General features: G+C 50.7%; 4 protein-coding genes and 1 non-coding gene across 15 annotated transcripts; 1 reads left to right on the top strand and 4 right to left on the bottom strand.

The window, feature by feature from the left end:
- Positions 1 to 49: 49 nt before the first annotated feature.
- Positions 50 to 9,719, bottom strand: Znf436 (zinc finger protein 436). Of its 6 annotated transcripts, XM_037203080.1 has the most exons (5): positions 9,181 to 9,719; positions 8,696 to 9,099; positions 7,799 to 7,853; positions 6,877 to 7,003; positions 50 to 2,500 (listed from the first exon to the last, which is right to left on the bottom strand). In XM_037203080.1, the coding sequence occupies exons 3-5, from the start codon at positions 7,829 to 7,831 to the stop codon at positions 1,248 to 1,250; spliced, it is 1,413 nt and encodes a 470-aa protein (XP_037058975.1). In that variant the 5' UTR covers positions 7,832 to 7,853; positions 8,696 to 9,099; positions 9,181 to 9,719; the 3' UTR covers positions 50 to 1,247. The 6 variants fall into 6 exon arrangements, with proteins under 6 accessions (XP_037058975.1, XP_028731253.1, XP_028731255.1 ...); XM_028875420.2 differs by lacking the exon at positions 8,696 to 9,099 and having other exon boundaries at positions 7,799 to 7,891; XM_028875422.2 differs by lacking the exon at positions 8,696 to 9,099.
- Positions 9,720 to 21,873: 12,154 nt separating this feature from the next.
- Tcea3 (transcription elongation factor A3) lies at positions 21,874 to 51,476 on the bottom strand. 2 transcript variants are annotated; one of them, XM_028875426.2, is made up of 11 exons: positions 51,291 to 51,475; positions 43,730 to 43,792; positions 42,976 to 43,081; positions 42,320 to 42,452; positions 40,915 to 40,977; positions 31,173 to 31,336; positions 30,942 to 30,998; positions 27,121 to 27,275; positions 25,642 to 25,788; positions 23,167 to 23,238; positions 21,874 to 21,985 (listed from the first exon to the last, which is right to left on the bottom strand). In XM_028875426.2, the coding sequence occupies exons 1-11, from the start codon at positions 51,357 to 51,359 to the stop codon at positions 21,977 to 21,979; spliced, it is 1,038 nt and encodes a 345-aa protein (XP_028731259.1). In that variant the 5' UTR covers positions 51,360 to 51,475; the 3' UTR covers positions 21,874 to 21,976. The 2 variants fall into 2 exon arrangements, with proteins under 2 accessions (XP_028731259.1, XP_037058974.1); XM_037203079.1 differs by lacking the exon at positions 40,915 to 40,977 and having other exon boundaries at positions 51,291 to 51,476.
- Positions 51,477 to 54,334: 2,858 nt separating this feature from the next.
- On the bottom strand, positions 54,335 to 97,835 carry Asap3 (ArfGAP with SH3 domain, ankyrin repeat and PH domain 3). 2 transcript variants are annotated; one of them, XM_028875427.1, is made up of 25 exons: positions 97,547 to 97,835; positions 75,241 to 75,313; positions 75,014 to 75,159; positions 74,371 to 74,445; positions 73,332 to 73,381; positions 67,738 to 67,849; positions 67,435 to 67,520; positions 66,911 to 66,986; positions 66,654 to 66,740; positions 66,340 to 66,449; positions 64,685 to 64,754; positions 64,188 to 64,275; positions 62,928 to 62,976; positions 62,625 to 62,815; positions 62,409 to 62,542; positions 62,075 to 62,169; positions 61,698 to 61,875; positions 60,262 to 60,347; positions 59,851 to 59,966; positions 58,668 to 58,735; positions 58,477 to 58,584; positions 58,172 to 58,367; positions 56,598 to 56,823; positions 55,769 to 55,859; positions 54,335 to 55,516 (listed from the first exon to the last, which is right to left on the bottom strand). In XM_028875427.1, exons 1-25 carry the CDS (start codon positions 97,673 to 97,675, stop codon positions 55,442 to 55,444), a joined length of 2,715 nt encoding a protein of 904 aa, XP_028731260.1. In that variant the 5' UTR covers positions 97,676 to 97,835; the 3' UTR covers positions 54,335 to 55,441. The 2 variants fall into 2 exon arrangements, with proteins under 2 accessions (XP_028731260.1, XP_037058973.1); XM_037203078.1 differs by lacking the exon at positions 74,371 to 74,445 and having other exon boundaries at positions 97,547 to 97,823.
- On the top strand, positions 80,798 to 80,904 carry LOC114697265. The gene has a single exon (XR_003735136.1). It is a non-coding gene; the product is annotated as a U6 spliceosomal RNA (small nuclear RNA).
- Positions 97,836 to 112,371: 14,536 nt separating the features above from the next.
- Positions 112,372 to 134,208, bottom strand: E2f2 (E2F transcription factor 2). 4 transcript variants are annotated; one of them, XM_037203075.1, is made up of 7 exons: positions 133,828 to 134,208; positions 128,198 to 128,303; positions 126,307 to 126,526; positions 125,423 to 125,575; positions 123,577 to 123,691; positions 120,871 to 121,063; positions 112,372 to 114,360 (listed from the first exon to the last, which is right to left on the bottom strand). In XM_037203075.1, the coding sequence occupies exons 1-7, from the start codon at positions 134,095 to 134,097 to the stop codon at positions 114,098 to 114,100; spliced, it is 1,320 nt and encodes a 439-aa protein (XP_037058970.1). In that variant the 5' UTR covers positions 134,098 to 134,208; the 3' UTR covers positions 112,372 to 114,097. The 4 variants fall into 4 exon arrangements, with proteins under 4 accessions (XP_037058970.1, XP_028731261.1, XP_037058971.1 ...); XM_028875428.2 differs by having other exon boundaries at positions 125,423 to 125,581; positions 133,828 to 134,206; XM_037203076.1 differs by lacking the exon at positions 133,828 to 134,208 and adding an exon at positions 128,408 to 128,646 and having other exon boundaries at positions 125,423 to 125,581.
- Between the last annotated feature and the right edge of the window lie 6,312 nt (positions 134,209 to 140,520).

Here is a 140,520-nt window from a genome sequence, read left to right as displayed (position 1 = left end):
TGAGAAGGACAATGGACCTAACTGTCCAGTCATTATCTCACAACTGATGGACACAAACAAACAAGAGTTTAGTTCTGTACAAACCAGACCTTACAGGAGAGTGCACGCCTGGCATTCGTTTTCAAATTTTTTTCCCGGAACAAGAGAAAAATAAAGGACATTTCTCACATTGGAGTTATGTCTACAGTTCTATCTTATGCTCTACATCACGCAAAAACATGCTGATTCTTATGACTTCGGTTTCTGCTATTAGAATACACATTTCACTGTACATACACATGCCTTTGTGCAAGCTAAGATAAAGACTGGGGTGTGGCTCTATCGAACCCTAGAGTTAGCAGTACAGGGCCCAGTGATCTGAAAAGTTAGAGGGCAGGGAACACAGAACTGACTGACTTTCCCTGGGAAGGGTTCTGTGCCCCCTTCCTTGGAGGGCTCAATTCACTGCCTACCCCCACCATCACTTACAGGCCTATCTTTTCCTAAAGGCAGTTTCCATACTAGGATCCCTAACGTGATTTCTGAAGGAAATATGTAAACCTGATTAACGACCGTGTCAATGGGAATCTCTTGCTAAGGTCACCACCACCCATGGGCCCTTGGTCCTCAAACCTGCCCCTCCTTCTTCCCCTCACATTGTATCTTCAGGTAGCTTTCGAAAACATGCAAGCTATACACGAGGGAGAAGCAGGGAAAAGTGATGTGATCACTGCCTTCAGCGTGCAGAATCCTGTGTGCAAGATGGCGAGATACAAATCTGAGCCACTCAAGAAAGCCCTTTGGAAGGGAAGTGCGTGAGCCTGGCTACGGCAGCGTGTGAACGGTGGCAACCCAGGACAAGTCTGCCTGCCTTCTGCCGAGTAGCTGCGACCACCCTGTCTCGGTCCTACGTTCTCACTTTAGGCTTTTTGGGCCAAAGATAGGAGAGAAAAAAAACTTGAAAGATCTACTCCCTCTCCAGGCCCAAGCATCCACCATCTTGTCCTCTGGCCTTCAGTTTTCAACTGACTTGGGATGGGGGCTGATTTTGATGAAGCGATTCATATAATAATCAGTGAATAAAAATAACTATTTCGGAGGAGGGGACAACAGCCCCAAAGCTGTGGGTCGGAATTTCAAAAGGGTTGTCTTCTTCCATGTTTTAAACTGTGGCCCACGACAACGAAAGTCAGTCTTAAGGAAGCGCACTGATTATCAAATATAACTGTACCTTCAAATGAGTCATTTCTTACTCGGGATTACAGGACTCAGTCAGTGTGGACTCTCTTGTGTTTAATAAGAGCTGAGCTCCGGCTGAAACTCTTGTCACATTCAGTACACTCGTAAGGCTTCTCTCCAGTGTGAACCCTCTGGTGTGTGATGAGGTTGGAGCTCTGGGTAAAGCCCTTCCCACACTGCACACACTCATAGGGCTTTTCTCCCGTGTGGGTCCTCTGGTGCTTAATCAGATCCGACCTCTCCCCGAAGCTCCGCCAGCACTCGTTGCACTCGTAGGGCTTCTCCCCGGTGTGGATTTTCTGGTGTGTGATCAGGTGCGAGCTCCGGCTGAAGCTTTTCCCGCAGGCGGTGCACTCGTACGGCTTCTCGCCCGTGTGCGTCCGCTGGTGCTGCACCAGGTGCGAGATGCGGCTGAAGTTCTCGCCGCACTCGGTGCAGTGGTAGGGTTTCTCCCCGGTGTGGGCCCTGCGGTGCCGCACCAGGTCCGAGTTCTGGCTGAAATTCTTGCCGCACTCGTCGCACTTGTAGGGCCGCTCCCCTGTGTGGACGCGGTAGTGTTTGATGAGGTCAGACCTCTCGCTGAAGCCTCGCCCACACTCGTTGCACTCGTAGGGCTTCTCGCCCGTGTGGGTCCTCTGGTGCTGGGCCAGGTGGGAGCTCCGGCTGAAGCTCTTGCCGCACTCCTCACACTCGTACGGCTTCTCGCCGCTGTGGGTCCGCTGGTGCTGGATGAGGTGGGAGAGGCGGCAGAAACTTTTCCCGCACTCGTTGCACTTGTGCGGCTTCTCCCCGGTGTGGATGGTCTGGTGCTGGATGAGGTGAGAGCTCCTGCCGAAGCTCTTCCCGCACTCGCTGCAGTCGTAGGGCCGCTCGCCGGTGTGTGTCCGCTGGTGCTGGATGAGGTGGGAGCTGCGGCTGAAGCCCTTTCCACATTCGTAACACTTGTAGGGTCTGTCCCCCGTGTGGGTCTTCTGGTGTCGGTTGAGGTCGGAGATCTGACTGAAGGCCTTGCCACACTGGGAGCAGATGTGGTAGCGGATGTCCGCGTGGACCTCTTTGTGGACCAGCAGGTCAGTGACTTGCTGGAGAGGGTAGCTGACCCACTCTTCGGCTGTCAGGTCTTCCCACGGTCTTTCGGACCTGTCCCCACTTTCAAAGGCCTCTTCACTTTCGGGGTTCTTCTCGGCATCCCCGACAGGCTCTTCAGACATGGTCACAAATTCTACATCTTCGCTAAGCTCTGGTTTCGAGTTTGCTTCGTTCTCGCTCCTGATCTCAAAATCTGTGAGGAGAGGAAACAGCGTGGAGACAGGTCAGTGTACAAACGGACCTACCGAGTTCTGGGCACTCAACTAAGGGTTCTATTTATCCTCTACACATGGTGCTGGAGAGTAAGCCAGGGTTTGGGGCTGCTTGTTTGAATGTTCTACCACTCAGCTACACCACGCCCAGCTCCAGGACCAAGTTCTCTTTTATTTTTCTTTTTAGTTTATATCAGCAGCGGGTGAGAACCGCCAAAGTGGGAAGTACGTACATCATCCACAGGGGTGGGTGGACTGAGCTGAGCAGCAATGGCAACACAGTAGGTTTTTAACATGAATAAATGTTAATGCTCACAATTATCGTGAAAGTCCATCTCTGTGAAGAAGAAAGCCAAGACTTAGAGAAGTAAAGTGACTTTCCCAAGGTAACGTGATACAGAGCAGGGCCTGGAGAGATGACTTGGAGGCTAAGAGTGCTCTTAGAGAGGACCCGGGTATGGTTGCCAGTACCCACACACTGGGCAGCTCACAACCACAAATTCCAGCTCTAGGGCTGCGTGGTGGTGGCACACGCCTTTAATCCCAGCATTCGGGAGGCAGAGCCAGGCGGATCTCAGCGAGTTCAAGGCCAGCCTGGTCTACAGAGCGAGATCCAGGACAGGCACTAAAACTACACGGAGAAACCCTGTCTGAAAAATCCAAAAACAACATGAGACCTTAAATTAGAATATCTAAAAGACTCTAGAAAAATTTGGGGCATGTGTCATTGTGTTTAATTTGTTAAGCCTTCTTAATTATCATATTGTGTCTACTAAGAACCTCTTGTTGTTTTTGCTCTTTTGGAGGGCTCAACACCCAGCTCCCACACATGGAAGATTATTACTTATAAATGCCCGGCCTTGGTGTGGCTTGTTTCTTGCCAGCTTTCCTTAAGTTATTCCATCTACCTTTTGCCTCTGGGCTTTTTCCTTTTCTTATTCTGTGTATCTTATTTTCACTCCTACTCCATGGCTGGCTGGGTGGCTGGGTGGCTAGCCCCTTGTGTCCTTTTCCTTCTCATGCTCCATCTTCTTTTCCTCCCAGATTTCTCCTTCTGTTTATTCTCTCTGCCTGCCAGCCCCGCCTATCCTGTCTCCTGCCTCACTATTGGCTGTTCAGCTCTTTATTAGACCATCAGATGTTTTAGACAGGCAAAGTAGCACAGCTTCATAGAGTTTAACAAATGGAACGTAAAAGAATGCAACACATCTTTGCATCATTAAACAAATGTTCCACAGCATAAACAGATGTAACACATCTTAAAATAATATTCTACAACAAGAACCTACCAGATCACTATGAAGAAAAGTTATTTTTTAACCATCTTTATCAGGAACTTTTGTTTGTGACAGGGTCTCTTAGCTGGCCTAGAACTGTGTCAGGTGACACTGACTGTCTCACCCTTCTGACTCTATCTACTCGGTACAGCGAACACTGGCGCACCCCACCGAAGCAGCTCCTGATCACGTCTTCACCTTTTTTTTAATTTATTATGTACAGTGTTCAGCCTGCATGTATGCCTGCAGGCCAGAAGAGGGCACCAGATATCATTACTGATGGTTGTGAGCCACCATGTGGTTGCTGGGAATTGAACTCACGACCTGTAAAAGAGCAGCCAGTGCTCTTAACCTCTGAGCCATCTCTCCAGCCCCATGTCTTCACTTTTTACTTGACAGAAAAAGCAACTTCCAAATGTCACTTAAAGTCATAGGGTGCTCGGTTCAGAGCAGTCTCTCTCTGGCAGAAAGGAGTGTTGGAGAGTGCACACATGGGATCCGAGGTTGCACGTATGCTCAGCATATGCTCTACCACTAAACTATACACCAGAACCAGGCCGACCAGCTTAACTAAGTGAGTATACTGCATATACTTCAATATTTCATGGTTTTTTTGTTTTGTTTTGTTTTGTTTTCCCCCGAGACAGGGTTTCTCTGTGTAGCTTTGCGCCTTTCCTGGAACTCACTCTGTAGACCAGGCTGGCCTCTAACTCACAGAGATCCGCCTGCCTCTGCCTCCTGAGTGCTGGGATTAAAGGCGTGTGCCACCACCGCCCGGCTATTTCATGTATTTCAAGAGTGAAAATAAAAATATACAACCAGCTAATAAGGAACTTCTATCAGACACTACACTTTTCAAATTGGGTTTCTTAGTACATACCAGAAAACAGTTAAGTAGTTATGTTCATTGAAAAGGGTCTATGAGTAAATTAATTTGGTAACTAGTCACAAAAACAAAACAAAAAACACACAACCCCCCTCAAAAAACAAAAACAAACAAACAAACCAAAGAGAGGCTGGGAAGATGGCTTAGCAGATAAAGTATTTGCTGTTCAAACATTAGAATCTGGGTTGGGACATCAAGCACACACAAAAGCTGGACATACCATGAATCCCAGCACTTGCCAGGATGGAGTCAAGTGGATCTTGGGAGCTTGCTAGCCAGTCAGGCTCACTGAAGGGCTAGCTCAAGGTTCAATGAGAGACCTTGTCTCAAAATAGAAGGTGGTAACAGATAGAGGAAGTACTGGGAGTGGGCCTCTGGCTTATACACACAAATGAAGCAAGCAAACAAGAAAAGAAATCCAAGCTGGGCATGGTGGCACACGCTTTTAATCCTAGCACTCAGGAAGTAGAGGCAGGGGGTTCTTTATGAGTTCAAGGCCAGCCTGGTCTACAGAGTGAGTTCCAGGATAGCCAGAGCTAAACAGAGAAACTCTGTGTCAAAAACAAAACAAAAATCCAAATGTTTAATGATACATTAAAGGATCCAAGGAGTCCTGAGATAAAACTAAACAAACAAACAAACACCTTGAAGGGCCTGAGAAGGCTTAGTGGTCCAGAGCACTTGCAGAGGACCTGAGTTCAGTTCCCAGCACCCACATCAGGCAGCACACAACTGTCTGTAACTCCAGCTCCAGGGACTCTGATGTCCTCTTCTGGGCTCCGTGGGCCCTAGGCACTCATGTGGTGCACAGACGTACATTCAGACAGGACACCATACACATTAAAAGGAGAAACAAAACAACAAAGTGCCTTGGAAACATTTATTAACCCTCCCAATTTACCTGGGTAAGCAACAAGGTCCTTCGTGATCCTAAGAAGTACTCCTGAAATAGTCTATGGGATGCAAGAGCATGTCTTTTTAAAGATGCTCCTTCCTTTTCTTCTTTTTGTAGTTGTTGTGTGGGGTGATATATTTAGGTTTTATTTGCAATAGATCTGGTTAAATAACATAGTTTGGCAGTTTAATTTTTACTTCATTTTTAATGACGTGTCTGTGTCTAGGTTAGGGATACGTGTGACTGCAGGTGCCCTTCAGGGGCCAGAAGAGGGCATCTGATCCCCTGGAGCTGGAATTACAGGTGGTTGTGAGCTGCCTGGTATGGGTGCTGGGAACTGAATTTGGGTCCTTTGCAACAGGAATGAATACATGCTCTTAACAGCTGAGTTTTTGTTCATTTTGTTTTTGGTAGTGGAGTTGTGGTGGCTGTTTATAAGGAACAATTCAAGGGACAAAAGCTCAAGGAAGAAGTAGGGTAGGGGAACAAATCAGAATAAAGTATACCAACACACACACATATATAAAAAACATCACAATGAAATCCTTTATTTAGTATCACCTAAAAATGAATTAAAAAAATAAAAATAAAAAGAATCCAAAGAAAAGAAAGCCCAAGCTAAGGAAGTCCCTCAGGTCACCTTTTGTTCTGAGAATAAAACATTTAAAAATACCTCAGTTCTGTGCCTGGCTTTATGTAGAGCTGAGGATCAGACCCAGGGCTTCAAGTATGCTAAGCACTCTTCCAGCTGGGCTGCAGGCCCAGCCCCACGAGCTCTCCTCTTCATGGGATCTGTGATCTAACTAGGTAAGGATTCCTCCGAAACAACCTGAAGGATGATCACCTCCGAAACAGCTCCAGACAAGAACCTACCCAGACAAAGTACCGGAGGCAAAGCTGCAGCTCTGGAGCCAAAACAAACACAAGTGGGGTGGCTTCTGCCCCTCTGGGAACCTGTTTCAGAAGCCCTCATCTTCCGGCGCCCTAGAGAAAAAGCACCGTTTACAGGACATTTATGTCCTGGCAAGCGCCACAGCGTCAGACCTGTTTGGTCAGTGACCTGCACAAACAGGCTGCAGAAAGGCAAATGACTCAGGGGTGAGAATCCTGAAAGTCTCAAAACTGCAGAAACATCCTTCTCTTTCTTTTTTGACCATATAACATAGATCATCCCACATTTAAAGCTTTGCGTAACTAATTGTGTGGTTTTCCTTAAAAACAAACAAGTCAGCATTGAAAGACTTAGCCATTTTGACAGTTTCAAAACAGAAGATGAAAAAAGATAAAATCCTCACTCACCCAGTGAGACAACATTTCCATAATTCTCCTGCATCACGTCCCTGTAAAGGTCTCTTTGTGTAGGATCCAGAGGTCTCCATTCTTCCCGAGTGAGGTACATGGCCATATCTTCAAATGTCACAGGGGCCTGAAATCACACAATGCTTCCTCACTACTTAGTATCTAGGTGTTTAGTACTAGTTTTTCTTCTTGAAATTAGAGACATGGTTAGAAATGTCGAGAAGGCAATGGCATTAAGTCTGATCTGTAGAGTCCAAAGAAGAAATAAGAAAGAAAGGAAAAAAAAAAAGACATATGGTCAAAGGCAGGGGCAATCCATTAGCTAGCTACCTTCTCAAGCAATCTACTAAATATCCCTGCCCACTTTGGGACCCTTATCCACTAGCCATATCTTCAGAACAGATCTAGAACTTACATGGCTCCATATCTCTACATACAATGTCCTCCTTTTCTAAAACCAGTGAAATTTTCCTCTTTATGGTCCAGTTCGAGCACCGCTGTTCTGTCCCCGCACCACCCACCCACACACCCTTTTGCTCTTCACTCCTTCCTCGGATGCCGCTTCTAGAGTTAATCACTCCACGATTTACTGGTTCCCACACCACAGCACTTTCTTGCTAAGGTAAATAGAGTGCTTATCATATTCTATCAAGGTTAATCGGATGCACCTCTCTCCCTACAGACTGTTGGCAAGGCGGGTACCACCCATCTTGTTCGGTTTTATTATCCTCAGTATTTAAAAGCATATAGCAGATGTTCGATATATGCTTGTATACGGCTAAATTAGCCAGCACTAGCCCCTGCAGCAGAATAGCGAAATGAGCTAGTCCCAGGGAATTTCCTATAGGGGTTTGCAGAACGGGGAAACACCGGGCGAGTTGGGTAAGTAGAGGCGAGGTCCGGAAAGCCACCCTCGGCTTACCTGGGACCCAGCCATGAGCAGGGTGGCTGCCATCTCAGGCTCAAGCGTTCGTCTCCTGGGAGAGAGAGCAGGAAAACCAGCTAGTAGACAACGCTGAAGGAGGCGAAGAGCCGAGAGTGAGGCGCGGCAAGAAGCCCTGCCCACTCCCTAGGGCTGGAGTTCTGGTCGCAGGGTATGCGGGGACGGCCCAGGACTGGTCACTCTCCTCCCTGACCCCCGAGCGTGACCCGTTCTCCGTGTCTCGGTTAATACCGAGTACATGCAATGCTAGAGTAAGGGAGGACAACCGCTGGCTAGGTGCCCCCTGGGCTGGGGGTCAGGCCGATGCTATTTGAGGGAGGAGGCTTTCAACCCAGCCCTACAGAACGCCTCTGCTCTTCCATCTCCGGCTGGGGCCTTTCCGGCAGCAACCTCAACCAATCAGAAAAAAGACTCATAAAACACGGGACCAATCAGATGTCAAATCATCAGCCCGCCTCCTGCCGCGTGGCCGAGCATCTCCACCACGCGTGCGCGCGCCTCGCAGCCTGCCGGGACTTGGAGTTCCGCTCTGGCGTACAAAGGCCACTTAGAGGCCAAGAGCAGGGGTGGGGAAAGAACAAAAGGGAGGAAATACAACCACGTCCTTCAAGACCAGAAGGAGTATCCTCCACTTTCTTCTCGGGGATCACAGCATGACTCAGTAAAGGAGGCTTCCCCGTTTTTTTCTCGTGGCCCTGCGACCGTCTTTGAGTCAGATATTATCTGCCAGGTCAGACTGAGTGTGGCGGCCTGGGCTGAACTCAGTTGGGATCAGCCCTCATTTTTGACAGCCCCGGCCAGAGCGGGAAAAGGCTCCAGTTCCCTCCCTCGGGAGACTCTGGGGACGCGGTGGAACTTTGGGCCCCGCCCACGTACTCACGACACCTCCCAGCGCGGCCAGCAGCCTTTGCTCTCCTTGTCCGAGAACTACAACTCCCAGCAGACGTTGCGGCACTTGCAACCTGCCTGCAGACTACATATCCCAGGAGGCTTCGTGCTGCACGTCCTCTGCAGGAGTGCAGTAAGCCGCCTGGTCCCGAGTATCCTGTTAACCCTGTAGGGAGCTTCTCGCGCTCTTTTTTTTATAGAGACCGAACCCAAGTGCACTTATCTAAAATGCCAGAACACTGAAATCAGTGGCGGGGAAGGGGTAGGGTGCGCAGGGAGAGAGCTGGCCTCAGAGTGGAGACTCAAGGATCTTGCACTTTTGACTGTCTCTGCTGAAATGATTCTTGAAGACCTCCCAACACCATTGAGACTCTGGTCCTGAAGACAAGAACCTGAAAGAGTCCTAAGGATGTTAGCTGTCTCTCTTTCAAAGAAGCCACAAACCCGGGTTAGGGCAGAACGAACAGGCTTACCTCCTAGTCTGTGAAAGATCCAACAGATCGCTGGCTCCAAGATCCTCGAGAGGCCTGAGATCCCTAACCCTCAGAATTCTAAAGAACCCTGACGTTCGGAAAGATTCGAGATATCACCAGCAGATTCCGGAGATCTCAGAGCCACGGGTAGAAATCCGAATCCATATATTAACAGGCAAAAGCCAGAGTTTGATGATAGGATTGAGCCCAAAGCTTCAAGGTTTGCAGAGACCTCAGACTGTTCTATTGCTCTGAGAAACCACAAACTCATAAACAGATCCCTGAGGCCACAACAGAAGGCCAATAAACACCAGCAGTAGCTAATGCTGCATTCAGTAAGAGTCCTCCAACGGGAAGGACTTGGAGCCTTCCCTTTCCCCAGCCGGGATGAAGGAATTAGACAATGGAAGGCGAGGGCTAGGCAAAGCAGGCATTCTGCGTGGGGAAGAGCTCCCAGCTTGCTGTAGCCTTGGAGAGGGAAGTGATGGAAAAAGAATATAGCAGCTTATTAGGGACTCCCACCCTCTTCAAGTTATAAATATCCCTAGAACCTTGGCTTGATGCCCAGAAGCCTGTTGTCTCTGACTGAACAGGAGACTTCTCTGCCTGGGCTGGGAAAAGGGGCTTTTCTTTTGTTTTGCAGATACATCCACGCACTGAAGGACTTAAAAAAAAAAAATTTTTTTTTCAAATATGACTCCCGGCCATGCTTTTATTAGACTGTCCTTTTCCCCAGTGCCATTATTTATGGCTACATGACTCAAGGATCTAAAAATGAGCTAGCAGGACCCCTACCAGCCATAATGCGTCTCTTCTGTGTTTCTCTTCCACTCCCAAAGCTGGAACTCAAAAATGTTTAGGTGCCACAGAATTATACCATTGTACCTACTGTAAAATTGATCCAGCCACCATGTAAATTAGAACCCTGAAGGATTTACAAGAGTCAGAAGAGTGTGGGTATAAAGGTTAGACAGACCTAGATCAGGACCTAGGTTATGTATTCTTCAGGAAAATCTCTCCAGGCCATTTCCTTTTTAAAATTTATTTTATTTTTAATTATTTGTAGTGGGGGGGGGGTTTGCGCATGTGAGTGCAGGTGCCTGAGGAAGCCAGAAGAGGGCGTCCAGGTCCAGTTAGTTACCTGCTGGAATTACAGGTGGTTGTTGTGAACTAGTGCATGAGAGGCCTTGGAGGATTTGAGCCTAGGAGATACGCTATGCCAGCGGCAGCCCAGGGGGCATGGTGGAAAGTTACTCACATCGTGCAGGTTCCACATCCACGTGGAAAGTTTTATTAAAGGGGGAGGGGAAAGGGAATAGAGAGAGGGAGGGAGGGAGAGAGAGAAGGAGAGGGAAAGAGAGAAAAAGAGAGAAAGGAAAGCAGAGGCGCCTGCAGAAGAAGAAGGAAGAGGGGGTTTTTCCTCTTAAAGGGGCTTTACATCAGGATGCTGGGGGGTCCCCAAGGGGCAAGCCAAAATGCCAAACAGTTGTGAACCACCCTATGAGAGCCCTGGAAAACAATTTAGGACCTCTACAAGAGCAGTATACACTTTTTGTTGTTGTTTTTCTGAGACACAGTTGCTCTGAGTATCCCTGGCTATCCTGGAACTCATTTTGCTTGCTAGGCTGGCCTCAAACTCACAGAGATCTGCCTGCCTCCGCCTCGCCTCCCAAGTGCTGAGATTAAAGGCATGTGCCACCACTGCCCTGCTGAGCAGTATATACATTTAGCCACTGAGCTACCTCTCCAGTCCCAACATTTCCTTTTCTGTACAGTTGGAATTGCCATAGCTAAGGAAGTTGAGAAGGGATTTAAAGCACCCCTGCACAGAAGTATTTGGATGGATCTTGCCTTTGGTAGCAGGAGAAACTTCCAGAAAGGTCCATGGGTATATTCAATGACCCGAAGGTCTGGACAATCATAGCAACTCTGGGGTGACCCTACCTTCACACTCTTGTTTCTGCTGGAAATACAATAGGAACTGGAAATCGGGACAGTGGGTGGGTATGTAGAGCCTAGTATATGGGATTGCCAGCAACTCAGAAAGTTGAGGCCTCACTCAGACAAAACTGAGTCAGGGGTCAATAACCAAACTCCTAGAAACAAGGAGGATGACTGCTGTAGAGTTGGGCTGCTTAACAGCAGGCCTCTAAGGTGAGAAGCCGGATGGCCCACCGTGGAAGGGACTCCCTTTTCACATCTCTTCCAGCAGATTGCTTTGTAAACTCAGACCTTTTGTCCCGGGGCTGTCAAGCTTTAAGCCCTCTTTTGTCCCGCCTGCCATTCTTTTTATTCCCAAGGACTGTGCCTGGGGCCAGGATGGCTCTGTGTGCCCAGCTTGTCAGTTTGCCGGAGTAAGTGCTTTTTCTTCATCCACCTGGGAGTGGAGGGAAGGTATGAAGAGGAAGACAAGCACCGGGGGACTGGGGCAGGAAAGACAGTGGCTGAGGGGCTTCCGGTTGCAGCCAGCTGCTTAACATCAAGGATTGGGGCGGGAGGGAGGGACCCGGGGAGGGGGCGCTGGCTGTCACTGAGGAGGAAGCGGCTTCCTGCCCTATTGTTCAGTGTTACTCAGAAATACTGTTTTGGGCTTTCTAGAGTGAATGGGAAAGTCCTGTCTGTCCCCATCATTCATCAAATGATGAGCACCTACTGTGTGTGGAGATTTCAGTACAGCTTAACCCTGGGAAATGAGGACCTTTGCATGTCTTTAAAATAAGCATTTGCTACGGGATCAGTGTTCCTGTGGGCTCAAATGTTTTGTTTGTTTGTTTGTTTGTTTGTTTGTTTGGGTTTTTTCTTTTTTCTTTTCTTTTCTTTTTTTTTTTTTTTTTTTTTTTTTTTTGAGACAGGGTTTCTCTGTGTAGCTTTGGAGCCTATCCTGGAACTCGCTCTGTAGTCCAGGCTGGCCTCAAACGCACAGAGATCCACCTGCCACTGCCTCCCAAGTACTAGGATTAAAGGCGTGCGCCACCACTGCCCGGCAGGTAAATGGTTGGATCCCCTGGAACTGGAATTATAGGCCATTGTGAGCCATCTAATGTCGGTACTGGAAATCAAACTCCAATCTTCTAAGAGAAAAGCACCTTTAATCTCTGAACCAGCTCTCCAGCCCCATATTTTAATACATCTTATGGTTATCTATGGGCAGTCTAATTGCCGTTTTTTCTTTATCAGAAGCATTAATCTATTAAACATTTTAAAACACCGCTCCATGTTTATAATTCCATTTTCTCAATTTTCTTTTTCAAAGGAAATGACCTGGGTCTCCCTTGACCTGACAGCTGCGCCCAGACGTGCATCCTGTCCTGTCCCCGCCCGCCCGCCACCCCTTTCTCTCTGGGAAGGAGGGCCGCTTTGCAGTGGAGGTGCCATCCAAGCAGCCTTGCAGATTGTAGGCATGTCAGAGATGGAGGCTGTAGGAGGGAGAGCTTTCGTCTTGAACAGTCTGTGCAAAGGCACAGAGGCGTGAAAGGGCAGCTCTGTTCCAGCATGGCTCATGTTCCTCAGGACCGGAGGGAAGAGTGGCGGGGGGAGGGGTGGGAGGGATGGGGTGGGGGGGGGGGGGGTGTTTAAAAGCAGGGTGAGGACAGTGTCTCAGAGTGTCTCAGGTTCCCTTGCATGCCTGTCTGTCTCTGCCTTTGGCGGCAGATCAGTGAAGCTGGTAGTCAGTCCCACATGAAGGCCCCAGGGGCTGGCCTGGGTGAGAAGAGCCGATAGATGGCCTCTGCAAGAGGAGGGCGCCCCCTCCCCCCCCAGGACTGGGGTGCTTGGTCTCATAATGCTTCTGCTAGTTTTTCCCAGAGAGAGTATTTTCCCAAAAATGTAGGGCATGGCTTTAAAAATACACAACAAACTTATTTGGTGTTGCCCAGGCTGTCTAAGGACACCAGCTGGACCCAGGTTATCACTCCCTTTCTGTACTAGATCCTAAGCTAGGAACTGGACACCACCCCCTAAATGGCTGCAGGGCTGCTGTGAGGGTTAAGAGTGAGAACAGGACACAGAGGAGGCCTTGGCACATGGTGGCCATTGTCTGTGGTGATATATTGTGTACCCTAATAAAATTTGCCTGAAGATCAGGGAACATTGCAAGCCACTAGATTAAACATAGATGCCAGGCAGTGGTGGCACACACCTTTAATCCAGTACTTGGGAATCACCGGTCTTTAATCCCAGGAAGTGATGGCTGGGCGGAGAAAGGTCTATAAAGCGTGAGGAGACAGGAACTAAAGCCCGTTTCGGCTGGACCCCTTCCAGCTGAGGACGCAGAGACATTAAATCAGAGGATTCATGGAGTGAGAAGTGGCTGTGGCTCGTTCCTGTGTCTCTGATCTTTCAGCATTTACCCCAATATCTGGCTCCGGGTTTTTTTTTAGTATAAGACCTATTAGATTTTGTGTTACAATTGTCCCAGACAGGAGGGAGTTAAATGTGTCCCAGATGTTCTGTGTGGCAAAGCCATATGAAGTGACTCAGAAGGTAACTGGGGATCTGGGTCTAAATTCAAGCTCTGTCTCCCAAGAACAAATTACTCCCTGAACTTTGGGCTCCTCGGCTTGTAAAGAGTCCAATAATACAAACAGTGCTCTAATGGTTGCCAGGATGGGGGCATGGGGGGCCCTCGTATGTTAGACTGCTAGACAAGCTCTCTACCACTGAGCCACAGCTTCAGCCTTTAAGAGATGGATAAAAAACTTGCTGGGTGGTGGCAGCGCACACTTTTAATCCCAGCACTCAAGAGGCAGAGGCAGGCAGATCCCTGAGTTCGAGGCCAGCCTGGGCTACAGAGCAAGGTCCAGGACAGAGCTACACAGAGAAACCCTGTCTCAAGAAGAAAAAAAAAAACAAGACTGAGAAGATGGCTCAGTCAATATGGTGCGTGCCGTACCTCAGGTCCTAGCCTGAGGACCTGAGTTTGATCATTAGCACTCGTGTGAAAGCTGGGTATGGTGGCATCCTGTAATTCCAGCTCTGGGGAGGTGGAGACAGGATGGTCCCTGGGGCTTACTGATCGGTGAGCTCCAGGTTCAATGAAGACACCTTGTCAAAAAAAGGTGAAGAAAGATGTACAAAAAAACCCTTGACATTGACCTCCAGCCTCCACAGGTGTGGACACATACTTGCATGCACATGTACACACACAAGAACACACGCATGCATACAACCAAAAGACCTGCTAGACAGACATATTCACATATGACAATGTGAATGTTGTAACTGAACTAAACTGCCAAACTGTAAATTTCAAACGGTTAAGATGACTTGCTGGGTGTGTTCTACTACAGTCTTAGTGACTGATTGTCCATGGATCTCACTGTGTTAGTCAACCTGGTCGAGAAATTGTAAACTCAATTTCTTCATTCCCCACCCCTACAGACAGGGTTTCTCTGTGTAGCCCTGGCTATCCTGGAGCTTATTCTGTAGACCAGGCTGGCCTCGAACTCATAGTAATCCGCCCTTGTCTCTGCCTCCTGAGTGCTAGCATTCAAGGAGACAAATGGAGGAGGAGCCCAAGTTCAAAGTCAGCCCGGGAAGCTCAGGTGAGACCTTATCTCAAAGAAATAAAGTAAAAAGACTGGAGATAGAGTTCAGTGGTAGAGTGCTTGCCTAGCATGTTTAAAGTCCTAGGTTCAAATTTGCTCTGCAACAAAACGATACTGACCTAGTTCTTGGGCCAGAGGGTTCACTGAGAAAGTCAATGTCAGATGCTCTTAGTGAAAGGACTAGCCGTGGCTACTAAACAGCGCGTGTGAAGCAGGACTGAGGCCGTTTGCGTGTCACTAACTTCATGCTAGGAGTGAGCATTGCCACTGTTTTGCAAGCGGGAAGCTGGAAGTATGTAGAGTTACGTAGTATGCCCCAGACACCCACCCACTTGGTAAATGCCCAATGACTGGCAGACGCCATTGGCACTGTGAGGCAAAGAAGTATTCTAGAAAGTATGGCCTGCAGCAACAGACTGATCTAGAACCCTGGTACTGTTGCCTGGGGGTGGAAATTGTGAGGTCATCTGTCTGTCTGAGGTGAGCCTGAGGAATGGGTGCAATCTGCACCATCCTGGGGTGGAGGAAGCCGAACAGCTAGCCATGGGTGGGAAGGGCCATGTGTAACGAATAAGACAAACAGCCCGCTTAGGCTGGAGCAGCAAGAGAGCCGGGGTGGAAGAGGAGCCGTTAAGACCAGATGGAAGCAGGGCGGTGGTGGCGCACACCTTTAATCCCAGCACTCGGGAGGCAGAGGCAGACGGATCTCTGTGAGTTCACTGCCAGCCTGATCTACAGAGTGAGACCCAGGACAGGCTCCAAAGCTATACAGAGAAACCCTGTCTCAAGAAAAAACAAACAAACAAACAAAACAAAACAAAAAGATGATGATGATGAAGAAGAAGAAGAAGAAGAAGAAGAAGAAGAAGAAGAAGAAGAAGAAGAAGAAGAAGAAGAAGAAGAGAAAAAAGACAGGGTGTCGGGATGGTGGTTAATGGTTAAAGAGCATCAGCTGCTCTTCCAGAGGACCCGGGTTCAATTCCCAGCACCCACATGGCAGCTCACAGCTGTCTGTGACTCCAGTTCCAGGGGATCTGGCACACTCACACAAGGATACATGTAAGCAAAACACCAATGTACATTTAAAAAAAAAAAAAAGACAGGGAGAGGGGGAGCGTCTCCCAAACCATTCCAAAAAAAAAGCCTCCAGGTTCCTCAAAACATAAAACACAGGCAGATAGCAGATGGGTGGGGGGGGATGCTTTGCAAGCTGGATAAGGCATTTGAACTTTATTTGTGGACTGATGGAAATGGGCTGAGGAGGCCTGAGGAGGCCACTCAGTGGACAAAGTGGAATAGGGAGTGTAGTGCATTCCTGCTGAGCTCCTGGCCTGGCTCCAGAGAGCAGCACCTAGCCCTAATCCTTCCTTTGTTTAACCACACCTTTGGTTTCTCTTACCTTTTGTTTCTCCATACCTTTTGTTTCTCTTATGGCCCTATGTGAATCTTGTCTGAGAGTCAAGGATCAGAGAGTCCCCCAAGGATCAAAGGCCTATGCAAAACTTGGTCCAGAAAACCGTGGTACCTGATAAGTAATTTGCAGTTGGCATTTGGTCTCTGGGAGTGCCTTTTAAGTTGCTTTGAAGGTACGGAAATTAACTGGCTAAACTGTAAATAGAGAGTAAATAAAAATGCCCTAGGGGAAGGGAAGATGCTTCAGTCCTTGGAGGCTGGACCCCCCTGCAGCCATGAAAGGCTAGATTCATTCTTAAGATGCCTCTGAGTCTCCATTCCACAGACCCGCGTGAACCCGTGTTTCGACACACAGTTACAAGGGAGGGCACTGCACTGGGAGCCCAGTCGAAGGGCTTTCCATCAGTCCCAGAAAGAGAACCTTGAGAAGCCATGTTGATGGGGGCAGTGATGGAGAGAAGGCTTCACAACGGACGGACTTTGCTGTATCTGAGAGGCCCTGGGTGACACAGTCTTGTGTGGTGGTATTGTGTTCCCCAAAATACTGTGTACCCTAATAAACTTATCTGGGGTCAGAGAACAGAAAAGCCACTAGATAGTTAGGATAGGCAGTGGTAGCACACGCCTTTAATCCTAGCATTCCAGAGGCAGAAATCCATGTGTTCAAGGATACAGCCAAGCATGGTGACTCAGCCTTTAATCCCAGAAAGCGAGACTTTAATCCCAGGGAGTGATGGCAGGAAGGAAAGATATATAAGGTATGAGGACCAGAAACTAGAAGCATTTGGCTGGTTAAGCATTTGGCTGGTTAAGCTTTTAGGTTTCTAGCAGCACAGTTCAGCTGAGAGCCATTGGGATGAGGACACAGAGGCTTCCAGTCTGAGGAAACAAGATCAGCTGAGAAGTTGGCCAGGTGAGGTTAACTGTGGTTTGTTCTGTCTCTCTGATCTTCCAGTGTTCACCCCAATACCTGGCTCCCGGTTTGATTTTATTAATAAGAACTTCTAAGATTCTTGCTACAGTCTTGAGTTAAAGAGAATGGAAAACTAACAAAAAGAGAACAGGTAAACTCAATTAGATGATTAAGACTTCTGGGTGTGTGGGGGTAAGCACTGGAGAGATGGCTCAGTGGTTAAGAGCACTTGCTGCTTTCAAAGAGGCCCCAGGTTCGATTCCCAGCACCCACATTGTGGCTCACAATCTTCTGAAACCCCAGTTCCAGTTATCCCATACCCTCTCCTGACTTGGTGGGCACTAGGCATGCATCTGGTGCACTGCCATGCATGCATGCAGGCAAACACTCATGCCCTATATGCATGAGACCCTTTGGTTGCCTGATCCACAACACTGGCAGGGGTCGGGAGTATTACGGCATCTAAAATATGGTATCAAAGTCTTTCTTTTTATTGATTGTCTGTGTGAGAGACAGAGAGAGAGACTGGGAAACAAGGACCCCGGTGGGCTCCTAATTCATACAAAATTAACAATGACCTTGTGCTCGCTTCGGCAGCACATATACTAAAATTGGAACAGTGATCTTGAGCTCCTGAGCTTAGCTAGGATTACAGGTGTGCAATAATATGCCCAGTTGAGGGGGCTGGAGAGATGGCTCAGAGGTTAGGAGCACTGACTGCTCTTCTAGAGGTCCTGAGTTCAATTCCCAGCAACCACATGGTGGTTCACAACCATCTGTAATGAGATCTGGCGCCCTCTTCTGACATGCAGGCAGAACACTGTATACTTAATAGATAATGTCAAAATTAGTTGTAGGCTAATTTAATGGGCTATTATTTTCCATCTTTTTGCCAAAATAACTTGGTGAGATCTTTTTCCCAAACATGTCTTCTTTCTGCTTCACCTCATCCAACCTTGTCCTTTTCCTCCTTCAGGGAAACAATCTTGCCTCCTCCAGAAAGCCTACCTGAGAGGTAGATGTTAATGCTAATTTGCCTAAGGCTTGGTGAAGCAGCCATGGCGTTAAGAGGCATCCCAACAGTCCATACAAACCTGAGAGGTCAGTGTGGCTGTGGGACCAAGTGTGAAGGTGAGGCAAGGCCCTCCAAGTCCCGCCAAGAGCATGGGGGTAGGGGAATGGATGCTTTTAAACAGGGGGTGGCAGCACAGGGGACTTGAATGCAGTCACACCTGTGATCTTGCCACTGAAACCGCAGGAATCGGATGGATCCTGGGTGGGGACAGGAAAACACACTGGGAGGGTATTATAAGACCTACGGCCCATGCAGTCTTTTCTGTGTCCTTTTGTGAAGGAGACGTGTGGTCTTGCACCGGCTTGTCCCTTCACGGTTTAATCTGACTCATCGCCTCTGTAAACAGTGAGGTCACTGACAAAGAAGACTCAGGTTGGTTTTCCTCATGCTCTAAATCCTTCCGGCCCAGAGAACGTTAAGAGGTAATTAGCTTCTGGTATTGAAAGTCTTTCTGGGTGTCTTTTAAAATACTCACTCATGGGCTGGGGAGAAGGCTCAGTAGATAAGGTGGTTGGCACCAAGGGTGAGGACCTAAGTTAGGACCCCAGGACCCATGTGATGGAAGGAGAGAACCAGGAGCCAGTTCTCACATGTTGTCTTCCATGCACACAGTGTGGCATGCGTGTGCACGACATACACACACAATACGGAGGAGTGAATGAATGTAAAATTATCTGTGACTTTTTTAAAAAAAATTTATTCATTTTTTATGTGCAGTGGCATTTTCCCTGCATGTATGTCTGTGTGAAGGTGTCAGATCCCCTGGAACTGGAGTTATATACAGTTGTGAGCTGCCATGTGGGTGCTGGTATTTGAACCCAGGTCCTCCGGAAGAGCAGCTAGTGCTTCTAACCACTGAGCCATCTCTCCAGCCCCATCTGTGACATCAGTGACATTTTCAAGGGTAAAATGTTACCACTATAACTCCTGTTATAAACAGCATTATAATACTGAACATTCATTGCTTAATTCTAAGGCTCGAATTTTTGTTTTATAAAAAAAAAAAAAGTTTTGCTTTACCTTTTAAAAATATTTCAGTTCAGTATGTAAAAGTGGGGCAATGTAAAATTAAAAAAAAAACATGCTAAAGCAACATTAATAAATTTTATGAAATTAATAAACTAACATTATTAGGCTGATAATGGGCACTGCTGTGCTCTTCCTTTGGTTTACAAACATTCGGATGGAGGATTAGATACATTTGCTCTTAGCCGGGAAGGTGAGAAGCAATGGAGAGTTAAATCATGCAGAGAGAAATCTGGGCATCGGAACCCTTCCTACTTAGAGTGTGGTCCATGGCCAGAAGCACTGGCAGTGCCTGGGAACTTGCTAAAGCTAAAACCTCTCAGCCTCACCCGGGGCCCACCGAGTCAGATGCTGTATCTCAACCTGACCCCCGGGGTCAACTCCCAGGGTAAACTTTAAGGAACGCCTAGATTCCTAAGTGCCGTCCCTCTGCACATCTGGGGGTGACATTTGTGCCTCAGAAGCGGTGCACATCACCACTCAGTGTGGAAGTCCGTTTCCCTGCCAGGCGGAGACCAGCTGGAAGGTAGGGACCAGCTGGAAGGTAGGGCTGAGGTTGTGAGCAGCTCTGGATCTCCCAGCATTGTGCACGGTGACAGGAAGCAGATCCAGATGTCTGTCCTGCTCTGTCTTTAGGAGCTTCGAGTGGGAAACCCTCTGCAGAGTCAGCCTTTCCACAGGCAACTTTGGTGTAAAAGCTGGAGGCTTTAGCAAGTTTGCCTGCCTGCCCGCCTTTCTCTCGCCATTGCTCTTTCTTCGTTTATTTTTTGGATGGATGTGTTTAGGGGAGGTGCCCGTCCAATGGCATGCATGTGGAGATCATAGGACAACCTGTGGGAGTCCACTCTCTACGTGGATCCTGAGGAGTAGACTTGGGTTATCAGCTTGGCAGAAAGTGATTTTCCCCTCCTGGGCCATCCTGCCAGCCCCCTGTGGCAGATTTCCCTAGCCAGTCTGTTTACAGGCTCCATCTTCTCGTGCAGGTCCATGACAGGTGGAAGGAACCTGACCATCCATTCTGTAGGGTGATGCCCAGAAGACGCCAGCTCCTCCACTATCACTATCCAGCAGTGTTACCCCATGGGTGACCAGGACAGCTGGAAACTCTGTAGCCCCTACAGTCACCCTAGGAGGCAGGAGTTCCGCCCACAGTTGTACTCAAGACACTGGTGCAGAGGGCTGACATATTCAAATTCCTAGGAGTCACGGCCTTCTGTGCTTCGGCCGTGGTAGGATGCACGGTCTAGGAGACTCAGTCTGGGGCTGCTAGACAGTCTGAAGTGACAGCTCACCACGCCTGCATCAAAGGCGCTTCTAGAAGTTTGTAGCTTTGCCTAAAGTTCCCCTCAGCATAATGAGCAAGCTGATGTCAACACGGGATAACAAAGCTCCTGTGTTCCACACACTTCTTGGAAGCTCAGAGAGCTGTGAGGAACACCCTTGGTCTGGGCGGGCTCTGGGGCTCAGGACCCTCAAGGGGGCTAGAAGTCCTGGGCATTGCTGTAACCCTACCTGCATGCTAGATCTATTCCTGCCTAGAATGATCCAGAGTCCTCAGAGGCCTTTCAGGACACAGCAGCCTTTGGGGAGAAGCCGAACCACACAGCCACCCTTCTGACACTCAACTAACTGTGTAGATCAAGTTGGTCTTGAACTTATGGCTTTTCCTACCTCTACCTCCTAAGCACTGGGATTCCATGTATGCACCACCACACATGGGTTTTTTTTTCTTCTTTTTTTTTTAGATTTACTTATTTTATATCTCTGAGTGTTTTGCCTGCATGAACGTACGTGTACCACATGTGTGCCCGGTGCTCTCAGAGACCAGAAGAGGGCATCAGATCCTCTGGAGTTTTGGATGAGACACTGTGTGGGTGCTGGAAACTGAACCTGGGTCCTCTGTAAGAGCAATAGGTGTTCTTCACCAGCAATCCATCTCTCCAGTCTGAATGTTTTCTGTTTTGTCTAAAGATAGGGTTTTGAGCTGGGGGTGTAGCTATGTTGGTAGGGTGCTTGCCTACCAGGCATGATGCCCTGGGTTCAATGTCCAGCATAAACTGGGTGTTATGGCACAGGCCTGTAATCCCAAGTCTTGAAGGTGGAGGCAAGGTGACCAGAAGTTCGAAACATCCTCAACTACACACGGAGTTTGAATCTATCCTGGGTTACCTGAGACCCTCTCTCAAAATACAATAAAATAATAAAATGGAAATGAAATAAAGAAAATAAGAGACAGGGTTTCACTGTTTCCTCGGCTAGCTTTGAACTCCCAGACCCAGGTGATCATCTTCAGCCTCCCAAGCAGTTGGAATCACAAGCAAACAGCACCATGCCAGGCTTTTGTCCTTTCTTCTCTCCTTTCCCTCTACTCTATAAGGATCCATCCCCTTATAGAGTAGAGGGAAAGGAGAGAAGAAAGGACAATGCTCCATACTCCATGCTGGGTGGAGCCCAGGGCCTGCCCTTGAGTTGTACCCCCAGCCCCAATCTGCTATTTTTAAGTAGGGGAGGAGGAGAAACTAAAGATGCGCCAGCCCACTGTCATGTCAAAGATAAGACTCCTCTGATTTGATGCTGACACTCCGCGTAGGTGCTGAGGTGAGCATCGCAATCATTTTTCATGACTAATTAGTAATTGGCAAAAGAACACCCCCCCCCCCAAACGCACACACCACACACACACACCTCCTCTAATCCCTAGCCTCATCCAGGGCTCAGCATTTTCCTTCATTTGAACTTTTATTGTTGCTCCGGGTCACACGGTCTCTTTTTGCGGCTTGATCTTCCTCACCTTGTCCACTGCTCTCCTGGTGGGGGGTTCGGTCAGCAGAACTATAAAGCCAAAAGGCAACAGCATTAGAGGTCTCTTCGAGTCTTAGAGACAAGAAGGCAGATACAGCCAGGCATGGTACGGTGGTGCCCGCCTTTAATCCCAGCACTCAGGAGGCAGAGGCAGGTGGATCTCTGTGAGTTTGAGGCCAGCCCAGCCTGGGTAAGGAGTCCCAGGACAGCCAGGGCTACATAGAAAGACCCTGTCTCAAAACAACAAAAATAGCATGGTGGTTACAGACCACTCGGCTGGACTTTAGCTGTCCCACATGGCAGTGGACATTAACTAAAAATACTGTCAGAAGACAAGATGCAACCTCCCTTGGATCCTGCCTTTCCAACAGGCACAAAGGAGCAAACAGAATGTCCTTTCCTCATAGTAGCCACCATCATGGAACACGGATCTTTGCTGGGCCATGGTAATATGTTTAAATCCATTTCACCTAGTGTCTCTTCCATTTTTTTCTTAAATTACATTTTTATAATTTGTGTGTGTGTGTGTGTGTGTGTGTGTGTGTGTGTGTGTGTGGTGTGTGTGTGTGTGTGTGTGTGTGTGTGTGTGTGTGTGTGTGTTCCACTGGAAATCAAACCCAGGACCTCATTCACATCAGAACATGCTCTAGTCCTGAGCTATAGCCCCCAGCAAGCAGTATCTGGGAGGATTCTGCTGGGCTCTCATGGCTGAAAACCAGACCCTTGCCCCTGCAGGAGCCAGGCCACTAGGTCACAGCACTGAGTAGTAGAAGGCTTTTCCAGAGCTTTCTAAGAAGGACAGGACACTCAGGCCACCTCAGGGCTACTCCACTGTGACAGCGCTCAGCATCCCTGTCTTATGTGTGGCCAGGTTCAGGGGCAATAGCTTCAGTGAAAGCGCTTTGCAGAGGCCTGGTCTAAATGCTGGTTTTTCCTCCCCTCTGTGGTCCCCAGGAAGCCAAGCCCATCCATGTTCAACAGATGGCCTTGCCCACACTGTAATAAACAGTGAGCTGCCACCCTTCCCAGCTGCTGCCCTTCCAAACTGACACTCCCTTCCCAGGAGCTACCTGCCACCGTCACCGTACTGCAGGCTGGCAGGCCTCCAGCCTGCTGGCCCGGGCCCCCTTCCTGTCTGTAGGTATTACTATTTCTTATGTAGGGCAGCACCTGTGGGTGATGGGGAGGGAGAAAGGCACAAGCATACAGACCTTCCAGCGATTCCCACATTCATTGCACAAGACAAAGGTGGTCATGGGCTCATCAGCGCTGCGTGTCTGCACCTAACAGAGAGAAGAATCATTCATAAGGCCACCCCCCACCCCTGCTGTGGCTCCCACTGTCTTTAGAAGTGGATTCAAATCCCACAGGTCGACACTGACATTTACCAGGCTTCGGTAACCTCCTTGACATGGATGGGTAATCCCTTTTCCTCTGGTCGTCTGCCAGCTCACTCAGAATCCCACAGCTCAGCCTGGCCATTGCACTTGCACTCTTGTTGATCCTTCCAAACTGGTTTCTCTTCTTCTGTTCCAAGCCTCACCTCTTACAAGAAGCCTTCCCAGACTCACCCCCTGAACACACTGTATCTGGCATGCGTCTGGGCCGGAGGTACCTGGGAAGTCACCTGGTCCTACTGTCATCCTGCAAGTAGCTGAGACCCAGAGAGGAAAGGGGCTTGCAGGTCACTGGGGCAGGTTATGCTGTGTTGTCCTGTTTCTGGTTCTCCATGTCACTCTGGTTCAGCGACATGGGTTTCCACCACAAGGCCCTGGAGTTCCCAGCTTCTCTAAAACCAGCCTGGTGATGTCTGCTGGGATCAGCAGCGGGGGAGGAGCCCTCTGCTGTATGTACCTCCAGCTATCTGTCAGGGGGGCACAGCATGGCACAGCCTTGTCACTACACAGCAGTAGTAAGGAGGAGGGGCAGTAGTGAGCTTTTGGGGGAATAAACTATGCTAGTGAGCAGCTCGTTTCTGAAGGCCAGTGTTGTGCAAGCGCCCATAACCCCATCTAGAGCAGGCACAGAGGATCACAGGAGCTTGCTCAGATGTCCCCCAATTCTGGAACTGGACTGCTTCAAGAGATCCTTCCAGAAAACAAGATGGATGACTATATTTCTACTGTAGCCACAGGGTGCTGAGGGCAAAGTGATCCTGATATTTCCTCCCCACCCTTGTGGCAGCGTCTCATGTTTATGTATTCAAAACTAACCTTGAACTTCTGATCCTCCTGCCTCTCTTTAAAAAAAATTAAATTACATTTTATTTTGTGTGTATGTATGTGGCTGCCTATGTCATAGCATGTGCGGAGGTCAGAAGACAGTTTGCAGGAGTTGGTTCTCCCCCTTTTACCATCTGGGTCATGAGGGTTGGCAACAAGCATCTTTACTTAACGACCCACCTCGATAGCCCCCCTCCCTCTACCTTCCTAGTGCTGGGATTAGTGTGAACCACCACTTCTGGTCTCTGTGGTGCTGGGGATCAAACCCACTGCTTCAAGCCCCACCCCACACCCCACTGATCTACCAACAGAGCTCCATTCCTAATCCTAATTTTTTTAAAAAGATGTGTGTGTGCACGTGTGCATGCACACACTCACATGTGCATGCACACACTCACAGTGCATGCATACATGCATGCACACACTGAGGCCAGAGAGGGACATCAGATCCCCTGGAACTGGAGTTACAAGCACTTGTGGACCATCCAATGTGGGTGCTGGGATCTGAACTTGGCCCTCGGATAGAGCAATGATCTCTCTTTAACCACTGAGCCATCTCTCTAACCCATCCCCCCACCCCCTTCAGACAGGTTTCCCTATGTATCCCAGGCTGGCTTTACCGCCCCCACCCCCAATCCTGTCCTCCTGCCTCAGACTCCCCGGTGATGGAAATACAGACATGTGCCACCATGCCTGGCTACTCTTGATGAATTTTGCTTGCTGAGCTGAGCAGGTAAGAGAAACGAAGAGAGTTCTAGATTCACTAAATACGAGTTAGAACTCAAGAACATTGCCACTCTAAGGACAGAACCTAGCAATAGGCCATTCTTGGGGTTTAGGGGAAGGTCTGTTCCCCACCTCCCAGTCTGCTATGGTTCCTGGGTATCTTCATCCTCAGGAACCCCCTTAGTCATCACTGGACAAGCTGACTGGACTCCCTCAGAAAGGTTTGGGACCCAACAGCCCATCATGGTGGTGTACACATGAAATCCCAGCACTTAGCAGGCAAGAGGATCAGAAATTCCAGGGTAGCCTTAGCTACAAAGTAAATTCAAGGCCCTAATAACAAAGTATGATAAAAAGAAAAGAAACGTTCAGATCTGAGTTCAAAGCCTTCCTGCCATCAGCCTGCCTAGGCGCTATGGGTTTCACATTGCTACATTTCCTTCCAGCATCTGTGACTCTCCTGAAGTCTGTGCCCAGCAGTGTGCATGGAGGTCAGTGTGGCGCAGGTTGGGGTCTGGGGCTTACTCTCACTTCAGGACAGACAGGACACACTGGTCCTGTTCCATGGATATATGGCAGCTCATTCCACAATCTGAACACTCTTCCAGAAAGCCACAAGGCATTGAGGTGGCATCTCCAAGCTTGCCAGTGGCCTGGAGAGTTTGGTTCCTGTTCCCCTCAACACCTTCACGGGCTCCCCTGCTGTGGCCGGTCCCACTCCACCTAACCTCTGCCCACCTGGTTATAGGTACAATTCTTCTTCTTGCACTTGCTACATCGCAAGAGGTCAGTGGTGGTGCCGCCTGTCTTGGCCATCTGGTGCTCACGGATGGCCTCCTGAGTCAGTGCGTTCCTCAGCTCCCGCAGCTCATCACTGGCCATTTCCTGGAGAGAAATGAGTCTGTTTTGGGGTGGGTGGGGGAGCTCTGCCCTTTGCCAGGTTTCTAGAGTCTGAGCTGAGGAGGAAGTACCATGCTGGGTCAAGAACATAGAGCTGGAGGAGAGGGTGGACCCCCTGGTCCCACCTGACCTGGGAAAGGCCTGTCCTGGAGGAATCTCCTCTCCATCCTGGCTGGAAGGTCCAGTCTGGGAGTTCTAGCTGGGTCAAGGTCAGCCGGGAATGTGGAGGACAGCAACAGGTGCTGACAGCCGGAATTAGTACTGTGGGATCATTCCTTCAGGATGGTGCTCATCCTGTCTGCCAGGCCTTGGCCTGAATCAACCCGTCCTGGCTGCTGCTCACCCATGTCCCATAGCCTCCCACTCGGGGCTTTAACCCAGTGCCTGCTTGAGCTATGAATGCTCTCTAGCCCTGTGTGATGGTGGGAACCATGACCTGTGGGCTACAGCACCCAACAGGTCCCCACAGTAACCAGACTCACATGTCAGGTCTTCAAGCTTGCTGGCAAACTCCTTTATCTACTGAACTATCTTGCTGGCCCCATTGGACTCCATTTAAAAAGTCTGGGTTTTGTGGTTGCTATTTGTTTTGAGTTAGGGTCTCACTATGTAGTTCTAGCCCACACACCACACGTTCATATTAATCCCATACCACCTACTCATACCATGCTACACTTGCAGTAATGATACATCATATGCGTATCACATATCATACACATAAACATTCCACACATCACCTATACCACAGAAAGCTGTCTATATCACACTCACACACTAAACATTCTAACCATACATTTGTCATACACACCACAAACACTCACTTTGTATATCACATATATAACAAACACAACATCACATATACAACAACATACAATATCACATACACACACACACACACCTCAGATACCCATTCCATACATTATGCACAGAGCATACATCATGCTCCTCCGCTCTGGACCACCAAAACACCCTGAATCCCACTCAGTCTTTAGAAGCTTAACACATTTCCTCTCGCCTTTTCTAGGTCTCTTCATTTCTCCAACATCTGAAGACTGATGGGAAGTCCCCTGGTAGCTCTGGAAGCTGATCACACCCAAGAGTGTGCCAAAGATCTTTCAAAGATGTAGGGTCTGAAATAAGTGGGTCCAACAAGAGTCTCCTATGACCCTCAATACTTACAAACTGGTGGGGGCTGGGCCGGACCTGTTGAAAGAGCACCTAGATCATGTCCTTAGAGTTACATCCACTGCTCTCAGAACTAGGCAGCAAGAGGGCCCTGGCCAGGACCCTGCACCAAGGCCCCGTGATCCTCCTCACCTCTGCTGTCATCTTGGCAATGAGCCCTGGGGAGATGGCCCCACTGAGCACGTTCCGCCTCAGGCCGGGGTTCCTGGGGTCCTTCAGGTTGCTGATGCGGCTGCGCACACGGTTCCGGTACTTCATATCTGTGCTCTTGAGTTCCTGATAGATATGTGTCTGGGTCAAGGGCCATCTTGCCATCCATGGAGGAGCATGGGGGAATGGGAGCCTGCTACAGGGGCCAGGGGTCATCTCTGTGGCCTCCACTTCATGGGCATCTGGTTTGAGCACTGGGGTCAGCCAGGTATCAGAGACAGGAACAGAGGGGAGACCAGATTATAGCAAGCACTGTGGTATCAGGGACTCTGGGGATAGGCATCCTGGTTTGTCTGAGTCTCTCTTGTGACCTCAGGTGAGTCACATGACTTCTGTGCCTCAGTTCCCTTTTTTTGTTTAAACGCTAACAAACAAAAACAAAAAGCAGGGCTGTTAGGAGGCATCACTGAGCCGTCCGTTACACATAAGGAAGCAGTGTGGGGTCTGGAACATGTCCGTATTCACGGATGCTCCCATGAGAATAATGAGGGTAACCTCTAGCTTGAAAGGACCCCAGAGCTGGGGAGCAACTGCCAGAGGAAAAGGTCAAGAGCCACGTGTTCCTGGCTCCGAGAAGTGCAAAAACAAACCGCCGGAGCCGAGCGTGGTGGTGCACACCTAAAGAACTCGGGAAGCAGAGGCAGGCAGATCTTTGTGAGTTTGAGGCCAGCCTGCTCGACATTGCAAGTTCCAGAACAGCCAGGGCTACGGAGACCCTGCCTCAAAACACCAAAAAGCAAAACAAAACAACAACAAAATCTGGTGGGCAGTCCTGTTCTCCCTGGCCACCTCCAGTTTCTTCTGGGACAAGGTCTTTTGCAGTCTAGTGTAGCCTAGATCTCTCTATGCAGCTGAGGATGATGGAGCCAAGAACAGTGGAGAACTCTCTAGTCCTCTCGCTTCCTTCTCTTGGGTGCTAGAATTATAGGCAAGCACTCTACCAACAGAGCCGCACCCCCAACCTCACCCCCCCACCCCCACCCCCACCCCCGTGTCTGCTCGGAGTTCTCCCTCCCTCTTAGGCACACAGCCTTTCATCCCAGGGATCCACTTTGGGAATGACTGGCCAGTTACTTCTCCCGCAAGTAGATGAGGAAGCTGAGGCTTGGAAAGGGTTCCGGTCCTTGCTCAAGGTCAGAGGGCAAAGTCCTATTGGGGCCAGGGCTGCAAGCCAGGCCTCCTCTTAACAGCCATTCTCTGCTCCCTCATGGGCAGGAAGTCACCCCCAGCCACGGACCACAGTTAGTACTGTCCAAGCCCAGCAGCCCAGATCCGCCCCCTCCCCCTCTGGAGACGCAGGGCAGGGCTGGGGAGGCCAGCCTCATTCTCTTGGTCTCCTGAGCCAAGAGAAGGAAGCAAGACAAAGCTGTTGCTGGGAAAAAGCACAGCCGAGACAGAGACCAGGGCAACATGCAGCGCAGGGCAGCTGACTTTCAGGGACTGTGGGTAGGAGGTGGAGCTGTGGCTTTTGTCCATCTTTGTTTTAATGTCATCTGTACAGTAAGACTGTGGAAATAAGAGACTCCACCGCAAAGCATTCGGGAGCCAGACTATGAGTTTAAAACTGCCATCCCGAACTTCTGTAGTGTGGATCTGTGGATCCCAGGGGATGCTTGGGGACACCAGCCTCTCTGCTTCCTCCTGCACACACCAGTGTCATCGGGGAGGACCAGGTGGAAAGTAGTCCTGAGGACTCTGGGGACGAGTCGGAGGGTCACACTCATGCCTCACCCATGCCATGTTAGTTCAGGGTCACTCCACAGAGGACAGATCTTTTGAGGGACCCAAAGCACATGGGCCCTGTATTCACCCTCCCCTTGGCTTGCTGCGGCTTTAGTGACTCTCCTCCCAAGGGGGACAGACCATGGAGGAAGCACATGGGAGAAGGCCAGAAGTGGGACCAGGTACAGGCCACCCACTCTGCTTCAAACTGGGCTTGGAAGCCACTGACCATTCCGGAGACAATGAGGATGAAGTCCTGAGACCCCCGAAGCTCTGGGTTCCTGAACTGACAGAAAATGGTGAGAATGTATTTGCTGAGAGACTGGAAAATACAAAATTTGTTGAGGTATGGCTGGATAATCAATGAATAATGGCTAATAGAGGCAATGCCGGGGTAGACCAAGGGTTGGCTGCAGGCAGGAGACAGAAACAGGCAATTAGCTGCCTGCAGCCTGGTCCCTGACCTCCCAGGCAGAGCCAGTCACACGTCACAAGTGACACTGAGAATCCTTTTCGCCTGGAGCTTCGGCCCCCTTCATTCCACACTTCATCTTAGACATGTAGACCTCTGTCTGCAGTGAGAGAAAGTACAACATCCTTTCAGTGGCAAGCCACTATTCTCCCTAAGAAGCAAATCTTCTCTTGTGGTAGAGTCGTATTACAGTAAGTCACCTCCGCTGTCTCCACAGGGCGATGAAAGTCAGAAGGTGATTGGTGGTGGCACACGCCTTTAATCCCAGCACTTGGGAGGCAGATCTCTGAGTCTGAGGCTAGCCTGGTCTACAGAGGGAGTTCCAGGATAGCCAGGGCTACACAGAGAAACCCTGTCTTGAAAAACAAAACAAAGAAAAAAAGTGGAAGGCTCAGCAGTTAAGAGCTGCTCTTTCAAGGGACCCAGGTTCAATTCCCAGCACCCACAGGGCAGTTCACAACTGTCTATAATTCCAGTTCCAGGGAATCTGACATCAATGCACCTAAAATAAAGTTAAATAAATTGTTTTTGTTTCTGTTTTTTTTTTTTCTTCGAGACAGGGTTTCTCTGTGTAGCTTTGCACCTTTCCTGGAACTCACTCTATAGCCCAGGCTGGCCTCAAACTCACAGAGATCCGCCTGGCTCTGCCTCCCGAGTGCTGGGATTAAAGGCATGTGCCACCACCGCCGCCACCACCACCCGGCTATTTTTTAAAAAAGAAAAAAAAAAAAAAGGTGGAAAATCAGGAGGTGAAATCAGTGGGGAAAGTACATATGTATGAGCGTATAGATCCCCCAGGAATGCTGGTGTGTGCCTTTAATCCCAGCACTCTAGAGGCAGAGGCAGGCAGTTTGAGGCTAGCCTGGTCTACATAGAGAGGGAGTTCTAGCAAGCCAGGGCTACATAGTGATATTCTATTATAAGAATGTACTTTCTTAGACAGAGGACCGTAGACCAAGACTTTCAGTCCAGCTGTGATGTCTTGGAGTTCCCAGCCTTGGTTCCCTGTGTATACAATGAGAACACCAGCATGCACCACAGGAATGGGTGGGAGCATTAAGAGTCAAGAAGTGTCAGTTTCCTGGCACAATGCCCACCTAATGGCATCACAGAGCGCAGTTCCCCAGTTCAGAGTATTAGAGGAGGGAGGGGGACACCGTGCATGAAGCATGCTGCCTTCTGTTCATTCAGATTTGGCAGGCAATGACTTGACCAGCTGAGGCCTGCATAACGTGGCCCGTTTTGGCACAGCAACTAAGCCCTCAGGTTCTGGAGTCACATTCTCAGGGTTCAAACCCCAGCTCTGCAGCTCCATTCAGCTGCAGGAGCTCTGAGAGCTGACAGTTCCTCCCTGGGCCTCTGGTGCATCACCTGCCACCAGATAAACCCAGGGAACCCACTGAGGGGCAGGGTGAGACCTAACAGCAATATTAGCTGCACTTAGGAGCTCTGGTTCAAGGGCAGAGCAGGGAGCTGTCCCCAGAGCTGCTCCCACACCCCGCCCACTAGACAGTCTAGGCAGGCCTAGCCCTACGTGACGTGAGGATATGGTCTTCTATTTCTGAGGCCAGCTTGTCACAGTTGACTCCGTAGTCCTTGAAATCATCTAAAAGAGACCAGGAAAGACATCAGCCCCGTGTGACTTTGCCAGGGACGCCTCTTGACAAGGGCATCTCTATACCCCTACTGGAGACCAGTCTCAAACAAACAAACAAAAACAAACAAACAAATGGCATCTGGCCTCCACTTCTCCTCCCTCACCCCCGGCCCAAGCCCTCACCTTCTGCCTTCAGGGCTGCTGACAGCATCTCCACACACTTGTCCCGGACAGAGTCCCCTGTGAGGTAGCAGGGGGCCAGGAGACAGACAGAGGGGGCAAATGTGGGAGTTGAGGGGCTGCTGGGGGTCTTGGGAGTTTCCACGTTAGATCTGCTGCTGTTGGATCTGAGGATGACAGTCGGTAATGGGCATGTTAACATAAGGCAAACAAACCACTTATGGAGAGGAGCATTCCAGATGTTTCCATGGATGCTCTCCTCTAATTCCCATTATTCCCTTCTGAGGCAGAGGCTGTTTTAGATTTTTGACAACGGTCATCCCATTTAATCCTCATAGCATTGTCAGGAGGTCCACACTATTCTTATCCCACACTAGAGCTGCCACCTTAGAAATAGATGAGTTAATCCCAACCCTCAGGAGGGAGGGGCAGGCAGATCTCTGAGTTTGAAGCCAGCTTGGTCTACACAGTAAGTTCTAGGACAGCCAGGGCTACACAAGAGAAAGCCTGTCTCGAAAACAAACAAACAAAAAACAAAAAAAGAAAGAAGGAAGATGCGTTATGAAGACGAGCTTGAGGCCCGGTGTGGTGGCGCACGCCTTTTAATCTCAGCTCTCGGGAGGCGGAGGCAGGCGGATCTCTGTGAGTTCAAAGGGCAGCCTGGTCTACAGAGTAAGCTCCAGGCCAGCCATGGCTACCCAGCAAGACCCTGCCTAAAAACAACAAAACAAAAAATGAGTTAAAACATAAGAGCTTGACTCTGGTCACACATCTGGCAGCCTGTAGAAACTCAAACCCAAGCATTCGAGCTTCTGGAACCCAGGCTCCTCACCAACCACTATGCTCTACTTGATAGAGAACAAGGGACACTCAATGGTCCAGCTCCCAGCTCTTCTGCACTATGCTGGTTGTTTACATTATTGTTATATTTATGTTTATATTTTTACTTATATATTTATGTTATGACTATAAGTTTATCTCATCATCCCATATTTATCAGGCACTGCATACGTTTATACCATCCATCCACCCACACGCCCACCCACCCATCCATCATTTATCAGGTCCCTACTCTCCAGAAACTGCTGAGAACAAGCAGCCAAGGGGGGCAGCCTCCTCTCCAGGAGCTCAGTCTACTGGGTAATGCTTCTCTACCACCATCTAAGAGGCCTGACTCAGCAAGGACCAGAGTTGTGCCAGGCACTTCTCGAACATTTCATCCTTATAAGAGTCCCTGGTGGCACCCTCACCACCCTATTTACAAACAAAGAAACAAGCTTGGCAGATCCCTTCACTGAGCTGTACCTGAAATGACTCACCAAGACCACAGCTCAGGGCTGTGTGCCAACACTTTCACTGTCTCTGGCATATTGTCTACAGTGATCCCATTTACTGCAGAGACCAGATGGAAAAAAAAAATAAAAATCTCATAGTCCAGGCTGGCCTCAAACTTACCAAGTAGCTGAGGATAACAATGCACTTCTGATCCTCCTGCCTCCACTCCCAGCTGCTAAGGTTATAGGTGTCTATCCCCGCCTGGTTTATGAGGTGCCAGGGACTGAACCCAGGCTTTGAGTATGCTGGGCAAGCATGTTGGTAACTACAGCCCCAACTGGCTGGTTTTTGTGTTTGGTATTTGTGTGAATGTGTGTGTCCATGTGTGTGGGAGCTGGAAGCCAACCTCAGGTGTTCTCTGGAGTCACGCACCTTATTTTCTGAGATAGAATCTCTTGCTGTGACCTTGCTCACCACTTTTCGGCTAGGCTGGCCAGCCAGGGAGCTGTCTCTGTCTCTCCAGGACTGGGAACATAAACATACACATGTACCACGTGTCCAGCTTCTCACCGGTGCTTTAGACCGCGTGTGTGTTTGCTGAGCTATCTCCCGGTCTTTCTTTCTTTCCTTTGTTTATGTTGGTGTTTGGAGACAGGGTTTCTCTGGGTAGCCCTCACTGCCCTGGAATTCACTCTGTAGACCAGACTGGCCCCAAATTCAGAGATCTGCCTGCCTCTGCCTCCCTAGGGCTGGGATCAAAGGCGCGCACCTCCACACCCCAGTAGCCGTAAAGAGTTTTGTCTGAGAGTAGGACCGACTGACTGACTGAGTAGCGGGCGTTTCCCAGAGTTAAAAACACAAAGTCCATCCTACCTGTCAGTCAGGTCTCAGCCCAAAGGCCATACCCTCAGGGAGCTGTTCCCCATCACCGTAGGCAAGACAGACTGTCTCTACCCTGCTTTCTTACCGCACAGCACTTACCCACGTCTATAATTAACTGGCTCACGTGTTTATAAACATTGTCTGCTTCCATCCTCAAATGACAGTCCACACAGAGACCATGCGGCTCAGTTACTCCTCTAACTCCACACTCAGCAAGAGCTCGATGACCCCTGCTGAATGCATGACGGACAGAAGGAGTTGATCATAAAGCGATGAAGGACCGGACAGAAGGAGTTGATCATAAAGCGATGAAGGACCAGGGAGTGCAGATGGAGCTCATCTGGAGGGAGGTATATCCTTTTTGGAAAGCAGTAAGTAACCCTACTCCCTGGGTTTACAGGAGGATTCTCTCTCCCATCTCCTCAGCGGAAAGAAGTCCTTACTGATATGTGTGGCCCGGCACACGTAACGTCCAAGGCTCACCAAGGAACATACACAACAAATAGAGCATATTCCCAACCTGTGGGTTGTGACCCCTTTGGAGGTCACATTATCAGACATCCTGCATATCCAATATTTACATTATAATTCATTACAGCAGCAAAATTACAGTTATAAAGTAGCTATGGAAATAATTTTATGGTCAGGGGGTCACTATAACATAAGTTATAAGGAACCGCCTTAAAGGGTCGCAGCGTTAGGAAGGTTGAAACCACTGATGTAAAGGAACTCCACAGCACAGGGCGTTGGGCAGACAGTAGTGACAGCTGTCGTGTTTGGAATGCCTGCACTGAGTTTGAATCCAAGCTCCAGAGCTGGGTGTGGTAGCACATCCCTGGGATTCCAGTACTCAGGAGGCCCAGACAAGAGGATTATGAGTTCCAGACTGGGCTACATAATGAGGACCAGTCTCATACCCCAGTCCCTAAAGAATCTAGGCTTTGGGTTAGAAGATGGCTCAGAGGTCAAGAGCACTGGCTGCTCTTCCAGAGGTCCTGAGTTCAATTCCCAGCAACCACATGGTGGCTCACAACCATCTGTAATGAGATCTGATGTCCTCTTCTAGATGCAGGCAGAACACTGTATACACAATAAATAAATAAATCTTTTTTAAAAAAAAAAAAAGAACCTAGGCTTTGATGGTCTAGCAGATAAAGACAGCTGCTACCAAGCCTGATGACTTGATTTCAAGTCTTGAAACCCACATGGTAGAAAGAGAGAACCAATTCCCCAAAGTTGTGTGCGTGTGTGTGTGTGTGTGTGTGTGTGCGTGTGTGCGCGCACACACACACACACATGCACGCGCGCAAGCGAGAGAGAGAGAGAGAGAGAGAGAGAGAGAGAGAGAGAGAGAGAGAGAGGGAGAGAGAGAGAGAGAGAACTCATGCATGTGCGCGCATGCACACTGCATATCTAGGCTTCAGAGGTAATTCCAAAGCCTGGTGTGCCACTCACTTTGTAGCTCTACGTCCTTGGGTGGGTTCTTTTACCCCATATGTGTTTTCTCACATGTAAAATAGGAATAACAGTGGCCCCCCTCTTATGGGTGTGTTGTAATGTCTAAAAGGACCTAAGAAAATTCTAGTAAAAAAAGTATCCGGTTACTCATACTGCATATGAATGTGACTGTTCCACATTTGCAGAGTGTGGGCGTGGGCTGGGAACAACGCCAGGCCTTCCATCTCACCATCTGATCCTCACAATGACCTTAGGGAGTCAAAATTACTTCCACTCCACAGATCAATAGAGCAAGTCTCACAGAGTGAAACTGAGTTGTCTGAAGTCATCCATCCAGCTTCCAAGTGGTTGAGCTACATGGGACAGGGCTGTCTGTCTGCCTCTCCAGTTCCGCCAATGTATTTCACTGTCTAGAAGCGAGCGTTTTCCAAAGTCTCCTTACCATGCAAGGTGGAGCATCTCCCCTGCCTTCCTGGTAGGACCCTGGCTCTGTGCCTTCCAGCTTGGCTAGGAGCTGGCTGCCTAGATTTTGTGTCTGGGCTGTTCCAGGCAGTCGTGTTCATATCATTAGGAACTGCCAAACTCCGGAAAGGGCATCATTAGTGAGACTCAGGGGTTAGATGCATTTATCTGCACTTCCCTTTTTTGTTGATTTGTTTGTTTTGTTTTGTTTTGTTTTCAAGACAAGGTTTCTCTGTATAGTCCTGGCTGTCCTGAAACTCACTCTGTAGACCAGGCTGTCCTTGAACTCACAGAGATCCACCTGCCTCTGCCTCCCGAGTGCTGGGATTAAAGGCGTGTGCCACCATGCTCAGCTGCTGCACCCTCCTTCTGCTCCCAGGTCTGTCAGCCTCACCCTCAGTCTGAGCACTAGAGCCAGCTCTCAGAAAATCCTGCCCAGTGCCTGGCAGAGGCACCTGGGGGCCCTGTTTGCTGCTCTTGCTTGCCACCTTGAGGGCAATTTAGTTACTGCAAGTGTGCAGAAAGCTGCCCAGCCAAAGTCCAGATCTGAATGCAACTTTCTTCTCTGTTACAATGGAGCCCTTTGTGTGTGTGTGTGTGTGTGTGTGTGTGTGTATGTGTGTTACAGCACAGTCCCCAGAACACCTGTTCATTCCTTATGTCACACTTTTGCACCACTTTCCCAGGGCACGCCTGACACTGTCCTCTGAGTTAGCAGGCCAATCCCAGCTCAAATTCTCCTTCCTCTGTGAGGCACGCCTTGACACTCTCCCTGTGTTCCCACTGCAGAGACAGCCACTCCACTGAACCCAAGCTGTGGGTCCAAAGAATCCAAGCTAGCATTTGGGTGTGTGACCTCTGTACCGTGTCCTGTTGTGTCCCAGAAAAAATCTGCACGTGTGGCCAATATTTACAATTGGAAATTTCCTCTGAAGACTATGAATGTCTAGCTTTCCTAAAAACCTGGAAGACTGGGAGAGACGGCTCAGCAATGGAGAGAGCTGACTCTCCTTGCAGGGGATCTGTTACCGTCCCAGCGTGGCTCACCACCACCTGTAACTCCAGGTCCAGAGCCAATGCCCTTTCCTGGCCTTGACCTTCTGCACATGTATGGTGCACATATATAAACTCATGCAAGCAGACACATATACACACAAACTTAACAACAACAAAAACAACGCAAAAAACTGGAAGATTGTGGGATGGAGAGACGGTTGTTTGCCGCTAATCCTGACCACCTGAGTTCCATCCCGGAACCCACACAGTGGAAGGAGAGAAGCAACTCCTACGGGCTGCCCTTTGACCTCCATGTGTATGTCCACACACGTGTACACAACCAACCAATCAAATAATAATAAGTTTAATACTGGAAGATCAGGGCCAGAGAGATGGCCACAAAAGTCTGATGCCCTGGATTTGATCCTCAGAATCTATATAAGGATAGAAATTGAGAACCAGCTCCACACAGTTGTCCTCTGACCCCATGACATGCACCCACACATCATGTACACACTCATAATCACACACACACACACACACACACATACACACACGAATGCATGCTACACATAAAAAGAAAAAACTGAAGAGTGACAGCCAAGCACGGTGGCACATGTCTGTACACTCAGTTATTTGGAAAGCTAAGGCAATAAGACTGCTTGAGCCCGGGAGTTTAAGGTCAGCCAGGGTCCTCACACAGTGAGATCCTGGTGGCACACATCTTTAACCCCAGTTACATAGTGAGACCCTGTCTCACAAACAACAACAAACTCTTAAAGACACACTGGATGTGCATTTTCATAAGGGAACCCTTGGTTAGGGCTGGGTAGTGTTGCCCCTTCAGGCAGGCAGGTAGTCAAGTTGGCTACACTCTGCACTAGTCATCCAGGGTGTGACTATGTCCTTGATGCCTAGGGGATGGTGGGTTTGCAAAGGCATGCTCAGCAGCTGGGATTGCTGAACAAATGAACAGATGCATGAATGAATGAATGAGATTAAACAGAGCTGGCCATGACAACATAGACCTGTAATCCCAGCATGTGGGAAGCTGAGGCAGGAAGATTCTGAGTTTGAGGTCAGCCTCAACAGAGATCTTGTGAAAAGGAATGAGGAGGTAGGAAAAGGAGAAGAGAGGAGAAGAAAGGGAAAGGGAGGGAGAGATTGTGATGGTGGCCATGTCAGAGGAGCTGCAGCCAGCAACGGAGCTCACAGATACAGTCCAGAGGATAGCAAAGCTACTCTGGGTCCACCCTGCAGAGGCAAAGTCCCGGAAGGATTGTTCCCAGAATGCCCCTCGCTTCTGCCGTGCTTCTTCCTGCTTGCTGCTGCCTGTCCTGTTCCCGCTGTATTAGGCATGCTGTGATTACTATGTGAAGGGGTCCCACTGTATCCAGTACAGTGTGACTGTTTCATGGGAAAACCCCACTCCTTGCTGGGCAGTTTACTTGCAGATCATAATGAAGACGATTCTTTTTTTTTTTTTTTTTTGGTTTTTTCGAGACAGGGTTTACTCTGTGTAGCTTTGCGCCTTTCCTGGAGCTCACTTGGTAGCCCAGGCTGGCCTCGAACTCACAAAGATCCGCCTGCCTCTGCCTCCCGAGTGCTGGGATTAAAGGCGTGCGCCACCACGCCCGGCTGAAGACGATTCTTTTAGAGCTATGATGACTGGTTAGATCTATGATATAACTGAACTTTCTCAGTTAGCCTAAAAGATGCAGGTGGTTAAGACAGTAAAGATGATTGGGAAAATGGTTTAGGTTATTCTGCCAATTCTCCAGTAAGAGATACAAAAAAAAAAAAAAAAAAAAAGACAAAAATAGGCTAACAGTCACCTGCCCTTTGTTAGGTATGAGATTTACCAAAGATGAAAATTAAAAACAAGGAAGTTCCATGCATTATAGACCCGTGAATGCTGCCTGTGGAAAAACAGGCGGATGATTAAAGAAAACAATTATGTCCCTACACCCAAGGTTAGGCCTGAGTTCTTGGTCATGTAACTTACAGAATTAATCACAGGTCCCAGTATGCACCTTGAAAAAACAAACTTGTGAAAGGAAATTAAATGACCCTATTATGTGTAAAGAAAAATAGATGGTTAGCTGACCACTTGCTGAAAGTTTTTTTTATAAGGATAAGAATCTGCTACCCTGAAGCCACAAGCATCAGCTGCCAGTACAAAAGGAACTGGCTAAAATATACTTGGCTTGCTTAAAACTTTGTGAATCAGTAATAAAAGAATCATTGCTTTGAGGCAAGATGTTATGGTGGGAAAATGAATACAAAGAAAAATGTTTAACTACTTGTGGGCTTCTTAGGAAAACATGTAATGTGATCTTCATGTGATTTCTTCCTATGTAAAGATTTTAATTTGTTTTTGGAAAACATGTAACTTGTGGTTATGAGGCAATCTTTTCTTGCATAGAAATTTTTGTCTTGGGATGTATAAAAGGATAAAATAAGAGATGTAGAAGGAAAGATGCAGAGAGATAACATCGGGGAAGATACAGAAGAAGAACATTTGGAAAGAAGGAGGAAAACATCAGGGCAGAAGAACAGAACAGAGAAAGAATAGTGTAGAACAAGCAGCAGAAAGAAAAGTAAAATGAAGAATTAAGCTTTGGCCCTCAGAAAAAGTCCCCATGTGTCTGTCTGTCTGTCCAGTAGTTAGCCTAGTCCACATCTCCTCTCCAGTTTCTCTGACCTGCTGAAAGCCGGCCTTTCAGCAGCAAGATTGATAGTTTCCTGATGAAAGACTACACTTCCCAGCTTCCCTTGCGGACCATGGGAGTCATTGCTGCCCCTATAAGGGGCTGCATCCCATCTTCTAATGTAGGCATTTTGGCTACTCGCACATGTGGAAACAAAGATGCCCCTGGCCATGAATTAACAAGGTCCACCTAGGGTCAGACCAAGCCTCTCTTCCTCTCTGCCTTCCGTCTCTCTACAGCTGCCTCAAATAATCTAACAGAGATGAGGAGGGAAAGAGAGAAAACAAAAATGAAGAGGTAGAAAGTACAAGAGTCCAAATAGAAGATAAGATGGATTAAGACCTGCGTCTGCCTTTTGATTGCCTATACTGATTCTTAACTGACAGGGAATGGTACAGCTACCAGAAAGATGATACATTCTGCTTGGTTGGCTTTCAGAAGAAAAAGAAAGCACTATGGAGGACCCAGGAGGCAGTTGGGAAAGGAGTTCTGGAAGTAGAAATCCTTCCCTCAGAGCTAGCCTCATGTCCTATGACATTTAGCATCTTTTCCAATTAAATACCAGCAGTGTCTCCCCACCTCCACCCCTCATCCACAGAGTATTCCCCATGGAGCCTCCTAGGGAGAACCAGTGGAGAACAGGATGATGTTGGAGCTTGTTTCCTTGCCCTCTGCAGACATTACTAATTGATTGCAGAGTTCTTTTCTTCAGAGGCAGGATGATATAGCCTCAGACTCTCAGGCACACTTCAGGAGCCTCTACTTGCCAGCTGGGGCTGCCACTTCTCACCACACTGAATCTGCGTCAACCTCCCAGGTCTGGTAAATCTTCATAAAGCTCTCAATGACCACATTTTTGTCCTCCTACTCTTTCCAAGGGCAATCTTACTGTTACTAAAATGAGGTTTCAAAATAGTGCATCATCCAAGACATTCTCCTATAATCCAATATACCCTTAGTGTCCAGGCAGGCCAGCCGGGGATTCAGTATGGCTCCTAGATCTGCCCCATTTCTCTCTGTTCACCACTAGGCAACTTGCCAGCCTGCCTGGCTCTCCCTTGGGTATGTTTCTTTGGTTGCTCTGACCTTTGACTTCCCTTCTTCTGGACCCCAATTTGTACTCATTCCTTCACCCACAAACTCTTTGGTGCCCTCACTCAGGTTTCTAGCCTAATATGTCAGCTACATACTAATGACTCAAATTTTTATGTCCAGCCCAAGCTTCCTTACTCTGTTGATTCAATTGCTTAGCCAAAATGTCTTAAGACAGCTCAAATCCAACATTTCCAGATCTAGGCCTCAAACTGGTGATCCCCCTGCCTCTGCCTCTCAAGTGCATTGTCATCCCACCCAGCTCAGAAGACCTGAACTTTTTTTAATTCTCCAATCCACTCTGATGCAGCCACCAGCAAAAGCCTGTTAACTCCTGTGAGGCCATTCCCAACCCAGTGGCCCTAGTTTCTAAAGGAGCCGCGTGGGACTGGACTCATCCATGCATTGCCTCCCCCAGTCTGCTCCTGCAGACTCTGTCACTGTTCCTTGGCTCTCTCAGGTTGGCTTCACACACCTAGGACCCTTGACTAGGTATGACCCCAATACCTGCGTAACCAGCTCCCCTACCTCTTACTATACAGTCTGGGCAGGCCTTGAGTTTACAGTAATCCTCCTGTCTCCAAAATACTGGTTTTGGTTTGTTTGTTTTTCAAGACAGGGTTTCTCTGTAGAGCCCTGGCTGTCCTTACTGAGCTCAGCTTGACCTTGGGGATGGTACTCAGTATTGGGGTGACAGCGACCTGTCAGCAGTCACACCTGCCGGTCCTAGGATTTGGAGGTAACATAGTGTGTGGGGTTTCCTCCTTTCTCCTGCTTCAGGCTTCCCCTGCTGAGCAGACCTCCACCCCCTCACTCCCATCCCAATGTACAAGGCCCTTAGCCAGGGAGAAGTCAGAGGCTTCCTTTACCTTTCCACAGACGGCCTTTTTGGAGAGGAGGTGGAGGACGACCTGGAGTCTACAGAGTCTCTCCTGGAAGACACAAAACTGGAGATGATGGTTGTGTGGTCTGACAGCAGCAGTGCTCTCCGGGGAGAGGGACCCCTGGAGCCAGGCCTGATGGGCAGAGGATGAGGGAGTCTCCCTGGGCCACAGCAGCCAGGGGAAGGGAGGTCCGTCCAGAAGTGCCCACCCCTACCTGACAGCAGTACAAGAGAGAAAACAGATGTCTACAGAAATGCTATATTCAGTCAGGCAGCGGTGGCACAGCCTTTGATCCCAGCACTCAGGAGGCAGAGCCAGGTGGATCTCTGTGAGTTCGACCCCTGCCTGAGCTACAGAGTGAGTTCCAGGACAGGCACCAAAACTACACAGAGAAACCCTGTCCTCGAGAAACCAAAAAAAAAACCAAAAACTATTTTCACTTTTCAAAACACACTGAGAAACTTCTGATTTCTAATGCTCTGTTTCCTTCCACTGTTTTTATAAAATTCTTGTTTGTAAACTACAGTTTCACTCTCCTCTTATCTAATTCTCCTAATTCCACAGCTCACATTTCCCAGTCCGCTGCATCCCTTACTTCCTTATTATATGTATTATGCAACAGCCCTCCATGAAGTTATGGAAGAGCGGTGTGTGTGAGGACCGGGCTGTACTTCAGTGGTAGAGTGCTTGTCTAGCATGGGGAGGCCCTGGGTTCCACCCCCAGCACTGTGGAGAGAGGCGACAGGGACAGGAAGAGAGGAGAGGGGAGGCAGGGAGGAGAGAGGAGATGAGAGATGGAAAAGGGGGAGGGGAGAGAAGAAGGGGAGGAGAGGGAGATGCCAAGCCTGAAGACCAGATTGGTACCAAAAATCCACGTGGGAGAAGGACAGAATAGACTCCTACAAGTTATCCCCTGGCCGTCATATGCACACACACACACACAAATGCTTTTTAAGTCTGTGCATTGAGGCATTTGAAAGATTCTGAAGGTGTATGTCTGCAGTGTGACAATACCCACCACCAACCTACTAACTACCAGGTGGCCAAACATAAACCCCAAGAAGTTGGGGGACTCCCGATTACAGGGACTGAGGAAGATGTCGTTCTTTTCCTCCTGCTCCTGAGTGCTATGTTTACAGTCATGTGCCACTGTGCCTGGCCCCTGTGAGTATCTCAAGGGCGAACAATGCCAGGGCTACATGGCTGGCATGCTCCCCACCCCTTCAAATTTCTAGGGGAAGCCAGTGCCACGTGAACCAGTCAGACTGAGCCAAAGGCCCCAGGATGAGCACTGGAGAAGACACTGACATCCACCTCTGAGGGCTGATGCCTTCCAGAAAGTCTCTGAACAGCTGCTGGTGGAGGGCATGGCAGCCCAGCAAAGAAGTACCTGGTTTTGGGCTCTCCCCCGCCTTTCTTCCTGGGCGGAGAAAGACCCGCTTCTGGCTTCCAGTCTGAGCAGCCGAGGCCTCTCTCTTTCTTCTTTGCTTTGTCTCTTTCTCCCTTGGCAGGTCTGGGGGAGTCTGAAGATGAAAGAGTGGCATTGTGTCCCCACGAAGCCCCTTCTCAGGACAGCCCTGCAGGGCTTTGGTCACTGGGGAGTAAAGCATCAGGACCGGGGGACAGCTGCATGTGTGCCCATTACACATGCGCACACACACTCATGCACACATGTGGACGCACGTGCACACACGCACACGCACACACACACACAGATGCATATATAATATGTACACCTCACATGGGAACGTGAACATAGAAGTACACCCGTTTTTGCAGAGTCAGGCAATGTGCACAAACATGCACACAAACAGAAACATATAGACACATACAAAGACCGGTAGATGCTACACACAGATCTTACACTTGCGCACACAACACCGTGAACTCCATGATTCAGGGGCCACGTGCCGTTAATTAAATAACTCAATGACCCTCGCCGAGCGCCCTCTCCCCTGTGAGGGGAGGAGGCCCCATCGTCCGCCAGTCGCCGTCGCTCCACCCCCCCACCCCCCCACCTCCCCCACCCCCCCATCCCCTGCTCACCCAGCAGCCGCTTCCAGTTTTTAATGAGGACTTTGGCCAAGGACACCACCTCCTTGTCTGAGCAGTGCTTCCGAACTCCGTTGACGGCGACTCCGATCCTGGTGGTCTGTGGGGAAGGGATCAAGGGAGCTGACCCACAGGACCGGTCACTCTTACCGAAGGGAGCAGCACCAGCTCAAACATCACTTCCCTCCGACCTAGACCTCTCCAGGTTCCTGGTCCTGACCCTGGTCATCTATCCTAGAACTAGGCCCTGACCTGCTATCCTGCCTGAGACCCCAGCCTATACTGATAGGTAACTTTGGTGGAGAGCTGGGGGGTAGGTGTTGGCTGTAATTAGGGTCCTGTACCATTCTCGGCCCGCTAGACGCTGAGAAAAAGTCTTCACTTAGACCCACCTCTGGCTACCATATCTCAGAATCTGCACTTGTCTTTTAGGGCCAGAAGTCTCTGGTAAAGTTTGGGGGGTATGTGGAAAATCTAAGGAGGACTTGAAAGCAAGGGACATCATCCTCTCTCTGGGTCATGGGCCACTTGGATCCCACAGGCCTTTAGCTTTGGATAGAGATTCAAGGAAACCCCCTACTTCCTAAACCCAAGGACTGTGACCCCCGAGCCTGGGGAAGAACCTGCCCTCAAGAGATAGTCCCCATGTCCCAACTCCATGTCTGCATCTCACTCCAAAGAGCCCCCTCCGAAACCTCCTCAGGGTCTTTCCCTCCCACAGAGGCCCTACCCCAAGAGACCCCCACACCTGCAGCAGCTGGATGGACATCTGGCAGTTGTTCAACTTCTTCAGAAGGTCGAGGGCCCCTTCCTGTGGGAAGACACAAGAAGAGCACTGAGGTACAGGTGATGGCCCAGGCCTCTCTCTGCCTGCTATGGGCTCTGGGGAGAACAGACAGATGTGTGGTCCAAAGACAGGTGTGGACACACAGAAGAAGAGAAGGGGAAGGTTCTGGCCCCCAGACTGGCTGGCTAGCTGTGCCTCCCACCACCTCCCTTCACCAAGCCCGAGTCTTTCCCAGCATGCCCCTGGCTTGTGTCTGCCTCAGAATGGAGTCACTGCCTGGCTTCCTGTTGTACCTGAAGCTCCCATACCTCCTTTCCTCTCTCCACATCGCTTTCCCTCACTTACTGTGAGCTGACAAGGACGAGGACCACGAGCTTTGTGTTTATTTTGTTCGATGCATGTGTGTGTGTGTGTGTGTCGGGGGATGTCTCACTATGTTGCCTAGGCTGGCTTGGAACTCCTGGGGTCCCAAGCGGCTGGTATCATACATGCTCATGCTACTGCACCCGGCATTTTCAGGCTTTTAGATCAGCTTTATGAAGGTATCAACTGTATGAGTTTTTTCTTCTTGTCTGCATCTGTATCTCAGTGTAGTGTGTGTATGTATGTTTGCATGTATTTGAGTATACGTGCACATGTGTGTGGATGCCTGTGTGTGGAGACCAGTGGCTGACATCTGTCTCTCTCCAGCACTCTCCACCTTCTATACGGAACAAGGCCTCTCAAGTGATCCCAGAGCTTGTCCATCTGGCTAGTCCCAGCTAATCAACTCGCTCTGGGATCTCTTGTCTCTGTCTCCAGCACATGCTGAGGGAACAGGTGGTCATTGGATGGGTGCTGGGAATTGAAGTCTAGTCTTCAAACTGGTACAGCAAACACTTTATCTGCTGATCTGTCTCCCGAAGCCTGAAATTGATTATTTGAGTTTTAAATTATTATTTAAAAATGTTTCATTGAACCAGGCAATAGTGGCACATGCCTGGTCTACAGAGCGAGTTCCAGGACAGCCAAGGCTACACAGAGAAACCCTGTCTCAAAAAAAGCAAAACAAAAGTTTAGTTTTGTGTATTCCTATGCATAATTTAAACATTTCATTTTAAATGTACATTTTGTTTACATGCATATATGTGCACCACATGTGTGCCTGGTACCTGTGGAGGTCAGAACAGGACATTGGAAAACCTCCCCAACACCGGAACTGGAATTACAGATAGTTGTGAGCTATCACATGGGTTCTGAGAACTGAACTCAGGTTCTCTGTAAGAGCAGCCAGTGTTTTTAACCCCTGGGTCATCTCTCCAGCCCCATATGTATATTTTAAGTTATGTGTATGTTTTGCTTATGTGCCTCCAGGTGCTATGTGCATGTGAATGCGGGATGTCATATCCCCTAGAGCCTGAGCCACGGGTAGCTGTGAGCTGCCTAATGTGGGTGCTAGAAACTGAACTCTGGGCCTCTGAAGATCAGTATTCATTCTTAACCACTGAGCCATCTCTCCAGCTCCCCTGAATCGGTGCTTTTTATTTAAACAAATAAAGCAAGTGTTTTTCAAGAAGGGTTTCTCTGTGTAGTCCTGGCTGTCCTGGATCTCACTCTGTAGACCAGGCTGGCCTCGAACTCAGAGATCTGTCTGCCTCTGCCTCCCGAGTGCTGGGATTAAAGGCATCGCCCGACTCCTGAGTTGGTACTTTAAGAATATATTTTTTCATGGTTTATCTTGTTGGGGGAAGGCAAGCCAGGTGCCTTGCCAAGGCGCACTGTGGAGGACAGAGGGGACTTGCTGGAGCAGGCTCTCTCCCGCCACCATGTGGGTCCCAAACTCAGGTCACCAGACTTGGCAATAAATGCCTTTACACTTTGCCAGTCCCTCTAGTCTGCCTGTGAGTTGGCTTTTTTTGTTTTGTTTTGTTTTGTTGTTGTTTTTTTTTTTTTTTTTTTGTTTTTTCAAGACAGGGTTTCTCTGTGTAGCTTTGCGCCTTTCCTGGGACTCACTTGGTAGCCCAGGCTGGCCTCGAACTCACAGAGATCCTCCTGCCTCTGCCTCCCGAGTGCTGGGATTAAAGGCGTGCGCCACCACCGCCCGGCCTGCCTGTGAGTTTTATCACACATGTGATCCCATGACACCATCACCACCAAGAACACAGATGCCACTCCAGACACTTCCTTGGGTTCTTTGTATTGCATACCTTTGTCACCACCAATGTCACACAACCTACATTCTCTTCCCATCGCTGCAAGTGACCAGGCTGGCCTCAAACTCACAGAGATCCACCTGGCTCTGCCTCCCGAGTGCTGGGATTAAAGGCGTGCGCCACCACCGCCCGGCTATACTTTGTATTCTTAAGGATATTTTTTTAACAGGGTCTCAATATGTAGCTCAAGCTGGCTTCTCCTACGTCAAACTTGCAAACGCTGAGACCAAAGGCTTGGGCCACCATGCCTGGCCAACTGAAGCCTTTTATATATATAAAAAAAAAGTGTGGTGCCAGGTGGTGGTGGCGCACACCTTTAATCCCAGCACTCAGGAGGGAGAGGCAGGCGGATCTCTGTGAGTTCGAGGCCAGCCTGAGTTACAGAGTGAGTTCCAGGACAGGCTCCAAAGCCACACCGAGAAACCCTGTCTCGAAAAACCAAAAAGTGTGGCATAAGCCTATCTTTTGCTTTCCTAGCTTACTGTTTCTGAGATCTATCTATATTACCTCAGATCAACAGGGCCAACAGTTCCTTTTTTTCTACTGAGTAGTTTTCCATCATACATATCTGTTTATCTAATAGTATAAAATACTTGGAAGAATTCCTGGTATATAGTAAGAATCCAGTGGATAGAACTTCTGGGTCATTTCAATGTGGAACCACTACAAAGACAGCGCCTACGAACATGTATCTTCAAGGCTTTGGGATTTGTTTGGAAACAAGGTCTCCCTAGCCCAGGCTGGCCTTGAACTTGTGATCCTCCAGCCTCAGCTTCTAGAGTGCTGTCAGCCCTCACCTCTGAGTCTTTGTATGGACAAACAATTTCACTCCTCTTGCGTAATGAGAATTGCTTTCCTCTCTAAGATCTTAGACTTCTGCACGAGAGCCGGCTGCTCGCTGGGTAAATAAACGCAAGAGTGAATGAGTTGGGGCTAGAGAGGTGGCTCAGTGGTTTGAGCACTTGCTACTCTTTAAGAGGACTCGGTTCCCAGCACCCACAGGGAGGCTCACAACCCGCTGCCCTCTTCTGGTCTCCATGGGCACTGCAGGCATGGGGTCCCCAGACATATGGACGAACACACAGGCAAAATTCCCATGCACACAGAGAAAAAAATAAATAAGTATTTTTAACGAAGTAGAAAGCAGAAGGAGGAGAGAAAGAAGTTAGTTTACCACTGAAACTCGGTCTCCAGGTCCTAAGCACACCTTCAGCCCATCTTAGCCTCCTCCTTCCTGGCACCTGCAGTCAGAATCCAGCCCTGTCGCCTCTCAGCTTTCCGGCTAAGAGCAAGTTTAGTGTCTAGAAGCCAGCCCTGGCTATCTTGAGATTCATTCCCTGAGAAACACGAACTAACTGTGTCCTGTATGTCCCTTGGCTGGTTCCAGCTCCCAGCCTCCCCTTGCCAGGACCTGGACCACATCCTATGAGCTGCCCTCTGTTAGTCCTTAGCCTCCCTTAGCACTGAGGTTCAGTGTTTCCAGAATGACCCGCAGACGGGTGTGTATATGAACTCGTGTGCATGTGAAGTCGTAGGCACACAACTCCACGCTTAATGTTAACGAAAGGTTTACTATGTGCTGGAACACGTCTAAGTCCTCGACCTGCACTGACTTCTCACGAGGAGGAGACGGGAAGGCAGTTCAGTCAGAGGAGTGCTCGCTTCTCATGCACAAAGCTTAGACACGGTTCCCAGCGCCGGATAACACCGGGGTGGTAGTTCACAACTGGAGTCTCCGCTCTTGGGAGGTAGTGGCAGGAAGAGCCTTCTAATTCAAGGTCATTCTCCGTTACATATCGAGTTTGAGGCAGGCCTTATCTATATATATGAGACCCTGTCTCAAAAACAAACCCCCACCCCCACCCTCACCTCTCAGAAGGCCCCTGGGAAGTGGGTCCTATTTACTATCCCACTTTTACAGAATTATTAACCCATTTCACAGAAGAGGAAAACAAGAAACTTTGTAAAGAGCTGGCCCGAGCCGGCAGTGGTGGCACATGGCTTTAGTCCCAGCACTCAAGAGGCAGAGGCAGGCAGATCTCTGTGAGTTCGAGGCTAGCCTGGTCTATAAAGTGAGATCCAGGACAGCCAGGGCTATACAGAGAAACCCTGTCTCAGGGAAAAAAGAAAAAAAAAAAGCTGGGCTGGAATGAACACTGGGCTTGGAGCATCACATTTTATATCAAGGCATAAATCTGCCAATATATACAATCATGGAGTACCAGCATGGGTAAGTGGAGTCACAAGGTGGCGGATACCGCTAGCCAGTTCCCAAGGAGAAAACCCTGACTCGTAGCATTTGCCTGTTTCTGTGGTGCAAATACTCCTGCAATGGTGTATCTCAAGCCACCAACATGTTCCTCAACTGGGTTTTCCTTTACATTTATTTATTGTACGTGTATGCACACACACACACACACACACACACACACACACACGCACGCACACACACACACAGTGCCTCCTCTTACCAGGCTTTGTTCTGTTTTTGTTGTTGTTTTCTCGTTTTTTTGAGACAGGGTTTGTCCTGGCTGTCCGGGAACTCTGTAGACCAGGCTGGCCTCGAACTCACAGAGATCCACCTGCCTCTGCCTCCTGAGTGCTGGGATTAAAGGTGTGCACCACCATGCCCAGCTCACCACGCGTCCTGAACCCAGTTTGACAGGCTAAACGGCAAGCAACTTTACTCACTGAGTGATCTGCTAGTCCAGGTTTGTTGAGTGTGTGTGTGTGTGTGTGTGTGTGTGTGTGTGTGTGTGTTTTCCAAACCCTGACCCCTGACGGTTCGTGGGGCAGAACCGGCAGGGGAGGCCCTGGGCCAAGACTTCTTTTCATTATAAGCATATGAACGCTTTTTTTAAAACTCCTGAAAACTCCATAGTCGATGTTAAATCGTTTGCAGCTCACCACTGAGTACATGTTTCTGTATCCTGGGTCATCTGGAGAGTAACACCCATGAGCCTGTGGGTGGGCTCCTGAAGCTGTATGTCAAGCCTGCTGGGATTGCATGTTGCATGGCTAACAGTCTCTCTGGTGCAGGCATGAAGCAGTGAGGATGCAGTCTGAGACCCAACTGCGTCAGTTTGTCCCTGCGTGGTGACGTCTGAAGGTATAAATGAGGCTGTTGGCTTTGCATATCCCAGTGAAGCCGTGGTGACAACTTTTGGGGCATTCTGCTCTGATTCAAGTTGTCAGAGTGCAGCATGTGGACCATGCCTGTCCTGTTGGTGGCAGGAGCCGCATCTCACACGCAGTCAAACAAAAGGTGTGTGTGAGGTAGCTCTGTTGATATGTCAGTAAGTGCACACTGGTGTCTGTCTGTCTCTTGCAAACTCTTTAGCTGGTGCATGCTCACAGTCTCTGACAAAAGCCCCAAGTCACTGAATAAATAAATTCCAGCCCTAAGCTGCAACGTGGAGGATCTGTCTAATTGCAGGAAGTAGTTCCTTCTTGGACTCACCACCATTGGGCAGGCCCACTTTCACTCTGAGGGCAGGCCCGCCCTTCTCAGGCCGAAGCCCAGAGCTCTGTGCCTACCCAAACCCTGCTAGCTCCAGGCAGATGTGGCTCTACACTAGCTGGGTCCTGTAAGGACCCCGTGGCCAGACATGCAGCTTTCCTGGAGACAGCCCTGGCACTTCCATGGGCCCCTCATCCCCAAGAGGCACTATTTCCTCTTCCCATTTCACAGAAGAGGAAACTGAGGTCCAAAGAAGAAAAGAGGAGTGGCTGGCCTAGGACTGTAAGAGGACTGAGCGGGAAGCCATGGCAGGCCCCTTAATCCTTCCAAGCTGGCTGTCTTCCCCAGAGCCTCCTGAGTTTCCTTCTACCCCTAAACCTTCTCACCCACGAGTCCGGGCTTCCTTTACTGGCCCAAGTCTGGGGTGAGCAAGGGGCTAGCCTCAGACAGCCGGGGTACCTGAAATACCAGTCAGTTCGAGTTCCTTGGCTGTGCTCTGCCATCTCCAGCTGAGGAAGTGTCCTGTGACTTGAGGTTAGGTTTTGCTGGCAACTTTGGGGGAAGCCCAGAACAACCCGGTGAAGGCAGGGAGCTGAGGGGGGAGCCTCGGCAGGTGCAGGTGAGCGGCATTTTTCTGCCCCCACTCCAACCATGCAGAAGCAAGCCTCGCTCACCTCAGCGACCTGTCTCAGACCTGCTACTGGCTTTGCACACCCGTCTCACTCTTTGCACACCTCCTCAACCCTTCCCACTGCCCCCAGAGACGCTCTTCCCTTAGGCATTCAGTCATCTTACAGACAAGCGGCTCTCACCACTGGACCAACCACCATCTCATTGTTACCCTGCAACTATTCCAGGATGCCTGACACTCCTTGGCTCCTCGGGCCTCAGTCACCCTTCCTGGGCTCTGAAACCTCTCTTAGGGCCCCAGCATTTTTCAACTTTTCCTGGAATGCGCTGGCAATGCAGGTCCCCGTGTAACACATTGCTAGGAAAGGACCCCGCGGCAAGTCAGCGTGGAAGGCCTTATCCACTGGATCCCTTGTCTTCTCCCTTTCAGTCCACGCCCTCCAGAATTGGCACAGGCGCCAGCCACCAGCCTGAGGCAAAGATCGCTAGATAGATCAAATATTAACTTTCCATCTGGCTCTCGATGTACGCTGCTGAGACTGAGCGATCAGGGACCCTCGCGCAGGGCTGCGGACCCTCCTCCCGACACAGTTCCCCGTCGGCGCACCTCCCCCGCTGGGGCAGCCCAGGCCTCATCCTCTCCTTCCCCCGCCCCGCACCTGTTCACCTCCGCCCGCCAGGGCCTCATCCAGCGGCCAAGGGAAAAGTTGCAAACAGACTCCTGGCACCCCAGCTAAGGCCCTTCGCTCGGGTCTCGAAGGCCCACTCCCCGGGGGGTGCAAATATGAGCCTCGGCGCCCCCTCCTCAGCCCGAGTTTCTCTGATCTTTTTCGAGTCACCCAGAATTTGTCCCTCCAGCTCCCTCGGTGCCTGCAGCTCCCCGGCCTTGCGCACACCCAGAGCCCTGGGACTCCCAAAGTCCTCGCCCCCGGTTCGTGTTTCTCCTCGCGCTTTCTCTGCTCAGCGCAGGCCGCCCACGCGTGCACCCGACCTGTCCACACTGACTTGCACCAGCCGCGCCTCGGGGGGAGGGGGGGCTGCACGATCCCCTCCAGACCTGGCCACGCACATGCCCACCCTAAGTGCCCAGCAAGTAACGGGGACTCCCCTGCCTGGCAGCGGGCCGCCCAAGTCCCGAGCGCTCCCTTTGGGCACACCGCCGGCACGCCCACCAAGCCCAGGGCTGGTCGAGTCGCGCCTCGGTGGCCCGGGGGCTGCGTTGCAAACTTTGCAGCCTCACCGTCTTCTTCCGGGCCACCATCTTCTCCAGCTTTTTGGCGATCCTCAGCAGCTCCTCTTCCAAGCCCATGTTGGTCCACGACGCCCCGCGGGGGTTAGGGGCACGGAGCAGCAGCGGGCGCCAAAGCGCAGAGCGCGAGCCGCACGGGCCGCAAACACACCAGATACTCCAAGCCCGGCGGGGGCGGGGCACGCCCCTCCCAGCGCTGGGGGAGGGGTGGCGGGCACTAAATATAGACTTCAAGGACTGCCCGGGCAAAGATTGCCTGAGCCAGACGGGTCGCACCTTTGGGGGAAGGACCAGCCTGGAAGAAGGGGCTCTTCCCCTCCGACCCTCTGAGGGGTGCCCCGGGCTGCAGAGACGTTTGGGCATGAGGGTTCGCCTGGGGTGTCAGTGAAGCTGCGGGAAGTTCTGAGCTGCCGGGTCTTAAGCATCGTTTCGCTCCCAGAAGGGGGACTTAGCTCCGTGGCTATGCCCAAGCCGAGAAAAATTGGTGCATTCATTGCATCTTGGTGCAGATCCTGAAGTCGGCTTGCCCTAACTTAGGCTCCTTCATGTGCCCAAGGCCTGTGGTGTGCATGCGTCTCCAGCTTTTTCTCGGGAGGTATGGTCAGAGCCCTTTGCCCGCCGCAGTCTACTTTATTGTGTTTCTAACAAACTCTCTAAGTACTGGAGCGCAGCCATGCTAAGCTTTGGGTGAGTCTTAGGGCTGTGTGCCAAGGGTGGTCTTGGAAGAGGAATTTTGGGTGGAGGGAGTAACTGCTTCCCACTCTTCAGCTGTACACACATCTGCTCTCGGGTGGAAGGATCTTACAAGACTCCTCTGCAGACCTGGTTCCCCTCCCGACAGAAAATGACCCTCCTGCGAGGGTCTCTGAGCTGGATGGAGGGCAGAAGAGGGTTCACGGTGTGTGGGGGGGTGGGGGAACTGTGAAATCCCCCAACTTTCTGAGATAACCTCAGAGAACTAGGTCTGGACCAGAGGTAGCCTGTTGTGGACCAACTGCTGCTGTGTGATGACCGTCAAGGATTTTCTTTTTTCAACAAACGTGTCCGATTGCCTAGTAAGAAAGACCTCACGGAAGCAGGCTGGGCAAAATAACCATCAAAGAGGACTGTATTCATCACAGCTGGGGTGGAGCAGGAGAGGAGAAGGCACCGGAAAGGCCCAGCTGGGTGTCCTCCCTCTCAAGAAGTGAAATTCATGGCCGCAAAGGGCAGAGCGGAGTTTGGTGGGAGAAAGAGGGGGTCTGTGTAATCGAGGAGGCAGCGCGTGTGCATTCTATTTACTGAGCACCTACCATGTTCCAGGTAGTTCTAGCATCCAAAGCAATAGGGAGCAATACAGCTCTCCTGGAGAACTCCATGTACAAAGCTTAGGGATGGGAGGGTCCCTGGCATGTCAGTGGTGAGGAACTGAAAAGTCAGTGGCTGCAGCTTAGGGATTCGGAGAAGGTGGGTGCGGAACGGCGGGGAGGGGGGAGGGGCGCTGGCTTAGCACCTAGTTACCAAAGCCAGGTTTCTCTTGATTAGAGCTTTCTGGGAGGCCTCTTGGTCAACACAAGGATGAAGGACCCTAAGAAAACATGTCCAACCTTATTGTACAATGGGAATCTCAGGAAGTAGGATCTGTCACTGGTACTCGCCCGGAAGGTAGCCAGCACTGCCTCTCTGCCTACCTGTCCACCTGAGAGGCCACCTGCACACAATCATGACACACAGCTGCCACTTGGCATTATCTCCCTGTGAGCTTTGGGGGCAACCCTGGCGGGGCCCAGCATTGGTGGTAAACACCGTGTTCTTTATTCTTAAAGGGACAGCTTAAAGGTATTTCCTAATTCATGCTCCTGCCTCAGCCTCCAGAATGCTGGAGTTAGAGATGTGCCACAGTGCCAGCAGCATCCTTTATGCTTTTGTGTGTGTGTGTGTGTGTGCGCGTGTGGTGACTGGAGATTGATGGGTGCTTTTCTCAATTGCTAGCCACCTTAGTTTTTGAGACAGGCTCCCTCACTGAACTTGGAGCTGGTCAGCAAGCTCCAGGGTGTCCGCTGGTGTCCACTTCCGCAGAGCCAGGAGGATGGGAGTACACTACATGCCTGGCTTTTGGGTGAGTTCTGGGGATTCGAACTCACGTCCTCCTGCTTGTGTGGCGAGCACGTTGTCAACAGCCTTCCCCTTGCCCTCCTTCGTTGCTTGCTGACTTCCTGTTTCATTTCTCTGCCCTTGGGCTTCCAGGGGTCACCTCACAAACTACTTTTCCCAACTCATCATCTCAGGGCAATCAAGGGACCATGGGGGAGTCGGGTCCTCACACTTCAGTCCAGCGTGCTTTCCTGCACACCAGCGGTTCTCACACTTAGTGCCGACAACATTTTGGATTAGCTCATTCACCGCCGCAGGGATGACCGTTGCCATGCGGAGATGGTTGGAGTGTGTTTTCTTACACACAGCTTGATTCCTGATGTGCCAATGCTGAGTGGTGACCGAGCCTTGGAGGGGTGGAGCCTAGTGGGAGGGGGGTACATCGCAGGGGTGCTGCCTTGGAAGGGCTTGAGGCCTGTCTCTCAGAGCAAGTGAGCGCTAACAAAAGGGAGTTGTTATAAAGCAAACTGAGACCACTGCACATGAGACCACTTCTCTGTGACGTTGTGACAGACAGTCAGGGGGCTTTTGCAGGGTGGGTAGGGGAGTTCTCGACATGCTGTTTGGACTTTCTAATCGCCAGAATCCCAAGTCAAATAAACCCTTTTGCTGTAGAAAGCGCCCTGCCTCCGGCCTTGTATTACAGTCACACAAAACAGACTAAGAGAGGCTGTGCTGGAGGGGGTTCACCAGCATCCTTGACCTCAGGGATGCACCCTCCAGCTGGAAACCATGTTTGCCGTACCAAACGTCTCCTACGGCAAAACTCCCTGCTTATACTGTGACCACTACTCTTTACCGACCATGTCCCTCACCAGGGCCAGGGAAAGAATGCCGAGTCCCAAGAGTCTTTGTCCCTATTACTCTTTAGAACCCATAAAGGAACCAGCAGGATCCATCCCTCCCCCGAGAATCCTTTATTAGAGATGAATAAAAGAATAAGTCTGAGATGAACAAAAGCTGACCCTGGGAGGCTCAGAAGCAATCCTGCTTCTTTAGCATCAAGGCGCATCCCAGCCTCCATGGTGAACAGACTGCTGGCCATTCACTGGGTGCCCTCTGGTCTCCCGTGTTTGGATTGGTCCGCCCCCGTAGGACCCAGCAGCGAGTGGCTATAAAAACAGCTGTCCATGGTTGCTGACAGCATCTGTTTTCTAACTGGGGCTGAGCAGTGGTGCGATTTCTGGCCCTGGAAAGCAGACTCTTGAAGTTTGCTCTCTTTTCTTGGCCCCTCACTTCCCCTAGATGGGAAGGCTTCTGGTTTGATCAAGAGAACCGGGAGAGAAGTAGGATCAGTCAACCCAGACCATTCCTTTCCTTCCTGTTGAACCAAGGAGGCAGGCAGACAGATGAATTGAACTCTACTTCCCAGCTGAGGGACACAGCACAGACTCCGGGGAGGTGGGGGGTTGGGGACAAGGCTCTCCCTCTAAAGGAGGCATTCAGAGTACTTAGCCTGTGCTGCATAGGCCTCGGCCAACTACAACTAGGTTGTAATAGTTGCAATGATCGGACAGGAGGCCAGCTGACATTGGTCCCATGTCTGAGCTCAGAGCCAGCCACCCTCTGCAATCTGGCTCTGCTCATTCCAAGTCAGTTCTTGAGACCAGTTTTCCAGCAAGGGAGCACACCTGTGGGATGCTTGTCTTATTCATGTGGCATCCATAGTACCTAGCAAAGGACCAGACACAAAGCTGGAATTCATTAAAGGAAAATACTAGGCTGATAAATGGCCCTGAATGTGAATGGTGGGGAGTGGGTCCCACCCTCATAGTGAGGGACAGTCCTGGTCTGGTAAAGATTGAGAGCTGTGTAACTGAACCTAGCCCAGGCACCCTCAGTTCTAACGTCAGGACTGCCTGGCCCAGGACATCAGTCCCAACATAGAAGGACCAGTGTCTTGGTAGGGGTAATGGTCCGGGGAAGGTGAGCTCCCAGTTGTGTGGGCTCAAGCTTCAGCTCTGAATGTCGGGGTCCAGTGTGGGCCATGCAGAGGGCTCAGCATGGAGCTAGTCATGCAGAAGCTGCAGAGAACCTGCCGGGAGAACCCCGGGCTTTGAGCCGTCTCCTTCCGTGAGGCCGACCTGGGAAAAGAATAAGGAAGACACTTTTAAAGCTTGCTTTGCATCTTCTCTGGGAAATGGCTAGAGCTGGGCTTCCCTCAGCTTCGCACCGCCCTGGGCTAGCGCAGGAAGGCGGCACCAGGCTTCACACTGGCCATCTCAGTCCATAGTGTTGCCGCTGTGGAGAGAGGTCTCCCCTCCCTCTAGGCCTGCTCTTGACCAGTTCTACAGCCCAGGTCCCTGCACTTCAAACCACACACCCAGTGCTCCTACCAGAATGTTCCTTCTAGACAGAGGCTGCCGAGCAGAGGGACTCTCTTCCAGACTCCGACCTCCCCGTCTGTAGGACCGAGTGCTCTCCGAGCTGGAAGGCAAGGATGGCCAACGTCACTCTGCTGCCCGGAGCCCCTCAGAGGGCAAACAAGGATAGGGTGGTGGTAGATGGGAACCAGAGTCCACCAGGCCCCTAAGCCTGGGTCATCACAGGCCCTGGAGGGCTTGGAACTGATCTCTCCCCAGAGGGCTCTGAGAATGTTCCCAAGTCTACTTCTCCCCAAACTCAAGTCCAGACAAAAAAGGTTTGTAGAGAAGAGAGGCAGGCTGGGCAGCGATGGCGCACGCCTTTAATGCAAGTACTCAGGAGGCAGAGGCAGGTGGATCTCTGTGAGTTCGAGGCCAGCCTGGTCTACAGGGTGAGATCCAGGACAGGCTCCAAAACTACACAGAGAAACCCTGTCTCGTAAAACCAAAGTGGTGGGGGGAAGTGGGGGGTGGAGGGGAGAGAGGCAGTTGGATTGACAGATGAAGTTTTCATGGGGGCTTAAGAAGGATCCATGCAGGTGGGGCTAAGCTTTTTCTCCTGCCCCCAACTTCAGCAGCCCAAGCCCTGGTCTCTTCTTTGGCTCTCCCGGCTGGACTTGAAAGCAGGTGGTAGTACTCGAAAAAAACAAGCCGCCCTCCACCCAGGTCCAGCCTACAACTTAGGTCCTAGAGTGAGACGATGACCCAGGCTTCAGACAGGTACTGTTCAAAGGTGGGGAGGCCAACACCTGCTCAGAAAGGTCAGGGGCCACCCTGGGTGGCACAGCAGGGCCGTACCAACCTGAACTTGACAGGGAGATGCACCTCAGTAGGAGTGGTCCCAGAAGCCGGCCCAGGTCGGCAGGTGCCTGGTGGCTCCTGGAGACCTTCTTCGGGACTAGGAGGGGCTAGGCTCAGCCCCCCAGGTTCCACAGAGCTGGTGAGGCTGGATGAGGAAGACGCTGGACTGTTGGGATTCTCTAAGACCTCGGGAGACTCTGACCTCAGGCTGGGGGTGTCAGAGCGATCTAGAAACACAAAGTGACATTTGATTTGTAATTGCTCCCCTGTGGTAAGAAAGTAGAAATGTGAGGCCGGAGAGATGGCTCAGTGGCTAAGAGCACTGGCTGCTCTTCCAGAGGATCCGGGTTCAATTCCCAGCACCCCCATGGTGGGTCTCAACCATCTATAACGGGATCTGATACCCTCTTCTGTCACGCAGGTGTACATGCAAATAGAGCACTCAGATACATAAAATAAATAAATCTTTTTTTTTTTTTTTAAAAGAAGGAAAGTAGAAATACTTTCCTCTTTGTCCAATGTCAAAGCTGACTTTAGCTTCTAGGATCCATCATGTTTTCTCGTAACTCCCCAGACCCTCTACCACCCAGCTCTCTCTCTCTCTCTCTCTCTCTCTCTCTCTCTCTCTCTTTGGTTTTTCGAGACAGGGTTTCTCTGTGTAGTTTTGGTGTCTTTCCTGGAACTCGCTCTGTAGCCCAGGCTGGCCTCGAACTCACAGAGATCCGCCTGACTCTGCCTCCTGAGTGCTGGGATTAAAGGCGTGTGCCACCACCGGCCGGCTTCAGCACTCTCATTTAGTACAGTCATGATGTGCTGTTCCTGTTCACCCCCACTCCTCAGTCTGGGCCTTCCTGCTCATCCCCCAAGCTCAGTTTAGGCACTACTTCCTTCAGGGAGCCCTCCTCACCCACTGTCAACTCCAGGAGGATCTACCCTTCCCCTTCTCTCTCTCCTGGCCTCCCGGAGCAAGCTCCATTCATCCAACACACAAGTCCAGGAGCACAGCCAAGCTCTGCTGTGCGCTGGAAGACCATGCTGCAGAGGACCAAGCCTGGACCTGCTGGGATCAGCACTCTCTAGGGTGTCGAGCCTCATGCTATGACCGACCGCTTCCCAGTCTCTATCCCCTCACTAGGCTCACACAGGGCACGCTCCACAAACTCTTGTCTTCTTGTTTAATTGACGCACTTAAGAATCTGAGCAAGACCACCCTGGGTTGGAATCTCACAACAGAAGCTTCAAGAATGGTGGCATGTCACTTAACATCTCTTCCTTTACCTGAGGAGAGGATGGCAACCCTAAGGGAACCTTGACGGGCAGGATGGACTTGCCGCCATTCATCCTTTGTTGTTGTTTTCAGACAGGGTCTCAAGGAGCCCAGGCTGGCCTTAAACTCAGTACATAGCCAAGTGTGGTCTTGAACTCTTGATCTTTCTGCCTCTACCTCCTCAGAGCTGGAGTTACAGGCATGAGCCACCACCCTTAGCTCTGGCATGCACCCGCAGCTCAGGGCCCTCACACAGCAATCTCTCAATAAACGGCATGATCACAACACTTCTGGGCAGCCAACTGTACCTCCACTGGAATGTCCTGCTCGCCCTGGGAGTATGGTCCTAGAGGAGTTTTTGGCAGGCAGGGGTGGGGGGCTGTCCTCACTCTGGCTCTGAGAGGGAGCTGGTCCCGGGCTAGCAACGGTCTCGTAGGTCTTGTTGCTGATGTCCAGCCTCCCGCTGCCCCAGCAGGCCTGAGCTGGGGGCTTCACAGGACAGTGCTGTGGGGACAAGGCCAACTTGGTTTCCACAGCTCAGCTTGCTCCTTCCCACAGCAGGCCCAATATGGCTCTCGTCTGGTGCCCTCCAGCGGGGAAGGGCTGGGCCTACCTTTTCTTCCTCGTCTTCCTCACTGTCAAAGCCATGTTCCAGGGAATGTCCCCAGGGGTAGTCCATGTGGAGAGGGAAGGTGAGGGTCCCTGCTTGTGCCTGCTCCAGCTGACAAAAACAGAGGCTTGCCGTGTCAGAGGGCCAACAGGGGTGAGGAGGGGTTAGAGGGCGGCCTCTTCTCTCACACTCACCAGTTCTTCACACTCTTTGTGCTGTTTCTTCTTGGCTATGTCCAGAGCTGTCTCTCCAGCATCATTAACTGTGAAGGGTAAATCCGGGGACCACGGTCAGAATCAAGGCAGCGTAGAGGTCAATGTGGGCCTCAGAATTGGATTGTTTGGGTGTGAAAACTGGCTCTCTGACGTCCTAGCTCTGTGACCTTAGGTGACCTACTTTGGACCTTCCTGCTGCCACCTAGGTATATTTATTGTTACACAAAGTATTTCCTCATACTAAGGTCCCTCATCTTAATTCACATGTCTTACTGAAGGAGAGCATCACAGGCCTCCATGACTCCGGTCCTTCGATATGTATCGTGTGCAATACACAATAATACAAGAGTCTCAGGTGTGCCCAGGGGTGTCTTGTGACCAAAGTCATGGATGACTGCAAAGCCCCTTCGGCAAAACAATTCTACAGATCAAGGGAAACAATCACTGATTTCCACAAGGATTCTTCAAGGTCAAAGTACGTCTAAAAACCAGTTGTTCATTCTAATATCTACCCCACAAAATGACTCTGCTAAATTCCTACAACACTACTTAATCACTCTGGGCCTTTTTTTGTTTGTTTGTTTGTTTTTCAAGACAGGGTTTTTCAGTGTAGTTTTGGTGCCTGTCCTGGATCTTGCTCTGTAGACCAGGTTGGCCTCGAACTCACAGAGATCCGCCTGTCTCTGCCTCCCGAGTGCTGGGATTAAAGGCTTGCGCCATGAGCGCCTGGCTTCGCTGGGTTTTAACTGTCTCATCTATAAAATGAATATGATATCGGAAACTTCCTGGCCAGGCTGTGAGGAGTCACTGATTAACAGTACAGATCACTTATCATGGGGCCAGACACATGTTATACAGTAAGTAAAGTAACAGTTACAACATCAGTGCACCCAGATTCAGATGGGGTTCAGTGTGCTCCATCCCCACCTTTTCGGCGGGCTCACACTTCCCATTTTACAGGTGAGGAAGTTGAGGCTCTACAAGTGAATGACAGCCCCCACCCCCGGGGCCAGAGAGGAGTGCAGAAGCAAGCCAGGAGCAGGAGTATTAGGAGTATATGCCTGCAGAGTGTGCCTGCTGCCAGTGCTCTGGTCTGCGAGGGCAGGAGGCCCCACATGGGGCGGTCTGAGAGGAGGAGTCTGGAGGAGGCGTCAGGCCGCACCTGCCCCCACGGGAGCTCTCCCTTTCAGCAGCAGCTTGAGGCAGTCCAGCTGGCCGTGGAGCGCGGCGCAGTGCAGGGCGGTGTTCCCATCCGCGGCCTTGGCATCCAAGTGGCCACTGGAAGGAGGGCGTTGCAGGGAGGTTCAGGGAGGGGGACGAGCAGGTAAGGGGGTCAGGGGGAGGTTCAGGGAGGGGGACGAGCAGGTAAGGGGGTCAGGGGGAGGTTCAGGGAGGGGGACGAGCAGGTAAGGGGGTCGGGGGAGGTTCAGGGAGGGGGACGAGCAGGTAAGGGGGTCGGGGGAGGTTCAGGGAGGGGGACGAGCAGGTAAGGGGGTCAGAGTCCCAGGGAAGGAGACAGGGCAGGGAGGCAGTGGGGGAACAGGGAGGCTGCTGGTGGCTGACGGGCTCTCACCCATTCTGGATGAGGAAGTCCACTAGGGGCAGGGAAGCCTGGCTGGCGACTCTGACGGCCAAATGCAGGGCGAGCTCTCCAGGTGCCTGAACACACACACATGCCTGAGTTTCCCGTCACCTGCCTTCAACCCAGTGCTGCCCTCTTGAACCCGGGTTGCCCCAGCATCTCTGGTTATGAAGTGGTCAGAAACTCCACGAGAGGAGACCGAACAGACAGACCCTCCCATGAGGGAACCGTGAGAAAGCCCAGGCAGTCCTTTATGGTCTCCTTCAGTGGTTCTTCCTGGGCCCTAGGAGAAGGGGTTCCCAAGTCTCCATTGGGCTGGGGCTCTCCTTTCTCCCACATCCTCACAAAGATCTCTTTGGCCTCTAAGTGTGCCCATTCTGCCCCCCTTACCCAAGTGCTATGGTCCAGCTTCCCACCTCACCCAAGTGCTATGCCCTCACTGTCCACTAGGTGGCCTGTGACGATTTCAGACGGGCAGTTCAGAGACATCCTGCCCCATGTCCTCCAGGCCTGGGGGCTCACCCAGGGCCTCACAGGCTAAGCTCACTATGCTCCATCACTGAGCTACAGTCCAAGATGGAGACATCCAGTTGTTTTGTTTGTAAAAGATTGCCTTCATTCCCCCCCCCCCAATTTCATGTGCATGAATGTTTTGCCTGCATGTCTGTGTACCACATGCATACAGTGTGCACAGAGGCCAGAAGAGGGCATTGGAACCCCTGAAACCAGAGTTACAGACAGTTGTGAGCTGCCATGTGAATACTGGGGATTGAACCTGGGTCCTCTGGAAGAGAAGCCAGTGCTCTTAACCACTGAGCCATCTCTCCAGTCTCATAACATCCAGTTTTTAAATGTCCAATCAGTCACGGCCACTTCTGCTGACGAGATCATTCTGAAACCCGTCCTCCCTCATGAATGCATCTCTAAAATGCAGTGGCTTTCACTGCTCTCCTTAGACCTGCCCCACTTCCAAGGATATTGTTAACCCATGTTATAGACAAGGAAACAGGACTCAGAGAAGTTAAGTAACTGCCTTGGGTCTCACAGCTAAGAAAAGATACAGCCAGGATTCCAACCGAGGTCTGCTTGGCCGGAGTGATTCTCTTTCCCACCTAATGTGTAAGATTTGAGCAGATGGGGGCTGGAGAGATGGCCCAGAGATGGTTGCTGGCTACTCTTGCAGAGGTCCTGAGTTCAAATCCCACAACCACATGGTGGCTCACAACCATCTAGAATGAGATCTGGTGCCCTCTTCTGGCGAGTAGGCATACATGCAGACAGAACACTGTATACATAATAGATAAATCTTAAAAAAAAAAGACTTGAGCAGATGATAGAAGATCGATCGTCACATCTGGTCCTAGAGGAAGTCTGAGGAGCAGGTGAGTGTAGGCGGGTTAAAAGTGGCCCTAGGAGGGGGCTCTCACCTGCCCATCAGGCCCTGGCAACAGCTGTCCAAAGTCCTGGCCATTGGCAAAGGCCTCCAGCACAGACAGGAGGTCCCTGCTGCAGATAGCTGTCCATAGCCTCTGGGGCTCAGGTGTGGACTGGCGTGCAAACCTGTGTTCCACATACTTGGCCACAATGTAGTTCCTGCGGCTACTCCTACCAAGACAATAGACAATCACAGGCCCTCAGAAGTTTTTCCACACAGTAACTTCTGGAACCACCCTCCAGGAGAACCTGGCCTCCTGATAACTTCCATGTCAGAGAGCTCTCTCTCCCCAGCCTTCTGACCCCAGATCCCTCTCGGACTCTGGGAACTGGGGAGCTAGCACACCCCACCTTCTGAGAGTGTCCTTACATGTCACTCTCAGCAGAGGGTTTAGGGCTGCCGTGGGAGGGCAGACGGGCCTCCATGACTTCATTGAAGTGGGAGTTTCCGATGTTCAAAGCCAGCTGGAGGAGGGACAGCACAGTGTGTTGAGTCAGCCAGGAAAATCACGGGTTAGGACAGAGAGCCCCTGGCAAGGTTCGGCCTTCAAGAAAGTTCGGCCCTTCCCCACCGTTCCCCAGGTGCCGCCCCTACCAACCCCACTTTGGTTACTTTCGATCCATTCCCAGTTAGCCAAGCTCGGTCTCCCGAGCCCCGCCCCACACCCCTAACATTTCTCTCTGACCCCTGACCCTGCTCTCACCAGCAGCTCGCAGGGGCCCAGGAGGTCCAAGGTGAGAGACTGTATGCGGGAGAAGCGCACGCCCAGCTCGCGGTGGACTCCCGAGCACTGGATGCAGGTGAGCACACCGAGGTTGGTGCTGAGCCACGTGGGGTCTGCAGAGGGACGCAGCTAAAGCCTGCAGCCCAGAGCCCCTTCTCCACACCCCCCCACCAAACCGTCCCCCCCCCCACTGACCTGCGGCCCCACAGTCGCAACAATGGCCATTCCCCGGCCTACTCTTCACCTCAGCGATGAGCATCTTGGTGAGGTCCTGGGGCTCGGCATCCAACCTGGCGCCGCCCCAAGACCACTGGCCCCCACTGGGCTCCCCATTAAAGGCGCTGCTCAGGGCTTCGTCCTTACTGTTCTGCAGCACCGACACCCACCTGTGCGGAAGGAACGGGCGCACTGGGGACAGAAGACCGGGTGGGGACCGAGCTCCCTGCCCCATGCACGCTGCCCTGCCCCTACCCCTGCTGGCCCAGAGCTGGCACTCACGCCTCACACTCCAGCTCGTCCTCTGCGTGGAAGTGGTATGTGCGGTTGTCTGTGGGTGAGAGAAAGGGACATCAAGCCCACAGATCACGCAGGCCGTCCCCAGGACAAACACCTGTGTGCCCCTGAGACCAGGCCCTCCGGAGTGTCACCACCTTCAGAAGCCATCTCCCAAGGAGGACCCCAGCTCTCTGTACCAGGCCTTGGCTCCAGGGTCAGTGCACAGCACACCCCCACATCCAGCTCAAGCACAGCACTCCCCCTACCCCAAGCTACCACCCCACTCTACTCTCCTTGCTTCCTACCTCTCCCCCGTCACCCAGTCCTACCAGACCCCAAGCTGTTGTTTTATACCATATGACTTTAACCATATGACACCCTGCTTCCAGATCCCATGGGTCCCAACTATCAGGGAACAAGGTCCAGACCTGTAAGAGGCAGTTCCAGGCCTTGCCTCTCACTGCTCCTGTGTGTGAAGTCCCTTGTAAGACTGATGGGGGGAGTCTGCATTCTGCTTCCACGCCTCCTACCCTACTGCGCCCCCTTAAAGCCCCCTCTTCCCATAAATGCTACAATCTCTGTGCCTCTCGGAGCTAAATGCAAATGCTCTCTCTACAGCAGGTCAGGTCTTCTGAGGGTCTCTATGCATGCCTCTTTCCTCTGGACACCCCGCCCCCCATCTTAGAGTCCTGGGTCCCCTCCTCATTCCTTCCAAGAGGGTTCCCTGAAGAAAAGAACCTTTAAAAAAAATGAGACAGGGTCTCATGTAGCCCAGGCTAGCCTAAACTCCCCATGTAGCTGAGGATTACCTTGAACTTCTGATCCCCCATGCTGGGATGACAGGTGTGTACCACCATGCCTAGTTCTCAGAACAGAACCCAGAGCGCCATGTCTCCAAGGGTGTGATCTACATTCCTGGCCTGAAAGACCAGTTCCTTCCCAGCCTGCCCTTCCTTCCCTTAAAGCCTGGTACTAAAGCCCCCAACACCATAGATCCACAAAAAATTTAAATCAATTTCAAAAGCCAGATAAGCCAGAGCCATTCAAATGTGCTCTCATGGCCGTCATACTTTATATATATGAAAGTAGATGTGTTTTCATGTTCAGTGGGACGGGAGGTGAAACCTTGTAGAGTATCAAGCCCTTGAAGTCCTGGGTCTGCAGTGGTAGCCTTTGGCTACTTAGTGGGACTGAATCCAGAGCCCTGGCCGCAGTCCCTTAGGAGGAACACAGGGCAGTGTGGGGTTGGCAGAGACTACTCACGGGTCACCAGGTCGAAGCACCGCTTATCCTCAGGGTTTGGCCTCACTTGACATGTCAGCAGGGTCAGCTTCACCGGGGGCCGGTTGATCTGTGGGAATTGGAGGATGGAGGACACACGTGTTACCCCTGGGCCTCCGAGTCCTTTGTCTTCTATTAAATAATCACGACTTGGGGCTGGAAAGATGGCTTAGCGGTTAAGAGCACTGACTGCTCTTCCAGAGGACTCGGGTTCAATTCCCAGCACCCACATGGCAGCTCATGACTGTCTGTAATTCTAAGATCTGACACTATCACACAGAGATACATGCACACAAAACACCAATGCACATACAATAAAAATAATAATAATAATAATAATAATAATAATAATAAAAATAATAATAATCACTACAGTCCTGTTCCTCCTGAGGAGGGGATGTGGACACCGTCCCTCCTCCCAGCAGGGATCGCTAACACTGGATCTGAGGGCTCCACATCTGTCTGCTCAGAGGCCTCACCATGCTGTGTGAGATGGTCAGGCAGCCATACTTGACGCCACACTTCCTCTTCTGCCAGACTCTTCGAATCCTAAAGCCCAGAAGGACAGGAAAACAGTGACCAGTGGCTCACATTCTAATTCCCCTGCATCAGAGAACAGAATCTATGACCTTTCCTGCTCACTATGCTTCGCTACTCGCGGCCCTCAAGAAGCTCCCAGTATGAGGGGGACAGCCTCATGCTTTGGAATTCCTATTCTAGAGGGCCAGCATGACTCTGGTACCCTGAGAGCTTCTAGCCTGATGGAAGAAACGAAATTCATGGCCTCACTTATTTTGTGTGTGAGCATGCTAAAGCACAGAAATGGGGGGCAGAGGATGACCCGAGGGAGTCAGTGTGGTGGTCTGAATGAGTACGGTCCACACAGGCTCATGTTTGAATATCTGGTCTCCAGTTGGTAGAACTGTTTGGGAAGGATTGGGAGGTGTGGCCTATTGGAGGAGATGGATGTGTCATTGGGGAGGTAAGCTTTGAGATTTCAAAACCCATGCCATTCCGTGTATGTTCTTTTTCTGCCTTGCGCTTGTTGGTGAGATGTGATGTCTGCTGCCAGGTCACGGACTCACCTTCTGGAACTATCTATAACCCCCCTATAAACTCTTCCTTCCTTGGTTGCCTTGGTCACGGTGTTGCTTCAGAGCAATAGAAAAGTAACTAAGACGGTCAGTTCTCTTTCTACGGTGTGGGTTCCAGGGACTGAGCTGAAGTGGCAAGCGTGGCAGTGAGCACCCGGACCCTCTAAGCCAGTGGCTCCCAACCTTCCTAATGAATAGTTCTTCACTTGGTGACCCCCAACCATAAAATTATTTTGATTGCTACTTCATAACTGTAATTTTTTCTACTATTATGAACCGTAATGTAAATGTCTGTGTTTTCTGATGGTCTTAGGTGACCCCTGTGAAAGGGTCATTCAACCCTGAAAGGCAACAGTTCTCAACCTGTGGGTCACGACTCTTTGGTGGTTGAATGACCTTTTCACAGGGGTCGCCTAAGACCATCTGCATATCAGATATTTACATGACAATTCATAACAGTAGCGAAGTTACAATTATGAAGTAGCAATGAAAATAATTTTATAGCTGGGGGGAGGGTCACTACAACATGAAGAACTGTATTAAAGGGTCACACCATTAGGAAGGCTGAGAACCACTGCCCAAAGGGGTCATGACCCACAGGTTGAGAACTGCTGCTCTAAGCCATCTCACTGGCCCCTTTGAAAATGAAAAGCTAATGACAAGAAGCAAGGCATAGTTGATGTTTTTATTTTTAGGCATATACAGTATACTGTATAGAGGGCAAGGATGAAGGCGTATTAAGTGCTTGGTAAGTCTTAACTGCTGCTAGATATCAAACTCATGGATATCCCCTGCCTCAGCCTTCCAAATGCTGGGGTTAAGGGCATGTGCCATGGATGGCTCTGTTGCTTCAGTTCTTGAAGAACAAACTTTAGTGATCAAAGAGTCATGTGCCCAGTTGACCTTTAACTGTATACCCATCAGACTGCAAAATGGTCCACAGGAATGTAAGACAAGTCCTTGGGGCAGGCATCCTCTCTAACCCGCACGTCCTAGCCGTGTGCCCTGGGCAAGTTGCCTAAGCTCTCTGAATCACTCACCCATCACTCTTCTTGTACAGGAAGCCCACCTTCTCAGTCCCAAACTGCTTGTTGCCTTGGTGCTGGTGGATGCTGTAGCCGCACCCTGAGTTCTTCCGGTTTGGATGCTCCTGCCCCTCAGACATGCAAAGGAGACTTCAGGGTGTCTGGGAGGGAAGAGCCCCCCACTGCACTGCTCCTCGGGGGACGGGGGATGTGTGGGGGCCTCCCTCCCTCCCTCCCTCCTCCCTTCCTCTCTCCCTCCCTCCTCCCTCCATATGCCAGGGTGGGGTGGATGGGTCAGACATCTCTTTTAGAATGATTCAGGGCCTGACCTCTCTGCTCTCCAGATGCAGCATCCCTCGGAGGGAGTCCCGGAGCTGGGTCAGCTTCTGTAGTTCCTCCTCCTGAGCTTGCCGAAGCTATGAGCAGAGGACAGGGTCCACAGCCAGTGAGAAGATGCTGCAGGGCACAGCCTGACCCAGCACACTGGGGCAGGTATCACTCTATGACAGGAGCCGGCTCTCCACACTCATAGCTTCCCGGAAGGACGAGGGATTGAACCCATAACTGAGGGACAGGCCAGCCTTACCTCATGGACCGAGGCTGCCAGCTTGTCGATGAAGGGGGACAGGCTCTGAGCTGCCTTCCAGCCGTCCTGGAAGAAGCTAGGAAAGGCCAGAGGCCAAACAAGGGACCAGGGAAGGACGGAAATGTGGATGAGGCAGAAGTTGGAGAAGGTCTCCCCCTATAGGGCACCCTGGGGCATGCAGCCTGAGGGTGAGAGGAGGCATGGAGAGGTAAGACTCTCCAGGTTCAGATCCCACTGACTAGCTTGAGAGCTTGATAAGTGGGCCTCAGTTTCCCCATCTATAAAATATGGATAAATGCTTTATCTGCTCCAGGGGTGTTGGGGGATGGGTGGGATCACCATGCCCAATCCTTAGTGCCTGAACCATGGTGAATACTTTATACAGCAGCATCATTAAAAAAAAAAAAAAAAAAGTATTGCTCATGACGTTCAGACATACATAGACCTGGAGGGTCTCAAGCCCCAGAGGGGTGCTTTGTGTTGCCCCCCACAAGGCATTAAAGGTGGAGATGGGGGATACTTACTTGTGCTGGGCATGGAAGAACTTGATGAGGCTCTGAAGGAAGTCCGGGCCTTGCCTCATCTGACTTTCTCCAGCTTTGACAAGGTACTGGCAGAAGACAGGACAAGAAATGTGACGCAAGTCAGATCCTGGTGACGGGGTTCTGTTCTCCGCCCCAGGGCTAATCCTCTTAGCCCTGACTGCACCTTGGTTACATCCTACAGGCCAGCTGGCCAGCCCTCGGGCCTGTGACTGGAGCCTTGAAGGTCTGGAAGAGGCCAACAGGAAACACACCCAGCCCATCCTCACCGGGGCCTCACCGCACCTCACACATGTGCAGCTGGAAGACTCGTCGCTCTCGCTGCGTGTCATGGGACAGCTCCCCGTGGCTTCCTCCTGTGACCCTGGCTCGGTCCTTCTCCTTCTCCAGCTTGGCCCTAGGTCATAAAGAAAGAGACATTGGAACAAGCCTCACCAACCCGTATCCCATCCACCATCCCGGCAATGGAGCCATGGGGGGGGGGGGCGGGAACAAAGCCCTTCTGTGCCATCTGTGTGCTAGGACAGGCAACAAGAGAGGGTGGGCCAGGTCTGGGGAGTCCAGGGGGTCACGGAGGAGAAAGACACTAATCAAATCAGAGTCAGGAGAGTAAACGAGAGACCTGGCCTCATCACGGCAGCTTAGGAAGCAATGTCTGTGCTGGGACTGGAACCCTGAGACACCAGCTTGGAAGGAGCTAGGCCTGGGCAGGAGGGCTAGACCGTGGGACACCGTGAGGTGGAAGACGGTGGGAGCTGTGCAGAGATGGACAGGGGTGGGACATTGCCTGAGGCAATGGCAATGGGGAGGCAGGACCACAGCGGGCCTGTTTCCCACCAGCTAAGCTTCTGGGTCTCTAAGCTGGAGCAAAAGGGAGGGCTTGAAGATGTTATGCCAGAGGTGATGAAGACCGGGTGGAAACAAGGATGACTAGTTCTGATTAGCTAGAAGGGACTTAGAGGATGTGTGGGGGACAGATGACCACAGAGCCTTGGTCCTCATGAGCTCACAGAGCTTCTCAGCCTAAGCTCGGAGAGCCTGTGGTACCCAGGCTGGGGCTGCAGCCCCAGGGCAGAGAGCTCGCCTAACACTCATGAATGTCTGGCTCAATCTCCACACCTCCCCTCCTAAAGAGTGAAATAACTAGGGCCTCTCCCCTGCATCCCAACAGATCTCCAGGAGAACTGTTTCTCTTCTTTGGGGATGGTGGGTCCATCTGTGGACAGTTTCCAGGAAGTCCACCCACAGCAGCCAAGAGTGTATTTGTACATCTCGGGCTGGGTGCTGGCATCCATGAACCCCACGTATAGAGACACTTGCTTAACAGTTCTGCATCCCAGGGAATGTGAGCCCTGAGCAGAGCAGAGCAGGCACATGGGGTGGGATTACTCCCAGCTTTGCAGCCAGTGAGTTGCACAGCTTCCCCTCTTTGAGCCTCAGTCTTCAAATCTGGAAAATGGGGTGGCCTTCTATAGGCAAGTAGGAGACTGAGCAAGCAGAAGAGAGAGATGGGTGGGGGGAATGATGTGACTCTGAGAGGTAAAGACAGGTATCCAGGTGTAATGAGGAGGGTGAGAAAGATAAGACTCAAGGCACATCGTGCACCTGCCAACCTTAATGCCTTGAGCTAGGTTGTGATGCCAAGTCTCCTGCACACCTCTCCCGCTGCTCTCCTCTCCATCAAATCAAACTGCCCGCACATCCTGCCCTCTGTGTGGATACTACCATGGCATGGCCACTTTGTGTTTTCATCATTTATTGAGTCACCTCTCTTCTTGTCATATAAACCAGCAAAATCCAATAAGGCAGGGCCCCTGGTGCTGGGACTGTTTGTTTATTTATTTATTTACTACCTATAGATTGGGGGTGACAACAGCACCTTCTCCTGCCGGGGGAGCAAACCTGGTAATGGTATAGAGAGTTTTCCCAGCTCCTGGTACTAAGGAAGCTCTTTCAAAGCATTGAGTGTGATTCTTCCTAATTTACTCTTCTCAGAGATGGGGTCTTATGTAGCCCAGTCTGGCCTCACTGTGTATCAGAAGATCATCTTGTCCTTCTGACCTTCCAGCTTCCACCTCCCAAATACTGAGAGTATAAGTGTTCATCACACCAGGTTTTATACAGTCCCAGGGAACAAGTCCAGGTCTTGGTGTGTGCTAGGAAATCACTCTACCAACTGAGCTACATCCCCAACCTGACTATTATTTTATTTTAAATTTATTTATTTATTTATTTTTTGTTTTTTGAGACAGGGTTTCTCTGTGTAGTTTTGGTGCCTGTCCTGGATCTCGCTCTGTAAACCAGGCTGGCCTCGAACTCACAGAGATCCACCTGGCTCTGTCTCCCGAGTGCTGCGATTAAAGGCGTGTGCCACCACGGCCTAGCTCCTGACTATTATTTTTAAGCACTGATTTTGTATCAGGGCTTCACACACTAAAATGATAAGCCCACAAAGCAGACTTATTACCCCATTATACAGATGAGAAGCTTAAGGTTTGTCCAAGTCACACAGCTATTAAGTGGCAGAGGTGGAATTCAAACCCAGCTCTATCTAATGCAAGCACCCAGAAGGTGGATCTCAGATCCATTCCACCATCTTGGTTCCCACCATCTATGGACATCCAGACTGTCTTTGTTAGAATTTATAGTAAGGGTGATAAAGCTGAAATTCAGAAAAAGTAAGTTGTTCAAGATCACAAACCGGGGCTGGAGAGATGGCTCAGTGGTTAAGAGACTGGCTGCTCTTCCAGAGGACCCGGGTTCAATTCACAGTCTCCACATGGAGGCTCACAACCATCTGTGGCTCCAGTTCCAGGGGAATCTGATGGTCTCCACAGGTACTACATGTACATAGTGTAGACATTCACCCAGGTATATATATACACACACACACACACACACACACACACACACACACACATATATATATATATATATCAAGCTGGTCCCGGCAATGCTAGGGACAGGTGTCTGTCTGGGCTTCTGTCTCTCAGACCCTTCCCCATCATTCTGATCACAGTTCTGGCACAGAGAGATAGAAAATCTTGCTGGATACTTTTGTTTTTAGATTTATTTATTTATTTGTGTATAAGTGTTCTGCCTGTGTGTGTGTATGTGTACCACATGTGTGCCTGGTGCCTGAGGAGATCAGAAGAAGGCATCAGATCCTCTAGAACTGATGGTTGTTACAGATGGTTGTGAACCTCCATCTAGGTACTGGGAATCAAACCCTGGTCCTCTGCAAGAACAGTCGGTGTTCTTAACCAAGGAGCCATCTCTCCAGCCCCAGCACCGGGTACTTTAAATGCACTGTAAAACTGTGCCATTTTAGAGATGACGAAACAGATCTGTATGGACCAGCCTGGGTCACCCCAGTGCTGCCTGGCCTGGCTTGCATGTGCTAGAACCACGCAGGACCTTCCAGCTCACTAGCCTCAGACAAGACCTGGAGGCCCATGGAAAGGAATGCATAGGCACCTGTACCAGGACATGCCACTCGAACACAGTCCTAGTCAGGGCCATATCAATAGCGTATCAGCAACCCTAGGCAACCCTTGTCCTGTCAACAGAATAGTATTCTCTTGAAATGAGTTTCTTGTTTTGTTTTGTTTTCTGGAGCTGAGGACCGAACCCAGGGCCTTGCGCTTGCTAGGCTCTACCACTGAGTTAAGTCCCCAACCCTTGTTTTGTTTCTGAGACACCGTCTCACTTCCCTGACTGTCCTGGAACTCAATATGTACACCAGGCTGGCCTTAAACTCATAGAGATCCGCCTACCTCTGCCTCCCAAGTACTGGGATCAAAGGCACGTGCCACCACACCTTTGAAATCTCACAAAAAGTTTACGAGAAAAAGTTAGTAAAGGCAGAGTTTCTTGGGAAAGAATTATAGGGAAAGATGATTCTGTCCGTTTTGGTAGACGTGGCTCTACAAGGCTAAGGAAGAAGAGAGTCACGTGGTTCCCTCGGCAACTCGTACAGATAAGGCTAGCCTGTGTCTCTCCTGCCCATTTTTGGACCTCTGTATTGAACAGATGGCCACACCCCATCCCAGACAGGATGAGGCCCTGTGCTCACAGCTGGAGGGGAGGAGAGGTGGCCTTTCAGTCTGGACCTGGACAGGTGTGCATGGCTCGAGGAGACGGAGGGACAATAAATGCTCCAGCACCTGCTCTTTGGAACCCGTCCCCCAGCAGTCATTATGCACGGGAGCAAATATTAGTTCCCAGGACGCTTCCTCCCTGACAGGGAAGATTAAATACCCTGCAGAATGTATCTGTGGGCACATCCTGCCCCAGTTAACTGTTGCTGTCTGAAAATATGTACTAATGCAGAAACATGGGGCACATTTTGGCATTTTTTTTTAAAGACAGGGTTTCATGCATCTCAGACTAGCCTCAAACTCTGTATGTAGGGGTGGGTAACCTTGAACTTCTCACCTCCTGCCTTCTCTTCCTAAGTACTGGAATTACAGGTCTGTGCCACCGCCACACCCACTTATATTATGCTGGGGATTAGAGCCAGGGTGCAATAGGCAAGTACTTTCTTCTTCTCCTCCTCCTCCTCCTCCTCTTCTTCTTTCTTTTTTGTGACAGCCCTGGCTGTCCTGGAACTGTAGATGAGGCTGGCCTCAAACTCACACAGATCTGCCTGCCTCCTGAGTGCTGGGGTTAAAGGCGTGCGCCACTACACACTGAGCTACACCCCCAGCCCTGTTTATTGTTATTTGTTTACTTGCTTTTGAGACAGGGTCTAATTATGGAGCCCTGGCTAACCTGGAACTCACTATGTAGACCAGGCTGGCCTCAACTCAGAGAGATCAGACTGCTTCTGCCTCCCGAGTGCTGGGATTAAAGGTGTGAGCCACCAAGCCCAGCTATTGTTCTCATTTTTGAGGCAAGGTCTCTCTATGTACCAGGCTGGCTTCAAATTTGCAATCCTCCTGCCTCACCCTCCCAAATACAAAATAGGTATACATAACCACATCCAGCATCACAGAATATTTTTTAATAAAAATAGCAGATTACATAATATAGTTACTTTGATCTTAGTCTTGTCAACATATTTCACTGTATATAGAAGAAAAATAAGTGGAACAATATTATTGTCTCATTTCTGGGAATTAAAGGTTTTTCTCCTATGCTTTGGTAATTTCTCCTCACTTCATCTTTGTTTTCTTTTTTCTTTTTTTTTTTTTTTTTTTTTTTGGTGTGTGTGTGGGGGGGTTCGAAACAGGGTTTCTCCGTGTAGTTTTGATGCCTGTCCTGGATCTTGCTCTGTAGCCCAAGCTGGCCTCGAACTCACAGAGATCCGCCTGCCTCTGCCTCCCGAGTGCTGAGATTAAAGGTGTGCGCCACCACCACCCAGGTGTAAGCAGACTAATTTTTACAAGGAAGATTACAGGTTCTGATACAGGAACCTGAGAGAGCCCAAGGAGTCTGCTCAGGAAGGGTGGGCCACTGGACGCCACAGACTCCTCTGTCCCTGGGATGGCCCACCGCTGGTGGCAGACCTACAGTATGGTGCGGAGCACACAGGAAGCCTGGGTGTGCCACACCCCCCCCCCTTCTGTGTCCAACCCTATGCTTGCAGCTACCATCTGCTGCCCAGCCGTGTGGCCCTGAGCTAACAACCCAATCCCTCTGGACACTAACACCTCCTTCTCAGGGTCGAGTGATCTTGAGGACGCAATGTCCCTGTCCACGTGGGCACCATCCCCTGGTCTTATCACAACAGCTCCCTTGGGTTGTCTTGTAGCAGAGACCTCAGTAGCCAGCTAGGCCTGGCCTAAGAGCCAGACACGCTGAATGACACACCCCAAAGTCAGCCTCCTTCTTCCACACAAGCACCCTCCCAAGTCCACCCTTCCAGGGTTACTTACACTTTGGTTTCATAGTCTTTCCATGCCTTTTCCAGGTGCTTTTTGGAATCCTGGGTTGAAAAAAAAAAAAAAAAAAAAAAAACCAAGTTGCCCAAAGGGAAACGTGAGCCCTGGAATAAACAGTACACTCTGCTACTTTGAGAGGGACCTCACTCTGAAGTTATGTTGTCCAGAGCTGTCCTCCAACTGACACCCACTAACATACCCAACCAACTCCCTTCCCGAGGATCAGCCTACCCCAACTTCTCCCTAGAGCTGCTAGGAACCAGTCAGGTGTGGTGGGTTCTAGCCTGGGGCGCAGCCGACCTCTGGGCTCTGCTCTGAGTCTTCTCGTGGGCCATGGAGGATGAGCGGCAGGAAGATGAAGGTCAAAACACCACCCCCATTTTATCCTACCAATTTCCCCTGTCAGATATGAGGCCACCCTCCTACCAGGAAGAGTATGAATGCACAGACTGGCTGACAAGTCTCCCTAAGGCCACACAGCAAACCAGTAAGACACAGCTGACTCCTGGCCTGGCTAGCCTGGGCCAGATGGCTGAGTCTGAGCTAGCCCAGCTATCCACACCCTCCTAGACAGCCTTAACTTCTGAGAAAAAAAAAAAAAGTCACCTGTCTGGTTTGGGAGGTTCCCAGGCTGGTGTCACTTTGAAATGAGGACAGTTCCTCCCCCATGCTTTGTGGGACAGACTGTGCAGGGAGGTGACAGTGCCACCCTCCACTGAAGGACCTCTCTAATGGACCCAGAGCCAGCGGATGCAGAGGAGCAGCGGTGGGGCACTGGGGATCCTGGGCCTGCACCCCGAACCTCCCGTGTACCAGCATGCAGGGCTCAGCTATCCTTCAGCCGGCTAGTAAAGGTGAGGAGCCAGAGCCGGAGCCAAACCCTACACGCGGCATGGATGCCAGGCCCTCCACTGACCCAAGGGCAGGATGAGGCAGAGTCCTGCAGTGACGACCCCTGACTGGCCTCTCCTCCTGCCCAGCCCTACATCCACTGTACCCTCAGCAGCCCCCCCTCTCCCACATGGACACTCACATGCCGCCCGTCCCTTAGCTGCCCCTTCATCAGACTGTCCAGTGGGAAGGAGACAATGTTGTTCAGGTTCTGAACCTGCAAAAGCAGAGAGCCCGGCCCAAGGGGATCAGGGTCCAGGGAAGTACGAGAAGGTAAAGGAGAACCACAGGAGTGTGCGAGGCAGGGGGAGGACGAGAGGAAGGGGCAGAGGAGGACAGGGTGTTGAACTCAGTGCCCTCCCCGGACTGCTGCACCCCTGCATGGGACTCTTCCTGTCCTGCTGCAGGACTGAGGACTGCCTTTGCTGCTGGGTGAAGCGGAGCAGGGCAGGGAAAAGGGAGGCTAGACATCAAACAAAGCCGAGGGTCCGGGGTCGACTGTGATCCCAGCACTCAGAAGGCCGAAGCCGGAGTGGGACCAGTCTCAAAACAAAAGGGGAAAGATGTGTCAGAAGTGTACAGAAAGTTCAGGTCAGGGGTCAGAGGTCAAGGGGCATAGCTGACTGACTCATCCTGGTCAGTTCTGAAGATAGATGCTGGATTCAGGTGGGAGAGAGGGCTCTGTGGTTAAGGGCTGCTCTCAGAGAAGACCCGGGGTTCAGTTCCCAGAAACAAGATGCTGGATTTGCCCTGAGTCTGGCAGGAAGAAGCAGGAGCCTCCTCACCAGGTTCTTGAAGAGTGCGGCCACCTCACGGGTGAACACAGCCAAGTTCAGGAAGCCAGTGGACAGCTCATGGCTGTTCTGGGACAGGTGACTATTCCCCAAGGCCTCCACAGCCTCTCGGTACTGTTCCTCATTCTCCACGTGGCCTGCAGACAAGGAAAGGCTCTCAGAGCTGGCTGCTGGCCTGGCTGGGCCCCGGGCCCCAGACCCCAGGCGGGCTCACTCACCGAGGCCGGAGCTGTGGATGGCACGCACAGCCTTCTTGATCCTCTGCAAGATAGCCTGGTCTCCTTCCAGGACCTAGAGGCAACGTGTACAAGGTTCAGTGGGGCAAAGTAAGAGGGCCTTGACTTCAGGATTCCACCCTCCAAACACACAGACACACACACACACACATACACACACACACACACATACAGATACACACACACAGACACACAGACACACAGACACACAGACACAGACACACACACACACACACACACACACACAGACACACAGACACACACGAGTCTTGCTGTCCTCTAAACTCCTCTCTGGGCTCCCCTTTCCAAGCATAAGCTGACCACTCTCTACTGCCTGACCATATAGAAGCCACCAAAAATAACCAAGCCACTCCAAGAAGACTACAGGATTACAGACTTTCTCACCCTACTTAGTGCCAGCCAGCCTGCCACATAAACCTAGAGACTCAAAGATCCAAGGGAGCCACCAGACTTTTGGCTCAACCTAACCAAGGCTACCTTTTTTTTTTTTTTTTTTTTTTTTTTAAGATTTATTTATTATGTATACAGAGTTCTGCCTGCATGTCTGCTTACACACCAGAAGAGGGCACCAGATCTCATTATAGATGATTGTGAGCCACCATGTGGTTGCTGGGAATTGAACTCAGGACCTCTGGAAGAGCAGTCAGTGCTCTTAACCTCTGAGCCATCTCTCCAGCCCCCACCACGGTTTCTTTTTTGTTTGTTTATTTGTTTGTTTGTTTTGGTTTTTTTGAGACAGGGTTTCTCTGTGTAGTTTTGGTGCCTGTCCTGGATCTCACTTTGTAGACCAGGCTGGCCTCGAACTCACAAAGATCCACCTGGCTCTGCCTGCCGAGTACTGGGACTAAAGGCATGTGCCACCACCGCCCAGCTCCAAGATTTCTTAAGCTATGGGTCACATAACTAAATGTGAGGATCACAAATGATTTGGCAATAGTAAAATGTTTCTGAAGATGTGATGACCAAACATTAATTCAAAATCAAGCACATAATGAATCTGAGATATTTCTGGCAGGGTTCACCCACGCTGTATGAGGCAACTTGGTTCTGAACACACAACATAAGCACCTTACACTGCCATTTTACCACACGATATCAACAAATGAAACCTGAAACATCTTGGTGCACATTCAAGACTATGTATGTTAGGAACTGCGGGGATTCTGTTGTATATACAAAGCTTTCTGCCCTTACAGAAACACAACAGTTTGATTATAGGAAACAGAGACTGAATATTCTCCTATTATTCCTCAGCATGGATCAAATTAGTCCTATCTGGGACCTGGAGAGGTGGCTCAGTAGTTAAGAGCAGAGTGCTCTACAGAGCACCCAAGTTCAACTCTCAGCATCCATATTGGGAGGCTCACAGCCAGCTCTAACTCCAGCTCCAGGGGACCTAACACCCTCTTCTGGCCTCCACAGGTACCCACAAACAACGTGGTCAATGCATACACATCCACATATACATAAATAAAAACAAAATAATATCTTGGGCTGGGCATGGTGGCATATACCTTTAATCCCAGCACTTGGGAGCCAGAAACAGGCATATCTCTGTGAGTTCGAGGCCAGCCTAGTTTACAGAGCTAGTTCCAGGACAGCCAAGGTTATACATGGAAACCCTATGTTGAAAAACCGAAAAGAAAAAAAGAGAAGAAAAGAAAACTATTAAGGGGGAATTTCTGAGAGAAGCCTGGGAGGGAAGGTGTTTGGAGAAAGGTGGAGAGTTTTCAGGACCCTGTAATGACAGTGGTGAACCAGGGGCTCGGGTTCTAGCCTCCAGCATCTGTCACACTGCTGACTTCTTGGTCCTGGCCACACATGCAGAAGTAGGTGGACATCACCATGACCACTTTACAGGTGAAGCAGAAGGAAGATGTCAGATCACGGGGCAGAGTCAGAACTTAACCCAGGATGGGCCAAATCCACACACTCCAAATGCGCACATCCAGCTGACCCACAAGAGTCAAGGGCATGGCTTTGATTCATGGACCACACCCACCTCTGAACCTCAATCCCCGCTCCCCCAGTGTCCCCACTGTCCCCTTAAAGTAGGGAAGGGCCAGAAAGGAGAGAGGGGATCTGGCTAAAGGAAGCAAAGTTGGGGCTGGAGAGATGGCTCGGCAGTTAAGAGCATTGGCTGCTCTTCCAGAGGACCAGGGTTCAATTCCCAGCACCCACATGGCAGCTCACAACTGTCTGTAAGTCCAGTTCCAGAGATCCAACATCCTCACACAGACACACATACAGGTGAAAACCAATGTATATAAATTAAAAATTAATTAATTTTTTCTGTTTTAAATTTTTTATTAATTTTTTAATTGAGAAAATTGTTTAATTTTTTAAAAAAAGAAAGCAAAGTTGGCAGCAGTCCTCAATCCCCAATTCCTAATAGCCCCGAGCCTGTTCTGCAGAAAACAGAATATAATGGTCTGCAGGACCCTGGAGTGGATTCCAGGACAGAGAGGTGGAAGTCAGGGGGACACAGACTTCAGCACAAACAGGACGTTCCCAAGGGAGGAAGAGTTTCCTCCCTAGGGAATGAGCTCTCCGCCACTTGACATATTGGAGGCCTTCAGGGCCAAGGAGACTGAGGCTCTGGATCCTAAATCAGAACCGATGGGCAAGGGCTGGCAAAACGGCTCAGCGGGTGAAGGTGCCGCACGTGGGCCTGATGACCTGAGTTAGATCCGGGGTTCCTCAAGCTGGCAGGAGAGAACTGAGTCCCCAAAGAGGCCCTCTGACCTCTACACTTGTGTCTTGATATGTGTACTCTCACGAGTGCGCGCGCGCGCGCGCGCACACACACACACACACTCGCAGATACACTGAAATAAATATATAAATGAAATTTAAATGTAAGAACTGGTGGCCACCTAGCTTTCTTTCAACACTGAGAGTCAGTACTTCTATGCAAAAATCTGAATAGGCACAGCGCAAAAGAATTGTGTCTGAATGTGGGAAGCCCAGGAGAGTCCTTCAGGCAGCCCGGCCTGTCCAGCCCAAGAAAAGGCCTGCATTTCAACCACTGGCTACGCCTTTTGTGCCCCTCACCCACCCACCCAACACACACACACACACACACACACACACACACACACACACACACACACTCTGGCTCTTGGCCTATGCTTTCTGCCTGTGCAAAATACTAGAGATGGCAGCACCAGGCCATGCCCGGATGCCCTGCCTTCAGCCTGCACCTCTTCTTGGGCCGGGATGCATCAATAGTACCCATTCTTCATCCCTGTGGCTCTGCAGTGCCAGCTGCGGTTACCATGGCAACCCAGCAAAGGGGCAGAACGATTAGCAGTAAGGCCCTGGGAGCTGCAGATTAAGTTTCACTAGTAGACACTCAGTTCTTTGGACCCTTATAAATACAAGGCATAGACACCGTTTTTTGTGTCTGCAGTGACCTTCACGGCTATCACCAACCAACAACAGTAGTTTCCCACTGGCTCTGGGTTTGTCATTCTGCTGAGGTGACTCTCCAGGTACCCTCCACCTGGAAAACCCTGCCGTAGCCTACGGCTGTGCTGAAGCAGGAGGTTGGACCACTTACTTATTTGCTCTGGACCATGAGGATGTCTCTGGACAGACCAAGCCACAGAATATCAGAGCAAACCATTATCTGTAACACTCCACAGACTGAAAAACTAAAGCCCAGAGGCACTCTTCTCCAGGTCCCACTGGAAACGCAAACGGACTAAGGGAAAGATCGGAACCAGAACCCAGACGGGCTGGGGAGACGGCTCAGTGGGTAAGGAACTTGCTACCGAGATGGATGGCCACCTGCACGGTGGGAGGGGAGAACCGATTCTGTCAAGTTGACCTCTGACCTCCACATGTGCACTATGGCATGTGCGAGTGTGCATGCACGCATATGTGCGCACACACGACATAAATAAATGTAAATTTAAAAATAAGCAGAAAACAAAACAAAACCGCCATGAGCTGTTCATGCCTGTAACCACAGCCGGTGGCAGAGGCAGGTGGACCTCTGTGAATCTGAGGACCTCCTGCTCTATGCAGTGAACTCCAGGCCAGACAGGGCTACAAATAACAGTCACAAAACAAAAACAAAACAAAACAAAAACCAGATGGAGCTTTTTTTTTTTTTTTTAAAGACAGAGTTACTCTGTATAGTCCTGGCTGTCCTGGAACTCCCTTTGTAGACCAGGCTGGCCTCGAACTCACAGAGATCTGCCTGCCTCTGCCTCCCAGTGCTGGGATTAAAGGTGTGCCTGGCTGACTATTCATAAGGAAGCACACATGACGTAAGCACCCCAGCATTCTAAGGAGGCCATGGAGACACGTGTTTGTTTGCTGGTTTCTGTCTGGAAGATGAGTCAGTGAGACTCAGGGTGAAGAAAGTCACCTCAGCTCACACAGCTCCATCTGCGTCCCATTCCCTGTGACCCAGACCCTGGAGGTCTGTCCACAAACTGTGACCAGCACCTCTGGAGTTACACTTTTCAATTTAAAAAGTTCTCCTGTTCTGCCAGCAAGATCTAGAAAGGAGAAAAAGAAAGGGTCTCATAAATTCATTTGACCACCTCCTAAAACTGTGTACGGCTCTTCTGCCCAGCAAGCCTCAGACTCAAAGCATTCCTGGGTTCGTGGTCCCCCCACCCCCACCCCCCGAACCTTTCCCAGACCTCTAACCAACAACTGTGTGGTAGGTCAAGCAAACCTTGCTGCTGCTCAGAATGAGTTCTGTGAGGTGGGGAATCCTGACTCCTTTGATCTCAGACTGATGTGCATGGGGGAGATTAAATTACATGTTCTAGATAGGAAACCTGGTCATTAAAGCAGGTTATTTGAATGCCCAGACCAAATTACACTAAACACACTTAGTAAATAATGTAGGAACTGCAAACAGTCCCAGCCGAAGTGAGTCTCTAGAGAGAGAGAGGAAGGAATAGAGAAGGGGGATTTTGTTTGTTTGTTTTTTTGAGACAGAGTTTCTCTGTGTAGCCCTGGCTGTCCTAGAACTCACTCTGTAGACCAGGCTGGCTTTAAACTCAGAGAGCCGCCTGCCTCTGTCTCCCAACTGCTGGGATTAAAGATGTGGGCCACCACCGCTTGGATTTGAGAAGAGAGGAATTAAGCTCTTTTTTTTTTTTTTTTTTTTTTTTTGGTAGTGCTGGGGATCAAATCCAGGGTTTTGAGAATGTCAAGGAAGTGCTTTACCCCGGAGCTACAACCTCAGTCCTGGAGAGGAAATCTCAAGTCTTTAAAATATATATCAACAAACGACATTACATGAACTTTATTTGAGCCCTGATATTTTTAAAGATTTATTTCTTATATATGAATATGGGTGTTTTGATGTCTATCACCACTTGCATGCAGTTTCCGAGGGGTCCAGAAGAGGGCATCTGATCCTCTGGAACTGGAGTCACAGAGGGTTGTGAACCACGGTGTAGGGACGGGGAATTGAACCTGGGTCCTCTGAAAGAGCAGCTAGTGCTCAACCATCTCTCCAGCCGGAGCCAGTTCTTAAAAATGAACTGTAATGCTCGCTTCGGCAGCACATAGACTAAAATTGGAACGATACAGAGAAGATCAGCATGGCCCCTGGGCAGGGACGACACGCAAAGCCGTGAAGCGTTCCATATTTAAAAAAGAAAGAAAAATAAAGAGCTGCAGCTGGGTATGACTGCACACATCTATAATCTCCGTACTTGGGAAACTGAAACTGAGGTAGGAAGATAAAGTTCCATGTCAAGGAGAGTCCCAGGCTAGTTTGGGCCAAATAGTAAAAGCCTGTCTCAGCAACTGAGGGCTGAGAAACAGCTCAGTCGGTAAAGAGCCCGCCTCACAAGCGTGAGGATCTGAGTTCGAATCCCCAGAACCCATGTAAAAAGCTGAGCGTGAGTGGGTGGGGGTGGGGAGGGGTGGAACCACAAAGCACACTCTGCTTAAAAATATCATAATGGAAGCCAGGTGATGAGGTGTATGTCTTTAATCCCAGCATTTCGGAGGCAGAGGCAGGATAATCTCTGTGAGTTTGATGCCAGCCTGGTCTACATGGTGAGTTCTAGGACAGCCAGAGCTACATAGTAAGAGTCTAAAAAAAAACCAAAAAATTATAATGGTATCATATAGAGTTTTTTAATTAACACACACACACATTATAATGGTATCTAACACATTATATGCCATTTAAAAATTTTAATAAAAGCTGGGTATGGTAGTGCATGCCTGTAATCTTGGGATAGTGAGATGGGAGGTAAAGACAGATCCCTGAAATCTAATAGGACAGCTAGCCCAGTCCACACAGTAAAGTTCCAGGCCAATGAGAGACTGCCTCAAACAAAAGGAAGACACTCGAGGACCAACACCCAAGGTTATCCTCCAACCTCCACACACGTCGTACCATCCACACATGTGCACACCATCATAAGAGCGTGTTCACTCATACACATCCACACACATAAAAGTAAAAGGTCTCAGGACAGCACTGAGTAATTGATGATTTAGGGATATTGGGATCTTGTTGAAGTTTGGGGGACAGTGACGGTAACGTAGTTACAGAAACAGCATCCTTGCTGCTTAGAAAGGCATCCCTGACTACTGAAGGACGAAATGATAAGATGGGATCTGTTTCAAAATAAGACGAGTGATCCCAACATGGAGAAATCTGCACTCCCAGGACTCAAAGGTAGAGGCAGTTGGAGCAGGAATCCAAAGCCATTGTTGAGTATGTAGTGAATTTGAGGCTAGCCTGGGCTACATGAGACCCTGTCTCAAGAAAAACAAACGAAATAAAACAGAAGACAAATCAAAATAAACGAGAATTGGAGCCAGGCACAGTGGCACACGCCTTTGATTTCAGCCCTCGTGAAGCAGAGGCAGCCTGGTCTTCACAGCAAGCTCCAGGCTGGCCAGGGCTACCTGTGAGACCCTGTCTAGAGAGAGAAGGGGCAGGCAGGTGGTATGGACCAGAGAGGAATAGCAAGGGGTGGACGGAGTTTGCCAACTTAATGTTTCTCTGAATGTTTTAAGTTTCCCATAAAAAGCAACAGTTGGGCCAGGCAGTGATGGTGCACGCCTTTAATCCCAGCATTTGGAAGGCAGAGAGCCAGATGGACCTCTGTGAGTTTGAGGCCAGGCTAGTCTACAGAGTGAGATCCAGAAAAGGCGCAAAGCTACACAAAGAAATCCTGTCTCGAAAAAACAAAAAAAAAAAAAAAAAAAAAAAAAAAAAAAAAAAAAAAAAAGTAAAAGTTGGGGGCTGGAGAGATGGCTCAGTGGTTAAGAGTACTACTCTTCCAAAGGACCCAAGTTCAATTCCCAGCACCCACATGGCAGTTCACAGCTATCTGTAGCTCCAATTCTAGGGGATCTGACACCTTTCATACAGACATACATGCAGGCAAAACACAGATGCACTAAAAATAAATTTTAAAAAAGGAAAAACTGGGGAGCTATAAGGTGAAAGATTAAGACACTTGTTGAAACCAGTGAGTAAGCTAAGGGTAGGCTCAAAATTTTCTACAAAGCAAACAAGGAAGACAAAAGGGCTCTTGGGGAGAGCAGAACTGAGGGCTGGCTGCCCGAGTAACCTGAAACTCACTCAGCGCCTTCAATGCTGCACGGTGAGCTGGCCCCTTCCAGCTTTCAGTAAGAGAGAATGGAGACTGGGAGATTCTGGGGCCCAGGCCTGGTGGGAGGGTCCCAGGGGAGATTAAGAGGGACCGAGGCAGCCCTTGGTAGAGGCGGTCAGTCAAGGAGTACAAGGTAGACAGAGGAGACCGCTCCTTGCCTGGCCTAACCCTTCTCAGGCAGGGTGACTCTCATCCCAGTCCCTAGTCCCCCGGGGCTGCCAGCTCCGCCACCCAGTAAGAATGGCAGTCTCAAACACTCTCTTCTCAATGAAGACGGAACTGTGTAAGGCTGACCTGTGGCTCGTGTGCAAGTGAGCTGTGCTGTCCATGTTGGGCACTAATTTTGCTCCTGATGCAGCAGATCCCAAGAGAAGCTTAGAGCCTAGAGAGCCCCTGCCTGGGTGGCTGGTACAGGAACAGAGAGGGTAAGGCTGAGCCTGGAAATGTTGCCAGCCTCATACTTCTGGGGTAACCCTAGCTTAGCTCCACTGCCAGGGGTGGACTGAGGGCCCCTGAAAAACTGACCCGGGGGCATCACAGTCATGATGAGTTCCTGCCATCCTCAAGGTGCGCGGGGGTGGGGGTGGGGATGGAGGATGAGGCTCTGTCCCTGTCTCAGTGCTCTCAGCTTAGGTAAAGACAGCATACCCGTGATGAGGTGCCGGCTAAGGGCTGAGGATGCTTGGCAAACCCAGGGCCAGAGCACAGAGCAGCCCTGGACCTACCTAGGTCCAGAGGAAGCGATGCATCTTAGATCCTAAGATGAGGAGCCACAGACTGAGCAAAGCAAGAGAGGACTCTAAGGAGGGTCAGGCACCACTGCCAGATGCCTGGAGCAACAGCCTGAGGAAGTGTGAGCTAAGCCTCTGGCTGCACAGTGAAGACCCCCGGGAGGGTGAACGGCAGTGAGTGGACGTGTCTGTCCATCGATGCATGCCAGGCTTTATTGCCAGCACCAGGCCCACTCTGTATTTCCTGTGGAGTCCTTTCATCAAATGCAGGTTTTATAGATGAGGAAACTGGCCAGCTGGAAGTTATGGCATGTGCCCAAAGAAGGCCTGCAACCTAGACGCTTAGCCAGACAGGCAGATTCCAGGGGCCAAGCTTTAACAATCCCCTGGGTTTTACCCTACAAATCATGGAGCACCTAGAGGGTCGGAACATGGTCTTGGGGTAGAAAGTTGGGCTCCAGAGGGCAGCTGCAGCCAATGCCCAGGGAGGAGACAGGGAATGCTGCCTTGTCCCTGGGGCAGGACAGGGTGACAGGAGTACAACCACTCAGGCCTGGAGCAGATTCCAAGAGGAAGGACGCAGACTCCACACTAGCTGGAGAGCCCGCACCCTGTAAAATGGGCCACTGGCCCACTTGAGGGCTGTGGCTTTGGGGCAGGGGCTCTGCAGTGCCTCGCTCTATCAATCACACCCTGTAGGTAGTGATTAGTCTCCCCATTTCACGGAGGAAGAAGGGAGGGAGGCCAGGGAGGCTGGGCAAACGAGTTCAAGGTCTCTCACTTCCCCGCCCCGGCAAACCATGAGGCAAACCCACAGGGTAGGAGCCCCGTCCTCTTTTTCTTCTTCTTCCTTCCACCTCCTTTTGGGGGAGGGGATCTTTTATAGCTTAGGGATGACCTTGAACTTCTGATCCCCCCCCCCAATACCTCCAGAGTGAACCCAAGGCTTCCAGCATTTGAGGAAAAGACCCTACTGGGCTTTTCTCTAGCCCTCTCCTCTCCTCTCCTCTCCTCTCCTCTCCTCTCCTCTCCTCTCCTCTCCTCTCTATCCCCTCCCCTTCTCTCCTTCTCTTCTCTCTCTCTTTTGAGCCGGAGTCATACTCTATAACCCAGACTGGCTTCACACTCATAGCAATCCTCCTGCCTCAGCCTTGCACATTCTGGGATAATCAGCCTGTGTCACCACACCCCTACGCCGGATTTCCCAATCGTCTTTTCTGAAGAGCACCAACTCCTCCAACAGGGACGTCTTCAGAGGCAACACAGGAACACAGGGGACCAGCCTCCCAGTGCACGTGTTCAAAGCTGCATGACCAAGTGACTTGGACCGGAGGCTGGAGGGGGTGAGGTCCTGCCCCCTCTGTGTGCCCAGAGAAAGCTCCTTCTCCTTCTAAACCTCAGTTCCCTCATCTGCAGTTTAGATCTGGCCGCTGTGAGTTCTTAGGCCCATTCCAAGGGATTCTTGGAACTCAGCTGAGTTCACGATGCCCTGCAAGGCTGCTCCAGCCTGGTCAGCCTCAGGACCACAAGCCCACCAGTGACTTCACCCAGTGTCCCTGTGTCCTGGGCCTGCATGTCCCGCTGAGCAGTCAGAGGTCCTTGAGGAGAGCGGAGTTCGACCCACTGCCTCACACGCCCCTATGAGATCCAAGCCCCTATGAGATCCAGGTCTGGCCGGTAGGGCGGCTTTGCCCAGTCTCCCCCATGCCTGGGCCTCCCTCTTCAGAGCCCCAGAGCTGGCGGTGACAGGGAAAGTCTCCTGCTGGCTCTGCCATTTATTATTTCAGGACTTTAGCGGCTTTCCTTCCTGCGAGTACGAGTACAGAGTCCGAGCCTGCCCTGTGCCCCCAGACACCCCAGGTGGGGCCTCCGCGGATGGTTCCTAGCCTGGGCAGCAGGCCAGCCGGGCCAACTCAGTCCCTCCACTGCCCCTTGAGGGGTAGCTGGAGGCGGAGAGGAAGAGGGTCTGCAGGAAAGGAGCCACACCCTCCCCCACACGGAGGCCTCAATAAACCCCAAGTTTCCTGGCTGGGATTTTCCTCAGGAGACTTCTCGGCAGTGATGAGCTAAGAGAGCAAGAACTTTGCTGGACCGGTGGCTGAAGATTCCCGAAGATTCCCAGCCGACCCCTGGCTGCCGGCCCTGGATTCCACCCAGGCGAGGGAGAGAGCCTGGCCTGCTGGACAGAACAGTAAGAGATCTGGAGCCTGGCGCCCTCTGGCCTCGACTGGTAGCCAGGACAACACCCACCCCTGCTCTTCCTCAGGAGCCCCCTCGGGCACCAGCTTGGCAATCTTGGCCATGCTGAGATGTATCCAGTCACCACCTCAGCTGCTCCTTCTGCCTGGAGGACTCTTCTTCCTTCTGGAAACCGTCACCTCTCCTGACTCAGCGTGAGGGTCACCCCAACTCCCACCACTGCAAAGCTGCCCTGCCCTGGCTTTTGCCATTCAGTGCCAGCTACAGGCTTTATCCTAGCTCTTCCCGTCCTGTGCGCGCACACGTGACCTTGGGGGCGAGGCTGGAAACAGAGGGGAGGGAGGGCCTCCTGTGTGTGTGTGTGTGTGTGTGTGTGTGTGTGTGTGTGTGTGTGTGCACGGGTGGAGGCCAGGGAAGGGCAGGGGTGCCCTGTCCCATCACTCTGCCGATTCCTCTGAGACAGGGTCTCTCACTGAACCTGGAGCTGGGCTGGCCGCCAGTAAGTCCGTCCCTGTCTCTGATTCCTGTGGTGCTGGGTGACAGGCGCTGGCGTGACCGCGCTCAGCTTTTTATACAGCTGCTGGGATCTGAACTCGGGTCTCAGGCCTGTGCAGCCAATGCTCTCACCCACGGAGCCATCCTTCTGGCCCCCTCATTACTTTTGTATATGCCTCACCCACCACCGGGGTGTTCATTAATACCTATGGGATGAAGGAATGATCAAATTAATTAATTAGTCAGTTAATTACTGTTATCAAGGCCCCACAGGAACACAGAAAGGCAGCAGGGATTAAGAACTCCATTTGTCATAGTATGATGTCCAAGTTCGGGGTCCAGTCCTCTTAGCTGTGTGATGTGAGGCAAGTGACTTAACCTCTCTGAACCTCCATTTCCCATTATCAAGTGAGATAATGATGGTACCTATCTCAGAGCACTGAACCCCTTCAGCATTTAAGTGACTGCCTTGGCGTGCTGTGCATAGGAAGGGTTTCCTAATAGCTGTCATTGTCCTGTAGCTGCTTTTTTAATGTCCCCAGGCTTCCCAGGAAAACTACCTAGAGTGCCAAACAAAACTAAACAAATAACAACAACAACTAAACAAACGAATAAACAAACACTGGCACCTCCCTTGAGGCCTATGACCTCAAGGACCCTGGGGACAGCATGAGGAGCCAGGCATCACCAGCAGAGGCAGGAAGCTCAGCTCTGGGCCAGCTTCCCAGGTGCAAATCCTGGCTCTGCCACTTTCTGCTGGCGGAGTAGCCAGATTTAGAAAAATAAATACACAACCCCCAGCTGGATTTACATTTCAGACAACGGATGAACAACTTGGAGGGTGAAGTACGGCCCAGATACTGCAAGGCCATCCTGTATGCTACCTGGCAATCCCGCTTGCTACCTTGTCCCTTGATGCCCTGGTAGGTTCCTTCTGTGGGGAATCACCCAAGTGAGTCTGTGGAAAACACTTTCTACACTGCCTGCTCCGTATGCTAAGCTAGGCAAAGGGATGGACTTTAAAAATGAAATGCTGGCCGGGCGGTGGTGGCACACGCCTTTAATCCCAGCACTCGAGAGGCAGAGCCAGGTGGATCTCTGTGAGTTCAAAGCCAGCCTGGCATACAAAGCAAACTCTGGGACAGCTAGAGCTATACAGAGAAACTCTGTCTTGAAAAAAAACAAACAAGTCTGTCTTGAAAAAAAACAAACAAGGGGTTGGAGATTTAGCTCTGTGGTAGAGCGCTTGCCTAGCAAACACAAGGCCCTGGGTTCGGTCCTCAGCTCCGGGCGGGGGGGGGGGGGGGGGGGGGAATGACAAACAGACAAAGGCTCCAGGCCTGGCCGTGCATACCTATAATCCTAGCACCTAAGAGGCCAAAGCAAGGAGATCACTGCAAGTCCAAGGTCAGCCTGGGCTACAAATGAAGACCCTGTCTCAAAAATCCTAATAAAAAGATGGTAATAAACAACAGACAGGTTCCATACTTCATTCACTGTCCTCTAAAGCACAGAGCCCTTTCTGACCTGGCCCCAGGTCACTCATATTCACGCATATTCACTGGTACAAGTTGCCTCATCCCTGTTACAGACACATGTAAGTGTCTGTTATGTGCCGGATCTGTGATGAAATCCTCTCAAAGAATTTTGTTAGCATGCTCTCTGACTTAGGCATGGGGAACTGGATTCTGAAAGGTTAAACTATTATCTGGGGTCATACAGCCAATAGCAAAATTCAAAGCCAGGTCCGTCTGGCCTCACTGATTGCAAATGGATACGTGGGCCATAGGCTGATCGTGCTTTCAAGGACGGCGTCCTTCCCTACCAGATGGAACCCTTGTCTGGTCACCTCTATGACCTCAGAAACTGCCTTTGTCCCCATGGGTGTTCTGTAAATATGGTTTAATGGGTCACTAACCTCTAGTGGGCATTCAGAGCTTTCTGATCTCCTATCACATTGACCGCTCGGCCACCTGGAGAATTTCCAGGCGGCTCCTGCTCAGGCCTCGCCCCTGGGAGACTCTGATTCCATAGGGTCAAGGTGGAGCCCAAGGTATCTGAGGTTCTTCAAGCTCGTGGAAGGTCGAGAACAAGAGCAGAAGAACCTTCAGCAGCTGCTACCCGATCAGCCAGCTCAGTCCTCCAAAGTGCCTCTGGTGGCTGGAGAGGCTGAAATGACACCTCCTGGGGCCTGCCTGGGAGCCTGAGGAACCTGTACGCTCTCCTGGAAACATCTGCCTAAACCCTAAGTGATTCAAGGCTGGGGATGTAGCCCAGGTGGTAGAGGGCTTGCCTGGCATGCGTGAAGCCCTGGGTTCAGTCCCTAACACTCTTCAAACCGGATGGAACATGTTTGCAGTCCCAGCACCTGGAGATTGAAAGGCAGGAAGATCAAGAGGTCAAAGTCATCCTCAGCTACATAGCAAGCTCAAGGCCAGCCTGAGCTACAGGAGATGCTGTCTCGGGAGAATAAATAGCAATGGCTGAAGAGACAGCTCAGTCAGTAAGGTATTTGCTGGACAAGCATGAGGACCCGAATTCAGATCCCTGGCACTCACATAAATAGCCAGGCTCACAGTACTTCTGTGAGGTAGAGACAGGCAAATCCCTGGAGGTCATTGGCCAGGCAGGCCGCAAGCAAGACCCTATCTGAAAATACAAAGGGTAAGAGCAATGAAGCAAAGACGTCTGAGGTTAGCCTCTGGCCTCCCACATGTCCAAGTTCACCAGCACACACATTCACAGATCCACAACAACAAATGCCACAGCCGCCTACCACCGCACTCATCCTCCTCACACACATCCCTCGCACATGCTACAATTAAAACAAAACTAGATGATCAAACTGCCTTTGAGGGCGTTTCTTCCTTCCAAAGTTTCAGTTTCTCTTCCCAGCTCTACCTTGTCACTCCAATGACCAGAAACAGCTGGCATCAGCCAAGGAAAGTACACACTCAAGGCTGAAGTACGCAGGACAGACTTGGAGACCAGGCTGAGGCCGACCCTCTCACCCCAGACAGAGGCAGTTCGCTAGGAGGGGCCGGGCTGGGCTCCCAGATCCCCAGGTCTCATTCACCTCTCTTCACTCTCTTCCAAGTAGCAGACTAATCTCCTATGACCTGTGCACATCTCTCCAGAACACAGGAGAACACGGCACCAACCCTGTCCACACACTCGCTGCCACTGACCTCCGCAGTGCTGAAGCCCTTGGTGGTTTCCCTGTCTGCTTATTTAGCTACAGAGGCACCCCGGCAGCTGGCCACGCCTCCCTCCTTCAAACATTCTCCCAGCTCTGACGTCCTGCAGTCAGTCTCCAGGTCCCTCTCTACTTCCTTAGAAGCTCCTTTTCAGTCTCCTTCATTGGCTTCTTCCACTCTCTCTCCAGACTTCATCTCCCCAGAGCAATGGCCTGGGCCCCTGCATTCCTCTCCCAGAGGTGATCTCACCCATTTCTACCACTAAGATGGATGTAAATGAGATGCACAGATTCAGGGACTTTGGGAGTCCTGGGTTATAGACTCCCAGACACCCTACACACTGGTTAGCCCATGCCAAGGACATCTGACATCATGACACAAGTCTTAGCAGGCCATGTCTCATAAAAGGCAAAAAAAAAACCTGAGTTCTTGCTTTTCCAGGCTCCCCTGCACCTAGGCTCAGTTAATAAGAGGCTCTCACTGTGGGTCGGAACCAGAACTACAGAGCACAGGAAGTCCATTCGGAGTGCTGATACACATCTGTAGTGGCAGTGTCCCTGGAACAGTGACACCTCAAGCTGTGGCATTTAGTGCATGGCGCAGTGTCCTGCCAACCTGGCTCTGTGTGTCCTTTTTGGCTGATCTCTGCCTGCTGCTCAGGCCCGGTTCTCCAGCTCTGGGCACTTCTGGGAACTACTGAGTTTCCATTCAAGTGAGTTCCTATTCTGCTAACAGCCCAGGTGGGGGTGTTGCTAGGGCTCACAGTAAGATGCCTAAGACATACCTACCATATCCCACTGTTTGGGCCTGGTGTGTGTGTGTGTGTGTGTGTGTGTGTGTGTGTGTGTGTGTGTCTGTGTGTCTGTGTGTGTCTGTGTATACAGGCCAGAGGTTGACACTGGGTGTCTTCTTCAATCATTCTCCACTTTATTTATTTTAGTTTTTGGTGTCCTGGGACTCACTCTGCAACCAGGCTGGCCTCGAACTCAGAGAGATCAGGTCACCTCTGCCTCTGGGGAATGCTGGGACTAAAGGTGTGTGCCCACCACTGCCCGGCTTCCCCACCTTAGTTTTTGAGACAGGGTCTCTCACTGAACCTGGGGCTCACTAATTCAATAGACTGGCTGTCCAGCAAGCCCCAGGGATCCTCCTGCCTCTCCCTCCCCAGCCCTGGGATTACAGGCATGCACTGGCAGGCCTGGCTTTTTATGGAGGTACTGGGGAGTCCAAATTCAGGTCCCCATGCTTGGGCAGCGAGCACTTTACCTACTAAGGCATCTCCCTAGACCCCTCACTTGTTGATATAGTTCTCTGTGTGCCTTGTTTTGTTGAGGCAGGGTCTGATTCTGTAGTCGAGGCTGGCCTCAAAAGTTATGGTCTTACGGTCTCTGCCCCATGAGTACTAAGTTTAAGTAAGACCTTGTCTCAAAAAAGCAAAACAAGTCAGGCATGGTGGCACACGACTTTAGTCCCAGAACTCGGGAGGCAAAGGCAATCGGATCTCTGTGAGTTTGAGAACCGGGGCTACATAAATGAGATCCTGTCTCAAAATAATAATAATGAGTAACGATGGTAACAATAATAATAGTCACACACACACATACACACACACCACGGCAAAACCAAAGTTACTAGCATTGCCTATAAGCTTCCATGTGACCTGCCCTGTCTATCTTAACTCATTGGGAATGCTATGACCCCACACAGCTCCCCTCCCCTTGACCTCTTTTCAGGATCACAGACAATCCAGGTTCTTCACTGCCAGAGGACTTGGCTGGAGCTGCTCCCTCTAACTGAACAACCCCAGCCCATCGTCCTCTTTCTAGTATTTATGTGTTATTTATTGATTACTCAACCGATACTTTCTAGGTTACGACAAGGGGCTGGGTGTAGAGCTCACAGCAGAGGACGTGTTTAGTACACATGACACCCTAAATTTAATCGCTGGCCACACCGAAAATGTAAAACTGGGAAGATAATACCAAGCTTAAGAGTCTAGTCTCAAAGAAGAGAAAATATATTCTATAAAGAAACCAGATGTTGCTGATGATCTTTAATCCCAGCACTTAGGGGGCAGAGGCAGGCGGATCTTTGTGAATTTGAGGCCAGCCCGGTCCACAATCGAGTTCCAGGACAGCCAGAGAAACCCTGTCTCAAAAAAACCAAAAAAGAAAAAAAAAAAAAAAAAAAAAAAAAGAAAAGAAAAAGAAAAAAGAAAGAAAGAAATGAAACCAAATGTTAATAAAATAGTTACGCAAATAAACATAAATTTTAACCGGGCAATGGTGGTGCACGCCTTTAATCCCAGCACTGGAAAGGCAGAGGTAGGTGATCTCTGTAAGTTTGAGTCTAGCCTGGTCTACAGAGCTAGTTCTAGGACAGCCAGGACAGTTCTAGACAGCTACACAGAGAAATTCTGTCTTGAAAAAAACAAAATTAATAAATAAATAAAAGTTTTATCTGTGGGAAATACAAGAAAGCTGAGCAGCCAGGCCAGCTGGAGGTCACCACAATGTTCTAGGAAGAGCTGACAGGGTGTGGCCCAGGAAGCAATAAGGAAAAGTCGGCAGACTGCAGACACACAGCCGGCAAAACTCATGGCCCTTGGTGAAAAGAGTGTCTGAGTCTCCCAGCTTGTGCCTCAGAACCTGGCAGCCGGCCTGAGGAGTCACGAGTGTGGTCTAAGCAAAACCTCTGCAAACTAAGCTGGGCGGTGGTGGCGCACGCCTTTAATCCCAGCACTTGGGAGGCAGAGGCAGGCGGATCTCTGTGAGTTCGAGCCTGGGCTACCAAGTGAGTTCCAGGAAAGGCGCAAAGCTACGCAGAGAAACCCTGTCTTGAAAAACCAAAAAAAAAAAAACCTCTGCAAACCACTGGACATGAGTCCGGGCTGGGTGAGTCACTGAGAGCCCTGAGGTAACTGAAGCCATGGGCAGGACAGTCTGGAGAAAAAGACGGCAGGAAGAGAGATGGTGACCCAGGGCCCAGCCTTAAGGAAGGCCTGGACAAGAGGATGAACTTCCTGCCACCTGCTACCATATGCAATTGCTGTTGAATTTGCTCATCTCTTGCCTGGCTCACTTCTCCGGAAGAGACTGCCTTTAGGACAGCGACTGCATCTCTCTTGCTGAGAGACGGATTTTCCCAGCACCCACCACACAGCTTGGAATGCAGGGCCATTGTGAGACCTTTGGCAAGGCTGCCTCATCTTGTCCTTGGTCAACATGATTGGGTTTTTAATCCCCAATGCTCAGCAAAGAGTTCGAATGTCTAACTTGCATTCAAGGCCTTCAGAGATGCCAAGCATCCCTTAGCATTCCAATGGGATAATGTGTAACTGCTCTAAACAGGGAGGCACCTGGCAGCATGGGCCTCTCCCCAGAAGCCAGACTCCATCAATAGAGAGAAGCTTCATGGACCCTGTCCTTCTTTAAGAAGGGCCCTCCTCCCCCAGGGTAGAACTGTGGCCATGTTTACCCTGCCTGCGTCTATCCCTCCATGACCTCTGTTGAACGAGGGGTGGAGACCCAGTTTCTGTCATCAGTCCAGAAGCTGGGCTGGGCTGCCAGGAACTTGGAAGTGGGACATGAGAGACTGGCTGGGTTACCTTCAGACACTGGACCAGTGAGGTCACATGAGCGTGGGGACTGAAGCTGCACTCTCGGGCCTATGTAATGAGAAGGGAGCAGAAGATAAACGGGTGAGACAGAGTGGGAGAAGGTATATGAAGCAGCTGCCTAAGCCCCTGAATTCTCACAGGCCACATGGCGACTTCCTGGCTTCACTGTTCAGTTCTGAGAGGCACCTCTAATTCTTTAAGACAAGTTTCCTTTCCACAGACACAGGCTTGAGAGGGTTCCTATTTTCTACAGTCTCCAGGATCACATAATGTTTTTTTTGTGTGTGTGTGTTTTGAGACAAATCTCTCTATTACATCACCCTGGCTGTCCTGGAACTCGCTCTGTAGACCAGGGTGGCCTCGAACTGCCAGAGATCGGCCTACCTCTGCTTCCCCAGGGCTGGGATTAAAGAAAGACATGTGCCACCACGCCCGGCCTGCATAATTTTTACACTAAAACAAAGAGACACACCATGAGGCCAGTTGTGAGAATACTAACACTGGTTATGCTGTTGTTTTGCTTTTTGGAACTGGACCTAAGACACTGAGCCATATCCCCACCCTGAGAATATTTAAAGTTGAGAATGAGATCCTTAGCCAGACGAAGTGGCACACATCTATAATTGTGACATTCAGGAGGCTGAGGCAGAATTTGAGGCCAGCCTGGGGCTACACAGCAAGGCCCTGAAAGAAAAGAGAAGGGGGAGGGAGGCTGGAGACAGGAGGAGGGAAGAGAAGGATACCTGTTGTTGGTATGTAAAATGAACAGAAAATTTCTTAATAATAAAAATAAATAAAAAAGAAAGAAAAGAAAAGAAATTCTTTCAGAAAACCAAAATCACTGGGTGCAGGGGTGGTAGTGCACACCTGGGATACCAGCATTCAGAAGTCAGAGGTGGGGATTATGAACTTTAGGCTAGCCTGGGCTAGACCCTGTCTCCAAATAAACACGCACGCACGCACGCACGCGCTAAGGGAAAGGTCATTTTGACTCCATCAGAATTTCAACTATGCACTGTCAGACATGATATAGATTTTAGGTAAACATTCTCCTAACCATGACCCTTCCCCCGTCCATCAGCTCCGAAGATAAACACTGGGAGCGTGCACATGTCCACAAAGACTGCCTCTTGCAGAGCACAGGTCAAAATGGTCTCCTGACTTCTTGAGATGCTTTCCTCGAACCAGTCCCTGAATTCGCTCCCTTGCCTTCTCCACTAAACCAGGCTCATCTAGTCTTCTGCCTGGAAGTGGAACTTCCTCCAGGAAGGTCCCTGTGTTGCCCTGGTCCTCACTGGCTCACCCCAGCTCTTCCTTTGGCCTCGGACAACACTGCTGGACACTCAGGACAGCTCCTGGCATTCCTACTTGTTACCCTAAGATGTGCTGCATGTCCTCATCCAATCAGCAAACCAAAGAAGGATCATGATGTCCTCCTCAGTGCCCAGCGCAGAAATGGCACGGAGGATCGTACAAAACATGGCCGCCAGCCAGACCCGCCATGTCACACATGGCAACCGCTTTATTTTCCCTGTGAAAGTCAATGGGATGATGGCTGTGGGGGGGTCCAGGATGGAAGGGGCTGTCTGATGCAGGGGTTATTTTCAATACTCTCCCCCGTGCTCCATGCTGCACGGAGATCCACAATGAAAAACAAACAACCTTTAAATCCAGTGAGGTTAAGCAGGGGGGAATTAGGAGACTCGGTTTCAAGATGAAATAACTGAGGTTTAGAGAAGTTCTAGAGGGAGACCAGGCAGGCCAATGTTGTAAGGAAGAGAACAGGACCAGAGGTTAGGACAAAGAGGGAGAAATGCCAGCTGCCCCACACCCTTGCTCCGGGAGTTCAGGCAGTGTCTTCTTGCCCTCTCTGTATCTTTCTCTTTTTTTTTTTTTTTTTTGTTTTGTTTTGTTTTGTTTTTTCCAAGACAGGGTTTCTCTGTGTAGCTTTGCGCCTTTCCTGGAACTCACTTGGTAGCCCAGGCTGGCCTCGAACTCACAGAGATCCGCCTGGCTCTGCCTCCCGAGTGCTGGGATTAAAGGTGTGTGCCACCACCGTCCAGCTTTTTTTTTTTTTGAGACAGGGTTTCTCTGTGTAACAGTCCTGGCTGTCCTGGAACTCGCTTTGTAGACCAGGCTAGCCTCGAACTCACAGAGATCCACCTGCTTCTGCCTCCCAAGTGCTGGGATTAAAGGTACACATCACCACCGCCCAGCTTGTTTCTCCATCTTAAATGAGAAGGATTCCAGCTGACTGCACTCTCACAGGGTACTCCAGCCTGCACGCTCTTGGTTCCTATGACCTGTCCCAGGTCCTTCCCAGTAGGTTTGACCAAAAAAGGCCGCAAGTCCCAGGACAGAGTCCCTAGTTACTTCCAGGAAACCACCTAGACCTGGAAGCCTTGATTTGGGAAGCGACTAGAGATGGAATCCTAGAGTTAGATTAGTCATACCCAGGCCTGGAGTAAGGAAAAAACCCAGTATCAAACGGCATGTAAGCACAGTATAATAATAGAGTGATTGGACCACAAAACCAACCAGAAAACTCCAGCAAAATCTAATTCAAATGTCAGACTTAACTTTGGGGACACTGGAATGCAGAAGAGAAAAGCTGTGCTTGGGGAACCCATGTCTTTCTGTTGAAATAATTAAAAAAAATGAAAGCTTGTAAGCGCATGGATCTGAAGGTTAAAAAGGTTGGCTTTTGTGTGGCCTGCCCTGGGGCAAATCTGAGCCCCTACCAGAGCCCACTGGATTTCTAGACTCATTTCGTCTCCCAACACAAAGTGCTTAAACACCAGGTAGGGTCAGATTCGCAGGCACATGCAGTCAGAGCAGTCCCTTCTGCTCTGACTCAACAGTCTAATGGACAACAGGATGACAGGTAAAACCCCTAAAGATGTCCTGGAATGCAGAGGCTCTGAGCCTACCCGAAGGAGGCACTCCTGAGGACAAGGCTAAGGCTATGGGGTAGCATTTCCCTCGAAGCAGCCAGTGAGATACCCGCATTTGTGAGTGGACTGTAAACCAGGGCTTCTGCTCAAGCCATCCTAGCCTCACTGGTTCTTATCTTCATAAAGACATGGACTCCTAGTCCAGGTGTGGTGTGCACCCCTGTAACACCAGCTCTGGAAAGGCCAAGGTGGGAGGACCCCAAGTTTGAGGCCAGCTTAGGCCATATGGCAAGACAGTCTTAAACAGCAACAAAAACCAAGAAGTATTCCTACTGTGTGCACAAGAAACGAAGATCCAAGAGATTGCTATCCAAAGAGATCTGTCAGTTACCTTGACAGTAATGTTCCCATCTTTGCACACATTGCATCCATGATCTCACAGCTCTATGAGGTAAACAATTATCCTCCACTTTACAGGTCAGGTCACATGACCATGCCCACCCATCTTGCAAACTGCAGGGCCAGGGTCTGAACACAGGTTAGCACCCCTGGAAATTGACGGTCTTTGTACAAGTCTCTGTCTTCCTTACCAAGGAGGAAAGAGTCCAGACAGAGGGCCAGCCAGTCAGGGGAGAGGAAGAAGGGAGATTTCCTAAGACCTCAGCTCTGAGTATTTTTGTGTAACTTTGTATCTGCCACACAGTAGGGGCACACTTATGGTGAAGGGTGGGGGGCCAGGGTACTGCTGAAGTCCAAAATGCCACCCCAATTTGGGGCATCTTCTGGAAGAGGGCTGGGGTCACATTATCCTCCTCTGGCCGCAGACCACAGGCTGTCTGCTCCAGCATATTCCTTACGGACAAAAAACTGTAGCGAATTCAGAGAAGAGGAATGAACTCCAGTGAGCATGGGAATGGGGTGGGGCAGCCTACAAGGGCGAAAGAAAGGGCCTGGGACACTTTGCCTGGAAACACAAGAGAGGGCAGGAGAAAGGAGTCTGTAAACTTGCCCGCGACAGCCAAGGTGAGCCCCGGCTCCTGGCGCCTTCCCATTCACATTCATTCCACAAGGCGAGCCAAGTCTCAGAACCAGCGGCCAGAAGGAGGGGGTCTCCTCTCTCCTGAAGCCCGGGAGAGGTAGCTGGTTCAGGACTGAGCCTGCTTCTCAGAAAGGGAGTGACCTAGGGGGCTGCATATTTGTGGGGCTCCAACAACGAAAACACAAAGCTGTAAGCCACTGAGCAAATACACATATGATGGGCAGGTCGCCCAAAGTATTTGAGAGATGTGCCCCAACATGTAGGAGTCTTTATCGAGGTGACCCCAAGATCACCCACAAAGTCCCTCTTCCCAGCTCCACCGTGAGGACGCAGATGTTTAAGATGAGCTAGGTTCCCATAGATCTAGTAGAGGCGAGTTTCTGGAGCGCCGCAAAGAGCCATCGTAGCTCCAAGCACTCCTGCAAAGGTCAAAGCCAGGCCCCGAACTGACGTGAGCCCCCTCCCGCCTCGGCCCCTCACCTCCTCCCGTGCCAGAGCCGCCCCCCGGCACCGGGGCATCTTGGTGGCGAAGGCAGCTGCCCCGGCTGGGGAGCTGAGGTCCTCCGCGGTGACGGCCAGAAACTCCGCGACACTGAGCTGCTCGGGCATGGCGGGCGCGGGGCGGAGAGGCCGGGGCTGCCTGAGTCGGGCGCGGGGGACGCTGCACTTAACCGCGCTGGGCTGGCTGCACCGCGCAGGGCCTGCCTCCACTACCCGCAGCGTCCCTGTCCTGGCCTCCTCACGCCCTGCCCCCTGGCCCGCCCCGCCCCTAACTTCCCGGTCACGCCCCGTCCACTAGCCTTTCTCTTCGGCCACGCCCCTGGCTCGCTCATCTAACTCCCTGGCCACGCCCCCGGCTCCCTAGTCTAGCTCCTTGGCCGACCCCCAGCGCCTTGCCAAACTCCCTGGCCACGCCCCCATCGTGCTTCCCTAACTCTCCGGCCACACCCCAGCCGCGCCCCTAACTCCCTGGCCACGCCCCAGCCCCCGCATCGGCCCCACACAGCCCTGCCTCCAGGAGCTGCAGTGGGGAAGAGCTTTCCCGGGATCCGGCTCTCAACTCTCAGGCCCCGCCCCCAACCCGCTTCCCTTACCTCTTAGCTCCGCCCCCAAGGCCTGCCGGACGCATGCCCGCAGCCTGCCTCGCCGGCCCCGCCCCCGCGGCCCTGCAGCCTCCAGCCCCGCCCCTAGCTCTGTGCCCCGCCTACCGTGCTCCTGCTCTCTGGGCGGTTTGCTTCTTTCTATTCGTGCGTGCGTGCTGAGGTTAAAGGCAAGGTCTGCGCCACCAGGCCATTTAAGATCTCCGCCGTCACCTAGCTGTGTGCCATTGAATCAATTGCCTCTCTGGTTTTTAAAAGTAATTTATGAGTTTGGGGTCGTGCCATAACCTAGAGTATGTTGAAGTAGGAACGGGAGAGGGTCACCCTCATCTTAGGGACACAGAACAGCTCAGGTTTTTGTTGTTGTTTTGTGCCAGATTTCTTAATTCCACCTGTGGCCGGGGGGGGGGGGGGGGGGCGGGGGGGGGGCTCTTCCCACTGCCCCGGAGTCCAGCTACCTTCCTCATCCATCTCCTTGGGCTCTCTCAGGGGTTTCTTCTTGGTACCTTCACCGTCCAACCTGGCGCCTGGGGCCTCTTCCCCAGACCAGATCCTAAGTGCCCCCAGCAGCTGCTTCGGACTCTGCTCCACGCGGACACCTTCAGCCTCTGGGACGCTCTCCTTCATTTCCTTCCTGGATCTCTGTGCTGGCTCTTTCTGGTTTAGTTTTGTTTGCTTGCTTTTCCTTTTGTTTTGAGACAGACCTTCCTCTGACTGCTGCCCGCCCCCCCACCTCCGTCTCTCTCTCCTTCATCACCGGTCTCTGCTCTAGTCACTGACTTCCTTAATGTCTGTCTCCTCAACTCACTAGGCACACACTCCTGCCTCAGGACCTTAGAACCGGCCTCTTCCCCAGTCCTGGAATTTGCTTTCTCCAGATTAGCTTTTGCCTGACTGCCTCCCTCTGGGTTTTGTTTGATTTTGAGTTTTGCTTTTCAAGGCTTAACTCAAATGTTTCAAATGTAACCATAATGCATATCCTGGCCACTGTGTTTAAAACGAGTCACCAGCTGCCTCCCTCACCCCTCACCCCACATCCTACATCTCTATCATCTGTATCTTTGTTTGTTTGTTTGTTTGTTTTTTCCTATCCAGCACTTTTAGTATGCTGGGTTTGGGGTATGAGTTTGCTTTTTTTTTTTTTTTTTAATGTGTATGGATGTTTTACCTGCATGTATATCTCTGTACCGTGTAACTGAAGGTTGGGTGCTCTTGGAAGCCAGAGGAGGGCATCCGATCCCTTAGAACTAGAGTTACAGATGGTTGTGAGCCACCATGTAACTGTTGGGAATTGAACCCAGGACCTCTGCAAGAACAAATGCTCCTTACCCAACAAGCCCCTCTCTAGCCCCTTTAATTTTATTTTTTAAAATTTACAATTTGTGGCTGGGCGGCGGCGGCGGCGGCGGCGGCGGCGGCGGCGGCGGCGGCGGCGCACGCCTTTAATCCCAGCACTCGGGAGGCAGAGCCAGGCAGATCTCTGTGAGTTCGAGGCCAGTCTGGGCTACCAAGTGAGTCCCAGGAAAGGCACAAAGCTACACAGAGAAACCCTGTCTCGAAAAACCAAAAATAATAAATAAAGTAAAATTTACAATTTGTGTGTGTGTACTCAAACACATGTGTACACATGCATGACATTGAATTAATGAGGTCAGAGGACAACTCTCAGGAGTTGGCTCTCTCCTTTCCCACGTGGGTGGCAAGGATTGAACTCAGGTAACCAGACTTGACAGCATTTTATATAGACTCAGACTTACTATGTAGCCATGGATAACCTCAGACTCCTGACCCACCTGCCTCCTGAATGCTAGGATTGCAGACGTTTGCCAGCTTACCTGCCGCTTGCTGTAGGCTAGCCAAACACCTCTGAGAGCCGTCCAGGACGAAACTTGTTTCTTTTCCTTTTTTCCCCCCCTTTTCTTTTCTTTTTGGGATAGAGTTTTGCTATGTAGCCCTGGATGGCCAGGAACTCACCGTACACACCAGGCCGCTCTCAGACTCCCAAGAGAGCTGCGTACCTCTGCTGGGATAAAGGCATGTGCCGTCATGCCTAGCTCATGCTGCTCCTATGTGCCTCCACCTCCTGCTCCTCTACTACATGTAAGCTCTGTTGGAAAGGGAAAGGGTGTTGTTCTGGTTAGGGCTTTGTGGGAGACCAGGCTAGTGTCCAGAGGCACAGACCGCCTGGGTTGAATCCTGTCTTTGTTCTCTGCCTTAGGTAAATAGCTCCATCTCCATGGACCCCAGTCTCCTCTTCTCTCCCAGGTGGAATGAGGGTGCCTCCCCTCCTAGGGTGGGCAAAAGGAGTAGAGGATACAATGAATGCAGGGTTTAGCCACAGCATGCCTCCTTCACCCGTGTTATTCATTGTTCCCACAGCTGATACACAGTGAGTATGCAATGAACATGACATGGCATGCCAGTTTACATGTGCTCAGGGTCAGCCGATCCATGAGCAGAAAGGGCAGGATTCGAATCCAGGCTTTTTTGCTGCCATGTGATCTGCCTTCTTCTGGAGACGGGTTCCAGGCTCATCTCCAGGTAATTCGTATCTTTAGTGTAAATGAGTGAGAACTGAGTTCGGGGTAGGGATGGCAGTAAAGAGGATCCCTGCCCTGAGGATCGGAGCTAGGCTCTTGTCCACCACTCCCAATGCCTTCCTGATCCAGTGTGATCTGCCCCTTCAACCTCTCAGGAGAAAGAACACACCTCCACATAGTTCCCAAGGGCAGCAGACCGCCATCTGACTGACTGCCCTTGTCACCCACCTGCCCCTTCTGCCTGCATCATTTTTCCAGTTTCTTTTCAGCTTCATGGCTCAAATGCCATACACTCTACTCTGAGAAGCCTAACCCTCGTGTCCTGAGATGTTTTAATGCCCTTTGCATAGGTTCTTCTGTTTTCACAAACCCACTAAAGAGAAAATGGGGAGCACCAAATTTTAACATGTCCTCTGGGGCTGGGGAGCTGGCTCAGCAGTTAAGATCACTCTGCGGCTCTAATAGGGGACCAGGATTGAGTTCCCAACAACCACTTCAAGGAGCTCACAGCCACCTGTAACTCCAACTCCAGGGGATCCAACACCCTCTCCTGTCCTCCCCGGCATCTGCACACATGCGCACATATCTACATACAGACACATAATTTAAGAAAACAAATCTTTTTAAAAGAGGGAATGCATGTCAATCCATTCACAAGACCATAGTTCCTAAGAAGAGGATTTTCGTGTGTCCCAGGGCATGAAATAATAATGCAAGTGAAATAATTTATTCAAGATGCACTTTGTGTTGGTTCTTTCCTAAACTCAGTCCATACAATCCTCTCAAGATTAGCTCCCCACGTGGTCCACTTTGTTGTCTTGTTTTTCCTTCACACTCTGCCTGCCAAGGCATAGACAGAAGCCCTCCCTCTCTGCTCAACTACCTGCTCCCTAACTTCCTGGCCTCAAGTGTTGTGAGGGGTTCCCGTCCAAGGAACTGAAAAGTGCCCAAGAGTTGATCACAGTCACTTTCCAGGGCCCTGTGGTCTTTGTATGTCCTCAGCTCAAGCCACTAGCTGAGCCTAATCTTCAAATTTCAATCCTGAAATTCCCTTAAGAGAGAATAAACCGTGCGGTGGTGGCGCACGCCTTTAATCCCAGCACTTGGGAGGCAGAGCCAGGTAGATCTCTGTGAGTTCAAGGCCAGCCTGGGCTACAGAGTGAGTTCCAGGAAAGGCACAAAGCTACACAGAGAAAACCTGTCTCGAAAAACCAAAGAGAGAGAGAGAGAGAGAGAGAGAGAGAGAGAGAGAGAGAGAGAGAGAGAGAGAGAGAGAGAGAGAATAGATACTCCCAGCCTGAAAGAGACACAAGAGCTTAATCCCTAAACTGGTGTCAAGGCGCCACCTAGCGGTGGGCATGCCCAGCCGGCACAGCGGGAAAGGGAGACACAGTAGCCTTGAGTGCCCACTAGGGTGTGCCAGACTTCTGTAGAGCTGGAAGGAAGGACACACTCACAGAGCAGAAGCACAAACCTTCCCGCATACACAATACATAGGCAGTTCCCAGAGAACAGTGTGAATGGATTAGATATTTCAAAAACCAGATTCCCAAAGGGTCAGGGAACCCATGAACAGCTGGAACCTTCTAAACTTATTTGGTAGGCACATAAAAATGTCTGACATGTGAATGTGTATCAGGACACATCTGCACAGCTAGGCACTACCATAGTTCTTAAGAACAGTATTTAGGAGCCAGGCCGTACGTAGTGGAACATGTCTTTAATCCCAGCACTAGGGAGGCAGGCAGATCTCTGAGTTCTAGACCAGCCTGGTCTACAGAGTGAGTTCCAGGACAATAGCCAGGGCTACACAGAGAAAGCTTGTCTCAAAAAAATAAATAAATAAATAAACACACACACACACACACACACACACACACACACACAAAATAGGATTTAAAGTCAGCAAAGGAGAAAGGCACCTGCTTTCTGCCAAATTTGGGAAGCAGAGGCAGGCAGGTCTCTGTGAGTTGGAGGTCAGCCTGGTCTACATAGAGAGTTCCATGCCAGCCAGGGCTACATAGTGAGACCAGAGCTCTAAAACAAACAAACAAAACCAAAAAATGATTGCTGTGGGGGCTGAAGAGATGGCTCAACAGTTAACAACACTGGCTGCTCTTCCATAGGACCTGGGTTCAATTCCCAGCATCCACATGACAGCTCACAGCTGTCTGTAACTCCAGTTCCAGGGGATCTGACACCCTCACACAAATATATACAGGCAAAGCACCAGTGTACATTAAATAAATAAATAAATCTTTTAAAAAAATGATCACTGTGAAAGCCTGAAGCTCTGAGTTTGATCCCTGGAATCCTTGTGAAGCTGGAAGGAGAGAACAGATGCCACAAGGATGTCTTCTGACTTCCACATGCATCACACATGCTTGTGGCACACAGGTAACATGTACATACACACACACACACACACACACACACACACAATAGTGACTAAATTTTAAGAGAAAGATGTTTATGATGCCTTTTTAATTTTTAAAAAGGATTTATTTTATGTACATGAGTGTTTTGCCTGTGTGTATATATGTGTACCACCTGGGTGCCTGATGCCCACGGAGCTCATAAGAGGGCATAAATCCCCTGGAACTGGAGTCACCGTGTGGACACTGGGACTCTAACCCAGATCTTCTGCAGGAACAGTAAAAGTTCTTAACCACTGAGCCATCTCTCCAGCCCTCAGCAGCTAGTCTTTTAAAAGGAGGAGGGCCTGAGTGGCTGGGGGTGATGCTCAATTGATAGATACTTGCCTTGCATGCTCAGAGTCCTGGATTCCATCCCAGCACCTCATAAAAGCACTGTGTGAGCCAGGAGTTGGTAGTGCATGCCTTTAATCCCAGCACTCAGGAGGCAGAGGCAGGCGGATCTCTGTGAGGTAAAGGCTAGGACAGTCAGAGCTAAAGAAAGAGTCCCTGTCTCTGTCTCAAAAACAAACAACAGACTCTTGCTTTGTGCAGGTCCTCTTCACATGTAACTTAGGAATCCTCGAAAAGATAATTTATCCCAAGCTTGGTTGATGTAGCTCAGGGGTAGAATGCCGGGGTAGCATGGCGAGGGCCTGGATTTGATTCCCAGCACTGCAGCAAAGCAAACCTTGTCTAAATTCATTAGCCAGGGAGTGAGGAAGCCAGAGGGCAGATGCTGGCAGCCAATGTGGCTGTGACTAGGTGCCGGTCCCTGCGCTTCAAACTCGCCTGGCAAAGAATGAGATGGATCAGCAAGCTTGCTTACTCACCTTGTCCTGGCCCTGGGTACCACTTGCTAGCTGTGTGACTTGAGAAACGTAAATTCACCTTTCGGAGCCTCCCGGACGTGATCATAGTTCACTGTGGGTTTTGAAAGGATGAACTAAACAAGCTTCCAAGCAGGGTCTGCTTTTGTCAGTGACCACCATGGGGCAATAGTGCTCGCCTTGGGTGAACACCTCTGGCACCCAGGCAGAGCTCCAGACAACATCCTCAGAGTTGTTTTTATTTTCTGTCCTTTTTTTCTTCCCACATTTTTTGCAATAAGGTCTTGCTATGTAGCCCGGGGTGGCCTTTAACTCTCCATCCTCCTGCCTCAGCCTCTGGAGTACTGATGGGTGTGCAAGCACACCTAGTTCCTAGTGGTCCTGTCCATGAAGGGACCACATACTTCTGAGAGGATGTGTGGCCTAGAGCAACACAGACACCAGCCAACAGATCCACCAGGCATCCTCCTGCGTCCACTCAGCTGGGGTCATCTGAACTCTGGGGTGAGCGTCCATCCATCTTAGTCTGCTTTCTGTAATTAAGCCATTATGTTTCTGTAAGACCCAAAAATCTTGTATGCACAGTAATGTGTAAACGGAAGTTTTCCTGTGTCCCGCCTGTCCTGCAGCAGCTTATAAAATAATCACTCAGTGGCTTAATATTAATTTACAAATTGGTCTATGGTTCAGGCTTCTTGCTAGCTAGCTTGCTCTTTCTTTCTTTCCTTCCTTCCTTCCTTCCTTCCTTCCTTCCTTCCTTCCTTCCTTCCTTCTTTCTTTCTTTCTTCCTTTCTTTCTTTCTTTCTTTCGAGACAGGGGACAGGGTTTCTCTGTTTTGGTGCCTGTCCTGGGTCTCGCTCTGTAGACCAGGCTGGCCTTGAACTCACAGAGATCCACCTGGCTCTGCCTCTCGAGTGCTGGAATTAAAGGCACACATGTGCTGCCACCACCTGGCTAGCTCTTTCATCTTAAATTAACCCATTTTTATTCATCTATATTTTGCCACGTAGCCGTAGCGTTACCGGTCTGCTGGCACCTTGTTCCTTGGGCAGCTGGATAGCATCTCCCTGACTCTGCCCTTCTTCTCCTTGTCTCTCTCTTGAATTTCCCGCCTGGCTATAACCTGTCTTGGCTTAGGCCAGAGTAGCTTCTTTGTTAACCAATGGTAACAACACTCATTCAGAGCGTACAGAAAGATCATCCCACGGGGGTAATGACCTCTTATTGAAGATAAAACCTTTTCACAGTCTCCAGTCCGAGCAAGATGTTTCAGACAGAGTTCACTAACATGCACGGCATGAGAACAGGTGTTGTGCCAAGCACGAATGCTGTGTTCAGACCAAGGCTGCCTTGAAGTCCCACAATGCATCCCTGGCAACCTTGGCCAGAAACACTAGGTTTTAAATTCACTTTGGGTCATTATGTTTTCGGAAACCTTCTGCTGTTGCCCCACCCCATCTTGTGGGACCCCCTCTTGTGTGACCCCTCCACTCAGTTATGGCATCCCACACAGAGTCTGTCTACTGCGGTTTAAATGGACGTGCCAATCTATAACTGTGGCTGAACTGGAACCAGCTGTAAGCAGCACAAAGGGAGGCACTATGGCTGTCCTCAGATGCAAGCACATAGTAGGTATGCAGAAAATGTTTGTGAATATGGTGTGATGGTACATACATGTGATCCCAGCTATTCTGCAACCTGAGGCAGGAGGATTGCAAATTCAAAGCCAGCATGGGCAATTTTAGCAAGACTGAAAACAGTGGTGGTGTGTGTGTGTGTGTGTGTGTGTGTGTGTGTGTGTGTGTGTGTGTGTGTGTGTGCAAATTAAAGGGGGTGCCTGGGACTGTAGGTTAGTGCTTGAATGCTTGATTAGTGTGTGTAGGACCCTGGGTTTGAGCCCATATTCTGAAAATTAAAAAAAAAAGTCACCGGACAGTGGTGGCACACATGTTTAATCCCAGCCCTCAGGAGGCAGAGGCAGAAGGATCTCTGTGAGTTCGAGACTAGCCTGATCTACAAAGCAAGTTCCAGGACAGCCAGAGCTACACAGAGAAACTGTCTCAAAAAACCAAAAGAAAGAAAGAAAAAAGAAAAGACCCTGTGAGATAAAGGAGTGACGCTCCCTCCCTGTTTTCGTTTGAGACTGGCTGCCAGGCTTGAACTCACGCCCTCCCGCTTCCACCTTTCAAGGGCTGGGATTATAGGCGTAAATCACCTCACCCAGCCTGGTGTTTTGTTTTTTTCTGGTTCTAAGTATCTTACATTTTCATCTGTATTACTAAACATCTGAACAGACAGCCTTAACAAAAAAAAGTCCTCCTGCTAGCCCTGATGCACCCTCTCCTCCTGCCAGGCCTGTGTACCCTCTCCTCCTGCCGGGCCTGTGCACCCTCTCCTCCTGCCGGGCCTGTGCATCCTCTCCTCCTGCCGGGCCTGTGCATCCTCTCCTCCTGCCGGGCCTGTGTACCCTCTCCTCCTGCCGGGCTTGTGCACCCTCTCCTCCTGCCAGGCTTGTGTACCCTCTCCTCCTGCCAGGCCTGTGTACCCTCTCCTCCTGCCAGGCCTGAGCACCCTCTCCTCCCGATGGGCCTGTGCACCCTCTCCTCCTGCCAGGCCTGAGCACCCTCTCCTCCCGATGGGCCTGTGAACCCTCTCCTCCTGCCAGGCCTGTGCATCCTCTCCTCCTGCCAGGCCTGTGCACCCTCTCCTCTGGGGTCTTCCAGGCTTGATTGGACCCCAGCTTCAGGTACCTAAGGGCTCCATTGCTGACACGCCTGTCAGGCTGTGGCCGCCCTGCAATCAGGAAGCAAAAACTGAAAGCAGGTGCACATCCTGGACCAGGAAGGAGACTTATAACCCCGCCCTGACACGGCATAGATGCTTCATCCATAAATGTTCAATAAATGAACGACCCTTGCTCAAAAGAGCAAAGGGGCTAATTTCACAGGCCTTGGCAAGCTGACTTTTTCTTTTCTTTTGTCATGGGGGAAGGTGACTCAGTGGAACCCAGTGTCCTGTACTTGCACAGGCCCTACCACTGAGCTATACCCCAGCCCAATTCATACACTCATTCATTCATTCATTCCATAGGAAAGGCTTTGAGTTTTCCAGTAAACATGCTAATGAACTCATCTCTATCTCAATCCTACCTGGCTGTGACTTTTTCTTATTTTGCAAGGCTGTATTTAGTTGGTTAATTTTTATTTATGATTTTGTCACAATGCTTAAAAGAATTGACCTATAATTTGTGTCCTCCTTGATGGACTGTACACCTTTTACACCTACTTAAGGCATGCAGTTTGGGGGTTTTCAGAGTGCTAGGCATATGAGCCAGGCGGTGGTGGTGCACACCTTTAATCTCAGCACTAGGGAGGGAGATGCAGGCGGATCTCTGTGAGTTTGAGACCAGCCTGAGTTCTGGGACAACCAAGGTTACACAGATAAACCCTGGAGAGGGCGGGGGGGGGGGGGGGGGGGGGGGGAGAAAGAAGACTCGTCTCAGGTGATTCTAGCTTGTGTTGAGCTGGCAAAACTATCACAGAATTTCGAAGCCATATCCACCAATCCAGGACTCCTATATCACCCTCCCCCTGTTCCCATGAGTTCTTTCTCTCTCTTCCAGAACTTAATCATTAATCTGCTTTCTGTCTGTGTAGGTCTGCCTGTTTCTGAGTATTTTATATAAACAAGATTACATAACTTGTGTCTGGCTTCTTTCTGCTATGTGGGCATAAATCTGTTCACCAGCTGCAATCACCTGAGCTGTTCCATTTTTGGATTCTCACAACTGATAGTGCTATGAACATTTATGTACATTTTTGTGTAACCACACTTCCTTATTGTCTTGGGTTATTGGATTGCATGGTGATTCTGTGTTTAACTGTTGAGGAGCTTTTTCCTGAAGCGGCCGGCTGCTCTGTTTCATAACCCACTGGTGGCCTGGAGACTCCCAACTCCTCTACTCTATTCACAGCCATGTTCTTTATTATATGGAGTTGCTCTTCTAAGTGGGAGTGATGGGACACCTTATAGATTTGATTTGCATTTCCCTGATGGTTAGTTAGTGAGATTAAAAACTTTTATTTACATATTGGCCTTTTAAAAAAAATCTATACCAAGAGGCAGTGGTGGCTCACACCTTTGATCCCAGCACTAAGGAGGCAGAGGCGGTTGGATCTCTGAGTTCAAGGCCAGCCTGGTTCACAGAGCAAGTTCCAGGACTACACAGAGAAATCTTGTCTTGAAAAACAAACAACAGAATCTGTACCTTCCTTGAAAAATAGTTATTCAGATTCTTTGCTTTTATTTTATTTATTTGTAATTTTTTGAGACAGGGTCTCACTGTGTAGCTTTGCTGGCCTGGAATTCCCCAGGTAGATTAGACTAGCCTCAAACTCATTCACAGAGATCCACCTGCCTCTGCTTCCCAAGTGATGGGATTAAAGGTGTGCGCCACCATGACTGGCTCTGGGTTGGCTTTTTATTAAAGGTATATGAATTCATTTTCTTAAGATTATGTGGGAACGGGCTGGAGAGATGGCTCAGAGGTTAAGAGCACTGGCTGTTCTTCCAGAGGTCCTGAGTTCAATTCCCAGAAACCACATGGTGGCTCACAACCATCTAGAATGAGATCTGGCGCCCTCTTCTGGCATACAAGGATAAGTGCAAACAGAACACTGTATGTATAATAAATAAAATAAATCTTAAAAAAAAACCAAAAAAAACAAAAAGCAAAACAAAAGAACCCCCCCCCCAAAAAAAAAAGATTACGTGGGAACTGGAGAGATGACTTAGCAGTTAAGAGTACTTGCTGCTCTTCCAGAGAACCCAGGTACAATTCCCAGTACCAACATGACACCTCACAACTGTCTCTAACTCCAGTTCCAGGGGATCCAATGATCTCAGTATATATCTTGCCTGCATATGCTACACAGACATACATGTAGGCAAAATACACACATACGTAAAAAAAATATTTTTTAAAAAAGATTATTTTATGTGTATGAGTGTTTTGCCTGCATGTATGTATAGGCATCATATGTGTCCAGGGAAGTCAGAATAGGGCCATGTAGGTGCTACGAATTGAACTTGGGTCCCCTGCAAGAGCAGCTAGGGCTCTTAACCTCTGAGCCATCTCTCCAGCCCTGAGTTCATTTTCTTTTCTAAATACAAATCACTAGATATATAATTTGTAAATAGTTTCTCCCATTTTACAAGATGTCTTTTCACAGCTGAGTGGTGGCACATGACTTTAATCCAACATTGGCAGAGGCAGGTGTATCTTTGAGGCCATTCTGGTCTACTGAGTGAGTTCCAGGACAGCCAGGGCTATACAGAGAAACTCTGCCTTGAAAAAAAAAAATACAGAAACAAAAAGATGTCTTCTCACTTTACCGATGATGTCCTGGTTTGTTTAATTTTTCAAGATCTCTCTTATAACTCAGGCTGGCCTTAAGCTTGCTAGGTAGTTGAGGCTGGTCTTGAACCCGTCTCCTCCACCTCCCAAATGTTGGGATTCATCAGGTATACACTATGACACCTGACTTTGATGATGTCCTTTCCAACAAATTTTTTAAAAAATTCTTGGGGCTAGAGAGATGATTCAGTGGTTATGAGTGCTTTAGGAGCAAGCACAAATATCTGTGTGGTGGTTTGAAAGAAAATGGCCCCGATAAGGAGTGGCACTACTAGGTGTGGCCTCGTTGGAGTAGGTGTGGTCTTATGGGAGGAAGTGTGTCACTGGGGGGTGGGCTTTGAGGTTTCAGATGCTCAGGCCAGGCCCAGTGTCTCTCTTCCTGTTGCCTGCCAATGCAGATGTGGAACTCTCAGCTACCTCTCCAGCACCAGGTCTGCCTGCATGCTGCCAAGCTTCCCACCATGATAATGGAGTAATCCTCTGAAACTGTGAGCCAGTGCCCACCAAAAATGTTTTCCTTTGTAAGAGTTGCTATGGTCATGGTGTCTCTTCCCAGCACTAGAAACCCAAAGAACTGAGTCCACGTTAAAACAAACAGGGCTGGAGAGATGGCTCAGCTATTAAAGGCTAGGCTCACAACCAAAAATATAAAACAAACAACAAACAAAATCCAAGCATGGCAGTGAGCACCTGTAACCCCTGTGCTTGGACAGGTAGGTGTAAGAGATTGCCGAGGCTGGCCGGCCAGTCAACTCAGCTGTAAAATAGGCAGTTCTTGGCTCAGTGAGGCTGTCTGCAGGGAATAAGGTGGAGAGCGGGAGAGGAAGACACCTGAAACTGCCCTTTGGCCTCTGCACCTGCACCCATGTGTGGTGCTGAAGGTGCTGATCTGAGGACCCTGGGACGTGGAGGATGTGAAGGACGAGGTTAGAAACAGGGACGCTGTTCGGGGAGCAGCAGCAGCACCCCGTGTGGAGTAGGGGAGGCAGGGAGGTCACACTGCAGAGGTGGGCACTGACAACTCCAGGCATGGGAACAGCAATGCAGGGGAAGGAGGACACCTGGGGGCAGGGCACATCAGCCGGGCAAATGTGGTCCTCGTCCCCAGCCAAGGAACCAGACCCTCAGTCAGCAATAAGTGTCATTCAGGAAGCACAATGGGGCTGAGGTATAGCTCAATGGTTGGGTATGTGCTTAACATGAATGAGGTCCAGGATGGGATCCCCAGGTAGTTCAGTGGTTGGGTATGTGTTTAACACGAATGAGGTCCTGGGTGGGATCCCCAGGTAGTTCAGTGGTTGGGTATCTGTTTAACACGAATGAGGTCCTGGGTGGGATCCCCAGGTAGTTCAGTGGCTGGGTGTGTGTTTAGCAGGTAATGAGGTCCTGGATGGGATCCCCAGGTAGTTCAGTGGCTGGGTATGTGTTTAACATGAATGAGGTCCTGGATGGGATCCCCAAGGCTGCAAAAAGAAAGACATCGAGACAAAGCTTTCCAGAGCTGCCACTGTTTAATGCCCAATTATCACAACAGAAAGAAACTTGCTGGTGTTGAAGGCAGGACTTTGGGTGAAACCAGGAGGTAGGTGACCCACATGGAGTCCCAGCTCAGGGACCCCGGACCCTCAGGCATCCTCAAAACAAACACCTGCAAGACTTCGTCTCTCCCAGCAGCCAGAGGCTGGCCAGACTTGTGGCCACGATGGTCCCTACAGGGCCTTGTGGGAGAACAGGGTACCTAGGTGAGGTGGGGCCTCTGGGCACAATGACAGAAACCAAGAAACTGATTCTAATCAACCCCAAAGGCTTCCGATGCTCTAAAGCTACACAACACCTGATGCCGACCGGCTAAGCAAACTCTCTACAATGCTAACCTGTGCCGAAGGGAGGCTGAGAACACCCCCAGAAGGGAGGGGAAACCAAGTCACACCCCCTCAAAGTTCATAAACTCCCACTCCTCATGGACACACCAGCTGGCCGTGTTATCACGGAGGAGGGGCTGACTCATCCTAACACCTTCACTGGCGCATTTCCAACCCTATTTACAAGTTTAATTCTGCTAAGTGCTCTGGGGTCCCCACATACTTGATGTCGCTGGGGACACAAATGACTTGGGGGCGCTGGTGGGGCTGGGAAACCTCCCTGAATGAAAGGATTCACCTCAGAAAGAGCCTGGCATCTTTCCCACCATAGCATGAACATTCCCATGGGGCCGAAAAGAAACACCACTCAAGCCAAGCAGTGGTGGCGCACGCCTTTAGTCCCAGCACTCTGGAGGCAGAGGCAAGCGGATCTCTGTGAGTTTGAGGCCAGCCTGGTCTACAGAGTGAGATCCAGGACAGGCACCAAAACTACACAGAGAAACCCTGTCTCAAAAAAAACAAAAACAAAACCAAACCAAACCAAACAAAAGCCCACTCAAACCAGTGTTCCAAATGGGGTACACCCATTCTTTTAAAGCACTTTAAGGAACTTGGGAGTCTCAAGTATCATTGGCAAGAAAGAGGCTTGAGCTTGTTTCCCACGCCAGCCTGGGGCTTCTCCTAGGAGGTCTAGCCCCTTGACCAAGCGGGGTTGAAAAAGAGGCAGCCAGGGCAGCAGGAGGCAGCTACTGGGAAGGCCTCCCTCCATCCCTGGGCTGGGCCTTTGGCAACTGAATTTGAATTCTGGATTATTAACCTCACTCCAGACAGGAGCTACAGCCCTCTTCCCCTAAACCTTAGCTCTCCAGGCAGAGGCCAAGGCATGGGGGTCCGGCATCTCCGTTCTTGGAGTTGGCACATAGCTAAACAGCAGAGATCTGAGGACAGCGACGCTGCCTCCCGTCTCGGGAGCACCACACTCGAGTCCAGGGAGCACCCTCACCACTCGAGGGTCACCTGTGGGTCTAGAGCATGGTGGGCTTCCATATGGTCCGATAAGCCCCTGTGTTTGGATGCAGGTGCGTCCAACCTGCAGCAGAGGCCACAGATAGCTACAGACACAGCCCAACACAAGGTTGTAAACGTCCTTAAAACATAAGTTTTTTTTTTTTGTTTGTTTGTTTCTTTGTTTTTGGTAGCTTAACTGTGCAGTTCTTAAGGGTGAACTTCACATCACCATGTCAAAAGGCTAGACACTCGATGTCAAAGTAAACAAATTCCAAGTGGGGCAGCTGTGGGACACTGACCACTCCTCGGAGGGGACTAACTTGGGGGCCCAAAAAGTTGAGCTAAGGATAAGACAAATTATCCCCAAATGGGCATCAATTTATATTAGCCCAACATCTAAACTTCAAATGCCAGTCAGCCAGCTAGGAGCAACCTGGCATAGCCAACTTCATCTTTTAAATCAATTTAATGCTACAAACTTACAAAAAAAAAAAAAAAAAAAAAAAAAAAAAAGTGCTGTCCTGCTGAGCCCCTGAGAAACCCGAGCTCCCTGAAGATGGGTGGAAGATCTCTTTCCCCTGGGCGCACCATGTGTTGTCCAGAACACATGGCCTTGGTTCAGCCCAGCATCCTCCATCCCAGGAAGGACAAGGGAGACTAGTAGACTCCTGTCCCCATCAGGACCACAGAGACCCTGGATGGTCGGCCTATGGGGAAATAAGCCCACGGCTCTTCCCAGATGCCCACACCATATCCTCATGAGCTGCTGAGACCTACTCTGCGGTGAAGAGCATCCCACCCTCCGCCCCGTCATCCCCTCAGCACGCTAGTGGGGAAAAGGTGCAAACCTGCCCCAAGCTCCTGTCCCTGGGGACCTTGGAAATGGAGTGAGGGCTTGGGAAGGCCGGTCCTTCAACAACTGTGACCAAGAAACCAAACAATTCTCCCAGGGAAGCACGGGTGGCCCGTGGGGTGCTTCTGGTCTTCTTCCTCACACTTGTCTCTGCCTCCACCTCCCAGGTCTCTGACCAGGACGAGGCAGACGCTCTGATTTGGATAATCTCCAGTATGCATGACACGTGCCTCCTGATTTTCCCAGGGGCTCTTCTGGCCTAATTCCTGAAGGCCTGTATTTACATTTTGAGGCTCAGGAGAGATAAGAGATCCAACAGGAAGGGAATCTTCTTGGCTACCTGCTCCTGTACCTCAATGCTACCTCCCCCAACATAGCTACTGGAACCTATTCTGGGATGGAAGAGATGGAGAATCCTAAGCGGACGCCTGGACCCTGCCCTGGGCCCTGCCCTTTGCTAGAATTACAAGGCCTAAGTGCAATTAACATTCAAGCAAACTGGATAGTCTCCTCGAGACCCAGGTACCACTGTGGAAGGAGAGCCAAGGAGTTGGCCCCGGGCCCCTGGAAATCCAGATGTTCCTTTAGACAGTGGGCATGGGAGGGCCTGTCTGAGGAGAAACTAGAACAAATCTCCCTGCTAAAACTCAGGGCGAACAAACAAACAAACAAACAAACCTGAAATAAATACAAAGGCATTAAGTGCTTCTTGAAAAAGCCAGGGTCCAACTGCCCCTCAGAAGGAGGCAGCAGACCCTTTCCCTGAACATGGTCACCTGCACCTGTTGTCCTTCATGAAGGGGTCAGAGGTCAGAGGAGGAGGACCAGGGCCTCGCCCCTGACACACTCCTCACTCACGTTCTCCGTCTCCCTAGCTGGCCTCCACGGAAGGCAGGCTGGAACGGAGCCACTTACACACAGGGGTGACACCTAGTGGCCAGTGTCCCCCACATGGGCCGAGAGCCTGTTAATCTGTCTGTGAGGAGGTAGAGACAGAGGCAGGGCTCTTCAATTAATCAACAGGTCCCCAAGGTCATAGGAGTCAAAGAGGTCGCTGATGCCCTCACCCTCATCCATGCCCCACAGGTATTCGTCCTGGTCCAAGGGTGGGGAGAAGTTGATCAGAGGGGAGCTGGCGGCCAGGATTGGGGACAGGAACTGGTCCTCAGTCTGTTGCAGAAGTGGGTGCGAAAGCTCCAGCATGTTGTCAGTGGTTTCCAAGGGGACAAGGGATGGTGCTGGTGGTGGCGGGACCGGCTGGGGCATCAGCACTGGTTTGGGAGACAAACAGACAAGGGTCATGTCTGGCCCTGAGCACACAGGGTCATCTTCCAGCTCTCTGGCTGGCTGGCCCCTCCTCCATCTCTCCACACAATAGCATGGTGATGCCCTGTCTCTTCAGGCACTGAAGCCTCATTTTCCACTCTCCCCTCCCCTCCGCTGGGTGCAGAGGTCTGCTCCCAAAACCTACCCTGGGCTTCTGCACCCAGCCTACCCTGCTACATTGAAGGGCTGCTGCCGAAGCCATTTGCTAGTTCCTGCATTTCCAGCTTCCCTGACCCTCCTACATCATCACGGTACACAACACCCCGAGAACTCCTATGTTTAAAAAGCATCCTCTCAGCGGTGGCGCACGCCTTTAATCTCAGCACTCAGAAGGCAGAGCCAGGCGGATCTCTGTGAGTTCCCGAGGCCAGCCTGGTCTACACTGCGAGATCCTGGACAGGCACCAAAACTAACTACAGAGAAACTCTGTCTTGAAAGAAAAAAAAAAAAAAAAAAAAAGCATCCTCCCGGGCCGGGCTAAAGAGGTGGCTCAGTGCGCTGTGTTTGCAGACGAGCCGAGTCTGGTTCCCAGTGTCTACACCTGGCGGCTTGTAAAGGGTAGCTCCAGATCCAGGAGATCCGATGCCTTCCTCTGGCCTCTGTGAGCACTTGTATTAATACACACATCCCTCATACAAGTAATGAAAAATAAAATAGGGGCTGGAGAGATGGTTCAACGGTTAAGAGCACTGGCTGCTCTTCCAGAGGTCCGGAGTTCAATTCCTACCAACCACATGGTGGCTCACAACCACCTGTAATGAGATCTGGTGCCCTCTTCTGGCCTGCAGGTGTATATGCAGGCAGAATACTGTATACATAATAAATAATAAAGAAAAAAAATAAATCTTTTTTTAAAGCATTGCCTCTCCCACCCCCAAGGGACAGAACAAATGGGTCTGGGAGAGTGGGATGTCCATGGGCAGAGCAATGAAGTCGGACCCTTACATCATTTCCAAAAATTTGCTCAAAGTGTACTAAAGACCAAATGCAAAAATCTCTATTAAATTTTTTTTAATTTATTTTTATTTTATATGCATTGATGTTCTGCCATGGGTGTTGGGTCCCCTGGAACTGGAATTACAGACAGTTGTGAGCTGCCATGTAGGTGCTGGGAACTGAACCCGGGTCCTCCAGAAGAGCAGTCAGTGCTCTTAACCACTGAGCCATTTCTCTAGCCCCATCAATCTATTAAATTCTTACAGAAAAACCTAGAACAAAAGTTTCATACCAAGTATGGTGGCTTATACCTCTAATTCTAGCAGTTAAGAGGCAAGGGCAGAAGCATCGTAAGTTTGAGACTAGTGTGGGCTACACAGCGAGATCCTCAAACAAAATAACAAACAAGGGTTGGGGTGACGGCTTAGCGGCTAAGACAGTTTGCACCGAGAGCGGGAGGACCAGAGTTCGAATCCCCAGCACCCTGTAAAGGCTGGCATGGCTGCGAAGGCCCAGAACCCCAGAACTGGAAGACAGAGGCAGGTGGATCCTTAGAGCTCACGGGCCAGCCAGTCTAGCCAAATAATATCAAGCTTCAGGTCCAGCGACTCCGTCTCAAATACAGGACTTGATGTCCTGCTCTGGCCTCTGTGTGTGTATGCATAGTTACACATGCACGAGCATGGAAAACACACACACACACACACACACACACACACACACACAAATAACACATCAATTACAACTACCACCACCACCACTAAAGCTTGGGACTGGAGACATAACTCAGCCATGGAGTATTTGCCTGGAATGCACAGGTCCCAGCTTGCATCCCCAGCACATGGCAATCTTAACACACTGCTGAGATCACAGTAAGGAGCCTGGTGATGGGAAGAAGAATGTGGCGGCAAACCCCAGCCCTGTTTCTTATCGGCTGTGGACTCAGAGCCCCAGCTTTCCCAGAAGGCTAAGGTAGAAACTCTGCTTGGGAAGTAGAAACTGAGGGAGGGCTGTGGAAGCCGTGGGGTAGGGTGAGCCTTGCTCTCCTTCCTGCTGCCTGTCATGGCAGGGCTGGAGCGTCCTTGGTAACATCTATGGCTCCATCCACTCTGAATAGCTCCAAACTACACCTGACCCTGCACAGGTGGGTGCTCTGTTCATATTAGCATGTATAAAAACCACAATCTGGTGGTGTCATCCCCCGGGAATGGGCCCTGCAACATTCATGAGAGGTTTTTGTTTTGTTTTGTTTTGTGTGTGTGAAAAGCAGTACCAGGAACAGAAGTCAAGCCTTTGCGCATGCCAGGAAAGCGCTCTATCACTGAGCTACATCCTTAACCTTCTCTAGACTTGTTATTTTGAGACAGGGTCTGAATAAGTTGCCTAGGCTATCCTTGAACTCACTATAGCCAGCCTCCCAAGAAGTGGAGATTACAGGCTTTTGCCACTAGGCCAGGTGAATATTTATTTGTTTATCTACATATCTCGTGAGCCTGGGTCTTACTAGTTGCACGGTTGGCCCTGAATTTCTGGCTTCAAACACTCCTCCTGCCTTACCCAGTCTCCCACACCTTGGACTACAGGCTCCATCCAACCCGAGCCGCACAATTTCAGATCCTGTATCTCAGAATGCCAGAGCCTGGACAGGTAGCAGAAGCAACTCTTATTCAAGCTCCTCCTATCACGAGGAAAATGAGATCACAAAGGGTTAGCAATGTCTCTGGAGATGCCAGAACCTTAAATCCCAAGACTGTCACACTCTCCACTCTGGGCCTGGCCTCGGGCACTCACTCCTCAGAAATGATTCTACTTTGGGGCTGGAGAGATGGCTCCCCTGTTAAGAGGACCCAAGTTTGGTTCCCAGCACCCACAAGGGGGCTCACCACTGTCTATAACTCCAGTACCAGGGATCTGGTGCCCTCTTCTGGCCTCTGCAGAGCACTGCATATATGTGGTACATATGTATATACATAGAGGTAAATACACAATTAAAACAAAAATTAAAAAATCTTTAAAAAGAACCACAAGCCGAGCGGCGCACGCCTTTAATCCCAGCACTCAGGAGGCAGAGGTAGGCAGATCTCTGTGAGTTCAAGGCCAGCCTGGTCTCCAAAGCGAGTTCCAGGAAAGGCGCAAAGCTACACAGAGAAACCCTTCCTCGAAAAATAAAAAAAATAAATAAAAAAGAAAGAAAGAAAAAAAAGTTAAAAGAACCACAAACAAAAACCTCTACTTCAAGCCGATACATGGGGCCCATGTTTGTGCCTTTGTGAGTGAGTGTGCATGTAAGTGTGTAATATACACCTTCAAAACAACTTCCATTTCCTCCCTTCAGTGGACATAAAGTAGCAAGCAAACTGACTCCACCCTTGCCTGCCCTGGGTATTGGGGATTGAACCCAGAGCCTCAGTGGCTAGGCCAGTACCCTATCCCTGACCTCCACCCCAGCCTATGGGCTTCAGGTCTAACGCTAGAGAGCTGATGCGAAGCTTTTACCACTGTCTCCATGAAAGGTCTCGGAGGACGGCTAATGCGGGTAGGTCTAACTCTGGAGAGCTGTGTACACGTTGACAGCTGAGCAAAGGGGGCAGAGTGACAGGAGGCATGACAGGGTGCGGCACAGGTCTGGCATGAAAGATAGGGGGCTGGGGAGGTGCCCAAAGGGACAGATGGCTGGCACACAGAGAAGCCCTGATCCCTGAACGACACATACAGCAGGGAGTCCCAGAGAAGAGTTAGGAGTCTGGGCTCTTGTCCAGCTCCACCGTCAACTTGCTGTGAGACCTGAAAGAAGCCACTTGCTCTCTCTGAGCTTTAGTTCAATCATGTAGAATGAGATCAGAGTCAATCAACTTCTGTAAAGGGCTGGACAGTACTTTAGGTTCTGTGGGACACATGTGGCCTCTGTAACACAGTTGCCCTCTACCCAACTCTTTTATTTATTTATTTATTTATTTATTTATTTATTTATTTATTTATTATTTTTTAGATTTACTCATTTTATGCATACGAGCATTTTGCCTGCATGCACGTATGGCGCCATGTGCATGCAGAGCCATCAGTGGTCAGAAGAGGGCGTCAGAGCACCTAGAACTGGAGTTACAGAGTCACCACGTGGGTGCTGGGACTGGAACTCAGGTCCTCTGCAAGAACAGCAGATGCTGCTCACAGCTGAGCCACCTCTCTAGGCCCTTCCCCAACTCTTGGAAAATGTAAAGACCAAGGCAGTGGGGTGCAGCTTGTGATGGGGTGTTTGCCCAGCATGTGCAAAGTCCTGGGCTCAGCTCCCAGCGTAACCACTAAAGACAAAGAAAACCAGAAGTTCAAGCCATCATTAGCTCGTTAGCCACAGGAAAACAAGCCAGTTTTGACCCGCAAGGCTGGAGTGCGTCAACCTTCGTGTTAAAGAAACAGAAGCAACCTATGTCCTGTAGAGCATCACACCAGGCCTTTCCCGCCAGGCCAATCCCTGCTCTGTCTTTCTTTAGACACTAGGGTTTCCAAGATGGCTCACTGAGACAAGGTGCTTACAGCAGAACCTAGTGACCTGAGTTCAATCCCAGGACCCACATAATGGAAGGAGAAAGACAATCCTGGCAAGCTGTGGGTGGTACATGTGCCACCACCAACAAACAAATGTAACAAAAATCAAACAAAAGCCGACTAGGGTTCTACTTAAGGAAATCCTGATCCAAAAAACCAAAGGTGGAATGTGGGTCCACATGACCCTGAAGACCGTGTTCATGTGACCTGGGGCAGAATCCCAGTAGAAGGCAAGGCCATTCCGCAGAGGTGGCTTCTGGCTCCACAGACTCATCAGCTGCACCCACCCCCCACTCCCCCACCCCCGGCCAGGTGTGGGCCCTCCAGCCAGGAACCCTTCCTGCTGGGTCCTGTGCCTGAGGACACAGCACTGGGCCCCTGTGGACCAAGGGTCGACAGAGCACTGTGCTGCCTCCAGCCGTCTGTCCTAGGCCAAACTGCGGCATCTCTCCATCTTGGTTTTCTAGCACTAAACCAGGAGTAGTGAGATCTCCTCCAAGATGCGCTATGGATTGGGAGGGCCCAATATGGAGTCCTGGTGCAAACCCCCCCCCAAAAAAAAAAAACCAAAAACTCACAATAAACCTAGCTACTGTCACCAGAGGAAGTTTTGAGCCTTCCTCTGGAAATCCAGAGTTAACCAGGTGTGGTGGCACACACTTAGTAATCCCATCACCAGGGAGGCGAAGACAGAGGACCTCAACTTCCAGGTCAGCTTGGGCTAGAGACCTTGTCTCAAACAATGAAAAAGACCTGGGGCCAGTAATATGGCTTTGCAGGTAAAGGCGCTTGCCACTAAGTCTGATGACCTGAGTTCGATCCCTGGAACCCACATGGTAGGAGAGAAACAATTCCTGCAAGTTGTCTTCTGACCTCCACACCGTGTCTCGGCATGCATGTGCACACATATCCACGAATCCACATACAACAATAAATAAATGTAAAATAAATATACAAATAAATCATTTGTAAAGCGGCAACAAAGACTCAGGTTAGGGATGTGGCTCAGTTGGTAGTGTGCGTGCAGACTGTGCACCAAATCTTCTGGCATATCTGCACGCCAGAAGAGGGCACCAGGTCTCATTACAGATGGCTGTGAGCCACCATATGGTCGCTGGGAATTGAACTCAGGACCTCTGGAAGAACAGCTAGTGCTCTTAACCTCTGAGCCATCTCTCCAGCCCCGTATCTGAATATTTTGCCTGCATGGATGTGCGTGCATCACGTGGGAGTGTGTTCACATGCGCTTGAGCTCCTAGTGCTTGGGGGATGCCCAAAGAACGCCTTGGCTCCTCTGAACTGCAGTTATGGATGGTTGTGAGCCACCACGTAGGTGCCGGGGACTGAACCTGGGCCCTTTTGTTCTCTCAGCCATCGACCCACCACCGCCCAGCGGCCTCAGCTAATCTAACAGTATAAAAATATACTGAGACTAGAGACTTGGGATCTGGTTACTTTCAGTGTGGTTTTCTTTTTTAATTAACAAACTCTGTATAATAAAAGTTTTAATTAAAAACTAAAAATGTTAAAAAACAAAACACTGGCTGAGGATGTGGCTTGGTGGTGAAGTGCTCTCTTCCCTGGGAAGCATGATGTCCTGGGTTCAACTCCCACACCACATACACGCCCCCACTTACTGCGGCTTACTGAGCGCCGCGTGCTTGGCTGTGAGCCAGCCTGGCAGCGACTGTGGCAGGAGAAATGACACTTGCCAGTCACTGCCGGGTCAGACACTCGGCTCACATTAGTTCACTAATCCTTGTAACAAGCTGAGAGTTAAATATTAACGACTCTCGCCCAACCTACAGACGAGGAGGCCGAAAGCCGAAACCATCAAAGGCCACACACAACTGAGGGGATGCACGAAGTGCGGTGATCACATGTGGGGTCACTGGGCAAGCTGGGTACCCCACAGATGCGGACAGGGAAGAGCAGAGCCCCTGCCCACCTCCCCTCCCGAGGAGCACGGTGCCTACCTGAAGACGTTACGGCCTCTGCGATCCCAGGGTCGGGGCTGCAGCTGGGCTCGGCGAAGTCAGAGACGGGGCTGAGGGTAGAGGTGGAGGGGAGGGCCTCCTTGGCAGGACTGTCTGGCTCCTGCACCTCCTCCGGGCACAGGTAGACTTCGATGGGCCCTTGGGTACTCTTGAGATAAATCTGCAGGTTGTCCTGTAGGAGAGAGAAACCATCTCACAATGCTAGACACAGACCCTCCTGTCAGCCGGTATGAACGGACACAGGTAGGACCACCCGGGTGAGCAAGCTCAGCCCCTGAACCTCACACTGTCCTCCCTACCCAGCAGGGAGAACCTGCAAGTCCCCTTGGAGCGAGGACACCTTGATTTTCCCTTGGGGAATAAGCCTCCGCTGGGCCCTGCCATGAAGTTTGTGGAAGCGGCCTTCCAACTCCTGGGGCCCCACTTGTGACACAGCTCGGAGAGTCCAGGGGTGTGTGTGTGGCCCCCTCAGGGTGTCACATGGCTGAGGTCAACCCAACCAGCATTAGGCCCCTCCCAACCGCGCATGTGTGGCGGCTAAGCTGTTGACACATGCGCTCTACCACAGTGGGGAGCCCGCTTGAGAACAGCACAGAGAGGTGGGCAGGGATAGAGAGCACTGGACAGATGGGAACCGTGATTTGAGCCTCCGAATTAAACTTGGTCTCCAATCTCCAAAACACTGGGCTTGTCACTCGGTCTCCTTACCACAGGCTTAAACAAGTTGTACTTGGTTTCTCTACCCCGCCCCTTCCCACCATATCCCTACACAGGCCACAGTGACCACACACACACACACACACACACACACACACACACACACACACACAGGGACAGACACACACACACACACCACAGACACAGTTCCAGACAGACACACAGACACAGAGACACACACACACACACTACATACACAGTCACAGACAGACACAGAGACACACACACACCAAACACACACAAGTTCAGGTCTCCATGGATCACTTCACCTGGCAGGAATTCTTGTAGTCTCTGAGACTCAGTTTACCCATCACCCCAAGGATGCTTCCTCTGTCCTTTTTAAGCACATTTTCAGCCAAGTAACAGACCTATTGCCTGGGTCCTGAGCCGAGGGGCGGGGCTTTCATTACCTCTGTAGTATGGGTTCCTTCAAACACATCATCTCTGGATTCCTCCATATGTGCCACACCCTGACAGAAGCTGGGCAGCCCATTCTTCTGTAAAGCTTAAACCCCTCACAGGGGCTGGCATCTAGCCCAGCTGGTGGAATGCTCGCTAGCAGGTCTGAGGCCCCGGGTTCCACCCTGGCATCACCTAAATGAGTGATGTCATGCATGCCTATAATCCCAGTATTCTGGAGGCAGAGGCAAGAGGGTAAAAATTTCAAGGTCATCTCTGGTTGCATAGTAAGTTTGCAAGGAATCGTGTCAAAGATGGGCCCGAGAGCAGAGATTTGGTACGCTTAAAAAAAAAAAAAGGGAAGCTCTAGTCTGGGGTTGATGAGGAAGGAAATGACTCAGTCTCAAGCTGAAACCTGAGGATGGCTAGCAGTGCACCAGGCAGGGAGAAGGAAGTACCTTTCAGAGGGCCAGCATGTGCAAAGGCCCTGCACTGAGGAAGGACTCAGTGTAGCTGACACTGGCTTAGGAGAGGGACTGGGTGGAGCCCTTTGGGCTCAGAGCACCAAAGCCTTCTTAAGGAGTTTGAAGGATTTTGGTTTGGCGTTGGAGACACGGCTCAGTGGTTAAGAACACTGGCTGCTCTTCCGGAGGACCCAGATTTGACCCCCAGCACCCATAGGGCAGCTCACAACAGCCTGTAACTCTAGTTCCAAGGAGATCCAACACCCTCTTCCAGCCCCCACAGGCACTGCATGCATAGTATACAGACAACAACATATGCAGGCGAGACACCCAAACATATAAATAAAAATATACATCAATCTCAAAAAAAAAATTAATTTTGTTCTCAGAATAGGGAGGTCGATCAGCAGGAAAAGCCCCTGCTGCCAAGCCTGATGGCACTCGGGAGAAAAGTGACTCCCACTGCTTGTCCCCTGACACACACACACACACACACACACACACTGGGGGGGGGGGACTAACTAGACAAATAAAATTTTAAAACTTAAAAAAAACAACTTGCTCTTGTACGAGAAACGGTGATGCCTGTCTCTCCAACACCAGCATTTAGGAGGCAGAGGCAAGAAGATCGTGAATTTGGGACTAGGCTGGGCTACATAGTGCGTTTAAGGTCAACTTGATCCACACAGAGAGGCCCTGTCTCAAAAAGCCGAGGGTACAGGTACAGCTCGGTCGTGGAGAAAGTGCTAGCACATGACATGCAAGGCCCCGGGTTCCACCCTCAGCACTGAAGAAAAACTGTTTCCATCTTGAGTCTGTGAGAACATGGTCAGCAGGTGAGGGGTCTTGTGAGGCCCAATCTGCTTCTGTGGGGACACAGGTCATGCACACAGAAACCCACGAAGAGGGAATGCAAAGAAGAAGAAAATCTCTGCAAAACCAGAGCCTTCCTCAGGCCAGTCTCCATTTTTCTTCTCAGTTTCTGCCACTTGTGCCCTCGACCCCAGGATGGACTAGCGGAGCTGGGCTGGCACTGCCACGCAGACGCTGCAGAGCTACCCAGGGCCTCCCCACACTCTTCTCCATCTAATGTCTCCCAACTCACCTCCGCCCTGTCCGGCACTTCCAATCTTGTCTGTGGAGGGGCCTTGACAGCGATCACTGTCTGCTCCTTGAAGTTGCCCACAGCACGGATGTCCTGGTAAGTCACATAGGCCAGTGTAGGGGCAGGAAAGTTAAGAAGAGCAACTGCCTTGTCGAAATGCACACCCCCGGCCTGCCAAGGGGCTTTTATCTCCTCTCCTAGGCCTCTGAATATCATATCCTCACACATGATACAGTTCAGAAAAAAACTGCAAATAGCCATAACCTGTTCTCTGAATAGCACAAGCCATCTTCCAATCCGATGGAAACCAACAGATTGCATACCCATGTCTAGTGTGGCTGTTTACAACCACCAGGAAATCGGGTCGGCCTAGGTGCCCATCAACAGATGACTGGAAGCTGAAAATATGGTACAGACTCAACCAAATGATTCAGCATAAAGGGAAATGAAAATAGGAAAATATTACATGAAGCCAGGTAACCCAGGCTTGGAAAGACAAACACTGACCAGACAGTGGTGGTGCAGGCCTTTAATCCCAGCACTTGTAAGGCAGAGGCAGGCAGATCTCTGAGTTCAAGGCCAGCACGGTCTACAGAACAAATTTCAGGTCAGGGCTACACAGAGAAACCCTGTCTCCAATAACAGTAACAAATACACACACACACACACACACACACACACACACACACACACATATAGCCAGGCATTGCAGTTCACAGCTGGAATCCCAACACTTTCCTAAGGAGACTGAGTCAGGAGGATTGCCATGAGTTCAAGGCCAGTCTAGGCTACAGTATAAGACAAAAAAATGGAACTCTAGGGCTGGGGATGCAGCTCAGTTTGTAGACTGCTTGCTTAGCATGCATGAAGCCATGGGTTCGAACCCCAGGACCACATAAACTGGGCATGGTGGTGTACACCTATAACTCCAGCACTCAGGAAGTAGAAGCAGTGGCTGTGTTGGTGGGGGAGTAGGGTCAGAGAGGGAAACTGGAAGTAGATATGATCAATGTATACATGCATGAAATTGTCAAAGACTAAATAAAAGGAGAGGAAAAGAAAAAATATAAAACAGAATCTATGGTTTGGTGAGATGCCTTAGAGTAAAGACACTTGCCCTCAAGCATGACAGTTTGATCACTGGGACCTCGATGGAAGAAAGAACCGACTTCCACTTGTCCTGACCTCCACACATGTGCCACAGCACAATGTGCCTCCCCAATAAATACATGTAATTAAAAAAAGAAAAGACGTTAAAACTAAACAATAAATTAAGACTGGAAATCTCAGCTGGCTCCAAAAGCCATTCTAGCCCTTATCAACACAACACAGTGGGCACCAGGCATGGCACCTAAATCTTTGGGCAGGATCTCACAAAAGAAAAAAACAAAACGGGCTGGAGAGCACTGGCTGCTCTTCCAGAGGACCTGAGTTCAATTCCCAGCATCCACATGGTGGCTCACAACCATCTGTAATGAGATCTGGTGCCTGCTTCAGGCATAAAGTTGCACATGCAGATAGAGCACTCATATATATAAAACAAACAAATAAATCTTTAAAAAGTAAAAAACGAAGGAAGGAAGGAAGGAAAGAAGGGACGGAGGGAGGGAGGGAGGGAGGGAGGAAGGAAGGAAGGAAGGAAGGAAGGAAGGAAGGAAGGAAGGAAGGAAGGAAGGAAGGAAGGAAGGAAAACACCCAAATTCCCCTAAGCTTGAGAGGGAGATACAGATATGACAATCCCCTGGAGGAGGGGTAAGAAAGGAGGTAAGAAATCAACTGAGTGTAGATTTCAACAGCCAGCAGCCCCGCCCCCACCCCCTTTCCCAGCTCCCTGCAGAAAGGATATTTCTTGTTGGCGTTATCTTCTGTCAGGTGCTTGAAGGTCTGGGAGCAGCTCTGGATGAGCTGGTCCAAGGTCTGCTCCGCGTTCATCAGTTCCTTCAGCTCCTGGCCCAGCTGCTGCTGCTTCGCAGGTCGGGTGGGGTCTTCAAATATTCCCCTGCCTCTGGGAACACAGCAGCCCCCAATGTCGGTGCCCGTCCACATTCACCGTCCCTACCCTCAGGGTTGCCCTGCACAGCTGCATGGCGGAGCTCGTGAAACTCCAAGCCAGGGTGAGTCTCCAGTGGTGCCCACGTCACGTCGTGCATGCCAGTGGTGGTGCCTAGCTCCCTGGGAACTGTCATGGATCAGCACTTGAAGTTTGGTTAGCGATAAGAAGCCTGAGCCCCAGGGTCTAGCCTTATGCCCCAGCCTCCACGAGATGGAAAGGAACTATTGACTTTAGCCCTGGCCCCGCTTCGGAGTTTCCTTTAGGGTTCATGCCAGGGTTCTTTCAGACCTTGTAGCTGTAGGGAGGAGTCTGACCCACACCTGTGCAGCTCCCAAGAGGCTTTCCTAAGAGGGGGGATCCTAGGGACCCGGACACACGGAGCCGGGGTCCTCTCAGGCCTTTACAGCCCCCCGAACTTCTCCACTAGGTCCCTTTGCTCTGGCTGCTATTACTCCAGCATTTAACTCCTGTCCCATCCCACTCAAACACACTGGCTATGCCCCTCCTCAGAGACCTATTGGTTGGCTTTGGCCACCTACCACCACCACCCTGTACTTGTACATTGCTTGTTGCTGGGGAGGGCACTCTAAAAGTCACACTCATTGGCTACTGTTCCTGGCCCCGCCCCCGACACATGCACCCATTGGATGGCGCCATGGCCTGGCCCAGGCACTCACACCCACTGGATGTTGTTTTTGGACTTCTTGCGGATGAGCTGGATGCCCTCCAGCACGTTGGTAATGTCATAGATCCGTCGCTTCTGCACATCCAGCACTTCGGCTGCCCAGTTCAGGTCCAGGACCCCATCCTCCGACTCGCTCAGGAGGTAAATGAATTTCTTGGTGAGCAGCCCCAGCGACGTGTCATAGCGTGTCTTCTCCCCAGGAGACTTGGGGGCTGAGGAAGCAAAGGTCCCACTCACACGCCGCTCTGGGGGAGCCAGCGTGGGTTCGCTCCAGGCGTTCAGCTCCATGAAGCAACACCTTCTACCCCCCTTCACCGAGAACTGTCCAGCGCGCGGAGCACCCAGGCAGGGGGTTCTCCACGGCCGCACAGACCCGGGACCTGTAACCTCGGAGGAAAGAGATTTGCTCCAGGTCTCATCGCCAGGGGGCGCTGCAGAGACCGGAAGCGAAGGGTGGCCACTCCGGGTTCAGAGTACCTTTCCACCCTAGCTCAGAGGAGACACAGCCACAACTCCGACAACTGTTGGGAGGGTCACCGTTCTGGGCACTTCCCTTAAGCGAATACCCTACAGGGGTGTACAGAAGCCAAGACTGGCTGAGTACTTGGTTCGCTTCACCCAGCAAGTGGCAAACCAGGATTCAAATGCGGGCAGTTTGGCTCCAGCCTTTCCCCGAAACCATTATCATCTCCTACCAATTATACCAGGAATTAGGAATTGTGGTTGGGAGGGAAGGACAAGCCTGGATGTGAGAACATTTTTATAGATCCACACTTGCCTTTTCTTTCCAGGTGTAGCCCAATAATTATCTGAGGGGAATCATCTAACATCAAACATCAAATGGACCAGGTTCATGGAAAAGGTCCCTTTCTCAATAAGGCTGAGGTTGCAACACCACATCTCAGCTGCAGCGAATTAAACCACAAGGGAACTTTTGCAATCAAATGACTTTAAGTCACATAGAAGTTGGTGGCCACACTAATCATGGGAACTAAGTTTTAGTCTCAGATCCCTCAAAAGGGGGACTTGAGAATCTCTGAACACACAGAGGCCAAGCATTTGGCACACAGGCTGCTTAGTGCAGTTTTGTGTCCATGGCAGACATTAATAGTTCATCAGTGTATTATGCTCTGTAGTCCTACCGAGTTTTGGAATCCTGTGCCTCGTCTGCATGAGATAACGAGGGTTCACAGAAAAGGGTGAACCAGTCAAGTCACGTGGGATCCCTTACCTGGATCCCCAATTCCTGACCTTCATGCAGTCTACCTAGTTGTATGCGCTCAATAGACCTCTGGGGAAATTCATATAACTCCTGGACACACTGGCTTTAATTCCCAGTTTAACCAGAATATTGACTGAAAATCTCAACGGTAGGAATTCCTCCTGACTCAGCTTTAGGGAGGTACTAGCCAGACAGCCCCGAGACCTTCAGGTGGCACAGGCTGGATTAGTCCAAGCTTCAGTTCCCTTCGAATCAATTAGCACTGTCTGCAAGTGAGCCGCTAATCCTCCCAGAGCTCTCTTGAAGAAAAGGTCAGATTAACCCAACTATGAAAACTTAAAAAAAATTAAGTTCTTAGATCAACACTGGTGATTGTGGTTAGCTCTGGGGAGCAGGTACCTAGTGTACAAGTAGTCTGGGACATTAGTCCTGATTCCACTGACTAGCTGTGTGACCTTGGCCAAGTCCTGAGTTCTTCCAAGCTGCCTCATCAGTAAATGGGACACAGTCCTACCTACTGGACAGAATCAAGTGTGAGAATACACCAGAAACCTTGGGAAAGGAAACAGTCTGAAACAGACTTCTGAGCTGGTGTCTTGGGTACGGCTGTTGCCTCCTGCCCCATGCCACCCTGCTGTAGGTGCCCTTCAGAAACTCTTACTTTTGGGGCTTGGTAAACCATCCACTCGGATGCACTTCCCCTTGGGAGTCCGGAATTCAGGGATCGCAGGCCTCCCAATGCCCTCCAGGTCCAGCTTCCTTTTGGCCTTTGACAGACAGGAAAGAGGGGAGGAGGGAGAATTAGAGAACTGGGTCTTCCTTAGCCTCTTCCCTGAACTGCAGCCAGGGCAAGGAGCCCACCAGCAGCCACCTCCTGTGTGTTTGCCCTCAGCCCTCGGGACAGCGTGGCTGGCTGAACTTGGTGAGGAAATGTCAATGCCCAGCGAAGTGAGTGCCATATTTTCTGAGTGGCAAATAAAATCCCCATCTCTTGTGTCCCGGCCCCTGGAGGCATCTACCAATGAAACACACACTTGGAGGGAGCAGTGGGCGGGACCTAAACCACATCAGGCTGCCTTTCAGAAGCAGCTGGCTCAGACAGACCTGGTGCCCATCACAGCCCCACAGCTGGCCCTTATCAGGGTGGGACCAGCATCCGCCCAGGCCCAGGGGACTTCCTGGCTCAGTGCCACACCCCAGGGAGGTGCCCACATTAAGAAACACTCCCCCTTCCCCATTTGGGCTCCAGCTTGAGGGTCCAGGGCCTCCTGAATGGGCGGCTTGTCATTCTCTTTGCGGAGACACAATGAGTCCTCCCCCCCCCCCCCCCCCCCCGTGTCTTAAGGACAAGCAGCTGAGGCCCTGCTGCCCCTCCCCATTCCCGCCAAGCTTGGGAAACACCTGCTGGGGAAACCAAACCACAGCCCATCTGCTCCTTCCTACCCAGACACCACCCACTACCACCACCACCACAGGGCCACAATGAGGCTTCTAGCTGCATTGCCCGGAAAGGGCCTCCCTGATGGTTAGGGCTGGGCAGGGGTGGGGCAGGGGCACTGGGGCACTGGGGCACTGGGCAAAGAGCCAGCTGGACTCTCCAGCACCTTTGAAGGCTCACTGTATGACCTAGGGACATGCCCCGCCATAGCTAAGAGCCTCAGTTTCCTGCTCCGTGAAATGGGCAGAACATCATGACCTGGAAGGCTACGGCAAGGACTTGGAAGTGACTTCTGTGGAGTTCTTAGGACTAGATACAGGAGGGGCTCAGGAAATGCACAGTCCCTTCCCCAAACACGATCTCAACATCTTCCTGGACACACCCTCCGGGGCCATTGAGCCTGCTTCCTTCCTTCCCTGTCCCCCAGACACCCCCACTCACTCGAGAGGTCTGTTTTAACACTTAGTGGTGAGGTCACGCTCCGCAGGGCTGAGCCTTCTAACTGCTGCTGAGCACAGCTGTCTTGACAGGTGTCAGCTCCCCTCCCCGACTCCTGCCCCCTCCAGGAAGTCTCCCTGGACTGGTACAAGAGTTCCGTTCTCTGCTCCCAGGAGCCTGAGCATCTCTCCCCCCCCACCCCATGCCAAGGCTCAGACAGAATCCAAACCCCTGCTTGTCACCTGCCTGTCAGCTGACCAACAATCCTAGACTCCAGGGGGGCTAGCCCCATCTTGTCATCAGAGAAGGGCCCTGTCAGTCACCCGCTGAGCCCTGCTACAGTCTAAGCTAAGTTCCAGCACTTGGCTCTAACCGAGCTCCCAGCACCCCCGGTACCCACTGCACAGCTGTTGTAATCAAGGCCAGGTGGGCTCCACAGACTTTGTCTTCAGCAAAACGGTTTGCTCCAACCCCCTCCCACCAGACAAGGACAGGGAGACGAGCCGAGTCCCAGCTCATCCCATACTCCCAAGCCCCCATCCGAAGGTCACTGGCCTCCTGCAAGGCAGGCGGCAGGAGAGGACCCTGAGCAGCCAGCCTAGCACATCTCTCAGTCCTGAGGTGGGTCTGCCCTGACAATCTGTCTTGGCAGACAAGTGGATACAGGTTAAGTTACAAGGCAGGCCTAAAGTCACACAGACAAAAGCCGGGCCGGGGTTCGAACCCAGGTCTGACCAACTCCAACGCCCTGTGCCAGGCTCCAAGAGCCATCCGCATCCACTCCCTCGGGAATTGCTGGAATGTGGGCCAAGGTCTGGCTGTGTCATCTGCTCCCATCACTTCAGACTGTTTCCCCTTCTGTCCCCCTCCCTCACTATATCCCACATGACTGCACTCCCAGGGTCCCTAAGTAGCAAAGCGTCCCCACCTAAGGACACCAGCCCAACACCCTTGGGTACTACCCAAAGAAGAGTCACCGTGTGGCTGGGTTGAGCCTGCAGAGGCCTGTTGGTAGAAGACAAGCTCCAGGAGAGGCTGGGACTGCAGGCCTTGGGGTCAGATGGGGTCAAAGCTAGTCTTCTCCCTCCTTAGCTCGGTGAGCTGGGAGGTCAGGTGACCTTGACCCACCTATAGAGTTGGGCCAGTCTGCTCCTGCTGAGAGTCAGAAAGTGTACTCTGCCCGGGCAGTACAAGGCCTCCCTCCCTCAGGCAGGGGCATCACCCTCCCTCAGGCAGGGGCGTCACCCTCCCTCAGGCAGGGGTGTCACCGTGAGTGAAGTTCAAGGGTGAACAAAGCCGAGGCAGCAGGGGCTAAAGATCTGTGACCACACCCAGAGGCCAGCGTGGCTCTAATCTGGACCCTCGGAAACAGCCCCTTTGTCCTGGTTAGGATTTAACTCCTCGCGCCAAGCCCTCAAGGGTAGGACACACCCCTTGCTCAGGCAGCCCCAGAGGAACTGGCAAGGCCAAGCAAGGGAGCAATCGGTTCAGAGAGGGAAGGGACTTGCCCAAGGTCACACAGCAGGGACCTGGGTCTCCTTTCCAGCCTCGTCAGGCACTGGGGTGGGAGCAAATTTAAGGATCACTTTGCTGTCGGCTCCAAAGTTCCATGACAACAGGACAGCCTGGGGCTGGTCACACTACCCCTGAGCCTATTTGTCATCCTCTAGCCTGGTGTCAGCAGAGTTAAAAATGAGTGTGTGAGTGTGTGAGTGTGGTGTGTGTGTGTGTGTGTGTGTGTGTGTGTGTGTGTTCAGCTTACATTGGAAAGGCTGAGGCAGGATCTTTTTTGTTTACCTTGAGACAAGGTCTCATTGTGTACCCCTGGCTGTCCTAGAACTCTGTGTAGACCAGGCTGACCTCAAACTCACAGAGATCCACTCTGCCTCCGGAGTACTGGAATTAAAGACCCGAGCCACCACGGCCTTGCTGGATCTGTAACTTTCAACAATCTTCCTGCCTCAGTTTCTCCAGTGCTAGGACTACAGGAGTGTATGTGTGCCAGGCTTGGCTGGATCATTTGAGCCTAGGCATTCAGGACCAGCCTGGCAATAGTGAGACCCTATCTCAACAACAACAACAACAACAACAAAAGCCAGGCATGGTGGCGCATGCCTTTAATCCCAGCATCCAGGAGGCAGAAGCAGACAGATCTCCGAGGCCAGCCTGGTCTACATAGTGAGTTCCAGGACAGCAATGTGAGCAGTATAGACAAATGAAGAGGCAAAGAAAAACACCAAAGAGCCCCATTGTCCTCCCAGAAACCAGCTTGTGGGGCTGATAGAAAAATACTATGAACCTGGCCAGAGGTGAGACTCCACAAGGAGTGGTCCTCGGTCTTTTCTAGAGGATAGCAAGAATGATGGGCAGGAAGCAAGGAGACCCGAGTCCTGGCCTTACTTCTGCAACTCAACTTGGTTACCATCCCTTTAAAGGCCAGCTCCCCAACAAATCTTGCTCACCCCACACTTTGCAGCCACAAAGCAGAAAGCCACACCCAAGGTTGGGTTGGAGCAGCTCCAGGTCACACCCTTGTAAAATGAGTAAGCAGGGGGTTAGGCCTGCCCATGGGGTGCTGGGGCCCCAGCATCTGGAGACGGACCAGAGACGGGCTCTGGGCCTAGCAGGCCTTTAGGGAGTCTGACGCAAGGACACCCCCACTTCTTGGCTTGTGACTTGGGCAAGTGACCTCACCTCTGCTCAGTTTCCTCACCTGCAGAGCGCCCCATCCTGAGCATCTTAACTGAGATAACTGGCGAAGAGTGCCAAGCAGGGCCTGGCATGCAAGGGCTGCTCTGGCTAAGATCCCTGAGCCCGCCCTGGGAGGGCAGAACAGACAGATGCGGGGTTGGTGGGGAGGTCCAAAGCGGTCAAAAGCCCAGCTGTTACTGACACTCTACATCCAAAAGCAGGTGGCCAAAGGAGAGATTAGCCTGCCACAGAGTCCCCTTTCCTGGGGCCACCTAGCTCCAAGGCTGCATGGAGAGAGCTGACTTGTAGTCAGGTCACTGGACCGACCCATCTCCCTGTGTGACCTGTGGTCACTCAGGTTTCCCACCTCTGTGACATGAAACTTCTGTTCAATCTACTTCACAAGCTACATGAATGCTCCACACCAGAGAAGGCAAGAGACAGTTACCCTCGTCATCCTGACCTGTAAAATAGGGATGACATGCAGCCCTTCCTGCCTTCCTGCCCTTCCAGGAAAGGGATCTGGGAAGATAAAACACAGCTTGACTCCAAAGGCAGAAAGTGAGGCTCTGCCTGTGGCCAGAGAGTTGATCCTTGTAGCCCCCAAGATCACTGAGCCCCGAGCTCGCCCTGGGAGGGTAGAATAGACAGAGGCACAGGCCATCCAGAATGTCCAGGGGAAATGGGATGCTCCTATCCCTGTCCCCAGACGTACCATACTCTACAAATACCCTCTCCCCTCCCAGGCACCCACTTCCCAAACCTGAGCTGGAAGTGACAGAGGAGATAAGCCAAGAAAGGTGCATTTTCTAGAAGAGGAACTAGAGCTGTCAGATGGTTCAGTGGGTAAAGGAGCCACCAAGCTGGACACCTTGCGTTGGATCCCCAGGACCCACTCGGAAGAAAATAACCAGCTCCGAAAGTCGTCTCTGACCTCCACACAATGCGGCACAAACAGTCCCCTCCCCCACATAAATGTAATTTTAAAACTTTAAAAGAGGAAACAGAGGCCCTGACTTATCCTAATATCCAGTGATGATCAGGAGCTGAAATGCAGCTCCCCGACCCTCAGGCCACCTCCCCAGGCCTTTTCCCGGTTCACTTCCACTCTGGGGTTGCTGCTACTCCCACAGCACACACCCTGTGCTACAGCCCAAAGCCACCACACCAGGCCTTCCTTCACAACAGATCTGCAGGACCCAGGAGGACACAGTCCAACTGAACAGGAACTCCAAGAGACTAACTACATTTGCATCTGCTGCTGGCTATTTCGGAGGATGACCAGGCTGTGGGGAGGGCCTGGGGACAACACTTGAGAAGGAGCTGGCTAGACCACTTTGTCCATACCAGGCTGGACCAGAGACCTAACCTCCTGTCACCAGGAAATCCCACAGGCCAAGCCCCTGGCCTGAAATGGCAGGTGCTGGTTTCTGGTGTAAACAATGAAGGAATGAATGAACTGTAGCAATGTCTATGCCTTGTGGACTCGGTCAAGGTCACACTGGCTCTCTGAGCATTGGTCTGGGTCTCCAGGCTCCCAGTCCAGTGCTCATCACACTCCCCAACAGCAGGTGAGATGATTATTTCATGCAGTAGGAAAACGAAGGGGTTCTCCCCACTTGCCCACCTCAACCAGCTGTACTCAAACTGAACCCCAGGCGGCCGCCTTCCTTTTCCCCCACCCAGACACGCATATGGGAAGTACCGGGGGTCCCCAGCATTACCGGCAGCCGGCCTGCGGGCACACATCGCACAATCTGGCCCTCGGGTCCGTGGGGAGTGGCGTCGAGGCAGGTGCCCAGCGCCGCAGCGGAGGGCACCGTCTGCGTGTAAAGCGAAGTGTAGTAGGTGGTGGTGCTGGTGGTGGCGGTGGCCGGACAGAGCTGGGGGCTGCTGAGACCGGCAGGCCACAGCGGCTCGGTGGGGTTCAACGCGGGCGAGCTCTTTGTGGGCTGCGCTGTGGCCGGAGCCAGGGTCCGCGGCGCGCGCAGCATGGCGAGTGCGGCGCCCCCTACCCACCCGGGTCTGGCGCGCGCGCGCGGGGCACCTGCGGGCTTTGCAGCCGGCTGCGCCGCGGACGCCGGGAGCAGCCGCCAATGGACGCCCGCGGGGCAAGGCCGGACCCTCCCCTCCTGGCCCGCCGCCCAGAGCTGCCGAGCTCGGAGATCACCGCTCGGAGATCGCGAGGCGCGGTGTCACTGCCAGGGGCTGGCCCGGCCGGGCCTGAGCCCCGAGTGTCTGGGCGCCGGGGATCGCGCCGGCGCGGGAGAGCGTCCCCGGATGCCCACGGACCCCGCGGACACGCGTGTGCTCTGACCCGCGAGGGGTGTCTTGCACGCCCCGCTGAGCTCTCTGCTTGCCCTCTAGTCCCCAGCCCTTGTTCGGTCTCCTTTTTCTTTTCTTTCTTTTTTTTTCCCCCTTTCTTTTCTTTCTTTTTTTTTTTTTAGCGCCAAACTACGTGCCGCCAAATTCGGATCTCCCGCGGAAAATGCCGCGCTTCGATTGGCTTCTACAACATATACAGGCTCCACCCTCCTACCCGCCCCCGGAAAAGCTTAGTCTAAGAAACAACGATTACAACAGGAGCTTCGTGGCTTAAAGGGGCCGCAACATCTGGCGTCCTCTTGGCTCTCACAGCCAGCGAAGTTGAGGCAGGAGGTGCATCTGGGACTCACAGTATCGTGACCGACAGAACAGCGAATAGCGCTGAGGAATGGGCCCCGGTTCTTTGAAGGTGGGGGCCAAACCCTTGAGGAAAATCAGAGTCTGGATCTGAGCCTTGACCCTCAGTGCATTTCCCAGGCCACAAGAGCTTTTGCTCATTTGCGTTGTTGCTTAGGTTGATTATATCCATTTATTAATATATTAATTAATATAACCAATATATCCTCCTTTCTCTTCAAATGAAAGCCGGGCACCTGTTCCTTTAATTGGCAGAGGGTCAGGAAAGGGTGGAGCCTCCCATTTACATTTCTTCTTCAGGAAGAATTAATTAACATCTATTGAGAGCCTACTGTATCCCAGTACAGTACACCAAGATCAGACCGTAACATGTGTTATGTTGTTTGATTTACCCCACCAGTCCTGAGAAGCGGGATGGGTAAAGCTAGAGAGTCGGAGGGGTGGGGTAATTCGCCCAGGGTCATTCACAGATTTGCTGATCTGAGAGTTGGCAGTCAAATCTAGGACAGTCCAGCTCGGTGTCCTTGTTTGTTCTAGTAAAGACTCCTCCCGGACTCTCCCAAGCTCTGTCCTGCCCTTGGCAGGCACAGCAGGGATGGGGTCCAGAGTCTGTCAGGGACAGTCTTTTCCCCAGGACCCAGCACTCTCACGAGTTAAACACCTCCAGGTTTCTCCTAAACAATTACTTCATAAACTTCCCTTGCTGATCATCCACGTACAGTCACATCTCTCGAGTTTAAAGAGGCTGGAAGAGTGTTGGCTGGCGGGGCCATCAGCAGGTGCTGGCCTGTTCAAGGTCAGCTGGGTGGTTTTGGTTTTTTTGTTTTTCTTTTTAGGTTTGGGCCTTGGCACTCAAAGCCCTCCAGAGTGAGTCTCCAGCTTAAAACCTCCTTAGGTCATAAGGAACCAGGCAGTCAAGGCTTGACTCCCCAGCATTCCTAATTTCATACCTTAACCCTTTTACCAAAGCCGTTTGACAAGATTTCTCAGTTCTCTGGGTCTTGTTTTTCTCATTGCTAATAACACCTCATAGGATCACGGAGAAATCTCATGAGATCATACGTACAAACTTTTCTGTACAGAGCCTCGAGAACTGGCAGCTGTGACCACATCAGACATTGTCTCTGGAACACAGATGTCTTTAGTCTCCAGTATCTCACCAGGCAGTGGCAGCCCATGTCTTTAATCCCAGCACTCGGGAGGCAGAGGCAGGCAGATCTCTGAGATGGAGGCTAGCGTGGTCTACAGAGTGAGTTCCAGGACAGCCAGGGCTACACAGAGAAAGACCAATAATAATACTAACAATAAAATTGTTGCCGGGCGTTGGTGGCGCACGCCTTTAATCCCAGCACTCGGGAGGCAGAGCCAGGCGGATCTCTGTGAGTTCGAGGCCAGCCTGGGCTACCAAGTGAGCTCCAGGAAAGGCGCAAAGCTGCGCAGAGAAACCCTGTCTCGAAAAACCAAAAAAAAAAAAAAAAAAAAAAAAAATTGTTTACTGGTCTTTCAAGCCCAGTTTAAACCTCTCCTCCTCCAGGAAGCCTTCCCTGCCTACTTCCCTTCTTTCATCCTGAAGGCCTTTTACTCTCTTTGAATATTTATTGTGCCCTGCCTCAAGCAAGATTTGGCTTTCTTGCCTTGTAAATCACTGCATTCTAAGCTCCTTCAATGATCTCTGTCAAATCTCTCCTTGAATGGGGCTTGGCTTGGCATGCAGAAAGTGGCTAATAAATATTGATTATGACTTGTTCATGTGTCCAGCAAAGAGAGGCAGCAATGAGTAAGATTTGAAATCAGAAAGTCGGGGGGGGGGTGGGGGGGGGGCGTCCCTCACAAAGTCCTACATCCTAGCCGGACAACCTTGGGCAGCGGTTGTCCGACCTCTTGGGACCTCCATTCCCCCAGCCACCCGATACAGATAAAGCTGCCCCTCAGCTTGTGACCAAGATCTTCCAAGGCATCATTCCTGTGACGGTGGGAACGATGGCCGCTGGTCTGTATCGAGAGTCCACTTCATGCGCTGCACCTCCAGCCTCTCTGATCCCCACAACACACCGCACTGTTATTATCCCCATTCTACAGACGAGGGAACCGGGAAGGAATTGTGGCTGAGCAGGTTTGCAGCAGAAGTAGGGCCCCAGGGCCAGGGAGGGAAATGGGGGTGGCTGGGTGGGGCTGGGAGAGAAGAAGGGAAGCCAGCAGCCAGCGGGGGGGCCCAGAGCCAGTTCTCTGTGGTTGAGTTTCGGGTAGTTGGGGCTGGCTTTGGAGTTTCACTGCCTGGGAACGGATGGATTCCTGCGGGAGGTGTGGGCGCAGAGGCAGGCCTCCCTCAGCTTGAATCCTTGCCCCATCCATGCTTCAGGTTGGGATCGAAGCGTTGGTTCTTACACCTTTGAAGCTGGACCACAAAGTGGCCCTTCCGTTCAGTATCTGGGACGCACCATGTGTCGAATAAGGGATCCACAGAAGGGTGCCCGGCGCATAGTAGGAACTTGAGGTAAACACCCAGCTGTGCGCTCACATGCTTATTTTGTTGTTTGGTTGTGGTGGTGCTTTTGAGATAAGGTCTTGCTATGTAGCCCTGGCTAGCCTCTGACTCGCTAGATAGACCAGGCTGGCCTTTCACTCATACAGATCTGCCTGCCTCTGCCTCCCAAGTCCTGGGATTAAAAGCATGTGCCATCAGCCAGGCAGAGTGGCGCACGCCTTTAACCTCAGCAGTTGGCAGGCAGAGGCAGATGGATCTCGGTGAGTTCGAGGCCAGCTTGGTCTATCTAGTGAGTTCTGGGACAGCCGGGACTACATAGGGAGACCCTGTTTCAAAAAACAAAAACAAACAAAAAAGCATGTGCTACAATGCTTATTTTGTTGAAGCCTCCCAATTACCTTAGAACAGGTACAACATGAGCACATGAAAAGCCTCCCAATTACCTTAGAACAGGTACAACATGAGCACAAGAAACTGAGGGTGACCCATGTAAAGCAGTGGTTCTCAACCTTCCTAACGCTGTGACCCTTTAATACGGTTCCTCAGATTGTGGTGGCCCCCAACCATAAAATTATTTTCGATACTACTTCAAAACTAATCTTACTATTGTTATGACTCATACTGTAAATATCTGTGGTTTTCAATGGTCCTAGGCGACCCGTGAGAAAGGGTCGTTTAACCCCCACCCAGAGGGCTACAACTCAAAGGCTGAGAACCGCTAACGTCAAAAGATTCGACTAAAGGTTGCTTGGAGATGAAGTCAGGATCAAACTTGGATCTCTGTCTCCCAAGGCACTAAGATATATTTTTAAAGATACATTTATTTTATGCCTATGATTGCTTTGCTTGCATATATGTTTGTGTGCCACATGCATGCTTGGTGTCCAAGGAGGTCAGAAGAGGACATCTGGTCCTCTGCAACCAGAGTTATTGATGGTTGTGAGCCTCCATGAGGGTGCTGGGAATTGAGCCCAGGTCCTTTGCAAGAGTAACAGTGCTCTTGACCACTGAGCCACCTCTCCAGAGCCATACACCAAGGACACTGAATGAAGGACCTGTCTCAGGGTCTCAGAAATCCTTGCCTTGCCAATGAGCCAGGGTCCCTGGGCTGCAGACATTGTTGGCAGTGGAAAGAGTGGACCCAGGCTGGAAGTGGTGTTTTACACCTGCAGTCCCGGCACTTGGAAGGTGGAGGCAAGAGCAGTGGTTCCGGGTTAGCCTCGACTACATAGTTTTAGGCCAGCCTGGACTATATGAGACCCTGTCTAAAAACAAACAAACAAACAAACAAATAAAAATATGCTCACAACTGGGTAAGTTAGGGATGCTTCCAACCATTTTCCAGATGATGAAAGGGTGACTTGGGGCACTAAGGACCTGCTTGAGGTACACACTGATATAACAAAGCCCTTGTCCCAGCCAGGCACAAAGAGCCTTGGGAGATTCCCCAAACCAATGCAAACTTCCATCCTCCTGTCTGTCATCCCTGGTGTGTCTTCTGACAAATATCTCAACAGATGCCTCTGCTCAAAACCCTGTTTATCAAAGCCTAAAATATTTGGTACAGGTTTCCCAGAGAGCCAGATGTGGTGATTCACGATTCACACCTGTAATCCTGGCATCAAGCAGGCTAAAACAGGAGGATTGCCTTGAGTCAAGGTCACCCTGGGCTACATAGCAAATACCAAACCAGGCAGGGCTACAGAACAACTCTCTCTCTCTCTCTCTCTCTCTCTCTCTCTCTCTCTCTCACACACACACACACACACACACACACACACACACACACACACACACTTAAAAAGAAAAAAAACCCTCCGGAGGCAGAGCCAGGTGGATCTCTGTGTGTTTGAGGCCTGCCTGGTCTACAGAGTGAGTTCTAGAACAGCCAGGGCTACACAGAGAAACCCTGCCTCAAAAAAAAAAAAATTGTTAGTCACTTGGGAGACAGCAAAACCACTGTGAGATTCTGCTTCCCACTGGCATGGCCATATTGAGAGAGATGGACACTAGCAAGTGTTGGCCAGGATGTGGAGAAATCCGAGCCTCCTGTGTTGCTGGAAGAAATGAGTTAGTACAGCTGCGCTGCAAACTATTTGGCGGGTTTTCAAAAAGCCACACACAAATAGAGAAGGCCTGTAATCTCAGGACTCGGGCTACACAGTGTGGCCATGCCTCAGCGGACCCCTTCCTCCACTAAATCAATACACAGATAAATAAAACAAAGTCTAGGCATGGTGGCATAGATCTCCACGTGTTCAAGGTCATCCTTGTCTACATAGTGAGATTCAGGCCAGTCCAGGCTACATAATGAGAACTTGTCTCAAAAACAAAAACAAAAAAACAATATATATATATATATATATGTGTGTGTGTGTGTGTGTGTGTGTGTGTGTGTGTGTGTGTGTGTGTATACACACACACATATATATAAAGGCAAACAACTATAGTATGATCTAGTAATAGTAATCCTGGCTATAAACTTAAGAGAACTGACAACCCTGTTAAGATTGTGATGTACACTAGGCAATGGTGACACACACCTTTAATCACGGCACTTGGGTGGCAGGAGGATCTCCGAGTTCAAGGCCAGCCTGGTCTATAGAGCTTCACAGAGAAACCCTGTCTCAGAAAAAAAAAGAAAGGAAGGAAGGAAGGAAGGAAGGAAGGAAGGAAGGAAGGAAGGAAGGAAGGAAGGATGGATAAAAGTGTGTACCCAAACTAGGCATTGTGGCACATGCCCTTGATTCTAGCCTCTGATTCTAGCACTCAGGGGGCAGGGGCAGGCGGGTCTCTATAAGTTCCAAGCCAGCTGTGCCTCTATAAGTGAGACCCTGTCAAAGGAACAACGCAACACGTGTGTACATAGTGTTCATAGCCACGGGGTTTTTAATGGTCCCAGAGTAAAAATAACCCAGGTGTCATAAACTGATAAATGGATAAATAAACTGTAGCCATACCGTTGGGGCATGTGGTTGTTTTTTGTTTGTTTGTTTGTTTGTTTTTGTTTTGTCAAGACAGCATCTCTCCATACTTCCCTGGCTCCCTGGCTGTCCTGGAACTCACTCTGTAGACCAGGCTGGCCTTGAACTCACAGAGGTCCGCGTGTCCCTGCATCTGCCTCCGAGGGCTAGGATTATGGGTGTGGGTCCCCATGTCCAGCCTATATTTTTCGCCATAAAAAGAAAAGAAGAACCAATTATACCCCAACATGGATGAGCCTTGAAAACATTTAGCCAAGTGGAAGAAA

The sequence above is a fragment of the Peromyscus leucopus genome, chromosome 2 (genome assembly GCF_004664715.2).
Source record: "Peromyscus leucopus breed LL Stock chromosome 2, UCI_PerLeu_2.1, whole genome shotgun sequence".
NCBI classification, from domain to species: domain Eukaryota; kingdom Metazoa; phylum Chordata; class Mammalia; order Rodentia; family Cricetidae; genus Peromyscus; species Peromyscus leucopus.
The sequence above is the reverse complement of the archived record's forward strand: the minus strand, read 5'-3'. Positions and strand labels throughout refer to the sequence as shown.

Coding starts and splice junctions, on each gene's coding strand:
- Znf436 (XM_037203080.1), bottom strand. CDS start 7,831: ATGGCAGCCACCCTGCTCATGGCTGGGTCCCAG. Junction 7,004..7,798: donor TGCTCATGGCTGGGTCCCAG/GTAAGCCGAGGG, acceptor GTGTGATTTCAG/GCCCCTGTGACATTTGAAGA. Junction 2,501..6,876: donor TGGAAATGTTGTCTCACTGG/GTGAGTGAGGAT, acceptor CTCTCCTCACAG/ATTTTGAGATCAGGAGCGAG.
- Tcea3 (XM_028875426.2), bottom strand. CDS start 51,359: ATGGGCTTGGAAGAGGAGCTGCTGAGGATCGCCAAAAAGCTGGAGAAG. Junction 27,276..30,941: donor GGCCTCAGAAATAGAAGACC/ATATCCTCACGT, acceptor TGACCCAGACAC/ATATCTATCAGGAACTCAAG. Junction 23,239..25,641: donor AGAATTGTACCTATAACCAG/GTGGGCAGAGGT, acceptor TCTCTCTGTTAG/GTGCAGACACGCAGCGCTGA.
- Asap3 (XM_028875427.1), bottom strand. CDS start 97,675: ATGCCCGAGCAGCTCAGTGTCGCGGAGTTTCTGGCCGTCACCGCGGAG. Junction 75,160..75,240: donor CATCCACAGCTCCGGCCTCG/GTGAGTGAGCCC, acceptor CCTTGTCTGCAG/GCCACGTGGAGAATGAGGAA. Junction 66,741..66,910: donor TGGCAGCCTCGGTCCATGAG/GTAAGGCTGGCC, acceptor CTCTGCTCATAG/CTTCGGCAAGCTCAGGAGGA.
- E2f2 (XM_028875428.2), bottom strand. CDS start 134,097: ATGCTGCGCGCGCCGCGGACCCTGGCTCCGGCCACAGCGCAGCCCACA. Junction 128,304..133,827: donor TGCCCGCAGGCCGGCTGCCG/GTAATGCTGGGG, acceptor TGTCTGTCAAAG/GCCAAAAGGAAGCTGGACCT. Junction 114,361..120,870: donor AGAGGCCGTAACGTCTTCAG/GTAGGCACCGTG, acceptor CTCCCAAACCAG/TGCTGATGCCCCAGCCGGTC.